The 117,787-nt window shown below is 42.4% G+C and overlaps 4 protein-coding genes and 1 long non-coding RNA gene across 6 annotated transcripts in view; 4 read left to right on the top strand and 1 right to left on the bottom strand.

The window, feature by feature from the left end:
* sox14 (SRY-box transcription factor 14) overlaps nt 1-4,082 on the top strand; it is a 5,103-nt gene extending 1,021 nt beyond the window's left edge. Inside the window, exon 1 of the mRNA XM_030434600.1 lies at nt 1-4,082. This exon is cut by the window's left edge and continues 1,021 nt beyond it. Within this exon, the coding sequence (XP_030290460.1) occupies nt 1-510 (510 nt within the window). The 3' untranslated portion in view covers nt 511-4,082.
* Nucleotides 4,083-50,454: 46,372 nt separating this feature from the next.
* On the top strand, nt 50,455-56,030 carry LOC115590964 (claudin-18-like). Of its 2 annotated transcripts, none has more exons than XM_030432476.1 (5): nt 50,455-50,754; nt 53,748-53,912; nt 53,998-54,136; nt 54,221-54,334; nt 54,918-56,030. In XM_030432476.1, the coding sequence occupies exons 1-5, from the start codon at nt 50,535-50,537 to the stop codon at nt 55,057-55,059; spliced, it is 780 nt and encodes a 259-aa protein (XP_030288336.1). In that variant the 5' UTR covers nt 50,455-50,534; the 3' UTR covers nt 55,060-56,030. The 2 variants fall into 2 exon arrangements, with proteins under 2 accessions (XP_030288336.1, XP_030288337.1); XM_030432477.1 differs by lacking the exon at nt 50,455-50,754 and adding an exon at nt 51,561-51,804.
* Nucleotides 56,031-61,381: 5,351 nt separating this feature from the next.
* On the top strand, nt 61,382-70,716 carry hs2st1b (heparan sulfate 2-O-sulfotransferase 1b). The gene is made up of 7 exons (XM_030433407.1): nt 61,382-62,046; nt 63,538-63,776; nt 67,681-67,766; nt 68,184-68,322; nt 68,432-68,529; nt 69,127-69,284; nt 69,403-70,716. Exons 1-7 carry the CDS (start codon nt 61,923-61,925, stop codon nt 69,627-69,629), a joined length of 1,071 nt encoding a protein of 356 aa, XP_030289267.1. The 5' UTR covers nt 61,382-61,922; the 3' UTR covers nt 69,630-70,716.
* Nucleotides 70,717-76,734: 6,018 nt separating this feature from the next.
* Nucleotides 76,735-96,102, bottom strand: LOC115591406 (uncharacterized). The gene is made up of 3 exons (XR_003985958.1): nt 95,975-96,102; nt 95,727-95,832; nt 76,735-76,989 (listed from the first exon to the last, which is right to left on the bottom strand). It is a non-coding gene; the product is annotated as an uncharacterized LOC115591406 (long non-coding RNA).
* Nucleotides 96,103-103,365: 7,263 nt separating this feature from the next.
* lmo4b (LIM domain only 4b) lies at nt 103,366-114,607 on the top strand. The gene is made up of 5 exons (XM_030433408.1): nt 103,366-103,985; nt 105,668-105,908; nt 110,463-110,559; nt 111,887-112,042; nt 114,265-114,607. Exons 2-5 carry the CDS (start codon nt 105,673-105,675, stop codon nt 114,271-114,273), a joined length of 498 nt encoding a protein of 165 aa, XP_030289268.1. The 5' UTR covers nt 103,366-103,985; nt 105,668-105,672; the 3' UTR covers nt 114,274-114,607.
* Nucleotides 114,608-117,787: the final 3,180 nt, after the last annotated feature.

Here is a 117,787-nt window from a genome sequence, read left to right as displayed (position 1 = left end):
AAGGAGCACCCCGACTACAAGTACCGGCCCCGGCGCAAACCCAAGAACCTGCTCAAGAAAGACAGGTACGTTTTCCCGTTGCCTTACCTCGGGGACACCGACCACTTGAAAGGACTTCCCGTCTCGGCCGCGGACTCCCTGTTGGGCCCCTCGGACAAAGCCAGAGCGTTCCTGCCGCCGACGTCCGCCCCGTACTCTTTCCTCGACCCGAGCCAGTTCAGCTCCAGCGCTATCCAGAAGATGACGGAGATGCCCCACACGTTGAGCACCAGCACTTTGCCGTACGCGTCCTCGTTGGGATACCAGAACGGCGCGTTCGGCACCCTCGGGTGCCCGAGTCAGCACACCCACACCCACCCGTCGCCCACGAACCCGGGCTATGTCGTCCCGTGTAACTGCTCAGCCTGGTCCACGTCAAGTTTACAGCCCCCGGTGGCCTACATACTTTTTCCAGGTATGACCAAGACTGGGATAGACCCGTATTCATCCGCACATGCCGCTGCCATGTAACCCTCAAGACTCCTGGGTTGTTGGTTTTTTTTTTTTCTTCTTTTTTCTTTTTTTAAAAAATTCACTTGAATACTGAAATGCATGTAAATATATTATGGACAGCGCGCGCCCCCACCCCAACCCCACCCACACCCCCATCATAAAGGCATGAACAGTATTAACTTTGCCTTTGGACTTGTTATGGCAAAAAAAAAAAACCCAACAGCACACAAAAAAAGAGAAAAACTTTTCCAGAAATCCAACAAGTTCGTGAGCGGAGCGGAGGAGCCGGACGGTGTAAAGGACGGAGCCCTGTGAACTGTAAGAAATGTAAATGTTATAACGTTTATGGCAAACCAGAAAAAAAAGGGGAGGCCTCTAAACTTTATTTATTGTGTACATTTCAATGCTGATATGCTGATTTTTTTTTTGTGTTGGTTATTGATAGGGACACTCTCTCTCTCTCTTTCTCTTTCTTTCTTTTTTTTATTTTCATTTTTATTTTGAAAAACATTTGGCTTGCACAGTTTTAGCACTCTTCTTTCCTGTATAGGCCTCAAGTAAGTCGACATTTTTATTTTGGCACTCGTAGAAAAAAAAAAAAAAATACATATTTTTTAATGATTGTTTGGATTAGGGGTCAAAATCAGGACCTATAGGCTGGATTATATACGGGTCACATATTTGTTTATATTTATCAAAACAAAAACATAAAACGAGACGAGACGATCTATTTAAAGATGACACGAAGAAGAAGAAGAAGAAGAAGAAAACACACACCAGTTCATTTACATCCAAATGTTTGATTTTGCATTTCTTCCCCCCTTCTGTGGTTCAGTGCTGATATAGTCACACGCGTCATTTTACTTCTTTTAATTTTCTTTCTTTGTTTTGTTCCTTTTGTTTTTTTTTTTACTTTGTTATTTTATATTGAGGATAACTTCTATTTGAATTCAAGGAGTTACATGTGTATTATCATCTAAGATGGTAACATTTAAAAAAAAAAAAAAAAAAACCCTGTCATGTTATGGAAAGGATAATGTATCTAGAAGGTTGATACCTCCTGCTCTTTGTTCAGCTGCTGAACAAAGACGTTTCGAATAAAGACAATCTGTCTTCAAACGCTTATCGATGGTCCTGTATTTTGGGAGGTTTTATTGGGCGGAGAGAGAGGGAATATTGTGGAGGAGGAGGAGGAGGAGGAGGAGGGAAGTTAAACCTTTCCAGAATAAAAGGCCTAATGTAAAAATACATGTTAAAATAATACTACAAATTCAAATAATAAATGCTTTGAAATTTGAAATAATAATTCACCAAAAGTGAGAATTGCGCACGTTAGACTCAACTTGACCCCCCCTCGAGCTGATCGATGCTCCTGATAGGCTGAACGCTTGGACATCAACACTTTAGAACAATACCACCAAAATCAATCCTCTCTCTCTTTTTTTTTTCTTCTTTTCTGATCGATCCTCCTCTCGCGTGTGAAGCTGTCAGACTTTCCTCTCCCTCTGATCGTTTCCACAACAAGGCTTCTTCTTCTACTTTCTTTTTTAAATCGCCTCCTCCGTGTTTTGGCTCAGCGCTCAGGCTTCTTTTCTTTTCTACTTTCTTAAATAGTTTGGAAACAGGTTTGAGACGTGTTCACGGGCCGCTGCAGCGCCGGTGAGGTGTTTACGTGACACTGGGATGAACCGGTTGTGATTTTTTTTTTTTTTTTTTTGATGTTTGACAGTTCAGGAGAGGCCTCCCTGGAGGGATCCCGCCTGTCCGACTCGTCTGACTGCTTAATCACTTCAAGGAGGAGAGCCTTCCGCTTAATTATAGGTTTAACTAATGGAACAAACCCGATGTGAATGTGGGGTGATGGCTTTGTTTTTTTTTTCTCTTTCTCGGCTGTAAAGCAGCCCACCACTTGACTCTAGAGCGGGTTTTTAGAAAAAAGAAATCCATGCGTGTGTGTTTACTTTGCGAAAAAAGAGAAAAGAAAGAAGGTGCTGCAGCCAAAAAAAAAACCCAAACAACTAAAGAGCCTTTTCACCGACGAGTCACTTACACGTGTTCAGACGTGTCTCGACTTGTGAATGATCGACTCTGACTCTCATTAAGACCTTGAATGAAAGCAGGAGGAATTATAAAGTATTTAAAAAAAAAACGTGGATCCGGCGCATGGAGAGGAGGAATTACGCACGGCGCGGTGCGTGTGTGTGTGTGTGTGTGTGTGTGTGTAGGCTACAAACCTCTTCCTATTAAAGGGGGGGTGCGACTGTAGTATTAATTAAAAAAAAAAGAAAATCATTCCAACATCCAAATTGTTTACTTATCTGTCAGGAACATATGCTGGGGAGAAGTTTAAGATTCGTGATTCTGCACTATTGCCCAAGGTGCAATTCAATCCTGGGAGAGGAAGAGGAGGGAGAGGAGGGAGAGGAAGAGGACGTGCTGCAGATTTCTTTTTCTTTTTTCTTTTTTTTATATGACAGACTCAGTCCTTATCTGCAGCTGTAAATTAGGGTGATACTTCATTGAACCGAATGTGAAGTTTTTTTTTACATCAACCCCCCCTAAAGCATCCTGACTCAACTCCGACGTTTATAATTACTTTCAGGAGAAGACGTGGAGAGTATTTTTTTTTTCTTTTCTTCCTCCTACATGATGAAATTGAAGCGAGTAACCTTCTTTACATTCGCCTAACTATTGTCTTAATATCCCTCTTTATTATTACTATTATTATTATTATTTTAAAAAGCTGTTTCAAGTTGTGCCGACTCACCACCTCACTACCTGTAATTATCCAACTTAGTCACGGAAATGTGAGTGTGGTTACAACAACGCCCTGAAATAAATAATAACCCTCCGATAATAAAAAAAAAACGGCGTGTGAGAGAGGTTATAATGGGAGGAGGAGGAGGAGGAGGAGGAGGAGGAAGGGGGGAAATTATGATTTGGAAATTATAGGCTGGGTTTTTAAATCTCTCTTTTAACTCTTCCCCTCCCTTTTTTGACGTTTTTTTTTTTATTATTATTGGAGCACAACAGAGAGAAAGAGAGAAAGAGAGAGAGAGAGAGAGAGAGAGAGAGAGAGAGAATTCAATCTGGCCCTTATCTCTCCAGGACTCCTTTTCAGAGCGAGATCAGAAGAAAAAGGAGAGGATAATTGTTCTTTATTTTATTTAATTTAACGCGACAGCCGGCGCTTTCAGGTCATTTATATGCTTCATTTGGTGATAAAAGTCAACGAGGAGGGAGGAGGAGGAGGAGGAGGAGAGGAGGAGGAGGACACCGAACTGCAGCTTCTTCTTCTTCTTCTTCTTCTTCTTCTTCTTCTTCTCCTTCTTCTTCTTCCTCCACGACACTTAAAGTGAGAAGAAAGAAATTGTTAAACAGATGAAACTAAAATATCAGGAGAAGAAGGAGGAGGAGGAGGAGGAGGGAGGGAGGTTTTTTTTTCTTTTTAATTAAAAGCCATGGGTCATTTACATTATTGTCTTTTAATGTTACCCCTGAAATCATCTGCAGCAAATGGAGTTTGATAAGTGGCTGTTGAGAATGTGGGTTTTGTGTTAAGGCGTGCTAATTTGCTAAAAAAAAAAAAAGCCCCCAAAAAAAGCCCTCGAGGAGAGGATGAAGAAAAAAAAAATACTACTGATGATGATGATGATGATGCTGTTATTTCTCCTGGGACGATTTTATTCCAAACACCAAGCCTCGCTTATCAAAGATGCCTCCAAATCTGGCGTGTGTCAACGCGAGATTTGACACAAATATATATGGAGAAATTATTATTTTTTTTGGGGGGGTGGGGGAGGAAGAGAGGAGGATAAAAACTGATCTCATTTCAGCATATTAAATATTGTCTCCGAAAGACCAAAAAGAAAAAAAAAAAAAGAATGAAAGAAAAAAAGAAATCATCACTGGCTAAATCCTGGTCTATCTAAAATTGAATCTGGGATACCATTCTGACGGGGGAAAAGTAAAAAAAAAAAAAAAAAAAAAAAGAAACCCGTACAGTTGTGTTGTTTGAAGACGCGGTGGCTTGAATTTGGGGGTCCCTGAATTCTCATTTGAAAGAAATGAAATCGTGAACGAGCTGATAAAGAAGAAAGGGAACGGATGAGCTGAGAGAAAAGGAATCACGCCACGGCTGTTTAATGCGCCGCGCCAGACGGAAAAGTGATTTACACCAAGACTTTATTCCTCCCGACACATAAAGACACTGCATCTCTCTCTCTCTCTCTCTTCCTCTCTCTCTCTCTTATTCTATTTTATTTATAGGGCCCACGCACGCACGCACGCACGCACGTGGGCCCTATATGGTCAGTTCTCTGGAGTTCATCGGATGCAGACTCGGAGGAACAAACGTCGGGCAGGACTTTAATACACGCGTCAGTTTGGAAACACTCGCAGCCATCAGGTCCATTTTTACGCGCGTAAAAAGTTCCGTCTGCACTCTCGTTCATCCTGATTTTAAACCATCCAACTCTCCCTCCCTCCCTCTCTCTCTCTCTCCCTCTCTGTCTCTCTCTCTCTCCTTCATGTTCGTTAACTTTTGTCTGTGGGAACTTTTGCATGGGGCCTTGAATCCTGAAGAGTCTGATGTTTGGTGCTGATGTTCCTGAACGCGTCCTGTGGGCCTGTTACTCGCCTTTATCAGAGTCATTTGGTTTAACACTTTAGTCACACTATAACATATAACTAATGCTTTTAATTTGAAGTGCTCGGATTGATCACACGCCCTGCAGACTCCTTAAATATTTCATGAGTTAAAAAGTTTTAGTGACAAATTCAATAAATTACCTTAAATATTTTTATTCATCCAGTCAGGCAGGGAGACAATTAAAGACAGACATTACACTTTATTTTGATATATGTACTCTAACATGTAGTCCTCCTGAAGAGCTTCTGTACACTTTGATTTTTTTATTTTATTTTGTCACAATCTTGGAAAAAAACCAAAAAAAACCTGCTCACCATTTCTCACTGAAGCCAAATAGAAACACTCTCTCTAGATTTTGGTCAAATTAGCAGCTACATGGGACCTTCCTCCTCCACCTCCTCCTCCTCCTCCTCCAGCAGAAACACCCAGGTCTGCTCAACAACCTGTAATTAAATCTAACAATCCCTCAAAATGAAGGTATCATCTCTGTGACTCCCTCTCACAGTCTGCAAATGTCACTTTCTGTGTTCAGTCCCACCTCGTATTGTTTTTATCTGAGGCCAAAACAAGAATCCATTCAGGTTAAATAAGGAAAAAAAAAAACAGTCAGAATAAAACCTAATTTTGTGCAGCAGGATTAAATATTCTGCTCGTTGCTATCTCGGCATCTCGCAGCCTCTCTGATGTATCCCATGAACCCTTGCAGGTCGTCCTGACCTCTTGGTTTGGGATCCGCTGCTCTCACCACACACTCTCTACATGTCTCACGCATTTAGCAGAGATTAACTTTTTTTTTTTCCCTTCTCCACGCCAGGCTGTGACGCCGGCGGCCTCATTATGCAGCCCTGCTTGCAGTCTCTTAAATGTATTGACAGCAGAAGCTGCTGATTCAGAGCTGCTGAGCCTGCGATCGCGCTCCCTCCAACAAGTGACCCTCGCACGCTCGCAGGCCACTTATCAGCCTGCCTTGATTTCCTCATGCATATTTATCACTATGCACGTCCTGCCTGCTCAGACACCTTCCATACATTATGAACCGCGTGTCATAATTTACAGTGAGGTGTGGGTTAGCTGTGTGTCTGTGCATGTGTGTGTGTGTGCTTCGTTTCATACGGTCACTTTTTGAGTTATTGTGCTGTGTCTCTGAATTTGAATTTTTTTTTTTCCCATGCGGCATAAACTTTCCATACATCACCTCATGTGGATGGATGAGCTGTTTGTTGCAGGAAGCGCTCATTAATACCACCGATGCCACTGAAGACTTCTGCAGCATTTGTGTCACTTAGTTTGAAAGAATTATATTCAAAATTCTCAGCTCAAATATGAGATCTTATTAAATCACTTTAATCTGCTTTTAAAATAACCTTAGTTAAAGTTATATAATTATATCAAGCTTTTCGGCCGTGTCAATTAATTTTTTTTTGCTTAGCAGATCTGCACATATTCAGTTTGGATTCCATGTTGTGTTAATTTCTTCAAAAAAATGACGTTTCTCCTTCGTAAAATAAGCTTACGATGAAAAAAGGGCCTGTGATGCACCTGAAGATACTCACTGTTCGTTTTATGAGTTCTGAAATCTGCTGTCGACGAGCTCAAAGGTTACTGAAAGTCCAGTTTAAGGTTGCAAATGTGACACAAGACTCCACACGACCTCCGACCGTTACACATTCATCCGCACTTTCAAAAATAAAGTTTCTTTTCTCGGAAAAATTCATTGCCCTGATTTATGTTTTTTCATCTGATGCAACCTGGATGTTTTCAAAGTATCTCGTGTGATGATTTCCTGGTCAGCTGTGATGTGTGGTGTGTGGTTTCCTCACACGTGACATTAACACTGGGAAACTTTGCATGAGCTCATTGGCTCACACGACTCTTTCTTTAATCACCGCTTGCTTCTTAAACGCAACAATCTCGGACACAAATCTCGACAAAATCCCCCCCCGTTGGAAAAACACACTGAACTCTGACGTGTCATAACAAAAATCAAACACAATGATGGCGAGGGGAGCGTTGAATAGAAAGATGGGTCGAATCAGATACGTTCAAACTTGAGTGAATTCTTCCTTCTGTGGCCCAGCAGGTCATCGCCATGTAAACTCTATCTCATACTTACACTGTGATGTTATTGGACCCACCGCGCAGGGCCGAAGCTAACGCTGAAGCTAACGCTGAAGCTAACACTGAAGCTAACGCTGATCACACGGAGGTCACGGCCCTGGCAATGATTCTGTGGATTGTGGAGGTTTCATGACCTCAAGAGTACTTTTTATTAGGCTAACCAAATGAATTAAAATGAAAATAACTTAGTTTTCAGTGTGAACTATACGACAGAACCTTTAATTCAAAAGTTAAACCAATAAATACATAAATATGAGTTTGATACCGAGCTTGGTCGTTGCCACGTCAGCACTGTCTTTGGCTCTCTGGGGTCGGACGTGCGATTCCACTGAGGGAGTTTGGACATCAGTATTCCAGAAATCTTGCGTTGCCGCCGGATCATAACATAAAGGAGTTTTGCTAAAAAAAAAAAAAAAAGAAGAAAACTGCCAATCTTGAAACATTTAAGCTGAAAATACTACGAGGGAGGTAAGCAGGAGGATACACACCTTCTGATATCAAGTTGACAGACACACACCTATGAAGGGTGCATGCAGAAGTAGACACACACACACACACACACTCCACACTCCACACACACACACACACAGAACTACCTGGATGATTTAGTGCCTTCAGCGACTCAGGTTGAGGGCAGCACTGGCAGTCCAAGCCCGTGGAATCCCTCGGTAAAGAGGATGCTAATCGTAGCTTCTTGTGCCTGAGCATGTCTTCCTGGGCCAAATGAGATTAGAGGGAGTGGGATATGGCGAAGCGACGTGCGTGGGGTTCTGGAGGTGAAAGGTAAAGGCACTTATCAGGAGGGTTCCCCTCGGGGTCCTCGACGGCTGACTCAATCAAAACCCTGCACGCACTTCTCACTGGATTAGACTAATCAGGAAGGAGCAGGGGATGTATAGACCACTTATCTGAAAAAAAAACATTGGGCTCTCTTTCCCTTTGAAAAGACCCTACAGAAATGTTTGTTAATTTTATTTATTACAGGATGCTTGTCGATGTGGCAATCTTCCATGGAATCATTAAAAAGGGCTCCTCCACTCACTGAAGGCACGCACTGTTTACATGCTGCAGAGATAGAGGAGCCTTTGATGTTCCACATTTCCCCCCTCGTTCACTCATTGTCATTATTATTTATATATTTACTTAGATTTTTTCTTTTTTTTTCCTTAATTTATTTTCTCCATTTGTGTGTTTCTGTTGCCACAACAGATCAGACTGATGGAAGGTAGTCAACATAACAAAGACCCTGAAAGGTATATGAATATTTATTACCGGGACGACTTCAGAGCCAGACAGGCCGTTAGCAGTCAAAGGAATAGTGAGAAGATAACGGCAATTTTCACACTTATGATTACCTTCAAATTAATCTCTATTTCTTGAAGGGATGTGGGGTAGTTGACTAGCATATCTTTCATTTCTCGATTAAAAAAAAAAAAAAAGTTCTTTAAGCCAAGTTTCAGCTACTTGTTTGACAAAATAATCCAAAAACAATTGTACATTTTAATGGGAGCTCCTGTTGGGGGACGGGTGAAAGACTGGAGAGATGATTTCAAAAGTGTTATTCGAGTGAGATCTTTCACTCTGTGGTTTATCATTTATTCTATAACATGCAGCTTCTCAGTTGATTCAAAGGATCTGTGGTTTAAAGTGAGACTATGTCATGACTTTGAGCAACTAAACCCTTCTTTGTTCAATTGTATGCACTCTTACTCAACTTTTCTTGGTCTGGCATGGCCATTAGCTTATGGGGGCTAATGTTTGCTAATGTTAGCAATCATTAGCAAATACAGCTATGTATAAGTAGAACTGAATAGAACTGTTCTCTTAGTTATTCAGGGCAATTTTTCAATTGTATGCACTCTTACTCAATTTTTCTTGGTCTGGCATGGTCATTAGCTTATTGGGGGCTAATGTTTGCTAATGTTAGCAATCATTAGCAAGTACAGCTATGTATTCGTAGAACTGAATAGAACTGTTCTCTTAGTTATTCAGGGCAATTTTTCAATTTTATGCACTCTTACTCAACTTTTCTTGGTCTGGCATGGTCATCAGCTTATTGGGGGCTAATGTTTGCTAATGTTAGCAATCATTAGCAAGTACAGCTATGTATTTGTAGGGTGCAAACAGGACTGTTCCTTTTAGTTATTCAGGCCAACACACTCGGGGCAGTCAGTGTTTCATGAGAAGCTGAAATGGTCGTCTTAGCTAAATGTAGCAACCGTCAGCTAATGGCTAAACAAGCCAAAATAATCAAATGTTTAGCTAGTTTAGAAGCTTTGAAGAAGACTGTTGGTCGTTAACACTGTTATGTTTCATTAGTCGAGCTGACACATTTAGCTAATTTATTTTTAGCTTAGTTGTAAGTTACATCACAGATAAAACAGTAAAACTTAACCAATGGCGTCACCAGCTCATGGTGCTAAACTGCTAACCGATGCTACAAATGAATGCATGCATTTGTGCAGAGATTGCCTCTTTATGAATGTAGCCATGTGTGCATTTAGCATCTTGTACTTGTACTCGGTTGCAGCTGTTTTGCAACATGTATATAGTCGCTTAGCACTTCAGTCTTATGCCAGTTTTAAGGTATACTGTGGTATGAACAATGACAGTTATTGAAGCACATTTGTTTATCTGCAGTAATAAATTCAGCTGTATTGCTGATATTAAGAATATATCATATAAAGTTTATATCAAGTTTTGTGTCTGTCAGGATGTACTGATTTGTAAATTTTCTAAAAGGTTTGTTTGTTAAAGTTTTAATTCCTGTAAGCATCATTGTAGCGTATAATAATGATAACAGTGATAATTGTGTGATATCCAGCCTTGAAACCTTGATATTGTCTGCGATGGTTATTGTACTGTGAAAATGTCACACTGTATCAACCCTGGTTTAATGTGAACAAAACATTTATAAATATATAAAACCATATTCAGCCCTGAATTATTGCTGATTTTAGTACAAACAGCTCTCTGAGTCTATTATGAGGAATGAAACCTTCCATTTACCCTCTCCCAGAAATGTATGCATGTATCCACAACTAATTTGTATAATAAATACTTTCTAAAGGAACCAAATGTTTGAAAAAGTACCTGTCCAGTCGGAAATAACTATGACATTGAACATCCCAACTAAATGGTTATGATTTTGTTCAGGCGTTGTTCAGATTTCATTGACTTTTGCTTAAAAGAAGATGATGATCTCGGTTTATTAGCACAAAAAAAAGTCTCCGGTGACTTGAAGTTCAAGACTCAACGTGTCCGTTAACATTAAACAGAAACCACAATCTTCAAACATAGATGTCAGTGCATAGACTCAGTGCTGCCTCTCAATTATCAAAGCAGCAATTATGTTTGCCACCACAATGTAATTAGGAAACTATTCAGTACTATATGAACCTAACTTATACAAGAGAAGGTGTGTTTTTTTAACATTTGCCATTCGTTCTGCGACACGAGGTGGAAATAAGAAATAAAATAATCGACAGATAACTGGATGATTACCCTCTCTGTGGCACTGTACATGTTCTGATATGGTGACTTGTGTTCATCCTTCCCTATTTATGCTGTAAGTCCCGATGAATACAAGTTGTCAAGGCCTAACACACCCTGAATTGAGCAGCTGCGGTGTCCGATGAATGCAGAGGAACGGCCTTGAGTGCCTCACATCGATTGTTCTTAAATCCCTCATTGATAATTCTCCAACATATTAGGGGCTGAATTTGCATGCTATTTAGATCATTTGGGAAAAAAAAAAAAAACCTTGTAGGCGAGCGGTACGGTAATCTTTTTGTCCGCTGTATTGATTTACCTTGGCTCGGGAACAAGAGTCTGAATGAGAGGTGCTCTCTTTGCTCTCCATTCAGTCTACGGCAACACAGGACGACGTGCACTGTACGACGCCGTTATCGCCACAAAGCAGTACAGTGTTGATTATGCCAACTAATTACGCCAAGCAAATACTTGAGGAAGCGCGGAGCAGCAGATGAATGAGATATCAGCCTTGTAGAGAGGCTTGATTCGCTGTATTGTTGGATAATGTAACGTTCAGGTGCCTCCCAGTACCTGACATGATAGTGAGCTTCACACAAGAGGCTTGGTTAATTTTCACATTGTTTCAATTGTCACATTGTTTTCTTTTTGTGTGTTTTTTTGGAAACCGAATCATCGGATCACAACCTTCAGAGCTGTATGTTAACTGCGACGTCGCTGAGGAAGGCTGGGACACGTAATTACCATCGCGGCGGTTCCTTCACGTGTCACTGAATGCAGTCATACCATCGCCCTGGAGCCATTACATGACTCAGAGGATCTGGTTCCACTGAATATTCACATGAATCACTGCTAGTTTAGTTTAGTCAGGTGAGGTACTTTTTCTTATTTCAGATTCTAACTGGCGAAACTCTCGCCAAAATGCAACCTAGGCTTTTTTTGTGAATGTACCCGAGTCAAACCTTTGTGTAAAAGCATAATTACGATAAAAGCGCCACTTTTAAGATTTACCGTATTTTTGTTTTTGGGGTAAACTCATTTTTAATGGGAGTGCTATTGGCACTTTAGCGATAGCATCAAAGTCACTATTTTTTAAAACCGTAAGAAGTATCGACACAACATGAAACTTTGCTCGTAGTATCACCAGGGTCTCTACACATGAACACGAGCATTGAGAACATTGTTTGTGTACACAGAGTTTACTAAAAAGAACGTTTTGAACAACTCACGTTAGCAGTAGCTTGTTCCGCTCGCCGCCGTCATGGCAGCCGAGAAGTATCGATCTCAGAATGCGACGTAACCTGGAGGACAGTTAGGGTGGGACGCTCCTAAAGCTTAGTTCCACATAAATACACGGATAATTTGTTGTTTTGTCATTAGTTAAAAACAATATTGACCTTAAAGTTGAAAAAGGAGCCGGAGAAGTCACGTGAGATCTCGTGTGAATAGTTGTTGCTATAACGACAGTAGTTCCACCTTAACTGTCCTCCAGGTTACGTCGCATTCTGAGATCGACACTTCTCAACTGCCATGACGGTAGCGAGCGGAACAAGCAACTGCTAACGTGAGTTGTTCAAAAACTCTCTTTTTCATAAACTCTGTGTACACAAACAATGTTCTCAATGCTCGTGTTCATGTGTAGAGACCCTGGTGATACTACGAGCAAAGTTTCATGTTGTGTCGAGACTTCTTAGTGTTTTAAAAATAGCGATTTTGATGCTATCGCTAAAGTGCCCGTAGCACTCCCATTGAAAATGATTTTGACCCGAAAACGAAAAATACGGTAAATCTTAAAAGTTCCTCTTTTGTCGTAATCATGCTTTTACACGAAGGTTTGACTCGGGTACATTCACAAAAAAAGCCAAGGTTACATTTCAGCGAGAGTTTCACTTTAAGGCGCTCTGTGGAACTTCTATGTTGTGCCGGACGCAGGTTGTTAGCTTGTGTTAGCAGACTCCACTTCTAGACTAACCTTAGCTAGTGTTGCTTTCTGTTAGCAGAGTGAAGAGGGGTCTAATTTTTCAAGTCATGCTACAATGTGGCCACTTAAAGAATGATCAACACATGTAAACTGCTGCGGATTATCACACAGAGCCCCTTTAACCTTGATACATTTACAGACAGCGATATATAACAAAGAAAACAAACCAAAAAACAATCTAATTTTGAAATTAGAACGTTTTTTTCATTCTTGAGGATGTAGCTGGTGACAGTAAACATGCTCCCCCCCTTTAAATAAAGCAGAACTCATCTGGGACGATCACCGAAAAATCCAGTGTGACACTTGCATCGGCGAGGGACATAATTGCAGCATGTTTTGTCAAAATGAGATCATAAATGTTCCGTGTGACGAATGGATGAACAGAAATACGCAGCGTACTGGCCGCGATGTGAGGAATCACTGTAGGAATATATCAAGAGTGATGTGACGAGATGCAACATTGGCGTCTCGAGTACAAACAAATGGAGACGACAGCGCACACTAAAAAGCAACGAGCAGGTCAACACCACCGATAGAAAGAAAGAATTGTTAAATGCACTTAATGGTAATGTGTCCAGAAAAGGTATTCTGGATGCCAATGAGCACCTTCCCCTCAAAAGTGGCTTTTTACCCTCACTTCTTCCCTTAGTTAGGAGTCAACCTCAGCTTAGAGTTTAGAAAACAGGACAGATTTAACAGAACCACCATTAACTCTCAGGTGAAATCAACAGTCCTGGATACTGAACTGTACAACTATGAAGAGAGGGATGCAACATTAACTAAAAAGTACAAATGTTGTGAACTTGTGTGATGTGGGTCAAGGTTTGTAGAGGCTCCTGGTGAGGATATGAGGCCTAAACCACAAATGGTCTGTTCAAATTTCCATCTTAAGGCTGGAATCGGACATCATAATTGACTTACTTCAGTGTGCACCACTAGCTGCACGGCTAATTGAGCTAGCTAGCTAATAGCAGGATGAATTTGAAGTGGCCAATTCTTACATATTGTGCATTTGATAGCTTAGTACCTGATAATACTGTACGTGATCTAGTAAATTAAATAAAATCAAGCGATGTCACTGTCACTACATTTGTCATGAACTCTTTCAGTGCAAAGGTTTTAAACTGTACAGTGATTTATATCTGTTCGTCTTTGGCACTTGTCTTCACGCCGCCGCCTGATGTGAGCAGCTTCCCCGACCACGTGACGAGCACTCAGTCTGAAGTGCTCGAGCTGAACTTGCAGTGACTCGGGCTTCAGGGGTCGGGGATGAGCAACTTTGCAGGACTACCATGAGAATGTAATGAATGTAAAAAAAATAATTTAAAAAAAACGTTTGAGATTCTATGCGCATAAAGCTGAGGCTCAGACTTCCTCTTTGAAATGAAACGGGACAAATAATCTGAATTCACAGCCAGGTTAGATACAACATTTTGGGTTAATGGCAAAAAATTCAGCCTGTGCTGCTGTGATATTTTACTCGCATTGCAAATTTCTGATATAAGGCTGAAGATATTAACTCTTTTAAAATTCTTGCTTTGCACTTCTACGTTTTTAAATGTACAGTGGGGATGTAGCAGCCCAGCCCAAAGTGTTGGTGACTTTTTAAAGAAGCTGCAGCGGCCGCAGCACTGAACCATTGTGGGGTATTATACGGGCCTCTTTGTCTCTCTGGAAAATGTCAAGGCGTAATTGATATATTTCTCACAGCGCCCTTTATCTTTGTGCCATGTTTCAGGTTCTATGATCTGGGTTCACGCTGACCTTTACCAGTGCACTCTTTTCTCTCGCTTCTTTTTGGGCCTCACTGAAAATAGCTCAATAGGATTTCAATGGGGTGTCTTTCATTTGAGACAATCTTCTCTTCCCTTTCCTACCCGCAGCCCCTTTGACGCCGGCTATTTATTTTGAGATCCAACTTTTCAGCATGTTGTTTGATCTGAGATTTACTGCGGTGGCTTTGTCCGCCGAGGTCTGAAAGCTCAGCAGTGATGGAGGAGATGTGCTGATGCTACTGTCCTCTGCTGTTCATTGTTTGCTAAACGTTGTATCATCACTCCAAAAGGGCTGAAATTCAAATTGTTTTCAATAATTTTTTGGAACAGACAGTTCAAAGTGAAGGTGCACGACGTGAGAATATTTCAGCTCAGGCCAGAAATTATGTCCGCTTGTTCTCGGTGTCTATTATTTCATACATTTTGTTGTGGTAATGACTAAGTCTGCCACTCATCCTGCCGTTTTCACCCCAATGTTTCATTTCATCAGTCTCTTTTTCTCCTGTTATAGCCACCTGAGCATGGACTTGAAACTGAAACTTGATTTATTTCCATCTACTAAGCACTTCCATTGTCCATCAGGTAATTTTTTTTTTCAGCTTCACAGAAAAGCACCGGCTTTCATGAGCCCAATAGCATCACACCTCTCTCACTAGTGTCATTTTTCAATTTCTGCAAAGACTCAATTAAACAACACAGTTAACCCTGCACAACAACATCTCTGCTATGGTTTCGGACACAACCACAAACTGCTCGTGAGTCTGACGACATGCATGAACTTCGCTAAGTGACTTGATTTGTACTATGTTTAAACAAAAGGTTAGTCAAAATGTTACCAAGGAAGATGCAAGTCTAATATTTTGGACGTACTAGAGCTGAATGTGTTTTGCTTAAGAGTTGCAACATGAATTTGACTTCCCTGTTGTCTGCTGTATCCATCATTTATTCATCCATAGCAACACCTATGGATGAATTTACTTAGTGGGATGTCAATTTTTTTATAAACAGAAAAAACATGGTGCTGTGCTTCATTTTAAATACAGTATATGCCACTATGAAGGACAAAAGCTGCCAAAAATCTACTTTTCTGTTTTAATTTGCTTCGGTTGTATCTACCTTTGTATCACTTCCCCTCTTCATTTACTTTCCCATACCTACAACTACCATATCTTACCGGATAATTAGAATGATTTCATCTCATGGTAACCTTGACATAGTAGCATTAACCTTCTTTTTGGGATCACAAAAAGATACAGAAGAATCTGTCGCGTACCTCCAGACTAGACAGCAGCTTCACTCCCCAAGCCCTGAGACTCGCCATCATCAACACTGAATTTTATAAAATAGACTCAAATGTACAATTGTATTTTAAAAAATGACAATACATGTATCTTGTTACCTTATTAATATGCCTGTAATGTCTTTAAAATGTACTGCAGGTTATGGCATTTAGAGAAAAAATCCCAGGTGGTCTGCATTCAGAGTTCAGTTGCCTACCACTGTTGCAGCAGCCATGTTATATCGTACAGTATGCTGTCACCCGTCTGCAATGATGTCGACAGAACCATAGTTAACCATAGTGCAATCTTGTGTAAGACCTAAAAAAAATAAAACCTCGGGACAACTTTTAGGTGTTCATACCGTCAGTGTTCAGCGCTGTTCTGGTCAACAGACACTCATCTGAGGCTGCAGCTTCACTCCTGCTGTGATTGAAGTCGCAGGCTTGAAAGGATTGCTTTCACGACCATTGGCCTTGGTCGTGAAAGCATGTTAAAATAAATACATGAAAAGGTAAACAAGACAAAGAACCACACACATTTGAGAGCTATACAACAACAAGCCAACCTAATTTGCATGTCTTTTAGGCTACATAGTGCCATCTGAGAATTCTGAGGAAAATATGAAACAATCGTACAATAAACTAGGAAACTGAAGGGGAGACTGATACAAGTGTATCCCTTACTTAGGTTTGGGGAGAAACCCAAAATTGAACCTGGATGATGAAATAATGCTTATGATATCGGCCATGTTGTATAAATTTAGACCGCATTTATGTCTGTACAGTAAATATAGAGCAACAGCCAGTTTGCTTAACTTAGCATAACAAATTATGGACATCACGTTGATCTCTACTGTTTTTGTGACGAGCACACGTTGACTACCAGATTCCAAGAAGTTGTTACTTCTAGGTGGTGGTGCCTTTTTTCACATGTATGCTGAGCTAGGCTAACCAGCTAATGCCTGTTGCTTCATGTTTAGCATACAGAAATGGCAGAGCGTATCAATCTTCTCATCTAACTAACAAATAAGTATATTTCCTATCATGTTGAATTATACCTTTAATGCGATGAGCAACAATACTACAAATCAGAATACTTTAAAAAAATAGCTGTTAACTGTAAAAATTGGGTTCCGGTTCTGGATAATTTAGATTGTTTATTACTTCAAACTCAATTGCATTTCGGTTGAATGTTGCACTTTCATTCTGTCCACGTGTTTGCTTCGGGTAATGTTTTTGTGGTGGAACACAGGATGTATTTGTAATCGTCAGGGTCTACTAGCCCATTATTGTGTGTTTTTTTGTGCCACAGATTTATTTTACCCTGCCCGGAGAACTCATCCTCGACCAGTCCCTGCTACCCTTTATCCCTCTTACCAACATTAAACTAAGTTAAGCTCACAGTCGCCTCCAGATGCTTGTGCCACGAGCAAAGAGTGATGCAGAATGCTCACTTGCTCCTTGTCCTCTCCACTTCCTCCCAGTCCTTATCTCTTGGCCATCCACACAGACTTTAGCTGTCCTGGATTCTCTCTACTGCAGCATTTCTTCTGCACTGGTGACCTTTAGCTCAGGTCATCACAAATTCCTTATTCAGGCAGCCGATGGGGCGCTTCAGCTCGCTCTTCTGTTTGTGGGGGGAAAAAAAATCTACAGAGGTTGTGGGCTGATACGCCAGTAAGTCTATAATATCATTCAATAAGCATATTCTCGACAGAGTGAGGTGAAGATATGTGGTTATTAAATCTGCCTATAAGATAAACTAATGTGCCGTTTAGGCAAAAACACTTGCTGAGTAAGAAGACGGTCTGGTCTGAGATCCTTGGATCTGTCACAGATTATTAATTTACTTTTATATATTTCATCACATCACAACTTAGTTCTTTAATAGTATAAGTGTTGCATAGAATTAAAGCAGTAATGATGTAAATGTTTAATGTTTTGTAATAGTTCTTTCTGAGGCTGTGTGCCTGAAAGTGACTTTAAAAATGTATCATTACGACCTCACATTTTTAGGTTGACGCTTTTATTTTATGAGTCTACTAAAAGATGTTTACAAGACTTAATGTCAAAAAAAAACACATTATTATTCTCATCCTGTCTCTCACTTTTAGTGCCTGTCTCTTTAAAGAATGAAGAACGGCCTGATTGGTCATCACTCACAGGTCTGAGCAGGCACCGCCCACCATGTGTACACACCAACTGCGCCGTGTTCTGCGTAGACTGAACATCTCAATACTTTAACAGAATTTATTTGGTATCTAGACCTGCTGAAAATCAAAGAGGACATGGAAGTCTCATTTTCTACAACATGGGACAAATCAAGGTAAAATCAGTCTTTGTTTGAACTGCTAGCAGCTGGTACATTATATGTTATAAGGGTCACAAGTAGGCATTGCTATGTTTAAAGGGGTCAAAGGGTTGGAAACCACCAGGCAACTCTTGACTTTACATCCCATCATTATAACTTTATTTAGTGAGCTGCATTGTTTTATAAAAGTGAAAAAGTTTTGAGAAAACAGAATACTTGTATTTTAAGACTAAGGAAACTATAGGAAACGACAAATTGTGATATGATGGTATGGATTGTGTTGTATCATTGTAAGGCGCTCCTGGACCGTTCATTGTATCACCTATGTTCCGTTCTGCTTCTTTGAGTTAGCTGCTAGCTGTTTTTGAACATGCCTGATTATAAGCCGGTTGTTTTAGGATCTTTTACACAGAACAGCGAGGTAGAATAAAGGTGCAGAGGTCCTACTACTCAAGGCTTCAAACCTTGACTTACTTTATGCATGTCTATTTAGGATTAAATGAGTAGACAATTGAGTCCACAAAGTACCAGTCGTCACCAGTTTTGACGATGAAGATCATGCGGTATTATAAAAAGCTCTGGTACGGCGACCAAATGGACCTTTATGTGAGATTGTTTTCTCAAATTCAAGCCAACGTGGACAAGATGTCCTCCTACAGTTTGCACCAAAACAATGTATACTCCTCTGCTCCTTTATTTTCACATATCATAACATACATACTGGCTTGATAAACACTGATAACTCTCTCTTAAACATCATTAATTGTATTTTGAAATGTTGTTGCTGAAATTTTCATTTTTTCAACATATATTGTTTGCGCGAGTAGATTCTATGTGTCGTACCCAAACATCCTGACCGTATTTTAAGGTAACACACACACACACGAGTCTCAAGGCCGATCTATACTGCGTGGTTAAAAATATTGTAATCTGTTTGTATATATGTCCCAACAGCAAAAAATGGATATCGGCTCTTTGAAATTACATTCAGTGAGGAACACTGACAGATTCTTGTTCTGAAGCTTGTGCAACTGTTGTCATTTCCACAAGGACTCATTGTGTGGTTGGATTTGTAATCCCTTTTGAAATGCAAAAATATGCTTTATATATGATATGGTTGAATGCATCCAATTATGGCCTTTAATTTTTAAATGATTTGCTCTTGAAACGCATTCCAGGCAAGTGTTCCTTCGCTAAAAATTCGCGTTCTCTTTAATCTTGCAGAGAGTGTGGAATGAGGGGAAAACTACACGGCAACCAAAATGGGCTTTCACAACTTAAGTGAAAATCACCCAACCTCACACAAGTGTGAGGCTGATGGCCTTGCAGTAGTGTGTCATTAGCATTCATTATAGTCCTATAAGCCAGAGTAATTACAGGCCCAAGTGCAGGGAGGAATAGCAGTTTACACTGCTAGTAATTTGATTTGCATCTACGCTAATAACTTCTTTTGTGTGTGTTTATGTGCCGTGTCAGAACACAAGTGCCATTTGGCTGCAGGCTGTATGAGGCAAAAAAAAAAAAAGAAAAAAGAAAAAAGCCTTTTAAATTCTAAGATTGAGTTGCCTTTGCTTTCAGCACTCGAAGCTCTCAATCTGCTAAAGCGTTCAGATTAGCGTGATCACAGAACAAGTGATACTGCGTTTTTCTGAAAGTCGTTTTGATGGCTTTCCGAGGGAAATGTAGGGCAATAAAAGGAGAGCGGGAAAAGCAGACGGGCAGCTGGATGTTTCTCTGTGCGGCTTTTCTGTGCAACCTTCAGAACGTCTCCTTGTTCTAATCGATTCCTGAGGTGAAATGGTATCCCGGTTTTCACACCTACGCGTGTCTTATGACCTTTTTAAGAACAACGGCGTGGATCAGACGATCTGATTATCTCCTTATGGAAGCAGAGCCCCGCACATGCCTTTTCTCCACAAAGTTTTACGTATGTCTTTGTATCATAACTGCTGCCTTTATGAAGCTGTAAAAGGCCATTAAAGCAAACGCCAGTGTCGCCTCAAGTTGCAGTGCTTTGTATCCTGTTCTACAAGTGCACCGGCAGGCCCAGAGGGAACTAATACCTGTGGTGGCTGCGCGCTGTCTTAAAAAGAGCCCGGCTCCTTCTCCTGATGACTGACTGAGAATAGAGAAGCATTCCCCAAAGCTGATGAGGTCGGAGGGTTAAGACTATGCTTTTGTCGCGGGACAATAACATCCTATTTACCTGGCGGGGTCCCGCTTTCTTCTCCATGCAACTGTGACCTCGGTGTGAAAACCAGACCTTTGTCTCGCTGACAAATAGAGGCTCAACGTTCAGATTCGCTTGGTTACACCTCAGTGGGCCCTCGCGGCGAGGCCTGCGGGCTCCTGATGTGGTCACAGTGTTAGCCGCTGCTGAAGATCTACTTGGGTTTTTCATCAGGTTTGCAGGTTCTAGCAGTTCATACCCTGAAACCTACATATGTATATTCTATCTTAAAGATCATACTGCATGTGTTCGACCGGTTCTTCTGCTTCGATCAATAGTTTTATATAATCAGTGGATCAGCTGAGTGTGAGCGTTTTCACAAGTTCCTGTGGCCTTTTGGTAAATGTTCAATTAACACTTGGAAGATGCCAAATAGAACAATGTTTTATATGAAAATCCTCCTCTTTTCTGGAAGTTGGTTATGTAAAAATGTAGCCTACATAAACTAATGGATTCAGGGCGATTAGCCAACTGCGTTCATCATATCAAACCCCAGTTGAGGCGTTACTATGGATCAAACTGCTTTTTCTCGCTAAGGCCCGCCCCGCTCTGTGCTGATTGGTTTGTTTTGTTTTGTTTTGGCAGCTCCTGAATACTCCTGACGTGGGGTGACTTCTCACAGCCTGTCGAATAAAAACCACACTGAGTATTAGCTTGAGGGGGTTGCAGTAGCTAGCAAAGCGGAGCAGAGCCGTGCCTGCGCTGATGAGTCGCCAGTAAAAAAACTTTGTTTACACGTCAAAAGAATTTCTTCCTCCCGTTCCTGGATCTCACAGTGCGGTTTGGCACAGGTATGCCGCGGCGCAGGAGCTACTGTTGACCACTGTCTGCGCGCCTACGTCTAAAAATAATTCCTAGACAGGTTTTCATTAACGTGATTTCCTCTCCCAAACGAGGCTCCTTTCAAAAAGCTCTCGATTACTCACCCGATTAGAAGCGTGAGAAATCTATCTGGCTGGTATTGGCATGTTTACCAGCTGCTACTGATGGAATCTCGTGGCACCGTCCCAGCTGCTTTATTATTAAGAAGAAGCCAGGGCTCTGCCGGTGCAATTGCCAGTAAGCCAGTAAGTGGAGAGTCTTAACTTGTTAAATGGGGCGATGCCGCGACCATTAATTCAGCCACCCACTTTGCCTTTATGCTCCGCTGATGCATTGGCACTGTCAGCGCTCGGAGGGGAGTAAAGACGGAGAGGTGAGACAATCGAGTTGCAGCTGGTCACTCTCAGACGGAGGAGCTCAAGGCTGCGGTAACTTTTTAAAGAATATAACAATGAGCGCCTTCTATCTGTTGTTTTCTGCTCCTTTACCCCTGATTTAGACTGTTTGATAAGCAAGTTTAAACCCAGATCTGCTCTCTAAACCTGGCCGGCCATCTGTGGATGTCGGTTATATAAAAGCCACCTGATAGCTAGCCCCCCGGAGCCCTTCTTCTTCCGTTTACCCGTTCTCCTAATCCGCCGCTAATGGCTAGCAATGGAGGCCCAGAGGAAGATCCAGCCGTTGGTGTGTGGAAATCCCTGCTGGAGTGGGAGTGTCGCGCTTGAGGAAGTGCTCAGCGAAGCGCGCCAGAGACAGCGACGGGACCCTCCATGCCATGTGCACCTAAAACGCTCAAGGTGACCCGCCAACACAAATTCACCAGTCGCGACCTGCCACACACACACTCGCACACACACACCAAAAAAAAAAAAGCCGTGCAGGTGACACAAAGAGACACACTTTGATTGTGATCGGTTGGCGAAAGCCGCGCTGCAAAGAAGGGATCTCTTCCTGAAAATGTTCCCAAATGTGTCACGTTTGTCGAGGGCGAATTTAATGTGTTGTCCTCCCGGGTCCTTGCGATGAGCCCTCGTGTATTCTGAAAAGGAGGAAATCTGAGGCAAGAATCAACTTGAAGTGCGGAATAAAAAAAAAAAACCCAGGCGCCGACCGAAACAAAAGGCCGGAGAGAAGTGCTCAGTATCACGCCGGCTACAAACCGCTCCAGGTGTTTAGGTTGATTGTAGAGGAGTGGTGGCAGAGATGTGATATAGCATGATAGTACATAAACTGCTAATTAAATGTTTCAGGGTTGCAGCCGTGTAATTTCCTTCATCGGCTGATAAGGGACTTAAAGGTTTGTTCTCGCCGTCTTCCTCGCAGTGCTTTGGCCTCAGCTTTGTTCGCCTCTGATGGATGGTTCCATGTCATTATTTCACAGGGTGACTCCTCATACGGAATTATTGTCGCGCCCCGTGCGCGAGGGGACCCGGCGGAGGCAGAGTCGCTTCACCTCATTGTTTTAACCCCGGGGCCCGAGGTCACGCTCGGATGCTATTTGTTAGCGTCTGCGTGAGTGTCGGAGGTCTGAACTTTGACCCCGCTTATGTCTGAGTGGGATGCTGGTGTCAGGGCTGAACAATGGCAGGGTGACAGGGCAGACTGATACGGTGTTGTCGAGGACGTTGCCACAGGCTTTTCTTGGCTGACGTTTGGGCCGCCAGCCGTGTCAGTGTGGTAAAACACAAACCTGGATGTGTTTCAAGTCAGCCGTTGCTTCCTGTTTTCATTCAAAGAGGCTGTGTGCAGCAATTTGTTAAACATTTACAGGTATTAATCAGTTTCTTTGTCGACTATATGTGAGCGAGACTTCCTTCATCCCTGTTGGTTCCCTATCAAAGCCTTTAGGGAATTTCTTTAAGGTGTTTAAAGGTGTAGTATGTGAGAATTGTCATATATTCATAGTCAAAACAAAGAGGGGACAGCACATCACCAGAGTAACCGCTGACTGCAGCTGCCGTTAGCTAGTTAGCTCAGTTAGCTCAGTTAGCCATGCAGGTAGCGATCTGGACTGGGAGCTGCATAGTTCAACTCCAGTGGATCTCCGTGCTTGTCATGACTTTAAAACAAAAAAAAACGTGTGTTTTCATCTAAAATCCAGGACTCGGGTCGGATTTTCCGCGACAGTCCAAAGGATGTGACTTCATGCTTGTCCTCGACTGCCTCGTCTCAGCGCCTCCCTCCGTTCTGCTAACGGAGAGGAACAGCAGCTAGCATTAGCTAACTTGACCTAACCGCCAGAAGATCCACAGAGCCACTTTAATTTTAAAGGCAGCTATTGTTCAGTTGTGCATGTTTTTTCTTCTTCTTCTTCCTCAACACCCAAGAAGAAATATTGGACATGTTCCAGCTTTAAATGTGTGTTCATGTGTATGACTGCATGGGGGGAGAGTTGATTTGCATGGCATTAACTTATGTGAGCTTTATTTAGACGCGTGTGCGCTCACAAAAATACCAATTTGGGATTTTATTCTTCGACAGCAAAGTATGTTTCACACTGTCCTCTTTAGACCAAAATGAATGTCAGAATGGGGGGAAAAAGAGAGGTGCTAATCTCAATGAAGAGAAGGGTAAAAAAGAAGATTGATATTAATATCAAATCAGGGCATGTGTGGGAGAGGCAGCGTAGCGCGAAATGCTCAATCTAAACCGCGGGGACGTCCGTCGAGGAAGCACTAAATGTGGACTGACCTCCTTAACCCATCCACCAGGATCCTTTTTGCTGTAATAAATAATAGAGGATTGGTTGGGTCAAGCAAAGCACCGCTGGGTGCCCTCTCCTCCCTTCGCGAAGGGGTCCGTCTGCTGATCACCCCTGAAGACACAATACACAATGTGTCCCAGAAGCCTCAATCAATTATTGATGCTTGATGAGAGAGGAGCCAAGACAATCTCTTAACTTCTAACTTCCTGGTGATATGAAAGTGAGATTGAATGGTCCTGGAGTACACGGCACACCCTCCAGGTTAATTGTGGTTAAGCATCATTTGTGTGCACGCAGCGTGATTGCTGCCCAGCACAGCTGAGATGAGACTGACCCCGAAATGGGCGCTTTGAAATTGGTTCTGAGCACAGATTTTGTCTGGAGTCCTATTAAATTGTGAATTTATTTGAGCTCAATCTAGCAAGCGTGCACGCCTCACACACTCGCCCAAAATACTCCCCTCTCGCTCGCTCGCTCGCTTGCAACTTTCAGTTTTTCCTCCCTGCTCCCTTTTTTTTTCCCTCCCTGCTCTCTGCAGCCGCTCCGTGTTTCGCTACTTCATCCCGGGGAACCGGTCGCCGCCTGATACAAACACTGAACAAACATGTTCAGATCAAAAAAAAACAACTCCCATGTAGTCTCACATTTCAGCCCTAAATGCATGTAGTGTCCTAAACAGAGATTATCTGGGCAGCTGATCTTGATTGTCTTCCCCTTTTTGCTCCCAGGTGGCGGAGCGAGGTCCACATGTTTGCACAGGCACAGCAGCAGTCCCTTGGGGCCAATGCTACTGCAGCTAAACTCTCTGATGCTTCTGATTGCACATCACTCTGTGTGTGTGTGTGTGTGTGTGTGCGTTTATCTATCTATGCATGCAACACGCGCACACACACACACACACACACTGACAGCGCAGTTGATAGACTATATCGCACCCTATTATGCCACAAAAAGATTGAGATAGCACCTGGTTCGTGCGATGCTAATCTCCTTCGTGGAAAATAAGCGCGGTTTTACCTGAAACTCGCGCGATAATCAAACGCGAGACTTCTTAATCTGGCTGTTGGATAGAATAGATATAATATTATGACGAAGCAGTGAACAATCAAGTTGCATTAGTGGCTTTGTGCTGTGAAAGCTGACTGATTTGCCATCACTTGGATCCATGACAGTTGTTTATTGATGCCTTGGGGCCAGACGACAAAATGATGAATAGAGAGGAAGTAATCAGAGGCACTCTTGAGATGCACCACAGATACGCTGCCTCCACAGGGTCTGCTACAGTGCCATATAACAATTAGACTGCCGGATGATTTTATTAATAGTATTATTCTCATTAAAATGCATCCTGTCGTGGAGGGAAAAAAAAAAAGTCACATCCAGCTGAATTTCCATCGGATTCAAGAGTCAAGAAAAATCTTGGCGAATCTGCCGGTGAAAACAATGTGGAGGAACAAGTTTGTTTCCACGCGGGCGTCTACGCGGGGACCTCGGGTGCCCAGGGTTGAAGCGCGTCACGTCTGTGTTCGGCAAGCCCGTTTTTGTTTTTTTTTTTTGCTCAGCTTTACACAATTAAAGAGAATTAAAGTCTGTTTTTTTTTTTTTCTTCTTCCCCCAAACATAATTACAGGGTATGAAATGAGTCATAGCGGAGTGTGAGAGACTCAACAATGGCGGAGGAAAAACTTGTTCATCCGATTGTGACTGCCAGAACATTGCCCCGTGGAGACAGGGAGGGAAACAAACACACACACACACAAACACACACAAAGAGACACATGCAGATATATACAAAAAAAGAAAACCTCCAAATTCATATCCTCATTCTTTCATTCTTTTATTTGAACACTGATGTATTCATTCCTGTGTCAGTCACTCTTTCAAAAAAAAGCTCGTCTTGACTTTTTTTCCTTTTTATGTACAGTAAAGCTGTGTTTACTGTTGGGGGGGGGGCAAATGCCTGAATGCCAAAGCTTTGGTCTTATTATGACAAAGTGGCAGACTAACACCCCCCCCCCTCCCTCCTGAACTCCTTCTTTTCTCTGGTAAATAGAAACACAAGGACACAAAGTGTGAGAGGGTGGAGGGTGAGGGGGGGGGGAGGAGAGGAGAGAGAGAGGTTGCTCGCCCTGTGGGAGGATTTTGCCCCCGCGAAAAATATTTTGCAATCAGGAATGAATCAAAAAAGATAATAAGTGTTTAAGAATCTGTGCACCCTATGGAGCGTGCTCCCTTCCCCTTTTATCTGATGCAACTATCGGTTGTCTTGTCTTTATCAGCTTACAGTATGGGATGCCACACAGCAGCAGCAGCAGCAGCAGCAGCAGAGAGAGCACATGGCGGAGGGGGGGATAATGCTTGGCAGCAGTGCCCTCTTGTGGCGGCTGGCGGCACTTTAGAAAAAACTTCAGAGAAGTCCTCAAAGAGGAGCCTGGAGTTGAGTTCAGGCAGAGGAGAAAACGTGACATTATCTCGACTTTTGTGCTCAGAAACATTCAGCGTTCAAAGAGGGCAGTTTTTTTTTTTCTTTTTTTTTTTTTGATCATCTCTTTAAGTTTGGAGATTCAACCGTGACGGAGACGGCGAGAAGGAGCACCGGAACAACCGGCAGACTTTTGGCGGTCGTGGTCAAGTTTTTAAAAGTCTTGAAGTGACTCTGTCGGAGCCAAAGCCTTGTTTGGATCCTTTTGTCCGCCGCCCGCCCAAATGAGCCTCTCTCCCTGCCACGGGGGATGAGAAGACAGGAGATAGGATTATGCGATGACTTGTGTTCGACGATGATGAACAAGCCCTCGTTAGCGAGCACTTTAATGTGCGGACAGATAGCGTGCTCATTAGCTCTAGTAATGACCACTTCACAGTGTATTGCCGCTCTAATTGCATGTTTTGTTCTCGGGCCGAGGCTGCGCCGCCGCAGAGTGGAAGACATCTCTCTCCTTCTCCCTTCCAAGAGGCGGCCGCTATCGCTCTCGAACTTACCCCGTCTTTTCTCTTTCCCTCCCCGCCTCGGCCATCTATCACAGTTTGGGGCACGCAAGCATATTTGTGGTCACCGCTCCGTCTGAATGAGGCATGGCAGATTAGAGGCTCCGAAAATCATGTCGGCTAAATGGAACAGATGAGACCGGATGAAAACGGCGGTATTGTGCCTGTAGCTAGGGCAACAGAGGTTCCCAACCCAATTGTACTTCTGGCGATTAATTCAGTTATGCGGCAGTAATAATTTTTGAAGATATTGAACGATACCATGGAGCACCAGGAATATGAAAAACTTAAGATCTCACCTTTTGATGCAGAAAAAGGGAAAAAAAGAAAGACTAGCTCCCAGCATCAAAAAGCCCTAATCACATCATATTTCCTGAACATAAAAGGCTCTCTCCTTTTCCCCATTTTACTTCCCCCCCCGCTGTAGTGATATGTCATGTCAATCGTTATATTATGCACAAGTGCTGTCTTTTTTATTGTGAATTCCGGATCGGGTGGGATATTTGATATGGAGGCTCTGAGGATTCTGATGCCCTTCTATTTTCCTTGATTTCGTTACCAGTGGGACATTTTTGCCGCCGCATTCTTTCATGTCCCTCCCCGCTCTGAAAGTAAGTTGTTTATTCTCGACGATGACTATCTGCGGCTCAAAAAAAAAAAAGGGAAAAAAAAAAAAATATCTTCTGAAAAGACTTCTGAGCAAATCTGTCCAGGCCTGGTCCCTTTCTAAATCTAAAGCTTGGGTAGAAGCCTACAATGGCTTAGAGTCCTTGGAGGAGGCAGCTTTCTTTTTTACTCTCTTTCTCCGCTCGCCGTCATCTTTGTGATACTTGTGAACACACAGCTTCATGACAAGGAGCTAACTTAAATCAATTTAAAACAGCTTTTGAAATGCCTTTCGATATGCCATTGTGTTTACTTGAAAAAGAATGAAAAGGAAATCTGAATTGTAACATCTGTCATATTGGGTGCCCCCCCCCCTCCTCCCCGTGCCGCTTTCGTCACGCGCACAATGAGGTATTGATCGATTCAAGTCCATTTAGGTTTTGAAATAAGTATAAAAAAAAAAAAAAAAAAGAAGGAGAGAACGTATAATCTATCCGGGCTAGAAAGCAGAGAAAGCAGGGAGAAAGAATCGGAGGGCCTGCGGGCAAACAAACGCATTAAAGACATCCAGAGCACAGAGGCAGCCAAGCTATGCTAAGCCAGCAGGATGATTCATTTAAGCACATCTCTCGTCTCTGTAAGCGCCACAGTCATTGTTGCTCGGCTGTGTACGCCGCAGTGAACAGGGGGGGGCTTTAAGTGGAAGAAGGACTGCGGTGGTCATTCTTTGGAACAGCAGTAAAAACTATCAAAGTTTGCCGAATAAAGAGCCGCTCGCTCAGTTCATCTGGTTACTGTATTTCAGACCCGGGCTTGAGTGCTTTCTGCTCCCCCCCCCCCCCCCCCCACCACCCCTCCACCCCCCCCCCCCCCCCCCCCCCAACGAGAGGATCAAGTGCCACTCCAAATCACGGGGAAGGGTGCTGACCATGAAAAAGACCTTAGCCTCATGTTCCACATTATATCTCATACACCATCAGCCTGGCGCACAATGCGACTCGAGACCCCTTCAAGTGACATCTTAGTACGGAACAGAAGCAGGGGTAGAATTGCGGGCTGAAATACCTCTTTGCAGAAGCCAAACCTGAGCTACAAGCAAATCCTTTTAATCCAGTACAGTATACTTAAGGACTGACCATTGGTAAACCCTCGAGAAGAGAGAAGTATTAATAAGCTGTCACAAGGCTTACTCATTCTGTGATTTCCACAGACACTTAACTGCCATGGTGAGAGGCAGGGGAGGGCTCGGGGATGAGTGCTCACCCCTGATCTTTACCCCTCTTAAAGCAGTAGGGAAAATGGAGGCAGGCAGGGGATTATGGAGTGCAGTAATTGTGGAGAGGTGTTGGAGTCAGGATGCAGCGTTTCTGCTGGATTAAGACAAGAAGACAGGCTAATCTTGGATTGGGAGAGGAGACACAAGGGTCGGAGTTGTTCTGGAGCCCTGAGGCCGTTTGGAAAGCTTAAGTGGCGAGAAAAAAAAAGAGAGAGGGAGAGGAAGAGAGAGAAAGAGAGAGAGAGAGAGAGAGAGGGACCGCTTATCCATATACCTCTCTTGTGCTGCGAGACGGCCCCTCTTCAAAAAAATCATCTCCGGGCGCCTGAAACGCTCGTATACGTTGTCGTTTAGGATGATAGAAGCAGGACTCGGCGCCGAAGTCTAATTTCAGTGCTCCTGATGCTAAAAGGGAGAGAGAGGATGAGGTTTTTTTGGGAGAATGGTCACTTTCTTTCCCCCCCCCCCCCGTGCTGACATTCAGCAGCCCTTGATGCTTATTAGCGACAATAATAATGATGGAAAACGCTGGCAAATTGCATTTCTTCCACTTTATTCTCCCCCCCCCCCCCCCCTTATTCTCGTCTTCCTGCGGATGCCTTTGTGCCGCCACAGTCGCCCGGTTGCTTCCTCACTCCAGTTTGTTGTTGTGCTCCCATTGTCTCCCTGAGGGGAGGTGACCCCGTGTCTGTTGGTTGTATCAGCAGCCCTGCATTGTACTCTGGGGGGGATTTAGACTCTCAAAGCATCTTCCCGCCGCAGCTTTCCCAGCAAACACCCAAAGTGGTATCTCGCCTTTTCTCTCGCTCAGACATTAATCTTGCTCTACCCTTCTACATCAAAAATGCTTGTATTGTCAGGGAGCGCTAATGTTTGCCTCCTATTCACTATATATACACATATATGTATTTTTGTGTCTGAGGGAATCAGTCGAATGCATTGTTCCCAAATCATTGTAATATCTATTTAGAGTGGCAACAGCACTGGCTGCCGATGCTCAGTATTCATGGAGCATAAACCAGCCTTAAGACTTAGAAAAGCTGAAAGGGCTTATCCCTATATTCTTAAACTCCCCTCTTTTATGTTGGTCTTAGGCATTAAGGATAGGATTGTGAATAGCAATTGTTCAACTGCTGCACTGAGTGTGAGTGTGTATACGTGGGTGGGGGTGTTTTATTCCCTGGCAAAATCCTTTTCCTTTTCTCCCGCTTCTTCTTTTTTTTTTCCAACTGTAAATATTAACTGTGTTCTTAACTCTTAACGGTGTATGGGACAGAGTAATGTGCTTTTAAGGATATATTATGTGAAAGATTTTCCACTGCATACACTGCTGCTTGAAATAAGAAAAGGCTATTTTATGGAGCCTGAAAACAAATTTGCCACGGCAGGAAGAAAAAGATGAAGAAGAAGAGGAAGGGAAGAAAAAAAAAAAACAAACAGAAAAAGGCAGATAGAACTTTGCAGTATCAAGTCGTCAGCAAACAATGAGGACGAGATCTTGAGGGGGCTGGGCGAATCTCTTTAAAAAAAAAAAAATGATTGCATCCCGCTTTTCTTTCTCTTTTTCTTTCTTTCTTTCTCTTTTTTCCCCCCCTGTGCTCCCTCGCTATGTTTCAAATCCGTGCTTGGTCTTTCTTCAGAAAGTGTGTAGTGCTAATGCATTTCAAAAGCCCTTTTTCAAAGCACAATGGGAAAATATCGCCATAGAAGTTTAGCGGTTCCGCTGAAGAAAGTGGCTCAGTCATTGAGAGCTGTACTCCATTGTGCCGGCGCCTAAGACGTTCTCGCTGAGAAGTCGCCCCATCGTTTTTTCGGTTTTCATAGCTGTGGCTGGAGTTAAAAGGTTGTCGAAAAAAAGCTTACACATTTTCCGTGTTGCTTCGTAACCTGCTATAATAATTACCATTGTGGATCTAATTGTGTGCGGATCTGGTGAATAAAAGCCCAGATTTCAAGTTAAGTTCCGCGCAATCGTTGTCCTGGACGCTGAACTTTGTCGGTCCTAGCGTAGCCTGAACCCACACGTACTTTATTTAGGTGTAAGAGATGGACTGAGGAAGCCATCGCTTGTACTGTAAAGTGCAGCCAACTGTGTGTAATCAAAATGGAGAGTGGCACTTGGGGGATTGTGACAGCTGCAGCCACTCCTGTTGATATCAAAGAAGACCTTCTGAAACCTTGAGGATGAGTTAGCATGAAACAAATTGCTCCTAATTGTCAGGAGGATAAATTGTGACTGTGAGCGTTTGTAATTCTGTCAAGCTACCATTCACCCCCTCATCTCCATTCATCTGGGCTCAAGCGCTTTAATTGAGAGGGTCTGGACCGGCTGAGTGAATTGGTAATAGAAATAAGGGACCCAGTGTGGATATTTTAATCAGCACTGACTTCTGTACCGGGGCAGAAATGAGCCGGCGCACCGTGGAGCGGCGGGGCCATCCATCTCCGAAGCCTCGCGTGGAGATGGAGGGAGTGGCTTCACCATTGGATGCGACAGTCACTCAGGGGTGCTAATGGCTCGGCAGTCACTCCTGATGGTTATTGGGATTTATGCGCCCCATCAAAAACAATAAAGTTACCTCTCTGATTCAGCTCAGGCGGCACACAGAGAGGTTACGGTTGCACCAACGCATTTACTGAAGTACTGTACGTAAATGTAGTTTATGACGTGCACTTTATTTCCCTTTTCTGCTGTTTTTTACTAGTATTCCCCTAAATTTGAGGGTAATAGGCCACTTTTTAAGCTGCTTGATACCAATTTCTTTGAATCCAGATGTTACACTTGAAACAAGTCCATGAAATATGATCCAACGTTATAGAACAAACTGCCCAACAGTGAATAAAGTATGCTCGATATATAATGAATTGTAGTATCATATATGGTATAAGAACTTGACTGATACAGCTGTTGTAGTTTTAATTATAGCAATAGTTCTGTCAGACGTGCAAAAACAGGACCAAATAATCCAAAATCCAAGAAAAGGTAAGCAAACAGACAGGTAAAACAAAAAAAAATAAAGCCAAGGTGAATATGGAGAGCACAAGAGGAAAAGACACAGGATAACAGGAGTTACGTGAGGATGTGAACAGAACAAATGGACCAACAAAGAATGAAGAGACAGCCCAGGTATATATACAAACACACCTAATGAGGGGATGAGGTGCAGGTGGAGTGAGGCAGAGAAACACAGCTGAGGGGAAAGTAAGAGAAAAACACTAGAAACAGGGAAATGTGGCTGTAAAAGCTGGAAAACACTGGAGGGAGTGAAAAGCTAATGAGGGAGATGCAGTGCAGGTGTGGAGGGGGAGCAGACGAAGAGGAGAGCTCAGGTAACAGGTAATAATCAGACTGAGCACAGGCAAGGGGGAAAAGTCAGACTGGTGAGGAAGACAAGAAAACCGGACGGAAGAGAGAGCACTGGATTGATAGAAGATTGATGTAGCTCCAACATCTGTACACAAAATATGAAGCTACGTCCAGGAGGTGGTTAGCTTAGCATAAAGCATCTCAGGAACTTTCATGTTGTGTTGATTCTGGCGGCCGCTGTGGACAAAAGCGGAACGAGCACCACCGTCTCCTGTCATGAAGATTGTGATATGCCAGCGCATGATGATGAGGTAATGTTTATATTCTATTTATTTATCTAAGATTAGTAACTTTTTTTTACATGGTAAATGGTAAATGGTCTTGCATTTTTATAGCGCTTTTCCAGTCTACTGACCGCTCAAAGCACTTTACAATACATGCCACATTCACCCATTCACACACACATTCATACACTGATGGTGGAGGCTGCCATGCAAGGTGCCAACTGCACATCAGGAGCAATTTGGGGTTCAGTATTATGCTCAAGGACACTTCGACATGCAGCTGGGGGGAGCCTTGGGGAAACATTTCTCATTGAGGTGTTTTTTTTTTCAGAAATTGTTATTTTTTTGGTATAAATTCTGCTTTCTAAAAGGGAGGGGGACAAAATTGGCCATTTCAAAAAGTGGTTTCCCCAGTGTAAAGACATCTATGGATATTGGCACAAAGGTCAAAGCCCCTGAAACCAGGTGAGCTTTTCTACCTTTCTACAGAGACAGGCTGATCTGTTTCCTACTCCCAGGTTGTAGGCTTCATATTACAAGCTTACAAGATACATGTATTGTCTTTACACAACAAAACTATCTTTGAGTCATTTTTGCTACATTATGGAGTGTGGATGATGAACTGGGGCGTCTCACAGCCTCAGGAGTGAAGCTGCTGTCTAGTCTGGTGGTACGACAGCGGATACTTCTCTATGTTTTGTCAGATGGCCGCAGGGTGAATAGACTGTGGCTGGTTGGGTGTCGTCTTGTAGTATCCTTTGGTCTCAGACATCAATGATGACACTGATGCTCTAGTCCAGTAGAGCCTTCCTGTACTGGGTCCGGTTCGGTTCTGGTCGTGTATGAGCCATGCCAGTCAGGATGCTTTTAATTGCTCCTCTTTAAAAGTTGACCTGATTTATTAATGGACAGACATGAGAGTGGTGTCTTCTCATCAGCTAGTCTCTATTTCCATAAAAAAAAAATATTAAATTGTTTCGATTAAGACTATTATTAACCTCTGGTGTCTGTACTTGAATCCTCCATCACTGCTGCTGGCTCAGTTTTGCTGTATCAGTGCTGATGGCTGGACGTTTAATGCTAATCATTCACTCCACGTCTGCAGTAATATCACACATGACAGCTGAAGCTTTTGTCGATCTAAAAACACACATACCCTAGTAGTCCATAAATAGGCCTACAGGACTATTTATAAAATTGGACAACGGGGAACAGATGAGAATGGATGTCTATTTATTTAGCTCGGGGATATTTGGCGTGGTCGGCACATGCTAACTTCTGCATATTCTAATTTGTCCTTGTCATGTTTATCATTAATCTTTGGCCCTGCTTTGCTTGAGACACGGTGATTTGTTGAGATGTCCCCCGGGAGAACTAAAAACATTCTCCAATATGATAATGGCATTATGCCCGCCTCAGTGAAAATGTGTCATATAAATTATACATTATCAGTGACTACATGCATCATATGTTGATATGACAGTCCTCATTCTGCGGCAAAACACTCAGATGTGTCACTTTTAATGCATTTTTCGTCGTCCCCGGGCTCCAGTTAGGTCACCTATCAAAGCTCGAGTGTGGTCTTTGATTATAAATCATAGAAACAGTTCATTTTTATTCAATGAAGAACGCACAGAAGCCAAATGACAATGCAAAAAAAAAAAAACAACAAATAAAAAAACAGGAAATAATACCCATCAAGAACGTCATTGCTTGGGTTTTTATCAAGCGGCGCACAGGGTTTTCTTTTGCGTTACAAGAGATGGACAATCATAATTTTACCATTATGCGGCGGACATATTGACAACGACGATGCATTAAGTTTACATAAAAATGATCCTGTTTGCGGTGATATTAGCCTCCTTTTCATTCATCACTCGTGTGACAGAAGCGTAAACTGCTTTTAGGCCGTCGCTCGACAAAGCTCATCAATCAAGCGATACTGTACGGCATGCTTGATTTTTATTGAGCATTATTCGCCATTGTCCCTCCGTGAGCACACTTTCTGAACAAAGTATGCTCGTATATCAATAACACGCATTGTTTAACTATTGATTATTTCAACCATCACGAGATTAAAGGTGCATTACGTAGTTTTTCGAGGAGGAATTTTAATCAGAAGAGAAACATGTTTTATGCCAGAGCAAGATAGGCAACAAGATAAACACCTTCTCTTTGTTTTCAGAACTGAATAAACAAACTGACCTTAAAGGACAATTTCACACTGTTTTACTTTGTTTACATGTGGCGGACCCTGCCACCTCTCTAGCTTCAGACATAGTTCTGGGGATCTTCTTTTCCTTTGAGAACAGCTTGTTTATTCACTTATGGAAAGAATAAATAGTTCTCAGTTTGTATTATTACCTCTTTAATATCAAAAATATTAAATTCTCAGTTTGAATTTCTTCTCCCAGGAGACATAGCGCCCGTTTAAAGGATCAAACGATTAATCACCGGGGTTTTTCTTGTTGTTTCATCCGTCCAATGCAGATTCTTTCTTGTTGCGATCAGTGTTACTTGCAAAGAAGCTGAATCAGTGCTCTTATAAGGCCTCATTTTGGTCCAGTCGGGGGAAGAAAAGGAAAGTAGAGACATGCTGGCTGGCAGAGATGAATTAGAGCTGTGGAAAAAGAAGCACTCTGATACTAGCAGGTGACATTTCTTCTCCCGGCCTCTCTGTTCCCTCTCTCTTCCATTTTCTCTCCACCAAAAAAAAAGGGAACAGAGGGTAAAAAGGGTTGCTTTGTGCAAAATGGGACAAAGTGTAGAACGTATTCAAAGAAAGTATGAAATTCCCCCCAACTTCAGAAAGCCATTTAGATCATCCGTCCGAGTGACGTAAGGGAAAATAATATACTTGACCCTTTTGTCTGTGCACTTTGAGAAGTTTGTTATAATGGCAAGCCCTGTAATAATTCACTGTACCTCATGTATATTAAGTAGAAATTCACTGGCTTTTATGATAAATTGCCAGAGTAACGCCAGGACACCTCTTTTGCATTTCAATGCGAGAGAGTGTCAGATTCTTATTTCATTACCGGGCGACACATTAGCTGATGGATTTTAATTTTCTTTTTTTTTTTCCCTCCTGCAAGCAAGAATCCACAGAGACCGGCCCCCGAAACAGAACGGGTTTGAATACGAGGAGAGGTGCAGAATGAAATAAATAAATACAAATCAGTGTCAAAAGCCCTTTATTGCAATTTTGAGGCCATCACCTGAAAGAAAAAAAAAGGGAAAAAAAAAAGAAAAAGAGGAGAGTCAGTTTATGTTCCCTTTGCATACCTTTGCGGATTGCCTGTCCGCAGCGTGAGGCGATGTATCCCCAGCATCACCGGCGGAGCTCTCTTGCTGAGTGGACATAAAAAAAAATCAAGGTTTAATTCATATTGTGATAAAGATCTGGATGTGGTTGAATCTGAGACATGCTGAGCAGGGGCAATGTGGAGCAGACGTGAGAGCGTAGCCCTTTCACGGCGTCACACAGCGGGGGCGCTGAGCTGCTCCTCAGCCCTCGCCGCCCTTCCGCCATAAAGCCCCCAAAACTCTGCCGAGGGATTCTTGCCGCTCGGCTACGGGGAGACGAGCACAAAACACAGGTGCCAAAAGCAATTATCAAATTACCTAAGCCTTTCTTGCTCCTGTTTAATCTGTTTGTAGCAAATCCAGCTAATAATACATAAGGGTATTAAATGTGGCCCTCTGTAGAGGTAATAATTACACCAGCTTGAGTTTTCAATGGAAGGGAAAGAATGAACAAAAACTAGGTCAGCGCCAAAACTCCGCTAAAACATAACTTCTCTGTCGGGTCCCGGCCTCTCCGTTGTTTGGGGGAGTTTTACCGGCAGAGGAAAGAAAATGAGAAGCGCTCGCAACTCTGTCAACATGACTGTGCCCTGAAGCAAGGCACATGACCTTTAATGGTTACAGTAAGTGGGAGTGTGCTAACCTCATGCAGGAGCCCCCATTATGTTCTCTATGGTGCAAAGCTCACCTTTACCTGTCAGCACATGGCGAGCCAGTGAGTGTATTGTATTTATTAGGGATAATGTGCCGATGCCGATATTGATACACATGTTATTTTCACCCTGTAACTGAACTAACATATTGTGAAACTCTTATTGTGATGCTGACATACAACTAGTCAACAGTTTGCGTTGCATGCACGTAATTAAAGCGTTGTCTTATCGTCACGATGGCTTTATTTCATCTTAATATCTTTATTGTCTGATATCGATATGATCGTGCATCTCAAGTCTTTATGTTTAATATCTTAAAGTGTTCTTTTGTGAAGTCACAGTCACACTGGCAGGAAATGTAAATGAATGAGTCTCACCACAGATCCACTGTCCTGGAGCTTTGGATCATATAATAATGATCTTCATCTGAACATTTGTCACGGCATTTCAATGTTTACATGCAACATCTATTGTATGTCTTCCATCTTTTTTTTAATTTTCTATTCTCAGTAAATTTGTCCTCTCTAGAATCGAGGGTCTATGGACAGAGGATGTTGTTCACTGTACAGATTGTTAAGCCCACTGAGGCAACGTGATGGTTATTTTGGTCTATACAATAAAATTGATTTGATTTACATTTGCTATAGCTTCGTTTGAATGACCGAATGAACGCATGGATCTCTTTATTTGATAATTAGGTTTAAAAAAAAAAAAAAAAAGGACAGCAGTAAATACGTGCATTTACAATGACAGAGGATGAAAATGCATGAAGCCAAATGGCTTATTCCCATTGTGATCCTCTTGTGTACCACATAACATACCACAAAATACCAGCAGAACAACGGCAGGACAGCAGGCGAAACAACACACGTATAAAAGGAAATAGCAGGCGACACGCTCCTGTTTTCAGAGGGAAATAAAATTCAAGTTGTACTCCTCTGTAACGTTCCCTGAAGGCATGTTTGATTGTCGAGCTCTCAATTTTACAATTTTGGGCGATTCTTTTTCAGTGTGTCTGTTAGTTTTCTGTGCACTGTAAGGACTTCTCATTCATGTTGGCTTGTAAAAAGCTGAAGTTTGAATGGAATGAAAGAAGTGATTTGAGTAACATTTTTTGACTCACTTCTCTATAAACCTTTGCTTTGCCTAGTTTAATTACATGTTTGGCCTTCTGTCCACAGGGACCGCCAGAATCAACAACAAAAGACAGCTCCTTGTAGCAGCTTTAAATTCCTTTCAGTTCACCGCTAGCTATTTTTTTTTTTTTTTAGTAAAGTAACCTTACCTTCAGTCCTTTGCAAATTCAAGTCAAGTCAAATTGTATTTCACAGCCCAATATTAAAAATTAACAAATGGAAAAAAAATCCAGGCATACTTTTAGAATTAGCAGTATGAGATGTACAATGTGGGTCACCGAACATCTGATTATGCTAAACTAGCCGCTATGAGGTTATGTAGGCAATTGTTCTTGCTGTTATGATGTCATCTGTGAAACGTTTATTGAAAATAACAACAGCATTTTGTGACGTTTCAGATAGATTTCACAGTACAATTTCCGTAGCAAGCTAATGCTACGTTTGTCAGAAAGCTCAGCTAGTAGCAGCTCTCCAACACCTGGTGCTACTGGGTGTGAATACTTAGATTTTATTTACACTTAAAACCATCTGGTGCAAATAGGCGCTCATTTCTAACTGGATCTGTCCAGTAGGATGGCGGGCCGTCATCAGCTCCGTGTGTGTAGCTGTTGGTATTCGGCCCAGACCACTTCTGTATGCTGAATATTCCCAGCGCTGCAGCCTTTCTGCCTCCCACATCCTGACTATATTCACACTCACTGACAGCAAGAACCTCCCTCCTTTCATACCCCGGTCCTCCGTCTGTGGAAGCGCGTTCCTACCATTCATTGTCGCCGCATTAACCGTAGGCTAGCATAAAAGTAATTGGAAACTGATGCAAGCCAAAGCTTCAATTAATGCACCACCAAAGTCCCCGTTCTGTGTAATCGGCAATAATGGTTTCATGTTTGGGAGGGCGCCTGGTCACTCGCATTCAGCGCTCACCTCCTGACAGAGACTGTTAAACCCTGCTCAAAATCCCCACTCCACAGTAATCTTCATTTCAGTCATTTTCCTTCTTTTTCCATCTCTGATGACAGCTCCAGTGTCTTCGCATTGCTTGCAGTCAGATCGTGCGCCCGAGTGAACAGGAGGTGTAATTGACTACTGACAACTCAGCGACAGGATTCTTAATTATTACTCTAGGGTATGGTGGCTGGCTGGCCTGGGTTCAGCTCTCTTACTGAGTATGCTAACAGAGTCATTTTTCCTCTCCTCTGTGGATATTGAAATGCAGTTTTGTTCGCTGCATTTCCGCGTCAGACCCCGAGACTTTGAATTTAGGGGATGATTGCAAATGGAATGCATGTGCTGGTAGTTTAATGCTGCACAGATTTTTTATTTATTTTTTTTACACGAGTGCACTGCGGGCTACAGAAGTGAGTCTCTGGCACTACAACCGTATCAATTACGGACCCTTTCAGTTCTGCTACAACCGAGTGTATTAACGAGATAATGCAGATGTCCTTTGTGAGGCTCCTGAATCTGATGTATGTTTTTTTTTCATGAGGCGACTGTTACTTAAAAACAATATGAAACGTAAAGGCTGTGAATATGAGAATACCCTTTTGTTTCCTTTTTCTCTTTGTGTGTCAACACTTCATCTGCCCTTACAGTGATAAGACGTTACACTGACACTTCTTCTTCTTCTTCTGCTACTACTACTACTACACAAGGGCATAATTCCTCTGGTCCCTGCCTGTTTGTGCCTGCACTGGGCCTGCTCAGTGTGATAGAGCAAGAGTAAAGCGGGTGAGCATCGCTTTGTGCCGCAGTCTGTATCTTTTGTGCGGGTGGATATGGAAGAGGGCGTGAAACAATTGGACAAAATGGCCCTAATGTGCTTAAAGAATCTTCTGTCTTTAATCAAAGCTCACACACATGCACCACAAAGGCAGACAGAGCAAACCCAATTCTCCGCTGCTTTTGCCGAGTGACTGTTCCTCTCCTGGCTTCAGTGCTTCTCCTCTTTGTGCTGGAAATCAGGATCAGGTTGGCTTTGTGGAGTTTTTTTTTTTCTCGGCTGTCATTCTCGCAGATTCATTGCCTCATCTCTTAAGGCAGGGACAACAGGGATTTGGCTTTAAGAGCAGACAGCGGAGTGTAACTTTGTATGTGTGTTGTCATGATTATGTCCCATTGTTTGTCCCCTTGATCCGCTCGGGGGTCACAATTTGGCAGCCACCTATTTGTCGTACTCATCTCGCCTCGCAAAGTGGCTGAAGTGGGGAGTGAATACAGTCGTAATTCCAGCTAAAATGACCATTAGCTGAAACCCTTGAACAGTGCTTGTCATAGTCGTAGAGCTACTCGGTGCAGAAGGCCTGTCATGCTTAGGATTTCTGCAGCTGAAGTCAGATGAGTGTCTTTTATTTTAGCTTCTCAAAAAAAGAGAGCAAAAGTGTAAGGAATGGATTAAACCAACACGTCCTCCTAGGCCTCGCTACTCGACTAAATGGGTGTATTACCAATGACATCCAGATTAACATACTTTGTACCACAGTTCTAAAACAACGCGACTGTTGCAACAAACCAGCAACAAGCACACTGGACCTTTTGTCATATGGTCGTGCTACAAAACAGGCACTAAAACTACAGAACAACGTTGTGGTTTGGGTTAAAATGAGTAAGTTAGGTATTCATAATGTATACCTAAATGTAAGTTAAGTCAAAATAACTCAGCAATGATTTTTGGTCTAAAATCTTTATACTTTATACTTACCTGACATCCTCCTTTGCTGCTGTTATGATTACTGTGGCCACCAGAGGTCGCCAGAGCTATGACGCTGCTTGCACTGTCAACTTAAATGGTCGTTTTTGATCAAGGATGGGTTGGAATAACTCCCAGTTGGCTTTTAGAAAGAATGCAGCAATAATAATAACCTTTCTCCTGCCAAGGTAAAGGAGCCTGGGAGCAAACAGCTCCAGATGTGGTCACTTCTGGCTCCAAAGAAACAGGATAGCGAAACCAAAATGGGTGACAGATGGTTCACTTGGAGCAAAAACAGGCTCATGTTGATATGAAATATTTTTGTTTCTTTATGATCTTCTTCTTCAATGTTGAATCTTCAACTGGCGAGGATACTGGCTTTTTCCTTGGATGCGCAACGTTAGCCTCAAACTTTTAGCGTGATAGCACGTTTGTAGCCATCCAGTTGGGTAACTTGGACCCGTGTCGAGGCTGACGTGAAAGGAGACGTTAAAAAGTTTGTCAAATAACAAACTTCTGGTTCTGGAGCTATCTTAAACTTCACTTCAGTGGTTGCCAGTCAGAAATGAGAAGCTGTTTTTTGCCTACCTCCTAGTCCTGTCTGAAGTCAATTATTTTAGGAACCAGTGAGAAGCATTACCATCCGAAGCGCTCGTAGCCTCGTCCAGACGAGAACAGGAGGAGTGACATTCTCAGCAATCGTAAGTAAGAAGGAGGTGGGATTTGAAGCGAATGGTCAGTTGTGACTTTTAAACGCGTTCGGGCTTTGTTTATGATCATCGGGCACAGTTCACGCGGCTACAGCGATTACCTGATGGCCCCACTGACATCGTATTTCTTTTATTCCTCGTCCTGCCTATCCGGCACAGTTAAGAGATCAAGGGAGCGATCAGAAATGGCAGCTCATCTCATCTGTAATTTGATGATGAAATAGATGGGAATGAAAGGAGAGAGGAAAAAAAAAAAGGGTGCATACCTGGGAGCATTAAAAAAAAAAAAAAAAAAAAAAGCATGATGGTTGCTTCATGACCGCTCCTCTTGCCCTCAGTGTAACATTCAGGGGAAGAGTGTCCCTTTGTTATCGCCCCCCTCTCCCTGGCAATTATCACAAACTCCACTTCCCCTGCCCTCCGGAGCCCAGAGAACTGAGCGGCCGGAGTGGGAGAATAGCTACATTTATAATTTTTTTCTTCTCTTTCCATAGATTAATTTTCTAGGAAGCCCTGTCACTGCCGTACAGGAAAGCGGAGAGAGAGAGAGGAATAGAGTATAAAAAAAAAAAGAGAGAGAGAGGGGGAGACGGGGGAAGGAGGGTGGAGGGTGGAGGGTTGGGGTGGAGAGATTGGGGCTACAGTGCACACAAGCCTTCCTCGCTTTTTTTTTTTTCGTTTTCGCTTTTTTTTTTTTTCCTTGACAGATCATTTTCCATGCAGGGGTATCAGGGGGTCTGGCCGATAATTGGCATGCAGATTGCAGCTGATGGCGTCCCGCAACAGAAGAAAAGAACTGGCTAGTTAGAATAATGAGCCAGCCTGCCTGATGGATGGGCGAGGGAGGAGGTCATACAAAATGTTTCAGACACAATTCCTACCCCCCTCCTCCTTCCTCCTCCTCCTCCTCCCGACCGCACCGCTACCTGCACCTCCCATTTTTTTATTTTTCTATTTTTCACAAAGCCCTGATATTTCATTATTTCCTCCTCTCTCTACCCTTCTAGGGCAATGAAAGCATCCCATCTCCCTCTTTCTTCCCCTCTCCTTTCATTTATTTTTTTTTTTTCCCCCTCTTCTTCTTCTTCTTCTTCCTCTTCCGAGCCCAGCTGTGAACACTTCCTCCACGGTGACAGTACAGTTTCGGGTACGCGGAGCCTCTAAAAAAAAATGTCACAGCTCATTAGGAAGCCTGACACCCTTAAGAGACTCCAGTGTTTTAATTACAGTAAAGGAGTTAATTACTGGCCTCTCAATGGATTTCTGTTTCTCACCCTCCGCTATAGCTATAGGAACGTTTCAAATACAGCGAGCAGGCCGGAATATAAGCTCACAAATGTAAGGAATGTACTTTTTTTTTTTTTTGTTGAAAACTTTTAATAGGATTTCCAAGTGGGACGGGATGATTGCTTTTACTTGATTTTAATTCCCAGTCGTGAATACCGTAGTGAAGTAAACTTTCCTGCGTTGCTTCATCATCAAGGACATATCGTAGCCAAGATGGACGCTTCAGGCCAGTCGCCAGTTTCTCTAATGCATTCAGATTTATATGCGTTAAAATACCGTCTCATATCACATTCTCATTATGTGTTTATGAGCTGACTTTCATACCTGGTGGTGACGGAGTTTCAGGCAAGACAGCTGCCAAGCCAGTGACCACAGTTCAAGACTGCGTTTCAACATTTCAAGTGTGCAAACATTGTTTATATTTCAAGAGGGTCCGTGGAATTTAAATAGTGGTGAGCGTGACATCACTGGATGTGTTCAAGAAGAACTCGGGACTATTTGCAGCCGTGTTTGTGGTGGCAAAAGCGGATATTTGTGACGAGCAGTCAGGACATCTCCAGTCACGTACGTGGTGAAAAAACTGGGTGTTTTTAACGAGACCTCGGGAAATCCCTAACCGGGGCTGCGGCAACGAAAAGTGATTACGTGTGATGAGAAGTAGGAACATCTGTAGCTGCGTCTGTGGCACAAAACCCAGGTGGTTATAACAAGACCTCTGGACATCCCTCGCTGTTTTTCTGGCAACAAATGAGGATATTTGTGACGAGCAGTCAGGACATCTACAGTCACATACGTGGTGACAAAACTGGGTGTTTTTAACGAGACCTCGGGACATCTCTAACCGAGGCTGTGGCAACGAAAAGTGATTACGTGTGATGAGAAGTAGGAACATCTGTAGCTGCGTCTGTGGCACAAAAACCAGGTGGTTATAACAAGACCTCTGGACATCCCTCGCTGTTTTTCTGGCAACAAATGAGGATATTTGTGACGAGCAGTCAGGACATCTTCAGCCGTGTTGGTGCCAACAAAATCAGGTATTTATGATGAGAAGTAGGAACATCTCTAGCCGTTCTTTTTGGCAACCAAAAACAAGTATTTCGAGTTAAACATGGTCTTTTCCTAACCCTAATCAAGGGGGTTTTGTGCCTAAACCTAACTAGATTATAAGATCAGTGTCGTCACAACATAAAATAGAAAATGTTACCTTCAGTAATGTAAAGTTGAAGCAGGTGTGGTTTGCAGAAACGTTCACTGCCAACATTTATCCCAGTGACTTGTTTGAACGCTGTTAAATCATAGCAAAGTGCATTCGGTCGTGTACGTGAGGATAAATCCACTGATTCAGATTCGAGATCAACTTTAATCACGGCTTTTGTTCTTTGCGTGAGTCACAGTTAGTATTACATCCCGGGTCCTACCCTGCTCTTACCTCCTCGCCACCCTCGTGGTTGCATTTTATTGTGAATTCCTCTAATCCGCGCGGCTTTACAGATAATTAACCCAGACTGTCATTTTAACCGCGCACGTCACCGCGCTCTTGATCTACCTTCCAGGTCAGGTAGGTAAACAAAGGAATTATAATAGCCTGTAAGTACCTCGTCGTGCATGAGAGGATCAAGCTCTTCTGCTTGTTTTGTTTGTTTTACTGACAGTTTGCTGACTGATCTGTACCTCCGCCTCGGAGACACCACCCAGGAGTGCGCTGAGGTGTTTTCAAAGTACAGGTGTGTTAAGCCGCGTGCAACTTACTGTATGTTTTTATTACAGTAGGGCGTGCATGTCATGCAACTTGAACATGAGCCTGATAATCAGTGATGCAAAGTAAACATGTACTTTGACTTCATTTTTGTTCTACACTACTTTTTTATACTTCTACTTGATATTTTTTATTCCAATATTTTACTCTTTACTTCGCTACATTTGCATGAAGTGTTTCATAAAAGGATTTTCTGTTTATTATCATTTAATTATCATTAGATTGCTATAAAGAGGTACTATTATGATATATCACTGATATATAAGTGTCTGGATTGGTATATATTTTTTATTTCACAGAACATAACTTAATGCACTGATGTCATTTTGGACAATTACATTTAATGTTGTTGTTGTCTTTGTGTTTTTAATGAACACATTTGTGAGATTCTTGCGAAAAATGTGTTTATGTGTATATTCTGTTCCGTAATATCGGCATCGACACCAAGAACCCAGTGTCAGTCGAGCTCTACTGTAAACACCGCACACCGCTTGCTAATTATCCTTGTGTGCTGTTGTTGAACAACCATTATAAGTAATTAGTTTGCAATTTAACCAACATACTAACAAGCACATGTAACACGTGTGGATACTGATGGACGGGTTCACTTGATCTTTAATTTGATGTTGTACAGCTTTATTTATTTGTCTGAACACTCGAACGTGCAGCGCGTGTTTTAAAACCAACGGGCAGAATTCATTGTGTACATTACATCAGTAAATATAAGAACCTGAAAATGTTTGCAGATGAACACGCAAATCAAAACAGGATCGTAAAGTGTACTGAAACAAACTTCAAGCCAATAAACCTTTGACTTTAAAACACCTCTCCCATTTATATTTTTATAAAGAAAAAGTCAAGTACCTCCACCAACACGATTTTTATTGATCTTCGTTGGTTTGGTTGGTTTGTCAGCAGGTCTCGGCCCAGAAGAGACCCCATTAACGTTCGGTGTGGATCCAGATAAAGGGACAGATCGAGGAATATATTCTCTCTTTCTTTAACATTGTGAAATGGGGTGAAATGTGACATTTCATCTGGATTTATTGGCTGGAGCTTCATGGAAAAAAAATCAGATGGGGCATCTTTGAGTGAGTACAGTTTGATGGGGATCTTAGATCTGTTGACTCTAAAATATAATAAAGACTGATACAGAGCTTCTGAGTTTGGTACTGGATCAGGTTTGATTGAGTTAAAGGGGGCTGTTGGGCCATTTCTATTTTTCTGGGGATTTTATGCTCAATTATTTTGTTCTCCAAGATATTTTTGGGGCTGTTGAACCATCTGCAGCTCTTATTTTGTAAGCAGCTCCTCCATTTTCTTTGTGCATTGCATTGTGGGTCAAAAATCAACATTTTTATTATGATAATCGTTTGTCTTTACTTACTTTAGTCTCTTTTGCATTGGGATTTGACAACTTAAACAAACCCTGTCTGGACCTGAGATACAATCTGGAGTTCAGACACGAAAGACGGGGCAAGTTATGTCCGTTTCTTGAGGTCGATCATCTCAGAAACGCATAAAAGATGTATGAAAATCACAATGTGGCTGGTTCATTCTCTCACCAGCATCGCTAATGCATTAAAACACAAGTATCCCTGTCACTGTGGACGATAATAAAAGTTTGATGCTGGAAGGAGCAACAAAAACCTCGCCGGTGTTTGATCAAGTTCTTGCGGCGGCGGTGGCGGCGGCGGCGGCGGCTCTTTCCCAGCAGCCCCGCGAGCTTAATCTCACTTGCACCCTCATCAACACGACACAGAAGGGAACAAATTTACTGTTTCATCCTCATTCTTCCGTGCACGCCGAGGAGCTGTATACAGTACACACCAGATCAAAGCCTTAATTGAAAAATAATTATAGGTACTTAATCATAGAAAGCACTGGGCTAATTGAAGTGAAAACAAGGAGGCAAACGCAGACCCTCAGAATCGTGGCAGAAAGAGGATATTGTAAAAGCTTCTTCTTCAATCCCCATTGTCTTCCAGATTAAATAGGAGAGGGCTATTAGCAGAGTTAATTGGCTCTCTAATTTAGATCTCGCCCCACTGAAAGCATAACGGATGCGAGCCTGTCGACCAATGATGTGTGCACTCTGTCACACTGTCCTGCTGGACTGTGATTGGTTAATTGCTCAGGGATTTTTGAAGTTTCCTCTCATTCTTCAAATGTAACAGATTTGTGGTGGCAGTGGCGGCGGCGGTGCTGGTGGTGGTGGTGGAGGTGGTGGTGGGGGTGTGTTTGTCTCCCTGGCTGCCCAGGTAGCGCCCATTGTTCGGTTCGGTTTGAGAGCGGGGGACTCATTTAACCGCGACTAGATCACTCCGCTGCCTCCTGGCTCAAATGGAGCCTGTTTGATTCCATTGAGCAGTTTTAATTCTGTCAGATGCAGCCTCGTGCACAAAAAGAAATATATATGAAAATCCTGATTGTCCTCCTCCTGACCCGTTCTCATTCTGTAGAAGTTCCTGATGCCCCTCGGAGAAATGGCACATTCACTCCAGGCCCTGTGACGTGAAAAGGCCCTCTTATCACACTCCCAGCAAGTCTGCTCCCCGCTGCGCCAGCCGCCTTCCCTTTCTCCGCACTCGCTCTGCCCTCTAGTGTCCGCCGGCCAGCAGTGCGCTGATTACTGAATAAAAATCCATTTAGACACCCAAAAAGGGAAGGAAGAAAGTAAATGGGCCATTTTTCCACCATTTTTTTTCTCCTTTCATCTTTTCAGCGCGTCTCTTTTCTAGTGTTTTCTTATTGTAGCCTGAGCGGTAATGGAGCTCTTGACTGGAGTTCAAAAATCGAAGCTGGTGCCGACATTTTCTTTCAAGGTCTGTCACCCTAACTTTTTCTTTTTTTTCAGCAGAAGTCAGAGGAAATGACGGCGGATCACGATATCCGTGGGACTGTATCAGGAAGCATTTACTGTCAGATTTTAACCTTTTGATATATTTTTTCTTTTATATTTCTTTTGTTTCGGCTCAGTCTGCTTTTTACACTTTTTATTTTTTAGACAATGTTAGCAGCATGCTAGCAGCCCGGCTCTAGGTTGTTCACCGTGTTCCAGTATCTGAACAAATTACTGAATGGATTGCCGTAAAATTTTGTACAGACGTTTATGCTCCCCAGATAACTCGTTTTAGTGAAAGAAACAAAAAAGTAACATCTATGACACCATCAGCGGCCTGTGGGAGCTGCATTACGGGTGCTGTACTCTCTCAACAGAGACGACAAAGAAGAAGATGTCTCGCTCCTCAGCTGCCTCCATCAACGGCTCCAGGGGAAAAACAGAATAATAAGTACGATTTTTTTTAAAAGAAGCTTCATGTCCTCTGGGTGCAGTGTGATGAGGTTTACGATCTACGAAGGGAGAAGTTTAACACGCTTCAGCCGCTTCCGGTGGAGTTGGCGGTCTGTCCGGTGCTCTCAGTGTTGGGTGTCTAGTATCATGTGTATCTTTTGAAAATACAATCTGAAGCACAGAGGAGCAGTCCTGGAACAGAGAGGTAGGTTGGTAGGTTTCGAAGCCCGGTGCATCTTCATCTTCATCAGAGTCGGGTTTAAGATCTGCTGCTCTCTACTGTTCCATGTTTGTGGCGTCAACCATCACACACCATGAATAAAAACAGGAAAGCTAACCTTTCCACTAATAAAGGGAATGTAGTCAAATTCCTATTTTTGGCAGGTTTACCCGCATTTAAGAAATCTGCATATAAAAGCTAATTTTGCCGTCAAAAGTAATATTAGTGAAGCATTTAGCGACAGGCTGCAAAGCTGAGACACCTGAAGGTATCGCATCTTTTCAGCCGTGGTCTCACAAGCTTGTACATTAAGTGCATCACCAGTGAAAATGCACATAACTCCACTGTCCAAACAGCTAAACGTTTGTCTAAAGAAGCAGGGCGACATAAAAAGTCCAACAGGCTCTTGGTGCATCAACTGTTTAAGGTGAGTCATCCACAGCTGATATCTTCGGGAAAACACGAGCTGTTTGTCTGCAAGCTTTATTTTGAAAGTCTCAGCATACGTAGCATATATCATATAATTGGTAACTAAATGACATTTTCTGTGTCTTTGAAAACTGTTGGATCCTTTAAAGATACGTTGTATGAGATTTAACATAATTTGGACGTAGATCTTGAGCTGCCATCGACTGGCCCGGTGGTAGACTGCTACCACTCAGCGCTGACTTATTGCTTTTCCCCCGTACTTAAGAAAACTCATTCACAGCGAAAAACGACATCTTTACAGTTTACGGGCAAACACTTGTGTGTGAAGTAGCTTCTCATTTTCATGTGCATTTGTAAGGGCGGCTCATGATAAGTACACAGTGGCTCCTACAGATGCTGAAAAGTTGTTTGCTTAAGGTTCAGCCTGCTGGGAGACAAATGGCTTTGCACAGCGGACGGCAAAAATCATTAGCGCCGCTCGCAGCATGCTAATGTTGTTTCTATAGACGGTGATCAAATCAGGGCGGCCGGGAGGGAGAGCAGTGTGTGTGCTGCGCTGGGTGGGTCATTTGAGCTACTTTCACAATACTTTCATCAGTGATTTACCGCGCAAAGAGCGACCGGAGAGGTCGAGTCTGCCTTTGAAACATATTCATTCAACCTGCTTCCCCACTTCTTCACAGCTCCTGTGGATTTTTCTCCTATCAGCATGGTTAAATATTTATTCAGTGCACTGGAGGTTAACGCTGAGACTTATTTTGTGGAATAAATAGACATTAGCTGTGATTAACTTTAAGGTTTATAACTTCCATGTCACATCATATCATTCTCAAATGACCAAAGAATATCAGACGTTTGAAATTGTGGATTTGAGTGAGAAAGGTTCAGAAGTGAAAGCAGCAGCATTTAACGCAGAGAGAGAAATATCCAAACATGCAACACGACTTGTATCCTGCACTTTCTACCTCTGTGTGTGTTATACGTATGAATGCTTGGCAGCAGAAGGCCGTGCGTTACTCTCAACGAGGCCCCAGCCCAGTTTCGATCCAGGCCCGGCCGTCTCGCATGTTTCTCATCGACATATCAGCCGCAGGCAAATTGGTTTCAGTTCACTACAATCATATCAGTATTTACTCTCGCCTGACTGGCTGCCGTTGCCACTAACGATACAGAGCACCCACCCCGGCGACGGAGTCAGAGTATCGCTCAACACAGACTGTAAACGTTCTACTTCAAAACAAAACTGTCTGTTTAAGTTACAAATATGTTCTTAATAACAGAGTTCTTATTATTCCAAGGAAACCTCATGACTCGGTCTTACACATCAAGATGTTGCACACAAAGATATTAATTGCATGAACAAACCAGTCGAGCTACTAAAAACATACATTTTGGTGTTTGGAGCTCATGTTGTAACGTCTCTCAGAGTCCTCCAGTAACTCTTCTTCTGTAATGTTCGGCGCGTTACTCTGTGAAGCTTAAACAGGGAGAAGATATTTACATATGTGATGAATCCTGGCTGTTTTTTTCTACAGACCGGTCCAACCCGTCACATTCATGTTCCCCATCATTATGTATATGACTCAACCGAGGATCCAGTGTGTGTCATGTGGGCTTAAAGATACGACTGAACGTCTCGTGGAGAACGGCAGCTGGTAGAAGCAGGTTTCTTTTAAAGCCCCTGAAATTATTACAGAGGCGATTTACGCAAATACTGGTGACAAAAAATCTTAAACTTCTATATACAGTTTCGGAAATATGCTTATTCACTTTCCTTCAGAACTCCAGTCAGCAGCTGGTTAGCTTAGCTTAGCACCAACACTTCAGAGGTTCAGTACAAAGGAAACAAATGCAGCACGTGGTTTGTTACACAGCACCATCTCGAACGTCGTCCTTGGAAGGTGTTTGGAAAAGGACAGGCGCTCTCAAAAAAAATACTTGGCAAACAGACCATCTGTCTCTCACGGCCTTTTTCACAAAAAAAGAAAAACTCTCTTCCATCGATAAAAGCCTTCAGTGTCAATCTTTGCCCTTCTTTCAATGAATTATACTCTCCAGTTCTGATGCTTTCGCAGCAGCTACGCTAACCTCTTGAGAAGGCGCCATTGTTGTTTTCAGACGAACAGGTGCTCCACTCGGTGGTCATCGCACCTGAACGACACCTGTAGCTGTCAGTCGATCCTCCGTATTAAACCACAAGCACATAGGCTGAAGCTTGACAAGTGCCTCGCAAAGTATTGTTCAGTTTTTGCACAATACGCTGCTGTGTTATTTTATTATTGAAATACGTGTTAAATGGCTCTTTCGCTTTTAGCTGTTGTAACTTTGGAAGTTTCAGTCAAGCTTGAACCAACAATAGTAGAAATCTAGATCATTTTATGTTGCTCTGACAACCAGGACACATCAGCAGCAGCTGTAAAGTTGTAGAAACAAGATTTACTCGGTCACAAACACGGCAGGAATCAGAAAATTCAATTGACTCTGTGTATTTAACCCTCCAAGAGCCACCTCGTGTTCACCCTTAACCAACAAGAATTAGTGTGCAACATTAACCTGATTTATTTATCATTCGTCTTATTGTACGCTCCACCCAGCTCCTTCTATACGTGACTGTGTGCAAACACACGGGGTCACTTTTGGCTTCACACCTGCTGATATCATATTCAAACATTCCGCCGCAGCGCTCAGGAGAGGCCGGGAGCTCTTTGAATTCAGACTGTTTGAGAAAAAAGACGGCAGGATGGCGGCTACTCTGTGTCAGGTGATGGGCTTCGTGCTGAGTTTGATAGGGATAGCGGGGATCATTGCGGCGACGGCGATGGACCAGTGGGCGACGGAGGATCGCTTCAACAGCGTCGTGACGGCGGTGTACACGTACTCGGGCCTGTGGAGGTCGTGCGTCCGGCAGAGCTCCGGCCTATCAGAGTGCCGACCATATTTCACCATTCTGGGACTGCCAGGTACTTTTTTTTTTTACACTTCTATTGTCTCTTTATTAAAGGTGCAGTACGTCAGAATTTGTTAAGTTAACTAAAATGGATACTTTATTACACAATTAACAGAATGTGAAGAAAAAGAACAATTTTCGATCTTATTGTCGAAGACGCCTAATGACGTGAGCATGCTAACCAGCTAGCACCTAGCCACTTTTTAATGTAATTCGACAATTCTTACATATTGCACCTTTAAAATGGTAAGAAAAATTAGAATTATCCTGATTGACAATCACAGGAAATGTTTAAAAAGCAATTTTACAGCAACGTGGATGAAAATACATCAAGGAATTAAAAGAAAAGATGTGAAAAACAACTATGACTGATGCAGAAAGTCGTCAAATGTAACTATAAATATGTAAATATGTAAATATCTAATGGAATATATCTAGAGGACTTAAAGCAAACAGGTCCTCGATAGTCCTGTTCTCTTATCTTATTGATGTTAAACTGTAATATTGGTCAAAGCAGGTGTATCATCAAGCTGGCAGATTTAATGGCCTGTGATGAAACTACATCAAACTATTTCGGTTCCGTTCCCGTCGAATGATGGAGAAATAATAACGAGAGGTCAAACCACACCCTTTTGTTACTCACAGGCGGAAATTCTCCCCCCCCCCGCCACCGTTTCCCCGAAACTGGGACAAAGACTCATGAAAATTTTTAGGTAAACATCTGATAAGAGCTGTTCCTTGTCGAAACACACACGATGATAAGCGTCGGCGCGCTCACACTCTGCCATTTTCACCGCTCGGGCGACATCGGTTGACTAACTTTTTGTTTGAGCCGGGCCTAAAATGGCTGCCTCAATGATTCAGTTAATAGGATTCATGCTGTCCGCTCTGGGCGTATTCTTAATATCAGCCGCCACAGCCATGGACATGTGGAGCTTACAGGACCGATCTTTCACAATAGTCACAAATGTTTACACCTATTCTGGCTTGTGGAACTCGTGTGTGGGGACATCGTACGGTACGACACAGTGCAGGCCTTATTTCACCATCCTGGGACTGCCAGGTAAGAGAATCACTCCCGGGGAGGAAAAAAAAGGACACGTTTATCGACTATTCCTCCACATGTTGGATTAGGGAGAACATTTTCCAAAAGGACCTTGGAAGGTACTTTAGAATATTTGGGAGGTTTTAGGGGCAGATGTGCTCCCGTTTCCTCCCCCCCCCCACCTCCTCCGCCGCATGAGGAAAATGCAGTCGACTGCAAAAAAAGATGGTGTCTCTCCGGAATCAAATGGAAATTTGATGAGACATCCAAAGCTTAGCTGAGCAAGCACAAGCTTTACCAGAGTGTCACACAATGTAAAGTACATTTCCACACTCTGTACTTAAGAGCTGAATGTAGTGTAGAGCATATTGTATATAAGGTCTTAAAGGCTTAAGTCGAGAATAGTACAGGTACAATATCTGAGGCCGCTGAAAGATGGCATTTAGGTCAGTGTGTTTTATTACAGCTGCCTCATTTTATTAAATTCGATATCGTCGCCGCAGCTGGAATCAAACACATCTGCCGTTTAGTTCCTCCTACTTTTTTATCTCTTTTTTAATTACTTTAACTTTAAACAGATGACACAAGTACTGAGTCCTGTAATCCTCTTTTAAATGATATTCTTGACGCACACGTGCATCAATAAAATGCCATTTTTTCTGGGATTTTAAACAAGAAGTTCACTTTAGAGCAGCGTTTTACATTTACGCGCGCCTTTGTTGCATCGTTGTTCTTGGATATACGTATGTGTAGCTGTATGTCTGTACTGCGTGTGTGTGTATTCATGTGTCTGAGTGTGTGTGTGTGTGTGTGTGTGTGCGTTTTTCTTTTCTTGTTTTTCTCCTTGAACTGCTTTTGTGCGAAATGACAAAAGTAGTTCAGATTAAGAACTCGGTAATGAGTTTTGCTTTCACATCAGAGACGATGTGCAAGAAAACCAAGTTCAGCTCTTCTGAATGAGGTTATCTCCTCTCACAAGTCGGGTAATATTTAGCGGAGCATTACAGTAACAATTGATCTGCCATAGACGGAAAATACCGACGGGGGGAGAAGACGGTGCTGGTTGTGTTTCTTTTGTTGTTTCAAATTGGCGAACAATGTTCATAACTCAAAATAATTTATAGTGCTGCGATTTATATCATAGTGGCGGAAGAAGTATGCAGAGGTTTCATTAAAGGGGAAGTTCACGCAAAAATGATCATTCAGTCATTGTCTCCTCACCCCGGTGACGATGGAAAGTCGGGTGAAGTTTCATAGTCCACGAAACATTTTTGGAGCTTCACAGTAAAAAACAGAGTTGCAGCGTTCGCCTAAAAAAATGAAGATAGGGGACTTCAAATTTTACTGAGATGCAAAAAAAATACAGCTCGTCCGGCTTAATCCAAATCTCCGGCAGCCTGGAGATTCCTGATTGATATTAAAAGATGTTATTTACACCATCAACACGCGGTCGAGCTTGTGCGGCCACTTCAGACAGGATGTGTGCTAACGCTTTTAGCTTAGCAGCTACCGCGAAGATTTTGGTTTGAAAAGGATCTAAATTACACCTTTATTTTTTTATTTTTTATCAATTTGGGATCTCAGGATCTCAAGCTCTGGTTTAACAAACTTTTTTTTGCTCTCTTTCTTTAGACATTTAAAACAAGTCTCCGTCTACTTCGGCTGTTTCGGAGACTGCTGCAACTCTGTTTTGCTGTGAAGCTCCAGAAATGTTTTAAGGGCTACAAGACTTTCTATCTGCATCCGGTTGAAGTCAAAGAAATATCAGAAATAGTTTGAAAGTGTTGTGATATTTTATATAACGGATTGCCATTATTGATATATTGTTGTTTAAGAAGTGTTTTATTGTGCAGCTGGTTGAGAGGGCGCTCATTTTAACGCCTCTGTCGGGGTACAGAGAGGTACTTTTTTACTGCCCACGTGTTGAGAAATGTTCTGAATGTTGTTGCTTTGACTTCCAGCTCTGCTCCAAGCCGTCCGGGCCCTGATGATCGTCGGCATTGTATTCGGAGTCATCGGCTGCCTGATCGCCATCTTCGCACTGAAGTGTCTGAAAATGGGGAACATGGAGGACAACATCAAAGCCACGATGACCCTGACAGCCGGGATCCTCTTCCTCCTCGCAGGTACAGTGAAAGTTCGCAGTGTCTGGTTCTGTTATCGCCGCTGAAGCATTCTGCACTAATATCACTTCTTTTTCTTTACCTTTAGGTGTGTGCGGCATCGCTGGGGTGTCGGCCTTCGCCAACCTGATAGTGCAGAGTTTTCGGTTCACGACGTACGCCGACAGCGGGTACGGTGTGTTGGGAGGATCGGATATTGGTGGACTGTCAGGAGGTCTGACTCCGAGGTAAAGACGAATTCAGATGGTATTTATCTGCTACAGCGCTTTTGTTACGTTTTCCTCCAATCATTGTTCTTTCTTTTCTTCAAGGTACACTTTCGGCCCCGCTCTGTTCGTGGGCTGGATCGGCGGCGCAATCTTGGTCATCGGAGGGGTCTTGATGTGTCTGGCCTGCCGCGGAATGACTCCAGACAATAAGCAACGGTGCGTCTGTCGGCAGCAACTAACCTGCGACCTTTTCTGACTTTTAGACAGAGCGAGCAACTTCTCTCCTCAGGCACAGTAAAGATGAGTAAACTGCCTAATGGAGAGGAGATCCGGCAAAAAATGTCTAGTAAGCAGACGCTACACGCAAATTACAAAGTGCAGACTGTATGTTCGCCGCCGTTTAAGACAGACATCTCCGCCTCTGACAAAGCCGAACAACAACATAAAGCACCCCTGGATGTATCTCGTTGTGCTGCCGGCTGTACAAATCTTAGGTCCTTTCAAATTAAAGGACACGTACTCAGCAAAATGTAAATGCAAGTTGTGTTTTTTTTTTTTCCCCCCTCTGCATATATAATGCAGAGCTGCAAATGCTTACGAGGCTGCTTGTAAAACGATACACCAGAGTCCTCGCTGGTCACACTTGTAGTTCTGTTCTTTGTGATATGTTTTGTGTTTTCTGGCATGTTTAAATGTTCACGTGCGTGTTGAAATGTCCAGACAGGGTGGAGCTAGCGTGATGTCCCGAGTCACTTCACTGTATTTAAATTAAAATGGATTATTCTCTGATATTCTCCAGGTACGACGGGATGGCCTACAAAGCCGCCTCTCAACACACCATCTATAAGTCTGACACCAGACCTCGTCCAGCCTACAACGACTCCTACAAAGCCCAAAGCATGGATGGCAGGCAGACCAACCAGAGATTTGACTACGTGTAGAATCAGTTCACTCCCATACATACCTCTTTTTTTATATCCTTCCTCCCTGTGATGATCCTTTCCTGTTGTTTATTGCCTGCATTCGTGGGATGAGTGGTTATTTTTGTATGTCTCTGTACTTTTAATCAGGAAGGAACATTTATTGTCTTTGTGAAATGTTTTAATGCCGTCATATAATCCCAATTATGAAAGACGTTTAGTGCTTTTTTTTTCTTTCTTTTTAATAAAAAAAATGTGATTTCTATTCGGTCTTACTCAGGATTCATCACCACAGCATGTGACACAATATAAATATAAATGCTTTTTGTACAATTCAAACTTTGACAAACTATAACTAAGTGTAGATTTATGCATCACTTATTTAAAAATGATCGCACCACGCAAACTAATTCTCATCCGGAGATGAGTTGCCAGGTGTAACTGCTGCATACTTAACAGAGCTAATTAAACGAATGTTAGCTCGTTAACACAGTAGACTATCTTACAGATTTAAATAGGAGAGGGTGTTGTTAGATGATAATGTAAACTTCTGATTTTGTGTAAATCAACTCAATGCAGCTCAAACTACAACGTGCCGATATCGTTTGCATAAATCAAAGTTTATTTCTCCATGTAGGCACTTTTACCACAGATGTGTATATATATATATCTTTCTTTTCTTTTCTTATTTTCTTTCCTTTTTTGCTGTTCTCGTTATTTGTAGTAATTCTTCCTGATCATTGTCCATTGTTGAAGCATCACTATGTAGTTGCAGCTTGTCTGTGTCCCTTAATATGTTAAAAGTCTTCATGCCTGTATTATAGTTTTGTACTACATGTTTTATCCATTAAAAGCCTTAAGCAGAAACATAGAGTTCCAACTAGCTACGGCTACATAGTTTGGGTTGCATTGTATTCTGTTGTAACTATGCTGAAATGTGTCGTCTCTGTCAAATAAAACAATAAAAAAAATATATATATATATGAAACAAAGTCATGGTAATATCGTTTGACTCCATAAAACTTGTATTTTCATCAGTTCTGTTGCAGCTTGTGATGCTACAGTTAGCCTACGTTTTACAGTGATAATTTATTTTAAAACTAAGTTTAGATATATGAATCAATACACAAACTGATTCCCTTAATCTTAAAATGACGTAACTGCTGCGTAGCCAACAACACCAACAACAGTAGCGTTAGCTTGCTAATATAATAGGCAATATTACAGATTTAAACTTGAGGGGGAAAGACGCCGACGTGTCTGACCTGAGATGTTGTCTAATAATGACGTCAACTTTTGGGAAATTTGCCAAAAATCAGCTCAATGTAGCTCAAATTACAAAACATGCCGACACCGTTAGCATAAACGAGAAAAGTTAGCTTAACCTGAAATAAGCCGTGTATTTTACTATGCATGTATATATATTTATTGTGTTTTGCTTTCCATTTTTGCTGTTCTTAATCTGTTTTATTTTTGGTCTCCATGTCTGTGTTAGAGTTTTATTATGTGTTTTATTACCTACCGGGGACAACGACTGCTAGTTAGCTACAGCTAGAAGAAGTCCTACATCGCCGACATTGGTTGCATTTTATTTCTATGTAAACAATCTTATTTGTTTCCATCAAATAAATCAATGAAATAAAAATATGCTCCAAATCTGTTATTTCTGTCGGTTGTGTTACATGTTGTGATGCTACTTTTTACATGGATCCTTGCTTTCAGAGTCCTTTACACACCAGGAAGACGTTTCTGTAGATTGAGCACGATCCAATTGACTAAATCGTTTCCCAGAACTTTGGACGGGCTTTACACACTAAATTGGCGATGGATTCACAAAAGTACCTGTGGAGAAAATAAAATCACATCCAATTTTGTTTTTTTTCCAGACAAAGTTAATTTAATTTTGTAACCTGTCACAGAAAAGAGGATCAAAAACAAACAACGAGCATATTGATTATTGTGTTGTTGTTTATCCCATTAGTGTTATCAGAAGAGAATGCAGGGGGTCATCGGTTTATCCGTGGTTGTTACCTGCTATCTGCGGCCCTCCAGCACCGTATGATAAATAAATTAATTGTCACATTGTTTCTGGGTAATTGAATAAAATAAAATCTTTGATGTGAGCCTTGTCCACCGGTCGGACGCTGTGCTGACACACACTTCCTGTTCCTCCTCAGGGATCTGCCTTTTATATCCCAGGGAGCAGCGGGGGGAAAAAAAGGGGGGGTTTGTGGGTAATTTGCATGAAATCACATTTCTTGATAGTACAATTAATGGAAGTAATAAGTAGGTGGTAATAATTAACCACACCCAAAGTGAGTCATTCATTGTTTAATTAAATTGTAGCAAAGTAATGACTCTGCATGAAGACGACGGGACGGTTGTTGCAGATCTGTCGCTGCTCTGGCTGGTTGGATCTCGTCATAAACTTATTTTAATGTTAAACCACAAACCTGTTAATCAGTAAATGTCTGTTTTTGTTGTTTTCATCTGTGTGACGATCAAACCGTCACGTATCCATGAAGCTTCTCTGGGCTCAAGGAGGACGTAGGTGAGTGTAAAAGTCAATAGTCAACCAGAAATAAAAAAAATAATAGTAATCTAATTCCTTTTTATAATTATTCTTTGGGCGACATGTTGCAGAGATACATTGAAGTGGACTTTGCTAAAAGCCAAACTGTGGGACTGTTTGTGACTTTGTTGAGCTGAGTTCAATGGTGACTTCCCATTTTCACCCAGATGAAAATCACTGCAGAGGTTTTGAGAAGCTTCGACCCTGAAGATCAAACTCTTCATCTTTAGATCTCTGGCTCCACCTACTGGCTAAGAAATGCATCGCTGCTCTGCTGGTGAAGTGGGACGAGATGGAGCGATTTTAATGGAGCTTAAACATGAAAAGACCTTTAATTATCTTTTCACTAACCTCCTTTTCACAGAACTTCCAATTTGAGTCCGTGTTGACCTGTTCCACATCCTGGAGATATGAGTGCAACACTAAAATCATTTTTGCACTCCTACATGGGACACTGATAATCACCACCACATAATATTAGTAGTGATATGAATAATTATAATTATTATGATAATAGCTTCATTTCTAACGCACCTTTTAAAAGAAGTGTTACAAGTTGCTTCACAAAATTAAATGCAAATAAAAAACAAGGATTTTCAAGATAAAACAAGATAAGAACAAAAGGTATTTATTATTAGACATCTTATGACAATACGATGTATGTACCTGCAAATTTCATGTTTTACAGTAATTAGCTTAAAAACATTTCAGATTTTAACAGTAGTTAAAGACAGAATATGTAAGATTTCTGTGTTAAAGTGTCTACAAACAACTAGCGCTCTGTTATTTATTTTTGTCGAGTCGTGTTTTTACTTTATCCCAAATGTTTCCAACATCAAACCCAAAGAAATCCACAAGTTTACTCAAGATAACGATGCATTTCTTTTGGTCGCTTGTCGCTAGAACTTCTGGGAGAGAGTAAGATTTGAATTCAGGTCAACTCTCACAGAACTCAGCACTCACCAGAGACTCCGGTTCTCTCTCTTTTTTTTCCTCCTCTCCTCTTTGTAACTTTACATCTATTAAGTAAAGTAAATTCCCCCTTCAGCTCCAGTTGCGGGTCAACATTACAGAACATGAACACCTCCGCAGAGCACTGCTGCAGTCAGGTGGACAAACGGGAGTGAAGATAAATCCACTTTTGAATCCTGAATCTCGGAGCGTTCCTCCAGTTGGTAACGACTCAGAGTCAGAGCACAATCTGATGTGACTCTGGGTGTTTATTCCTCCAGAAGGTCCGGCTCTGCAACCGACTCCAACTTTGCCTCAATCCCTCTCAGGTCTTACAGCACAGTGGGAAAGAATCAGGTCATGTGTCAGAGGTGACGCAGTAACAGGTGCCGCTGTCAGGGGATCATGAGTGGAGCTCAGACGACAGCTGTGGTCCGGGCCGGGCCAGAACAGACCCCTGAAGGTAAGCCGTGAAACAATGGAGCTGGGCAGCTGTGGGCGGAGGCTCGGACACGCTGCATCAAGCTCAGCCACATTAATCTCTTCAGAAACAAAATACACGTTAAAGAGCAGAGGAGGAAGAAGTATGATGTCAGAAATCTTGGCTTTTCAAACAGATTCCGACAGAAGAGGATCTCATGTCAAAGCCCAGTGAGTCCGGGCCTGAGGGAACACGGGTCAGTACAGACACAAGATCTGTGCTTAGATTCCTGACATGAGAACACAGACTTGTCCATTTTACTGTCTGCTTACAAGGGGGATGATAATTAATGTACAAAAAAACAAAGACACCAGCAGGATTGTTTACTCACTGAGCATATCAGCATCCACGTGAGCGCAGAATCAAAAGGGGAAACGAGAGTCTCGACCTCAGATAGAGAGATAAACTTCTGCTTCACGTGGGAAAGTCCAACATACTCCATCATCTGTTTTAGCAACCGATGAGAAGAAACAGAAACTTTCTCTCCATCTAATCTTAAAGGCAAATACTGCACTTTTTACTCATTATTAGAAAATCACAATTAAATTATTATTATTACTTTTTGGCACCAATTCAGCCACAGATGTTTACACATTATACAACAGTATTTTACACTCAACAAATATATGAATGCTCTAGTTATATTTCCCATTTTTCATACATATCTGTATCCCAGTCATGTTAAATCCATATTTCAGTCCTAATTAATATCTATTTTCCAAGTTCATTATATCATTTTCACCAGTCCAAAGCAAACCTGTGCTCTGATCATGCATCTTGATATGCCACACCTGTCAAGTGGAAAGAATATTTAGCCATGGTGGAATGCAAAAACAAATTAAGGCTCATGTTTTTAAAAATTATTGTTTTTTGTGCTTTAAGAAGTCTTAAATGTGTGGTTTTCTGGTACTTTAAGCATTTTTACTATATTTGATGTTATTACTTTTCTTTAAGAAAGGCGTTTGAATACGGGACTTTCACTTTTAACAAAGTATTTCTACACATTTGTAGTCACTTTTATGTACTTAAAAGATCTAAGTACTTTATTTCACACCTGTTCTTTACAAATATGCAGACATTTCTTCTTCAATTCAGTCTTTTACCTCATGTGTGTAAAGACAAATAACTTTAAACTATAACTGAGCCAAGAGACCATTATAAGAATAACTCATTTGTCATTATGTAATAAAAAAAAACATTTGGTGAAATATTTTTCAAATCACACCAAAGAACGGTCGATCTCGAACCAACAACACCTCACACAACCTTGAACCAAGTCCAGGAGTAAATAGATGGTTATTTACAGCTGTATGTTTAATGACGTCCACTGACCTCTTAATGTTTGTCTCAACCTGAGATCCATAAAAAATAAGAGAACTTATGGTTACCTCATACATCCGCAAATTAATGATAATATCATTTGGTATCTTCACACACTTCCCTCCTCACAGTGGAGGAGGAAGTGAACTTATCTGAGAATAACATACATGTACTCAGTGGTTCAGATAACAGAGTTCAAGCTTCTCGTCTTCCTGTTACCGCTCCGTGCAGTAGCTGGACATTTGTGGTTCGGATCAGCTGATGCCAGATAATCTGAGTTCCTCTTACATTATCATCAAAGAAGCCTTATTACTGTAAAATATTTTCCAATAACAGACAAACTAGCTGTCGTCTAAAATATCAAGACCCACAGTTAAATTTGTACTTCGCTCTATGTCGTCCTTGCTGACATCCACAGATGTGCTTTTCTTTATTTAAGGCTCGGGCTCATTTCATCTCACTGTGTTTAAATGGAAAGAGAGAATCTGTGTCGGTGGTTTGATGCACCGACAGGCTGAAAACATGCTCCACTTCAACAGAGATAAGATTATGAACAGGGCAGGGACGGAGTTTAAAAAGACTGGTTGAGACTTTTTTTTTCTATGTTTATATTTTCATCCATCCGTGTGTTGTTGTGTATCTATATGTTCCTATTTTTCACCTCTATTCATATATTTATTTATATATTATTGGCAATAAAAGAGATTCTGAGCAAAGGAAAGGAAAGGAAATTAAAAGAGCAACATTTCTATCTATCTATCTATCTATCTATCTATCTATCTAGTAATAAAAATAATAAAAAAGATACATATATAAAAAGTGGAAACTATATAAATACGTATGCATATAAAAAGACGTATATATATATATATATATATATATATATATATATATATATGTATTTATATAGTTTCCACTTTTTTATTAGCATTTTCTGCCGTGATACACACTTAATCCAGTAGGGGGCAGTAGGCGCACATTTAACAGCGGCTTCAACTGTTAAATGCAAAGAGAAGAAGACGAAGAAGAAGAATGAGGAGGAGACGAAGAAGAAGAAGCTGACAGCAGCTACATTCCAGTGATGTTAGCTACCTGCTGCAACAAGCCCCTGAACACTACTGAACTGTACTTGCTGTAGTTTTGAATCGTTTTTTCGAGCTGTTTTCCTTCAGCTTGTGTTCGTATTTAAATAACCGGAACCTTCATCGACTGAGGTTGACAGAAAGAAGTCTGAATTGACACTGCGGAGTGACAGCCGTCTTAATTTTTAAAGCTGACGTTAGCCTGAGCTTTACGTTGCTTAATTATGATAGTTAGCAAAGACGCTAGCTAACGTTAGTTTGTTTGGCTAACGGTCTGTTAAACCTGTTAGACGGCGGTTGGGCTGTCTGAAGCTAATGGCGCTGAACAGCTAACTTGTGCAAAATGTATTTTGTTTTGCTGGAAGTGAGTCAACACAGATAAGTTGTTTCAGCAGCTGAACTAGTTGCTCCTCTGTCGGATTAGTTAGCCATTAGCGCTGTTCAGTTGTATCTGCGGTATGGTTCACCTGGTATTTTGATGGGGCTTCTAAGGATCATGACGCCGCACAAGATTCAGCTTTTGGCTGTTTTGGCGTTTGGAGTGTCGATGCTGTTCATTGAGAACCAGATCCAGAAACTGGAGGAGTCGAGAGCCAAACTCGGTGAGACCAAAAGAGAGGTGGTGGTTAACTTTCCAAGCATGATTACAGAATTGTGCTCATGCAAAGTGCTGTTTCAGTCTTGCAAATAACATTACCGTGGTGGAAAAGAGTGAAGTTATATGTATTGTAAATGCTCTGCGACTACGAAGGAATTGGCTGAGTTTTCACACCCAAAATAAAGTTCATTATCTGTAATATAAACACTAAGAATTAAGTTTGATCTAGCAAATTTCATGCTCTAAATCAGTGCCGAATTATATTACAAAATGCGTCAATTAAGACAACACTCTATTGATTACATTTTACTGTTTCTGAGATTTAGATAAAGTAAAAGATGCAGTAACATCCACTAAAAAGAGGTGTGGAACCATTTGGCATTGGTTTGTAGTCTTGCTGGTGGAGGTGTGTTAACTTTTTGACTCCTTTTTTTAAAACAGTAGAGGGTGGCACAGTTTGTTGTTGGGTGTGATGTTATTTAAAGCAATATTAAGTCACTTTTAAACTTTTAAACTTTAAAATATCAGCTTTTTATGACAGTAGTGTTGAAACTTGTTGAAACTGCAGGGGGCGCCAGATCACACAAAATGCCAGCTTGTGCATAATGTTGCTTTAAATGAAGAAAAAACAGATTTTTTTATTATGCACCTTTATTCCTTTTTACAATAATTTACATAACGTGTTTAAAATGATTGATTACAATGTATTAACGGGAGCACCTGAATGAGGAAGATAGATGAACCAGTGTAGAAGTTAGTCTGGCTGTCAGAAAAAGTAGATTGCATTATGTGCTGCACAGTATTGTGCTGCCTGCATATTGACTGTATAATGATAGTAATATTAATAATATGAAGAAGAAGAAAGGCCAAGAGACCATCATCCATCTGCCTTGAATGGAGCTCAGCAAACATCCTGCAGACACATGGCCTCTCTCCTCATGATGTCAAACGCAGAGACAGCAGGACGCCGGCATTATATTGAGCGACACACAGCCGGTCCAAGATATGCTCCCAAGGCCATTCCTGTAATTGGTTTTAATTAACATTGCAGGGGGAAAAAGAAGTGGGAGAAAACACTTTTAATTATGCCTCCTGTCAATATTATCATCAAAAGCTTAATTACTTTTTTTTTTGTGTGTTATTGTGTTTTGAAGGTCTAAGTTGTTTTTCTTAATTAAGGGAAGCTAACCAGCCTTGATGCCCTTAAAATTTAAACTACTTGTTCATTTATACAATTGTCTTTGTCTTGGTTGTTGTGTTGGTGGCCTCACACCTGCTGTGTGTGTGTGCTGCCAAATGAGGGTTACAAGCATCAACTAACTTTTAGCTCATTAAAATCCAGAGCTCTGCCAGGCAGTTCATCATCATGTAAATTGACGATTGTGGTGATTGACTTTAGGTGCACTTGCTACAAACAACCAAACAGTCAAAGTTTTCCATCTCTGACAGTCTTTTCAAAGGCACACGTGTCTGATCGTGTCTTCTGTATGTACAGAACGCACCATTGCCAGACACCAGGTCGCTGAAGTAGAGCAGCGCCACAATGAAGATACAGGTCGGGAATCGTCGCCACCGGCAGACAAAGACGACGTGGTCATCATCTACAACAGAGTCCCCAAGACGGCCAGCACGTCGTTCACCAACATCGCCTATGACCTGTGTGGGAAGAATCGCTTCCACGTCCTGCACATCAATACGACCAAAAACAATCCCGTCATGTCTCTGCAAGACCAGGTGAGACCATCGGCCATTGTTGTGTTCAGATGGAGTGGTGACAGTAAAAGCACATCAGAGTTTGTTACAGCATTTAAAAGGTGTAATATGTAAGAGTTGGTCAAGTGTCAGGGCACAGCATATCTGTGTATAACTGCAGCTGCCAGCTGTAGCTTTGAATGTTTTAAACTAAAATTCATGCATATGGCAACTTTTTAACTCTTCTACTTTAACTGCAAAGACTTAACTTTACACAGATTGTTCAGTCAATAAAAAAAACTGCAAGACAGAAACTTGACTCCACTTCTCATATTGGCACATTTCTACCATAATGCTAATAATAACACTGTACTTGTTACAACAAAGAAGCAAAGATAGAAGAGGTCTTTGTTGGCAAAGCAGACGCTCAGCTCATGACAGGCTTGTGGGCACTCTGATCATCACAACTGATGATCTGGAATTAAAAATAGGCCTCTGCTTTGGACGGAGTTGTACTGAAACCTGAAACATTTTTACATGAATGTGGCTTTAATACTTTTTGCATAAGTATTTACATAGAGGCTTTCAGTTCTAGCCTGTTAACAGCAGTGTTTTGTAAGTCTCTAACTGTATGTTCCGTTTCAGTAATGTTCTGAACAGCATCTGCTTATCATTCAGCTCCGTCAGTGAGTTATGTAGCATTATGCAGAATGAAAAGATGGAAGTTTAAGAGTGCTACATTTTTTTTCGAATTTAATGAAGTACTTTAAGTTCCTTAAAACCTACAAGGTCAGCAGACAACCCGATAATATTTGTGTTTGAGGAGTTTTAAAAGGTTTGAGGAGTACAAGAAGTTTCTCAGATAGGAGCCTCTCATTCGTTGAAGGTCAGGCCTTCAGTGGTAGATTACAGACAGATGGATAGAAGGATATTGCCATCAGAAAGACACTTGCTGTTCCATCTCTCTGGATTTTAAATGAAATAATAACCTTGGACTTTTACTTAAGGCTGCAACTAACTTCATTATTGATCAGTCTGCTGATTATGAACATAACCTTTTGCGCTCAATCCCCTGGAATAAGAATAAATAAGCCGACTATCTGTGAGTGCTGGTGTTGTCTTTGTTTTGAATAAACAACCGAAAACAGATGCAAGCAAAGACGTGTCATTAACTGGCATCATCCATCTGAGCCGCTCTAATCTTCACTGCAGTGCATCATAAAACCTTGAAAGAGGAGGCGGAGATAGTGAAGTCAATTTGGGCCGCGGATAAAAGAGCGACATAAAATGCTGATGTGCTGTTTTGGTTTTGACACCTACAAATTTCAGCTCAGACATCAGCAGATAGTCTTGTTTTGGGTGCGGTTTGCCTTCAGTCTGCAGCAGTGAAACACAGAATCAGCTGTGGTGAGTGCATGTGATTCACCTGGCTAGTTTTGCCTTTAGAATCATTGCACCATTCCAAAATTGCTGGACTGCATAAACTGCTGCATGAGCTGCACAGTTCTTCTAATGTGCATGTGAACAGCCTCAGTCTGTGTTGAAGCTGAATATCAACACTTCACCCTTAAAGTTATTGTGTCACTTGAAACCCAGACAATGATAAACACACGACTGTTGACATATTTTGCAGCTGCTCTGCAGATAGTTACAGAGGTCGAGAAACAAAATTTGATGAACAGCGCTGAAGCATTATCCCATCACGGCATGCTTATTCTCACTCTGAAAAAATGCAGATGTTTTGGTTTGAGATCTGTTTAAGTTGCCTGAGCGTGTTTATAAGCTCATTTTTTGCCTCTTGATTAACTGGATAAAAGTATTCCAGTTTCAACACGGCACACACCCGGTGGTAGAAGTTTATGGAAACAGGAGAATCTTGTTTAAGCTGGTATTAGTTGTCCTCTGTGTATGTTTTAAAAGCTCCAGAAAATATGTGTGTCATCAGCGCGCATTACAGCCCGAGTGCATTTATAACGCTGCCAGTGCAACTTAGGACACATAGTGTAAATGCCTCAAAGCTATGCTCGTGTTATTTTTGGCAGCTAGTGCCAAGGTAATATCCTGTCTGCCATCTCACAACAGAGAGGCCCCCCCCCCCCCCCCCCCCCCCCCCCCCCCCTCCCCCCATCAAACAGTCTGTTTCCCTGCTCGTGATAAAACAGAGACGAGGAGGAAGAATCCGTCTGCTGCCACATCAGAGACCACCTCGTTTTACAGCAGGAACATTTACACTTGTTCCAGTAACAGCGTTTAGCTTAGCCAAAAAACCGGTCAGTGTGTTTGACTCGGTCGGTCATATTTTTACTCCGTCAGAGTGCGCGTCAAAGATAACAGTCGTAAATGGAGGTGCTGGCTTTTGACAACATCACGGGTGGGATTTGGTTTCTGCTCGAGGTCCCTGCTGATAGTCCTACTTCGTTTTAGCCACACGTAGTGAGACATCGTGCAGCTGTTTGATGTAAGAATTAAAGCGCTGAAACATACTTCTAAATGGAAGCAGCGTGGGTTTGGTTTTATACTGTTGACCGAGGGTGTCACTGCCGGTGTGGAACTACCCAAATTTAAAACCTTCAGTTCCAGTCACTCTTACTAAAATCCCTCTGAGTGACTGTCCTGCCACCACAAACCAGATGGATGCTCCTTTTAAAAGCATGTTGATACACTCATCTGACTCACCTTCACTCGTCAATCACACAGTACTCAGTTTGCCCCGGGATTCACCTCTCAGGCCTCGTACACCTCATCCTACCTTTTTTGAGGGATATTGCTGTATGCAGCTCGAGGAAGCAGACACACATTCCTCTGTTCAGCTCTGCTCCACTGGACTATTCTTATCACACATAGAGATGACCTCTGTAATAACCTGCAGCACTGAAGTTAAAAGGACCATAGACTTGTGTGATGATCTGTGGGGAAGAGGTTTCAGATTGTGTGTGAGGAATGAATAGGTCCAACGTAAAAACCCAATCACAAACAGCGGTGACGTTATTAATAATACATTATCGGCGTGTTTTCTTTCCTCGTGGCACGCAGGATGGCAAAGCAATCGCTGCAGACACGAGATCGGAGCTCCAGGGTGCAGCATGCTCCGTCTAAGCAACCCGGTTGGTTAACATGGACGCCAAAAGGAGGCGCTCGGTGCTTCAATGCGCCTCTTAGAGCTTTCGCCTCATTAAGTTACAGTGAAACTCCCCATATTCATTCAAGTTCTCTGTCAAGGTCACTTCACATGATTTTATAACCAAGCAAAGAAATTATTTGAATTTTTGGCTGACTCTTAATTTCATTGTGCGTCACCACACAGGTGAAAACAAACAGACCACCCTTGATAATTAACACAAGAAGCTTGTGATCCTTTGGGTCAGCTGATGGCTAACTTTAAGGTCATCTGCTTAATTCAACAGCCTTTTTATTTATTTTTTTTACCATCTACTGTGACTTCAATACAAGGTATTCTCCCTAAAACTATCTTGACAGTACAGACTAATGTCTTCATGTCTAAATGGACTAGATCTTTGTTACATACTTTTATCCCAAAAATATTCAAACAGAGGAATCTATATTTTGGTGTGTTTCATTTGGTCGCCTGTCGCTATAATTTCCAGGAGAGAATCAGAGAGTGACCTAACGCTACTACATTACCTCACCTGTGAACATTTCTGCAGAGTCATTTATATAGATTTTCATCAGCAATGGTAACATGGTACAACATCAACCCGCATCTTTTGTTTTCACTGATTTGACTGAGAGACCTACCGCGGCAGAAATGAATGCCGTGTGTTCAAAACGTGAAGATCGGAAGAGTCGGTGGCACAAATGTATCATTGTTGAGCAACGCGAGCCTTTTCACCCGTCTGTCCCCGTGTTTTTGTTGTCGCTGCTCTTTTCCCCATTCGCTGGAGTTTCCCCGCTGCTCCGTAATGAGTTTCATTATCTTTGTCTACAGGTGCGCTTTGTCAGGAACGTCTCCTCGTGGAGGGAGATGAAGCCCGGCTTCTACCACGGCCACGTGGCTTATCTGGACTTCTCAAAGTAAAGCCCTTCATTTCCTCTAATACCATTAATATCCAGATTAGTTACAAACAGTTAGCAGAGCAGATAAAGAGAGGTCATGTATTGATTGCCAACGTGTGCTTTAGTGTTGATTAATTGCATTGTTGTCCTTATCTCCCCCGACACTATCATTCCAGTGATCGCAGGTAATTATCCTAATGGTGTAAGTGTTCCTCAGCGACTCTCGGTATCGGTGCTCTCTGATGCTGCCACCCGCTCGCTGATGGAGAAGCTGATTCTTTAGTGAAATAAACATTATTAATTAGGAGCAGAAGGGTGGCAGCTTTATGGTGTGTTGGATTAGAATCTACTCGGAAAGGGTCTGTAAAATGCAATTCGAATCGTTAAAGATATGTCAACTTCTGTCTGTTTTTTTTTTTGTTTTTTTTCTTTCAGATACGGGGTGAAGGGCAAGCCGATGTACATAAATGTTGTGCGGGACCCCATAGAGCGCCTGGTGTCCTACTACTACTTCCTGCGCTTCGGAGACGACTACAGACCGGGTCTTCGACGAAGGAAACAAGGCGACAAAAAGGTCTTTAATTGGAGCCCATTAGTCCGACTCAAATGAGTGTGTTTCAAGGCCAATTGTTTTTCTTTCCGCACATAAATATACGCTAACAAGTGTCTGTGTTGTCTTTCAGACCTTTGATGAGTGCGTTTCATCGGGAGGGTCTGACTGTGCTCCAGAGAAACTCTGGCTGCAGATCCCTTTCTTCTGCGGCCACCATTCAGAGTGCTGGTGAGTGCTCTGCACCTGCCTCATCAAACAGAGCTCAATCAGAGCAAATGTGTAATTAATTGTTGGCAATTTTCGGATGGCAAAAGCCAAAGTTTTTATAATTACTTGCACAATTAACAGAGTCTAAACGAGCTGCAGCGAACAAAAGTTCAAGCAGGCGGCTGCTGATTCAGCCAAAGATGTGAGGTGTGTGGAAGCAGAAACACCACTCTGTATTATTTTCTTTACAACAAGCATGAAAGAGTCACCACTAATTTGCTGATGTAGCTAGTGTGCTAGCTAACATTGTTACTGCTGATTTGTGCATGACTGTCCTGTATTTTGGCGTATTTCAATGTTGCATTCCTCTCCTTAAACGACATGTGAAGGTTAAAATTAAAAATCAGTACGGGTTCTTCATGTTGGCCTATTAAGTACTGCTAGTGACCAGGTAATGATGCAGTGTACTTTTTATTTAATGTCTTGATTGATAGCATGAAGTTCTCCTCCTCCTCCTCGCTTTAGATAAGAAGCGGGAGGAGAACAGTGCCTTGCAGATGGTAGAAAAGTCTGAGTTTTAAAACAACTATAATACTTTCCGTGCTGTTTTGTGTGCAGGAATGTGGGCAGTAGATGGGCCCTGGAACAGGCCAAGTACAACCTGGTGAATGAGTACCTGCTGGTCGGAGTGACCGAGGAGCTGGAGGACTTCATCATGATCCTGGAAGCAGCACTGCCACGCTTCTTCAAGGGAGCCACGGAGCTCTACAAAACAGGTACCAACACTACACACACACGGTGTTACTGCTCAGTGTTTCTGTGGTGGTTAGTGAGCTCTGTTGGTAGTGAAATCATCATTTAAGTGAAGCATTCATGTCACTGATGTTCCTCCAGGAAAGAAGTCCCATCTGCGAAAGACCACAGAAAAGAAGCCTCTGACCAAAGAGACAATAGCCAAGCTGCAGCAGTCCAACATCTGGAAAATCGAAAACGAGTTTTACGAGTTTGCACTCGAACAGTTTCAGTTTGTCCGTGCCCACGCCGTCAGGGAAAAGGATGGGGAACTTTACGTCCTGGCTCAGAGCTTCTTCTATGAAAAGATCTACCCCAAAGTGAACTGAGAGGCTGCACAGAGACTCTGCAGAGACTCTATTGGAAGTCATTAACACTGGGAGGAAAAAGACACAAGTTCACCAAGTGATGCTGCTGAATTCTTTTTCTAGGACTTGGACTACAGTATGGAAAATCCCCTTTCAGATGGAACTGTGGAATTTTCAACAAAGAATGTGTCTAATTTTTTTTTATTGCTGGTGCAGCTGTTGAGAGAACTTAACACGGATAAAGTGTCAGTCTGGACTGTGCGAAAGAATTCAAGGCCAGGGGAGGCTGAAACAATCTCTCTCAAAACCCGAACTCAAGCAGTCCTTGATTCATCCGAGTCCTGTATTTGTTTTTTTGTGTTGACTGTCGAGATAAAAGCAGCTAATCTGGAGTAGTTCATCAAGTTTAAAAGCATAGTTACATATGTTTTCCCGTTCCGTGACAGATTTGCAAATGAAATGAGGTCAGAAAGATGTCGAGCTTTTTGTGACATCATCAGTTTTTGCACACTGAAGCGATTCTTGTTTATATGTTACAGAAGTTAAAACTGTTACGAAAGAAACACATCCGAGCTGCATTTGTACATTCAGTATGAACAGTGACGTGTTCTTGGACCAAACGGCAGCAAACGAAAATAGATCGGACCATTGCATCCTTCGGTGCGTGACTAATATTTTTTTATCCCGCTGAGATGTTCTAATTTTTTAGACATGTTTAACACATCCCATCAGTATTTTATCACAGAGCTCATGCTGTGCAGCTTTGATAGTAACTGATAGCTGCTGTTTAAGGCCTGTGGAAGGACCACAGCTGGAGAAAGTACGAAACAAAAAATTAATTAAATGTTACGAGTGCAGGGTGTAGCAGAGTTTTGACTTGGTCACAGGGTCATTTTCAGCAGAAAGAGGCGGGCCAGAGATCAAACTGATAGTGCCTTTACATTATATTACAACATTAACAACTTTCTTTTTTCCTCTTTTTTCAGCATTAATTTTCCAGAAATCATGTTGTCATTTGTGTTGTGTTTATTCCTATGAACTGCAGTTCCTGTTTCTCTTCCATTTCTCACTTTAACAACCTAAACATAAATACATCATTTGCAAATTCCCCGGCTCATTTGTTTCCTACTGTGTTCTCTACTGATTGCATCTAATTTGTGTCCTGTTACTACGTGTTTATAAGACTTAAAAGCAGGATGTAGCTTAAAGCATTGATTTTTTTATTTTGCATTGGTTATCAGGACATTGATACAAGTTCTCTACACATTTTGAGGTACTTGACTCAGGTATTTCCATTTTCTGCTACCTTATACTTCCACTCCCTCATTTTGGAAGTAAAGATTGTGTTTTTAATCCATTATGTTTAACTGATAACCCAAAGTCCACCAAGTCAAAGAAGCATATTTTCAATTAGATGTATTTATTATCTCGCATCCTGAAGTACACAGAATAATCATGCATGTAAATATCTATCATTTTACTTATTTTCGATACTTGAGTACATTTAATATCAGTTACTTTAAGAATATTTTTCAAGTACTACAATATTTGAGCAGCGTAGACTTTTAGGTAATTAACGTCCTAAATCTCTGCTTCCTACATTTCCCATAATGCCTCTCGGCTGATTCTTGTGTTAAACCTTCACTGCTGCGAAGTTTTGATGTTTACGATGCGATTGTTCAGGATGCATATTAATATTCATGTCCAAACAACACGCAGTTATGTTATAACCTTCACAGATGGCTCTCACTTAATTATAGAGAATCTCCTGAGACTGATAAGAAATTAACCTTAATAGTTAATATCTTGCCATATGTTCTCTTCTCAAAGATTTTGAGAAATATGTTCGTCCCTCAAACTTTTATCAGACAGAAATCCTCCAGAATCGTCTTGTGTCTCCAGATAATTCAGTGTTGTGTCTATATTCATTGAATTGCTGTTGTTTGATTGGAGTTGTAATGCGTTGTGTTTGATCCTGCCCCAGCAGTAGTTTGTCCTCAGGCACAGTTGTGCTTTGACCTAAATGCTAATGTCACCACACTACAGTAAAGGAACTAAATCAATGCTAACATGCTGATGCTAAGCAAATATATATTTTAATATGTTATCAATTTTAATTTACCGTGTTGCTAGTTATGCTAACATTTGCTAAAGTACAGCCGGTGCTTATGGGAATGTGAGTACTTTAGCTGTCTAGTCATTGCATTGGATATCACAGTGATGGAGTGTCACCGAGGATGTTTATACAAGTTCTGTACAAATTTGGAGGTACTTGTACTTTACTCAAGTATTTCCATTTTCAAGAATTGAAAAAATTTAAATGTTGACCTGAAGATGGAGCTAAATGAAAAGTAAAGGGCTCACCAAAGACGGCTGGTTACAGTTCATCCTGAGGGGAACATGAGTGTGTGAAGGAAATTTCAAGGAGATTGTTGTCCAGTTGTTGAGACATTTAACTCGAAGCCACAAATGTCCCGGGTCACTAAAGTTATTAGGACTCCTCTGGACAGCAGAGTATTCATTCATTGAATTTAACTGCTGGATTGACTTTTTGATGGTGGAATTGATGGATCAGTCTTGTTGGGGCAAACTACAAGTGTTACGGCTGGGGTTGGTGAGACTGTAGAAACGAGCATGATCAAGCAAACTTTTGACAGTATCCAGACCTGCTTTTTCAAAACACATGAATGCACACCGCCTGACTACACTGACTGCCCTGTACCTCTCGCTGGAAAGCAGGGAGATGTGTTGGTGACTAGTTGGCTACATTTGATAAGCTCTCTTGAATGGCAAGGTCATAAAAACACAAGCAAAATAGTCACCATGAACTCAATTTAGTCTGAAAAGGCTACCCGATGTAACTGCAGTAGGTGTGTGCTTTGTGCTAACTGGGTTAGCCCGGCTCAGGGGCAGTGTGCTTTGTGCTAATATTAGCCACTGACTGTGTTGCTGCTGCAGCGGTTCTGTTGTCCAGTTTTACCTCAAGTCTCACACATCTAAAATGGTAATGAATGTAAACAACAAACATGGCTATTGTTACTGCTTACTGTTGTCAAGCTTGTAGGCTGTGTTAGCATTGGGAATTTTTTTCTCTTTTGTCACTTTCTCTGCCATTATTGGTTAGCTTTAGCAATATATCTACCGAGCCAGGTGAACGACTCCAGTAATGCACAGGTAGGGAAGTCGGGTACATAGGTGGAGAGGCAGGTCGAAAATGATTGGATGGGTTTACAACAGGCTTGTGACAGCCACAGTCACCATTTATTTTGATTTTATTTTTCATTTTATTCAGTGATTGCTTTGGGGATGCTTAGAGATTTTCTAAAAATCTACCAAAATGCTTGCAAAACGACACCAAGCCTTGCTTTAAAAAACATCCTAAATCCTTCATTTCCAATATGGTAACTCATTTGTATAATTTTTTTGATTAGTCACTGAAAATGTTTGAAACCCAAAGATATTTAGTTTACAATTATTTAGACAGAAAAGCAAAAAAAAGCGGAGAAGCTGGAACCAGTGACTGTTTCTGGTTGGGGAAAAAAAGTAATTGCCATTTCCAAATGAATAAATCAGATCTTCAAATTCTAGGTTATACTGTTTATATTGAACTGCAGATTATTTTTAGCCTTTTTTTCCACAGTTTTTCAATGTCGCCTATGTCGGGACAGGAGCCTCTATTTCATACGCTACATGGGGGCAATGACTGCTCCCATATGTGGACCACCAGTCTTGTTTTCTCACCCGCTTTTCTCTCGCAGTGATTTACAGGAGCCCACTCACTCTTGACTCCATTTCTCGTCTTTTGGCTCCATAATTACAGAATAATTGCCTCGCTATATCTTACTCAACAGGGAGTACTTAACCACTGAAACCGTGAAATAACAGACTGGGACGGGATGATCTGCTGAAGTCAGCGGTATTACCGACTCTTGCCTCCTCTCTGATGGGAGAATAGACAGGAGGGAGGGAGGGTGTCTGCAGGGAGAAGCACTAGCACGCTCCACCAGTCCACAGCCTGTTCTTGTGTCTACACAGAGACGAGCACAAAGGCCCCAACCCATATTTGACGCTTTGTGGCCATGGACACAAGGAGAGGCTGCCCGTCTCAGAAAATAGAACTCAATTAACAGTTTCGCTGCAGGCATATTGGAACATTGTTTCATTAACGAGATGAATACAGTCTGATAATTACTTCATCTCAATTAGAAAAAGAAAAAAAAGGGCTACACTCTATATTGATTGTGGCTGATGAGCTTGAAGGTTAATTAGGAACACAATATTTCAAAAGTCTATCCTGCTTTGTTGCTGTGGGAACTGTTTGTTGGTGGCTCGCTTCTGCAGAGCAGACTGCAGGACTCCCCTGGTTGATTTGATCTACTCCAAAAAAAAAAAAAAAGGTGTGTCTTTTTGTTTCAGCGAAATAACCCGCCTCTATCATAACCTTGACTCCAGCCTGTGTTTCAAGTGCACAGTTTTGGCATCGGTTTCTGGTCTCGCTCTTCTGACCTCGGCCACTAGAGGGAGCCGTGGTCCTTCCGAAATCCACCTCGGAGCAGCATGGGAGCTCCGGCTGACTGAAATGGTTCACCAGGCCCCCATTAATGCACCTGTGCAAAGCCAAATGGAACAAACTAATAGTGCATTACCATTAACAATACAAATTACACCATTAGGCACACTTGGCTCTCAGGCCTTGTGATAGCTATAAATAGTTTCACTTGGTCTTGGACAATTTGTGCTGTACTTGCATAATGACAGCACTCAAATTAATTCATGGTGTGCAAATGGAGTGCCCGTATTGCTGCATGTTGTGAAAGGGGACATTTTGGGCTTTTTTTTAATGATGTGCCTCTTCCTGCAGAAAGCACCTTTGCAAGAGGAATTGATCAGCAGGGCCAGCAGCCCTGACATAAGTAAAACGTCTCCATTACAAGCCATCTAGAGCATTTGATCCTGTTATTGCTGAAGCAGTGCAGAGTAATGACCTCTTTTTGTCAATGAAAGTTGGCCGGACTACTAGAAATGGCCCACTGGATTGGTTTTGGACCCGTTTTTTCAGCGGACCATAGGAGACCCAGCACAGTTTTTGCAGCTAGCTGACCTCAAAGTGGTTTCACTACTGCTCCATAAAACAAACAGAGCAGAGCAGAGGCAGCTTGACTGCCCCTCACTGGGACTGTGGACAGGACCTTAAAGGGCTTAGCCAAAGGGTACCATTATGTGTACTACTTTTCACTGTGTTTTATGTAAATGTGCCACACAGGAATGGAAGGTAAAATTAAGCCAGCATGTCAAAGGCACTGGGCCAAGAAAACTTTAAGTGTTCCTGATATTCCAATTTTACTGGAGCCGGGTGCAGATGATAGATTGTAGTTGAAGGGGAGAGAAAACGATGGAAGCCGTCTCTATTAGAAGGCATCGGCAGATTCATCCATTAATGGTCTCTTGCCTTCCAGCTTGTTACACGTTGACATCTGATGATGTCAAAAGGATAGTTAAACAAGACTAAGAGTCTACAGCCACGCTAGCAGCTCCTTGAGTCCGTACTTTGGAACAAAGTAGTCCCAGTTTGTGCCTCATTAATGTTACACTTGAGTCACAGAGCTAAGCATTGAGTTCTCTAAAAGATAATACCCGGTGACTAATAGACGGGCAGAACATGATGGGGCTAGAAACATCAGTACTTTGAGGTAAGTGCTTTAATTTGCTAACATGCTGATGTTAAGCAGGAATTAACCATTTCCCCATCTTAGTTAATTTCACCAAATACTTTTCATCCTGAAAAATCTTGTGCCAATCTGTCTTGTAGTTGTCAAGATGTTACACTCAAAACCACTGATATCAGTAGGATTCATGCTCAGAGGACCAGGAATGTTTGGACAGAATTTTATCCCAATCCTTCTAATAGATGTTGAGATAATTATTTTGGATACGTTACAAATGTGAGCTGATAGCCCTCGATGAAAACTCATCGGATCGTCCACTGGAGACCTTGAATGCCAATTCATTGAAAAGTCACTGAGACATTTCATTTAAAACCAAGAATGTGTACTACATGATGGTGCTGGAGGAAAAGTTAGGGTATCACCGAAGTTGAACTGTAGTAATTCATCCTCTGGGAACCATGTGTGTCTGTACAAAAATGAATCCCAATCCAGCTCATGACTATTGAAATATTTCACTGGATAATTAAGTTTCAGCTGAATAGTGAAGTGATGTGAAGTCAGGGGATCATCCACTGGGGACATTAAATGCCTGTAAACATTTTCATTGCAGTCTATTCAATAGTTAAAATAAAAACACAACTGTTAACCTTGTGGTGGCACTTGAGGAAGTGTCAGGGCATCACCAAAGTTATTACAATTCATCCTGAGGGGAACATTCACTGCATCTGTATTTCAAATGTGAATGTTTAATGGTGACAGAGAAAAAGTCAGTAAGATTCATCCTCTGGGAATGTCTGCACAAAAATGAATCCCAATCCCTCTGATAGAGATCTGCTGAGATATCTTACTGGTTAATTTACAAGTGTGAGCTGTAGCACTCAATAAAATCATTGGATCATCCTCTTGGGACCAAGAATACCAGTGGAAATTTCCATTGCAATCCATTCAGTAGATGTCAAGACGATTCACTAAAAACAAAACTGGCCTTTGAGGAAATGTCTGGGCATCACCAAAGTTCTTACAATGCATCCTCTGGGAGCCATGAATGTCTGTACAAACTTGTATCTCAATCCATGTGACAGTCGTTTAGATATTTTACTAGATCAGTAACAATTGTGAGCCGGTGGCACTCGATTAAAGAAGTCATGGGATCATCCTCTGGGGACCTTGATTGCTAGTATTAATTGTCATGGTGATCAATTCAATCGTTGTCATTTCACTAAAAAACTGAAATGTTAAGCCCGTTAGGGGGCGCTAGAGGAAGAATGAGAGTATTTCAAAGGTTATTGCGATGTATCCTCTGGGTACAACGATGTACTCTGCAACAAATCACAGGCGGCACCTGAGCAGTAATCAACGCGTACACGCCGCTGCTCAAACAGAGAGACAACGGCGCTACAACTCTTTTTCTATACACACTCTTATCAATTAAAAAGAACGTGGACAGGAAGATCACAGCATCACATCCATCATTTACATGTAGGAGTACATGATGTAATGCATAATGGACAACATGAGCCTGCGAGCACAACGGGGAGGTTGACCCTATACAGGAAACTCTCTGATACTCTTAATTAGATTGCTGTATTGTAGTTTGACCTTGGCGGAAGACACTCTACACGGCTCCGTCTCTCCCTCGCTCTCTCCGTCTTTTCTCCTGCTCTTGGTTGTGCTGGCAGCGCTGAGAGCACATAGTGGTGCATGGGCATTTTCTCCTGGAGGGTAGGAGAGAAATGCAATCAGCAATTCAATCGTGGCCATTGTGTAGCAGTGCTGATGAGCTTTGCAGAGTAGATAATGGATTAAATTATTTATCCCCCCCCCCCACTCACCCTCACCCTCCTCCTCAGTGCTTATTGTTGCCTCCTCTTTGTGCTGCTACAGCGGTACACAGACGTAGGTTGAAGGCCTAGATCACTTGCTGCCTTTCATAGATCTAATTTTTCTAATTAGCGCTTGAATGCAGAATGTTCTCTCCCCCTTTACCCCCTGCCTCCGCCGCCGCGTTCATTGTCAGATGCGTTCCATGAGGTGAGCATGTGAACCTATCAGCGTCCAATTCTATGACAGAGAATGCCGCCGCGTCGCAGTCACTCCTCCCCACACGTCTCTTGTTGAAACCTTAAATGATCTTAATAATAACCTAATCAAGGCCAGTTTCTTTCAATGAATGCTATTAGGCTGCAGCAGCTGTGCAGACGGCTGGCTGATCTGGGATCAGGAACACTTTGACCAAAATGTCACGCCTCTAATTGTTTTCAATTATGTGGTGACCGTATGGAGGAAATAGGAACGCTGCAGGATCCAGCAGAAATTGAAACGTGGACGATCCATACGTGATATTGATTATGGAGGTCATCAGCCTCATTCTGCTCCATATACAGCCCAACTGAGATCTTTGATGCACTGCATCCATGATGCTGCAGCAGCTGTCAGCGTTATGATCATTAGTCCATCTGTAGTTCTTTGACTGCTGTGATGCTCTACTGATGGTTTCAGGTTGAACATTCACCTGATCACATTTAATGAACCAGGAGAGTGCAGATCTCCTAAAGCCCGGTGTGTCGTAGCAGTTGTTGATCGGTTGCTGCTCCTACCAGCTGATTAAAGGGCAACTCCACTACTTTTGCACATTAAAGTGTGTTTACAGGTCTTGGGAAGTTGTATAAAGTCTTTTTCTGGCTCAAGAGGAAGCTGGATGTAGTCTGATAAACTGCCTCAAGATATCGTTCAGTAGCCAAGCTGCACTCTGGTTAATGTAGGCACCAGGTTCAGTTTCGACTCTCTTCATCTTACCTACATCTTAGTAATCAGCTGTCGATGTCGGTTAAACCAACCAGGTTTTTTCTCGATGAAAACAACCAACCTGTCACGTCGTTTGCCGTCAAGATTGAAATCTGTTCTCCTCTCTGCCGTCGTTTCAGTGCAATATTATTACAACCCTCCTCTACTCCATCCCAGATCTTCACCCATTCTCTCCATCCCATCACCACCACCACTAGCGTCTAGGCTAGAGTTTCCTATACTGCTCACAGCTTCACCCTCCCTCTGAAACTATAATGAACGTCACGATGGGGCCTCATTACCAAAGACTCATATTTGTCATTGCAATACAACTTTAATAATGAGTATTTACAAGACCTAAAGAGGTCTGATCCTGATGGGTCCATTATAATGAGTTAGCTGCAGACACAAACACATGATCTGATAATGAAATCTGTCGCTCTGAACTCAGCGTCTCATAGAAACTCAGTCCCAACCTTTTAGTTTCCTACCGAAGCAACAAATCTTGCAGTTTCCTAAAACTGCTGCTGTTGGTTTTAAGCAATCCTGAGTCACAACAAAAGTTAACAGTGCATTTATTGGGGAGCATTTTCAGCTGTGGATAAAACGTATCCATTATTATCCCGCTCATGTTTCATGAGAAATAAGTAATTAACCAAAATCAATGGGTAAACTGTTGTTACGCTCCATGTTTGTGAAAATTGACAGTTTAATCACATCGATTTATTATAACATACATCCAATTTTATTTAAAAAAAAACCCATCCGTGCTGAAATAAATTCAAATTAAGACATTTGGAACATAAACGATTGAAAAGGTGCCCAAATTCTTTTGAATGAAACTTAATGGTGGATCATGTTCTACAGGCGAGCACCTGTTGTATTGTTTTCTCTCCTGTATTCAGGAGATTACCGGAAAATTCACACCGCTTTACATCGCCGTCAGACCGCCCTTTCTTTTGGCACTACATTTTCTCAACCGTAGAACCTCCGTATCCCTACGCAGTTGCCCTAATGCGTAGGGTTACGGAGGTTCTACAGTCTGTTAAATTTAGTTTTTATTGAAAGTAAACCTGTCGTCAAGCAACTGGGCCTCACACTGTTATATCGCCGCTCACAGATCATCTGTCGCCCAGTTGCGCTAATGTGTAGGGATACGGAGGTTCTACGGTTGACCAAATGTAGTGCCAAAAGAAAGGGCGGTCTGACGGCGATGTAAAGCGGTGTGAATTTTCTCTATACAACGTACACTTGAACTGTTATAGATTTTTTTAGGTGAGCCTTGTTTTAGGTGGTTAAATTCGCTTTTTCTCTGGACCCCGTTCACTGCAGTACAAAGCTGAGCGTCTGGGCTGGAGCGGCTCTCTACTTCTCCAAACAAAGCCTCGTGATCGCTGATTACGGTAGGAAACAGATCGACTATAGATATGTACTTCATATGACCCCACTTCAAAATACACAAACTATCCCTTTAAGCCTGGAGGTGAAACGTCCTGATGTAATCAAACAGAAATGCTTACTAGGAAGTTGTGGAATGCTAGCATCAAATATGTTGTTTTACCTTGAAGTGCGGCCTGATACGCCTCCTGATGTTTCCTTTATATCATCTTCTCAGTTGCTGATTGATCATGAAGCAGCAGAATGACGACAACTTCCCAGATTCCCGATGTTTTTATGACTCGCAACCTGGAACACAGCAGCAAAATGTTAACCTGCACTGAGCTCACCATCACTGAGTGTTGCATGTAAATACAGTCCATTGACTGACTTCATGCACAAGTTGCTCACTATACAATGAAGAAGTGAATCATTAGCAATCTTAAATAAGCCCATTTAAAGTGCATTTTACCTCACATAAAATAAAAAACAATGCAAACCTCTGATGTGCCAAATCAAACTCTGTGTCGGGCCAACTTTGATTGACTGGGCTTCACTTTTGGCAGCCCAGTGTGCTCAGTGTATTGAAGGAACAGTGTGATAGTGTGGCTGACTGAGGTGTTTTTAACGGTTTATCGACGACAATTAACCTCGATGACACAGAGGAGGCTTCGGATACACAGACAGCACTTGTTAGGACGATCAATTCAGTGTCGGGCTTTTGTCTTTCCATATTGACAAGAGGGAACGATTTTCACCGGACCGCTTATCTTTAAAAAAATATGTGTATTTGTGCGCGTTTAAGTAAAAGAACCGGAGACTCCAGTGTGCATCGTCAGCGTGGGTCGTGTCAGGACGAGCAGTAGTGCAGTCCCTTGTATCTGCATTTGCATTTATTCATCTGTCCCTGTGACAAACAGGCAAATTCATCTTTGCGTTGCTGACGTGAGGCCTGCGAGGCCGAGCTCGTTTCTCCTCACCAGCAGCTAACACAGGCCCCCGTTTTAGAGTGTCGACAGATGATGCAACTGTTGTGGTCACATCCCCCACCAAAAAAAAAAAAGAAGTGCCACCAGTGTATCACATGCAGACGGGACGGATGCAGACTCCGTGTCTACAAACAGCCCCCATTATTCTTGTTGTGGCCGGTGGAGGCTTGCATGTACTGTAAGTTCCAGAGCAATGTGGCCTGCTTGTGTTACATACTTTTGTGGGCCGCCTCCCTGACAACTGGCAACAAAGGATCCATTGAGCAGAGGCAGCGACGAGGGGCTTTGATGGGTAATCTGCATGCGTTTGTAGAGGGAAACTGGAGCTGGGTTAAAGGAAACAGGTGCAACTAATTACAATATCCCCAGTCCTCTTTTCCTCTGGATTTCCTCCTGCTTTCTCTCCTTTCATTTTCTTTATCATCCTTGTTTTCCTTATTGCGAAATCTTTTTTTTTCTCGCTGGGGTAAAATTCCCTAATGAGACTCCGCTTCACACACACACACACACACGAACGCACACACACGCAGCAATACCACAGAGCGTTCAGCTTCTTCCTCACAGGTCAGACATCAAAGTGGAGAGGTGAAATCGACGAGGGAAGTCACAGGAAGACGATTTAATTTAATACTTCACGCCACACGTGTTACGGCTTTGTTCTTTGCACGGCGTCAACGCGCTTTCCAACCTTTTGATATACCGAAGGCTGGGTGACACACTCCTCGGCACTATATGGTCTTTTCTTTCGCTGGGAGTGCTATGTATTCTGAGCTCCCCGCAGCCGGTCTACAGTGCAAACTAATGGAAATTTGAGAGGCTTCCAAAGCACCTGGCACTAAGTGTTACCTCTACAGTAGATGTGATTTCCAATGTTTCAAGTATTGGGCTCTATTTCTGAGTCGAGCACAGCACTCTAATACATGAGAGGCCGTTCTGCGCAGACACACCAGATATAAATTTCAAACATGATCCATGGTCAGACCTTTTCGCTTCCAAATGTCTCCATTCCTCCCTTTTTTTCCCCTCGGAGGTTGATTTGAGCAGAGGCCATTGGCCAAATCCATACAGATAAATCATAAAAATAAGCTGCTCAATACGCAATACATTATGTGTGTTTGGCACACTCTGTGGTATTTTTTAAAATCATAAGCAGATTTTTTACGGAGTTACAGGCTGATCTTAAATTTGGCAGCGTGTACAATAGGAGGGATTTCCATGTTGACGTTGAGCCCGACACGACAGTGTCATAAATTGACCATTCAGGAGACTGAATAGGAAACTGAACCCTGGCAAGGTAAGTCTGTCAAGATTTGGATTTTCTCCATATGCCGAAGCAGCGCTGCTCTGGTGTTGGCTCAGAACGTTAGCATGTGTGGCTAACTAGCTTAAAATAGTAACAGGGAGCACATCGATGTTCCCGAGGTCATTTTGAAGTCAATACTGATTGCACATTGTAAAAAAACGTCTCGATTATCTTATAGACTGGTTCCCTATAAGCCTTGCATTCACTTTGGTCAACTTTGGTTGTTTTAAAGTATTTAACAAATCAAGTTGGATTGGATTGGATATGCCATTCGGCCCGTATGGTACCTGCAAAAGTGAAGGCAGCATTACAGCATAAAGGAAGCGTGTCCACAATTATGCAACCGAAACAGGAAGAGGCATTGTTTTCTCTGGTCTCTATCAGCCGGTAACGGTGGAACAACTGGAACAACTGTGGAAACTCTACACTGCAAAAGAAACACAACGTCGCTGACAGACGAGGCAAAGAGTGAGAGCGATAGAAACAAAAGTAAAACGAGAGTTAACAGACGGGCATCCACACGATGGAGAGCAGCGCTGTTGTGGAGAAAGTTGTTCCCCTGCTGATATATGCTCCCCCTTTACCACAGGGACTAGAGACAGTTCAAAACCCTGCCTAGTTATTAATACAGCTGAGTTTTTTTGTGTGTTTTGTAGTAGCACTGAGATCGGGGTTTCCAAGTCAAGTTGGGATTCGTATGGTTGTTTTTTGCTTTGGACAGTAGCCAGCCCCGCTAGCAGTAGCCATGTTGCTAACACTATATTTGTAACAGCGGCACCGACAGTGATACTAGTAAACGCCAGGAGTGGAAAGCGACACCCTCAATTTTGCGGCGAAACAATTTTCTTGACTTTAGACATCGACATCCCATCGACAAGTGGCTGAACAGATTTATGCCATTTAAACTACGATTTAAATATCAACTTACCTTTGTTCTTTTGCAAACTGTGCACATAGTTACCAATCTCTTATAACGTTAGTCTCTACAGATACATTTGCCTGACGTAGGGATGAGCTCTTAGTTACGTTAACATGACAATTTCTCGTGGCCTTGGTAAATATTATGGCAGCAAAGGAGGAAGTCTGGTGAAGTAGTATAAAGAGCGACACGTCTGCACAGGCAGGAGGTCTGGTACGGATGTTTGGGTCGAAGAAGCACGGGACTTTTACCCAGTGTGAAAGTGAAAATCAAGTTATTTTTACTTACTGACGTAGTTAAGTCACCTCATGTACATTATGTAGTTGGAGTAATTTACCTGACCTACATAAGTAACTTTTCTACGAAGTTCTTGCCTACACGTAACCAAAACTCTGAGCACATGACAAACGTCCATTACGTCTGTTGCTGGTACGCTCCACTGGTCATGTTGTTTCGTGAACGGTGATACATATTGTTTCATTGGTCATGTAGGTATGAGGATTGACACTATTTGACACTATGCTGTTACACAAGGCTGTGCATCTATAACATTCACTGGACACACCTTTTGAGACATAATTAACGGCACTGAGCACAATATAAAACTGAGTCTTACATCTATCTACATATAATATAGTGAATATGACACTGTGTCAATGCAGCTGAAAAAATGACTCCGACTTTTTTTATGCTGTGACATAAAAGCTTGATCAGGCTGTTAATTGATGCCCTCAGATCTGCGCCTTTTGTTCCGCTTTATCTCGCGTGTCTAGTCCTTGAGCTCTCCTTCATATCACAGCGCCAATCAAAATATGGAGTCATTCATTTTGCGGGTCGGTGTCACACTGTTTGATCCGCGGCAAATACAGTCAAAGACCTTCAATAAAAAAAGGTGCTGAACTTGTGCGTCCCCCCCCCCCCCCCCCCCCCACGTGTACATCGGAGAGCTCGAACTTTTATCCTTTTAAAATCAGTCATAATCTCGGCAGGATACTAAAAGGTGACTCCCCGGAGGAGAGAAAAAAAAAGCTGTTATTTAATTACACAGATCCGTTCAATTCACGGCGAGGGAGTCACATTAAGACGATTCAAAGCCCTGCTATCTTGCAACAACACATTCCAGAGTCTATGTTTCATGCGGGGTGCAATATCTTCTGCTGCTCCGCCACACCTCCAGGACAGATTAGCTCCATCTATGTGTGCGTAGTGGGGGGGGGGGGGGGGGGAGGAAAGGAAAACAATCTTGCACTAACAAAACCATTATTAGTTCATTATGAATTAGAGAGCCACATCTGCAACCAATACACGGCCAGGTGGGATTTGTAAAGAGAGTACAGTGTAGAGTTTGTTCCTCTAATGCATTATAAACACTGCGAGAACATGTGGCCTTTGAGGTTACGGTTACACTGAACGTGGAGCTTGATGTTGCTCGGATATAATGTTTCTCACATGGGTCAACATTTTTCAATTAAACAATCGGAGATGAAACAAAGCGGCGCGCTTGTTTTCGCTCGCAGGGTGCTTTCATTTCAGCGCCTCGGTCTCACTTCGTCCGCTTTGTTTTCTGGAATTTCAGCACTTGAGTTTTTTTTTGGTTGTTTTTTTTTTTACTGTGTGGTTTTTGGTGGCGGGACCCGAACCATTTTTGCGAATTATCAGGGCATTAATCCAATCCGATTAAAAAGACAAAAGAACGACCAGACTCCTGATGAACGATTTAAGATGAAGAACATATCTGTGAAGCAATTAGGAGCCTTTTTCATTGCGGCGGGTATTTTAGACGGGAGCAGTTAATTTGGTCTCGGTCGTTCATCTGAATTCCATTTAGCTCGAGTCGTCCTGTCAACTCGGTGACTTGGAAGGTGGGTAAAAGGCCATTTTCCCAGGCTGCTCAAACAGATTTTGGCTTGAAAGAGAAGCACCGCAATGAGAGAAAAGGGACATCAAAATTGGCCTCTTGTCATCGGGCCCCGGTATGATCCCCATTTGCCTTTCTCCGGGCGATCCGTCAGCAAGCCGTGATCAAAAAGGGATACGTCTTCGAAGCATTCCCCCTTTCCAAGAGATGAGTGTCCCTCACTGTCCCACTGCAATCACTTCCTGTGAGCCAGGAAGCCCCGGACAAAGGCCTGCCTCTTTCCTCCCGACCGGCGTGAGTGCCGAAAAAGAAATACAACACATATTTATGAGATTATCTGGCATCTCGTGTTTCATTATAATGAAAGAAAGAATTGTTTGCGGCCTCGCGGAGTCGAAACATGTGACACCAGGAAATGGTTTGGTGCTGTTACTCTCTTGTCTGAGAGGGAGGAGTGTATTTTTCTGGCAGGAGGGGAGACACATGATGATGACGATGCTGCTGTTGAGAAATACGGCCGGACAGTTTGGAATCAGCGGGGGGAGAGAAGCCACATGCTGCGCCTGTAAAGACCCGGCGTAGATGGTCTCGTAAGAGCAATAACGGTGTCATCTTATCGCACTTAAATTTTAAGACACGGGTAGTATATTTTGGACGACTTGAACGCAGGCAGCAGTAGTCTAAAAGTGAGAGAATTAGGTTTGTGTCTGTTGGACTCTCCACACCAGCTGGGAAAATCTCAGCGAGGAGGAATGAGTAACAATTTCGCCTCCAAAAACAACCACTTTGCTCCCATTTGTTCCGCTAATGCTGCTCAGAGGCCAAAAAACTAGATGCCTGCGGTTACGAGACCAAGAAAAGAACATGCACGCTTAGCAAAACCTCTCCCATGATAAATAAAGGTTGCCCTGCCCGTGTTTGCTCTGGGTGCCCGGGTGACACGGGAATCAGTTTCAGTGGGATCATCCGAGGTGAGAACCTGGAGCTGCAGAGACGTGTTTAATGACTGCTCTGAAGAAAATGTCCTCGTTTCGACATTATTTAGAGTTCAGACTGGAGTCAACTAGCAACTACTGGAAGTGCAACTACTGGAGGCCTGAGGTCTTTATGTGGCACTTCATTGTTAAACTTTTTATATAAATACCCTTTCATTTGCATACGCCACATCGACAGTGAAAGCAGCATATTACGACCCATATTTACGCGTCTCGTGAGGTGGCGACCTCTAGTGACCGAAGGATTTTTATAGCAGCAAAGAAGGAAGTGAGAAGTAGTACAAAGAGTGAAAAGTCTGCAGAGGAAAGAGGTCAGGGGATGGATGGGTTTGTCAAACAAGAACGGGACCCAGGGGCGGTTCTAGGTGGGGGGGCCAACAGGGGCCAGTGCCCCCGTAACTCTGAGTCTGGACCCCCTTGTGGCCCCCCTGACAGGGAGTCTGCATTAATAATACAAGGACAGATTTCTTGCTATGATTTTGTTCTGAAGGGAAAGGCAGAAATAAAGTGTCTCAGCAGTTTACTACCCAATCAAAATTGCTGAAATTGTAAACACTGCTTTGTCTGAATGAGGGATTTATCCTTTTTTACGGGTTGTATGTGCCCCCTAACAAAAAAGCCGGCCCCAACCTGGCCCCCCTATTAAAACTGGTCTAGAACCGCCACTGACGGGACCTCCCCCCCAAGAGACTGTTGTTCATGTCCAGTGTGACAGTTCTTGTGACTTACAGGCGTTTTTAAGTTATATTTAACCAAAACCAGGATGTTTTCCTGAACCTAACCACGTAGTTTCAGTGCCCTTAAGTCAAGGAGGTAGTTTTCTATGTACGACAAAGATCAGGTACGCGGTCACTGTGCGCTGCAACGCTCATGTAGTTTTGGGAACGGTGATATTTGTCATTGTGGGAGTCACTGCTAATCCATCTGTTCAGTTATTTATTCATGAGAATGTGCTGATAGATACACTTTCTGTCAAAATTGGTTTCCTAAAAAACACGATTAGCATATTAGCATACTTCCTGGAGTCAGTTGTCACAACACTGGACTCACAACCACAGATATGGCAACTTACTTTAAGACATTAGGACAGATTGTAAATAAATCAACGGTCTAGTCAGAGTTAGTCTAGTTATTTATTGAACGCTCCCATTATGTTGCTAAAAATGATTGATTACACTGGAAAACCGGGAGTGTGCCCAGTTCCAGCAAGTATGGTGAATGAAGTCATATAAATAAAAGTCTGTGAAGGTTTTTATAAATCCATGGTAAACATGAAAAGGCAGCATGAGAGCAGAAGTTGGCTGACCCGCGGCGCGGCCCCCTCTGGTGCGTTGAGGTAACATGTTTATTTTCTATAATCAAAAGCTTCCACTCGATGCTGTTCATTAAGAGTCTCATAGTGGATTTTCCTTTTGTGACGTGGCAGACATAAGGTCTCCTCATGTCCGCTGAACACTCAGCTCAAGGAAAATCGAGTTGACATATGAAACGTTTACAGAAGACGCAGCGCTGCGTTCAGAATGAAGCTGGGGTTTCAGCCCCGAGAGGCGACATGCAACCCTCTCTGCAGCTCTACACAGTGCAGGGTGTTGTGGGTAACGATAAGTTAAAAAGTAAGACGTTTACTTAAGTGCTAGATATATTTTTTTGTACTATTTTGAGGTACATACAGATATTTTTTTTTAATTTGGGGCAATGTTATTTTTCTATCCTAGTTCGTGTGGATATAAAAGATTTTTAAAGTTTAAAAGGTCCAACAGAAGCTCCGCTCTCCCACAGAAAACAATGCTCCTTAAACGCCTCGTCAGAAGTCCCGCCTTTAATTCTGTGACTTTGTGACATCACACTACATCATAAGAGTTTGGTGCTTAAGAATTTAATTTAGCACAGCTGCTCATTTGTTGCTGGGTCAGGCGTGCGTGAGCTGACCAATCAAAGGAGACTTGGGTATTCAGGAGGGGGAGGAGCCTTAAAGAGACAGGAGCGGAAAAAAACAGAGCGTTTCAGACGGACAGGGATGAAGTGCTGGAAAGTATGACCACTAAGGCATGTAAACCTGTTGTAGAAGTAAGAAAAATTCAAGCTACCTCTAGCAGCCATTTAGCTTAGCTCAGCACAGCTAGCCTGGCCATATACAATACAAGAGCAGTCACTTTCTTATACAGATTAACAGAGAAAATATCACATGATAATCAGTGACCTTTAGAGGTTCTGGTAGGTGGAGTTTGTCATTTCTGGACAGAGCTAGGCTAGCTGCTTCCATCTTTATCTGTTTATCTTTATCTTTATGCTGAGCTAAGATAACCAGCTATTAACTGTTGAATAGAAATCGAATAAGCATGTTTCTTTCTTTAATATGAAACACATAACCTTGTCATCTTATGCAATATATATTGTTGTCGTGAATAGACTAAGAGATAGTTTATGATGCTGCAAAAGGTTTGTCTCAATCTGTGCTGTCAGAAAATGCAGGAGACAAACTGAAATCTTACTTTTCATCGTCCTGACTACAGATATTACTGATTGGGGCCTTAAGTTCAAGAGTAACCTTTGAAATGCCTTCAATGTCTCATTTTAAAATCACGTTTGAACAATGCCATTTCAAGTTTATGTTTCCTTTTTAACTCGGAAGTCACATGTTAGTTTGGATAATTAGAATCTACAGTATATAAAAGTCTGTCTGCTCCCCAATGTGTTGGAGGAGATATTGTTTTCTTGACCTTACATATTTTTCTTCCGTGTGTGTGTGTGTGTGTGTGTGTGTGTGTGTGCCCGGACACCTAGGGCACAGACTCACAACACAAAAGAGAAGGGTTTTTTTTTTTTTCTCTTCTTCCACTAATTGATTTTTCTTAAAAGCATTAATCTTGCCTCACTCATCGACCATCAGAAATCACAAAGAAAACAGAATCCTCTTTCATTGACTAATTGCACTTTCTGACACCGCGTCTGATTTTTTTTTTTTTCTTCCCACAAATCCAACGGAGCATTCATTTTTGATGTGACACACACAAAAAAAATAAATAATAATGTTCAAGGTCAGCAGAGGATTTTTTTTTTTTCCCCCTCCATCTGAGGAAAGAAGTGGAAAAGGTGCATGTACACTGTTATCTGCCTTTCATCACAAGGAACCTAAGCGGCTATAAATGAGGCAGCGCAGTAGAGCTTTGCAATGGTAAATAGGGTGTCTGATTGAAAGATTGGCCCACCTGGCCGTGACTGTCAGGAGGCCTCATCCGAGCGCAGGCAACCACAAAGCTCAGCCGGCGTCCTGCAGCACCCACTTCCCACTCGGCGTCGCCCCAAATAGCCTGGGACGGGACCCGTGTCTGAGGAGATTGCTTTCGGAGCGCTGTGACTGGACCCTGATAGAGGAACACTTATCTCTGGGTAATTACCCTCTGTGCACAATGAATAAAATGAGAGACAGCTCCATAATCTAAGGTCTGGCAAGCTCGACGATTACACAGCCACTCATATTATTTCGCCAAGACTAATATGCAAAGACGATAAGCGAGCGAGGTTATCTTTGGCTTGTCTCGATATAGAGTGGGAGTCGTTCAGATTTATTTTACACTGAAATGTATTTCATTTTAATTAGCGGAACACACGTCCCTTTTTAAGAAACCACTGGATCTGAAGCGTTCCCTTGGAAACGTAAAAAATTACTGTGCAGCGTCGCCACTGGGAATCGAACCTGCAAGCTTGCTTTAAGTCTGACAATTTGGGCCACGCGCGCGCAGAGAAAAACTAAAAACGAAAGGCATGTTTGATTTCGCTCCTTAAGAAGGTGAGAATGTGTTCACAAAGTCACTCCACGCTCATGGATATTTTGAGCTCTCCATAGTCCCTTGTCTTTGTGGAGGGTATAAGACTTCGCCACTCTATTGTTGAGCTTTGTAATTGGCTGTGTGTTCATGACAAAAGAGGCTCATGGAAGGGACCCTGATGAGAAACTGCCTCAATCCAGTTCCTCTGTTTCTGGATGGGCTTAATTAGAATTGCTTGCAAAGACCCTAAGGGCCAGAGAGAGGGGCCTATTTCATTTTCCTGTTGTCTTTTGTCATCCTCGCATCGACTTCCCTAATTATTTCAGAGCCAAGAAAATCTGCTCCAAGGATTGGGTAAGTGTCGGAAGAGGTCAGTCGCTTAGATTACCCAGAAATGTATCATTAGAACTGGGACAGGAGGAAAAGTTTGGGCAGAGAAATTCCAATGAGGCGCTGCACGGAATAAATTTGTCGCGCATTATCATACGACGTGCGTATGGCTTCATGTATGACGAACGTCACAGTCCAGCCAATAAAAGTGATACTAATTATACATATGCTTCCTGTGGTTAAAGAAATAGTCATTTAACATTTTTGGGAAATATGCTAATTTGCCAGAACAGAAGATTGATGTCACTGTGTAGTCGGTACAATAACAGAGAGCCGAAGTCGCGCCACTTCTGGTGGATCGTATGGGAGATTATTTCATGGAGACTTTGCAGAGAGACAAATCATTTTATGATCCCAGTTGAACTGAGCCGTGAATCACACATATGATGTTTGTCAATTGAAAAAGATAACAAACGTTGACTCAGTGACTGAATAGTGTTGATCAGTTTAGCATTATCGGATCGCTACGCTAATCATGCTAAAATTTATACAGCAAATGCTACAATCTCAGAGGCATGCATGTATAATTAAAATACCTACTTTTGGCAAATATAATATAATATATCATCTTGCCCCCTGACGCTGTGGTTTTTGGCAGTTAGCAAGTGGTCACGTGTCCAGCTAGCTAAACGGTCGCTAAGTCACTGTTAAAGTGAAACTCTCGCCAGAAAGCAACCGAGGCTTTATTTGTGATTGAATATGAGTCAAACCTTCGTGTAAAAGCATAATTACGACGAATGAGGCACTTTTAAGATTTACCGTAGTTTCGTTTTCGGGCAACCTAATTTTCAATGGGAGTGCTACGGGCACTTTTACGCTGGCATCAAAATCGCTATTTTTAAAACACTAAGAAGGCTCGACACAACATGAAACTTTGCTCGTAGTATCACCAGGGTCTCTACTCATGAACACACTGAGAACATTGTTTGTGTACACGGAGGGAGGCTTGAGGAGCGGTCCACTATTACTCTCCTGCCTGTTGGGTCGCACTCGGGGATCGACACTTTTTGTCTGATGATGTCGTGAAGTTTTTACATTCACAACGTCCTTTTGTTCCACTGTGAAAGCTGTCTGGTTCAGAGTTTTGAATGCTGAAGGATCATGGGAGTTGTAGAGTTCATTGGGAAGCAACCACCACTGTAGACGTAAATCCATCTGCGTGACTCGGGCAGAAATCTGTATCGACGATGTAATGTATTAACATTTCATTTATGTTTTATTCACTTCTCTTCCTCCGTCTCTGAAGGATCATCTGATGTTTCGTGATGAAACGCACCGTAACCGTGACTGATACTACAGATTCCTCTGGATTTGGAAGATGCTACAAAATAACGTACATATCAAAGGTTTTGTGATTTTTGTCGTGGAAATGTTTGATATGTTCGTTATCTTTCAAGCAGCCAGAAATATTAAAGGTGCACTATGTAATTTCAGGAAGGGAAAGATCTTCATTGACTGTTTTTTTTGTATGCCTAAGCAAATTTAATAAACTGACTGAATAATACACACACTGATCTTAAAAAAACAACACAATTTTATACTGTTTTACTTTGTTTATATGTGGCGGACCCTGCCAGCTTTCTAGCTTCAATCAGTGTTCTGGGGAACTGATTTCCCTCTGAGGACACCTTGTTCATTCAGTTATAGAACAAATAAATATATCTGAGTTTGTATTATCATTAAAATCTGAGTTTGAATTTCTTCTCCAAACTTAGTTAGTGCCCCTTTAAAAGGGTTTCGGAGGGATTGGAAACATAAACCTTTGGATTTAAGACCAGCTGTGGAAACCTGATCCTCGTTCACGATTCTACAGTCGCAGTACGTTGAGCTTATTTCGTCGAAACTGTAGACAGTCAGCCGAGGTGGAAAGAAGACAGACAGCCGTCAGCACAACGCCCGTCACACTCACACTACATCTGCACACATGGAGTGAAAATGCATCCTGGTATAAATAGTCCCTGACTGTGCAATCTGGATCACAGAGCTAATGAACACACGTAAAAATGACGGAAAAAAAAATGTGCGAAAAAGGCCGCGGTGCCGTTTTTGTCGACGGCGTGACTCATTCGGACGCACTCTCCGGTTGGAGCAGTTAATCACTTGACATGAAAAGCCTTAAGAGTCACAATTTACCTGTCAGACTTTTACATGTAAAGTCAATCACACCGAACATACAGGCTGTACTGTAGTCGAAAAGCTGTTTAGCGGGGATGTTGCGCCGTATGAGGGTGATAGGAGTAATCAAGAAGGGGAGGGGGCTTCACCATAGGAAGTTCCTGCAAACAGAGTGCACCCACTTTTTAAACCCCATTTGTCTTGTTAATGCTCCCCTCTGATTACCTGATTGCACTGGATGACTGTGGAGAAATCTGATTGCGTAAAATTATATAGAGCAAACTTTTGATTGGGGAGGGATCTGGCGAGCTCGCTGCCACCATTGACAGGCTTTGTGAAATTTGGCCTCGCTGATTTGAAATCAGCTAAGTGTCACGTCCCGTAATTGTAATCAGAACTTAATTTTTTATCCTTGTTCTCTTTTCGCAGCACAACTTTTTCCCCCCCTCGCGCAAACTTCTGAGGCTCGAACAATACCGCAGCCGCGTTCTCCGTGCGATAACATCACATGTGCCCGTGATCTCTCCGTCGCGGCGTGCTCGTGCGTCCACGGGAGGTCAAGGACGATGGATGCTCATTATGTTCAGTGTGTGCAGAGCTCTACCTTAAACATAGCACATGATGAATTCATTAGCTTCTCCTCCGCAGATTAAACATATTACTCTAATCATATGTACTCTAGATGTTCCGGGCCTCATTCTCACTTATCACGTTTATCCAAAAAGAACTGAACCTCTTCTTCTTTGGTTTGGATCAAAGCTGTGTAAATGTCAAGATTGTAATTGAACGCTTCATAAAGGACCTGCCATCTTTATTCATCGCCAGGAGTCGAGTCGTGTCTTTGAATTTTTGTTTCATTCCGTCAACAAGTCAACATTTCACCAATCGACAGGCATAAAATCGCGTCTTGCGGGGACTCGTTATCTGTCCGTGTTTCAGCTTCACTCGCTCATTTCCTCTCCCGCAAAACCAAGTCTGGAGTCCAGGAGAGAGAAGAAAAGCGTCTATTCAGTGCGAGTCGGTTGGTTTTGTAGGCACAGCTAAATATTTCCTTTTATTAGATTGGAAATTCAAGGTAAATTAAAGGTAGGTTGATTTTCTTTCAGACGTAACGCTCGTGACATTTCAATGATCGGAGCACAATCATAGCCAATTGGAAATCCATACTTCACAACACTGCATACTCTTCATTAATTAACTTCCTATTGATCGCTGACCTCGCCTCTTCAACTTATTTCCATTCTACACTTCAGCTTACAATTCAGTCAACTCGGGTTTCGGGGTAAAACGCGGCGCGTGCGCGAGAGGACGTGTTGAGCGCGGGCGGAAGATTAATTTAATGTCATTATGCTCGGAATAATATTTGATTCTCTTTCCAGCCGGCCCTATCAAATATTTGGTGATCTCAAATTCTTGCTTTCGTCAAAACTGTCGATGAGTTCATCTTGTCGATTATGGAGTTTTTACACACGTTTAGAGTGAGCTCGAGCTCAAGGACCCAGCCGGCAGCGGGCTCGAGAGGCTGGAGGACGTTGTGGATTCTTTTGCAGGGCTGTCGGTGCGTTTCGGTCGCGATCGGAAGCTCCAAATTCTGAGCATTAGCAGTGTTGACGTGAGTTAGCTTTAGGAATATTAACGCTAGCTTAGCAACATTAGGTTGTGCAAGCACTTGAGGGGGCAGATGATTTGAACAGCGGCGGTGTTGCAGTGGGGGAGATGGATGTTATAAAAAAAAAAAAAAGATCCTTTGTAACTAGAAAAGCAGCTTTAAAGTAAACACAAGCATCGAGCCTTAGTCTAGAAAATGAATGAAAAAGACAAATAGATAAAGTGTTATAATCTTTGCTCTGACGATTTTTAGAAAAAGGGCCGTCTGCGGACGCTTTGCAGGATTCTTGAGATGCCTAAAAGGTGATAAAGCTGCTTCTCTTGAGTTTCCAAGCCACACAGTGGATACTGTGGCAGCGTGTGCAATTTCCTGTATTTAGGATGGAGTTAGTTCAGGCTTACACAAAGTCGTACAGCCCCCCGAGCCTTTAATCTGGGTTTGTTCGCACCTTAAAGTCGAGTCTTTCTGCACCAGATCAGAAAGATCTTGCCTTGTTTTGTCCAGTGTGCAGAGAGCGTCCTAAGTTTAGTGACAGCTGGAGTCCACGCAGGAAAACACCTCCTTAACATTTTGGATCATCTCCATGCGGCATTTCTTTTTGGCTCCTGAGCCTCCAGCCACCTGCACGAGTTGTAATAAAACTGTCACAAATGAATGAAAGCGGGGAGGAGGAGGAGGAGGAGGAGGAGGAGGAGGAGGGGGGGTTAACACAGATGTCCAAATAAAGTGTGAATGATTCATTTTACCAAGATTAGTGGCATTCTCCGGCAGAAACTTTCCCATGGCAAAGGAGCTCCGCTGCTTTCATTAGTGCCCCGTGGATTGTCATCATAAATTGATTTTCTCTCCGTAAGACAAATTAAATTGCATATGAACTACAACGGACGGAACGGGAAAGTGTCTGTTTCTCCGTTTTCTTCCGCGGCTGCCGTCTCCCTCCCTCTCCCTTTGTTGTCCCCTTTTTGTCAATTTCCCATGTCTCTCACATCTAAGTGATCCGGAGTGTTCAAACTTAAATTAAGATCTCTGGCAAGATAAACAGTTAAAACCGGTTCCCATAGTTACGGCTCACACAGCGTGGTGATTGCATTATAATCCGACAGCAATCAACTCTAAATGAAACAGGGATGATAAGGGTGCTATTTTCTGTGTGTGTGCGTGCGTGCGTGCGTGCGTGCGTGTGTGTGTGTGTGTCGGCGTGCACGCCTGAATGTAGCTTATTTCTTTCCTTTGTTCGCCTTGGATTTTTATTACCTTCCAATCAGGTCAGCACCACAGCGGAAGGCTCTTTGGACAAACATGGCCGTGATGTGCACAGAATGAGATTAAGACGCTACAGCAAGGCCTCGGTGAAGAGCCCTCTGCTGTTGTGGAAAAAAAACCCAGTGCCCCCCGATAACTAAGGGAAATGCTTCAATTTGGCACTAAGTATGAGAGGGAGTTTGCCCTTCAGGTTGAAGCAGTGTCTCATCCTGCAATCCATTTACTTTATTGAATTAATCCATTTAATGAAAAATACATCCACATGACAGCCGTCTGGATCTGCTAACGTTACCGTTTCACAAAGACTCACCGACCAAAATAGTTTGTGCTCCATGTTAAGTGCCGTCCTTCTTGAGTCTTGAGTTTAACCAATCTTTAAAACGCTTTTGGTCCCTGGCATAGTTAGTCCTTGTCAGTAAGTGTGCCCGACTTTTCAATTTAAAGAAAATATGAGCCTAATAGTTTCTGAGTTCACAGTGATAGTTCAGGCCTTTTGATTACATGAGGTACTTATCTTTAGGCTGTGTGTTACCTGCAGTAAATGACCAGAGATCAGAGTGGCGAGCAGCACCAGCAGGGAGGCAGAGCATTGTACTGCTAAACGTCGTCGACAGCGAGACGTATTTTTAGCCACATAAAAGAACACACAGTGCCCAGGCGGAAAAAAAAAACACAAAAAAAAACGCACAGAACCTCAATGAAATTCAACATTATGGAGCAATGTACTGCTTTGGCCAGTCAAATATCTGATAGATTACTTTGTAACGCCAACGTATCAAAGTAGCCTTCATATTAACTTGAAGAGGTTTTAAAATCTTGTCTCGTGATATTCGAAACGTAATTGATGTGTTTTGACTGGGGAGCTGTCATTGATCCAAAAAGGCAAGCTGATGTGAAGCCGAAGGGGAATGGAAGTTCAACATTATCTGTATCTGTTCAACCAAATAAGTTAATCATGTTCGAATCCAAACTCGGAGTTGGCGGGACTATGCATAACTTGTAAATTTAAGCCTAAAGATGACATGGGTTGATAGAAACATGCTATATATGTGTTATTTACAGTATGAGAAAACTACTTACAGAACAATCAGTACTGTGCTGCACATCAAGCACTTGTTGGCGGCTTTTTGTCCGACTGAGTCTGTAGAATCGTCCATGCAGCTGTCTTTTTCTCTTCAACTTGCAGCTTTTGATCAGACATATTCTTGATTAAAAGTGGCACTGTTAGCGGGAGTGGTGTCAGAAAACAATACTGTATGATAACAACAGATTTTTAACCTCAGTCCAGAGTCTTCCCTCTTTGCATGACGACAACAAACTACTGTTACCTGATGGTATGGAGAGGTATTTCCTCTGATGCAGGCGCAGAACGTACAGGCTAGTTGGCTGTCGTGTGTCGTCTTTGCAGAATGTTCAAGTGCATCTTTTGGTTCTTTGTTGTCAGTTTGGTGAGTCTAGACCCGAAGAAAACCATTTACAGAAAGGTTTTTTATAAGATTTACCTTCGTCACGGGTACAGATATTAGCACATTTTACTCTAATGATACATATACTTATAAAAGTTATATTGTCTGTATGTTGCACTCACTCAACACTACACCCAAAGTTGCACCGTGCCACCTGGACTCCTTCAGATGTGCCTCTCCAACCCTCTCGGAGCACATAGGTACAAATGAAGCCGTGAAAATACCAGCAGAGTGTTAGCGCTTGTTTGTGCTACTGCTGGCTTTGCACCAACAAATACTAACAAGTCTTCCAAACTAAAGGAATGCTTGGCTAAACTCAACAAAGTTAAGGTTCGTTTTGGTTTAGAACAGCAAACAAATGAAAGGGGTGGACCAAAAAATGTTTGTCCGGTTTCGGCAGTAAAAACTTTTCGGTTAGGTTCGCGGAAACTATTTATGGAAGCTTGTGGTCATGGTTCAAAGAAGCCACCGTCGACTGTCGGTAGGAAAAAAGGTCTGCCATTCTAAAGTAACACACTTTATTGACCAAACCATCTGCACCAACTTCCTTCCAGCGAGGTTTTGCCTCGCTATAACAGGCCAGACTGCAGACATAAGTCAGACAAACGTCCATGTAGGTATTTGAACAACAACAAAGGCTGTTATTTTGTCCTGCGTGCAAACCAAAACTTCAGATTGATTGTTGAGAAGATTTCAGAAAATGTGCTGCTGAAAATGTCCATGCATGCAGTACTCATTTTTTGCAAATGAGTGCAAGTTGTACTAAAAAAAAAGAGCATAAAGGTTTGACTTGCACCTGTTTGTGATCCCTAATCTCCACAAACCACCGAGTGCCACGCTCCAACATCGGTTTCTCACGGCTTCGACACTGAACTGAGATACTTCCCCGTTCATTCTTCCATGTCTGAGACTCGGTGTCTCTGTGGGAAGAATGCCGCTCATCTGAGATGTCTGCAGGTTGTCAGAGCAAGAGGGAGAGGAGCGAGGGGTAAGGCGAACCCCGAGGCAGCCCCAAGACAAACAAGAGAGGCATCTGTGAGTGGAAGCCGTCATCAGTCATCCTAAAGAAATTATCCCCTCCGCCGTGTGCCGCTGATCAACAAGGAGCTTGCGTGCTCAGACCAATGCCTCCTCGCCAAAGAGACAAAACCCTCTTTCATCATTGGCTTGTTTTAATCTACGTTAAAGACAGCAGGCATCACTGCTTCTTACCACTTCTTTCATTTGAAGCTTGAGGTGAATCTGTCAAAAGATGGACCCGGTAGATTTGGCCTCAGCAGGGAAAGTGATGCCATTGTGAAAACGCGCAGCCCAGTTTGAACAAAGGAACAACATCATCTCCAACACTGTATTGTATTGGACCACAGCGGCGGTATGCACATTATGCAGCACAGAGCAGGTCGCTGTAAATAAAAAAAAAAAAAAAAAAGGGAAAGAGCGGTCATTCAGTAAAGTGGGGTTAGAGACAAATGAAATATGCTCCCAATTATGGCAATGGGTGTAAGGAGCTAATAAAGTGAATGTCCCTACAAGACACTGAACCCTAATGGATCCCAGCTAATTTGCTTTGACTGATGAATTTCCCACTCCGGTTGTGTGGGGTTGAATAATTATGAAATTTATCACAAGACATCGAGACTCATTAAGGATTCACGACATTTCATTAAAGCGATGTTGTTAGAGGCAGCACATGGTGTTCTGTTTGTGTTTGAACGTGTGCGCATGCAGAGAGTCTGAAATAGTGTGTAGAGGCAATTATCCGACGATTAAAGCACTTAAAGGAAGGGCTGTTTTTGCTTCTCTGTCATTTGGTTGCTGAATTCCATCAATCCACATCCCTCTCTCTCTTTCTTTTTCTCTCTCCCTCTCTCACACCAACGCTGAGATGATTTCTGGCTCTGTTGTGCACATTCATTACTGTCAAGGGTTTCTGGCTTGTTTGAAAATGTGCACCCTGATCCATCAAAAAAACCTACAAAATCCATTACACTTATATAAAGATGTCATGACAGACTAGATAGGTTCATTACGTGGCGTCGCAGAGAAAGGTTTGCTTCTGAAGAAAGAAATCTTGTACAGACATGAGCTTAAAGTACGGTTAATTTAGGGAAGGCAAAAAAAAAAATCCCCTATTGTTTATTGTGGCATCAAATGAGAAAAGCTTTGTGGAATGGAATTACCATTCTCTGTGAAAGTGACAAGCTGTCTAAAATGCCAAGAAGGAAAACACACTCATATCCTTCTTGCAAGAACGAGGCATTTTGGCTCAGTCGTGTTGCGCCAATGGACACCTCAGAAAACTCAGGGTTGTATGTAGATGGTAACCCCAGACCAGTGATCATTTTCCACCCATCTTCATACCTAAACAACTTAATAGACGGATTGCCACTGACTCCCAAAACGGCTACGTCACTGCTACCAAATCAACATGACCGTTGCACCAACCCAAGCAACAAAGGAATTGGTTCTTTGTCATACCATCGCCGTATGGTTCAGTTTAAAGGTAGGGGAGCTGATTCTGGAGAAAGATAGTTGACTGTTGAGTCTAATTCCCAGGCCGTCAAATACTAATGCTTTGGGTCGATATCAGCCTGAAATTCTAACCTGTTAGAGTTGGTATTTGACGAGACTTCACAGTCAACTTCCGATTTCCAGCTTCCTGACTTTGGGTTAAGTCCCAAACCTCCTTGGTCCAACCCTGACCATAACCCATAAAGCAAGGTCTTTTTAGATTTCTTACCCTGACTTCCTCCTTTGCTGCTGCAATAATCACTATGGCCACTAGAGGTTGCTGCTCGACAAGAAGCATAAATATTGGTCGTAATAAGCTGCTTTCCCAATCGACCGACGAGCCTTCGTTTCTACCCAAACCACGGTCTCCTCTGAAACCCGACAAAATATTTTTGTGTCTAATCATAACCAGATCGTAAACCACAGCTTTGTCACATCCTAAAACATTATTAGTTTGAACAACGTCCATATTTACACACAGATATGAAATTAAAATCAACTTTCTCATCGTTGTTTCAGAAAGAATGCAAATGATCATTTTCCAAAATGCTGAAGACATTTAAGGCCAAGAAATGTTGCAAATACTTACTTGCACGCTAGTTTGTATTGTTCTGTCTAACTTTTGACCCGTAAGCTGTTTTCGATTTACATATTACTCTAAGTTCGATATTTGTTTTCACTTTTTGTCTCTTGATCTTCAGCTCATCACTGTATTGGTCCTGACACATTGCTCAGAGTTGTTGCAGAGCCCGGAGCTGATGAAATCAAGACCTACGAGCACAGGCTTTAAAGAGCCCCACTGACATACAGGGGATATTAATTAAGTTGTTGATTTCTGTGTACTTGAAGCTCACTTGTTTTCTGTTTAATTACAAACAATAAATGAACAAGATCAATACCACAAAATAAATGAAGTGAGGCGCATTTTGAGAGGGGGAATATTGAGCAAAGTTTCTGGCTGTTTTACTGTTTCGTGACCCAAGTCGAGCTGAAACCATATGGGAGTGTGAAAGGAGAACAGAGAACATACCGTGCCACAAGACAAAGCGACGCAGCCATGAACTCGGATCGAAGGCTTTTGGTTACATGTATTTACTCATTGTGAATGTGCTTATTTTCATGCCATTCCATTCCAACTACACATCGCATGACTGTGTCGCCCATAACCATGAACTGGAGTGTATTGATTTGCCACGTCGTGAATAAAATGTCTTACAGCATCCCACAAAAGCACCAGAAATTTTTATGATTTGTTAGATTTTGGTCATCAAACTCACCACCAACATTCATGAACATCTGACTCAGTTGTTAAATGTTGGATGAGCTGGCCTTGTTGTAGAATGATTTTAACAAATGGACATTTTGGGAAATTACGCAGAGTGAGATGAGAAAATTGATAGCAGACTTACGTATGTACAGTAAATATGCTATACCAACAGCCTAGCTTAGCTTAGCATTAAGGCTGGAAAACTGGAGGGAAAAGTCAGCCCGACTCTGTCCAATGGTAATGAAAGCCACAGGCAATTGTAAACCTGCATTAGGTGGAGTTATACCTGAGGGTCAAACAATTGGGATAAATAACAATAGAAGTGTTTTAGAGCTTTAAAGGTTCTGGTAGGTGGAACTTTGGACAGAAAAATAGCTACCACTTTGCTGATGTCTATAGCAGTTTGAATAACTAGCTATCTGCTGATTCATATCATGCCTCTCCTTTGGAAGCATATGATGGCCAAAATTTAGGTGTCATGTGTAAGAATTTTTATCTAAAACATGAAATAACTAGACTGTGAAGAAATAACAGATTTCTGTCAAAGATATCAATGTATTTTTGTTGCAAATTCTATATACGTTAGCATGCTAACCAGCTAGCCCATTGCCAATTTGTACCTGAATAGCTGATAGTCCAATAAGGAACTAGCCAACACCTTCCCTGGTGCTCCAAGCTCCCAGACCAGACTGCTAATATGACCGCTAGCTGCACGGTTGACCAAGCTTACTAGCCAAATGCAGCTACAGTTAGCAACAGTTAACGGTTACCATGGTGATATGCTACCAGTGCAGACTGGCAGTGTAGGAGCATTGGGATGCTACTGTTAGGCTATAAGGCAGCGCTAGTGGCCATGTTATGATGACTTAATAGCGCAAAGTTGTGAACAAAATACGAGTATCCGTGCTTCTCTGTCTCCATCAGATAAATGGCAAATGGCATGGTGATAATACCAGGAATGCTACGGTAATGCAAGAGAAAGCTCCACAAATGTCCGGTCACATCTGTATGTATAAATATCTTTTATGACTACTGATGACATATGAGGGTTTGAAGGGTTGTTCATAGGTTTCACGAGGGGAGATTTCAACTAAGCACCCCTTGTTACTGTGTTGTAAAGGGACAGAGTGCACTCAAAAACGAGGGTGGGGGTAAAAATTTGGAAATGGGATTGAACCTTACTTGAGGCAAGAGGGTGAATAAATGTGTTTTCCAACATGTCGAAATATTCCTAATGTGTTTTTAGGTAAGTAGCCAGTTACTTAGAAGATTCCATTTGGAGATCTGTCCGAGTCTGCCATCCTCCGTTCAGTCAGTCCCTATCTGGAGATAATCTGAACTCTTATCTTCCCTCATCAGTCGGCTCAGCTGAACTGAATATCATTCTCTCCAACAGACACACACACACACACACACATACGCAGTAAAGTGTGTGCGATGCTATATCACAAACAGCAGCCGGTAAACAATCCAACGTGATCCCGTGAAATGAGTGTGAGAGAAAGTTATGGTGACCTGTGTTTTTGTTTAGACAGAGGATTGCCCCGCGGTGTGCAAAACCCCCCAGATTGAAAAACCGGTCTCTTTGTGGCTCAATGTCACGTTAATGGAAAATAACAGCGAGTGAATCCCAATCTGAAGTTAACCACCGTGTTTGAATGTGGCTCTCTTGCTTTTCTCCCACAGGACAAGCGGATTCATTATGAAGCGCCGTGGTCTCCTTTTCATCTCGGTGAGATCACCCCTGTGGGGAGTATCAACACTCGGAGCCACATCTGACGCTCTCTTGTCCCCCTGTTTAAACATTGAAACAGTGTTCTGCCATATTGTTGTGCGCTGCTCTTTTATTTGTTTTGTTTTTTTTTCATCTGGTCTGCTTCATAATGCAGCTGCTTGGAAACTGCCACAGGACTGAAAGATCTCAGCGGAGAAAGGAGATGATCAATTTCTGAGGGAACACCGCCTCCCCCCCCACCACCACCACCTCCGCCTCCCCCTCATCTCCAAAAGTCTACACCCCCTCACAGCTCCCTGACCCTTCCACCTCCTCCTCCTCACTTCAACTAGCCATAATTATTTTGCAAAAGAGCTTCAGAAAAAGGAACACGCAGAGTAATTTCTCTTGCCCAGTTATGAAAAGCTCATTAAAATAGGCCTGGAACAAACAAAGCTTTTCCTGTGAGGCCCCTTTTCAAATTCACTCCATAATTTCCCACTGTTTTAATCATTTATATCAATTAATCATTCCTTGGTGGAAAAGATATTCTTTGCAATCTTCTGTGGTTTTTTGTTCTAGTGAGTGAGAGGCTTGATGAGGGTGTCAGGAGAATGTGCCTCAAACCAAGGTGGAGTAGCATCGGGCTCTGCCAAAGGGGAAATCAGCTTGATGCAGCACAATCTCCTCGGAGCCGCGAGAATAATTAAACAATTAAAGTCAAGAAAAAGATCATCTTTATACATCTGATGTCTTTCTAATGAAGCCGGGGGCATCTTATAATGAAGCTGTTTTGTCATGTAAAACCACTCAACCCGGTGAATTTCAAACAACTTTTTTTTTCTTCTCCGAGGCAACTTTTCTCCAATGGCGACGCTACTTTTTTGTTTTGTTTTGAAGACTTGTTTTTCCACAGAGGTTCACTTTTCTCTCTCTCTCTCTCTCTCTCTTTCTCTCTCCTTCTCACTTTCAGGGTTGAAAGCCGAACGTGAACGAGGAGGAACTCCCTTCTCTGTCAGCGTCCTGTCAGAAAACATGTCAGCACCGCCTTGTTTTTAATAAAAGATGTTGCAATCGCTTCCAGATTTATCATGTCAAAAATAAAAAAAAAATACAAATCTGTGCGGCTGAATGAATGAAAGACTGAATCACAGGATCTCAGCCAAAATCCAGGTCTTGCAGATTAGCCTTAATAGGTGTTGAAACCAATGACCTGAGGCTTAATGAGGTCGTAAACGACAGCAGGGCCCTCCGCTGCGATTATTCTCAGTGACAGACGATGGCGCCACTACGCAGCTATTAGGCCGTGATATTTCTCCAGAGGCTGGAGTCACCCTCGGTAAACTAAGTAGTTATTGAATGTCAACTAATTAAAAAATCAGACGTGAGGTGAATCCTGCGCACCGGAAGTGTCGCAGCGTGCTTAGATTAGAAAGACCCCAAAAAAATAAATAAAAAAATGGAGACCTTGTTAGTTTTATTAGGATGACATCACAGCAAATTAAAGATTATAAACACTATTTATTATTAATTAAAGAGGACAAAGGTGTATGTTCGTGTTTCATGGTGTCTGTCGTTGTGAACTCTACCTGTGTTCATCAGAAGCTCGCACCTCCATCCTTTCTCCCCTTCTGCGTGTCTGTCCGAGTCTAAACCTCGCCTCCCTCTGATTGGCCGGATTTGTTCTCCCTGCTAAATGGAATGCGCGCTGATTGGCTGCGGCGGCGCTGTCGTCACGCGGCTAAAAGGGGTTTTTACTGGAGGTTTCTTCCTGTCAGCGACACATGTAGAGCGAGCGGGACCAGAGAGAGAGACCAGACCGGAGGACGGTCAATTATAGCCTCTCTGCCAAGCCTCGTTATTTCGTCTTCTTCTTCTTCTCCCTCCTTCGTTTTTTTTCTTCTTCTCCCACAAAAAAACAACACGCACTTCTTCTTCTCGGTTTCTGAAGGAACACTACGGCGAGAAGCACGCCTCTTTTTTCTTTATTTTTTGTGGCAATGGACTCCTCTTGTTCGGGCGACAAAACGAGCAGCGAAGCAGCGGCAGTCAAACGGGAACCGTCCAGTGGAAATACTATCTGATAACTCCATTTGCTCTCGCTGCCTTGTTTTTTTTTTCTTCTTTCTTCCGTCCGCCGGAGGTGTTGAAAACAAACCAACCCGAGCTCGCAGAGAGGTTCGAGCCGTTGGAGAGGAGGCCGACCGCGCGCGATAGTGTGTCCGCATTTCACCTGTACTTTTCCCCGGGACTGTTGCAGCTCTCTCCCCCCTCCACCTCCTCCTACACCACCTCCTCCACCTCCACCTCTTTACCTGTTTACGTTCCTGCGCCTCAACTCGTTAACTTTACAGCCATTACACTCAAGAGAGACAAACGAGGTGGGTGTCTTCTTCTTCTTCTTCTCCTTCTACTTCTTCTTCTTCTTCTTGTAGTCGTTTAAAAAATGTCTGTTAATCTGTTTGCGTTTGAAAAACAGCAGCTACGTCGCTTCTAATTGTGTCTGTCTGGTATGTGTTGTGCTGTTATGAATGATATTTGATCGTCTTGCGACATTAATCATCCTCCTCTTCCTCTCACACACACACACTCACGCAGTAACATCAGTGTGATGCTACGTTTTTCTCTCATTTTCCATTTAAAAAAGAAGCAGGACCTTTTTTTTATATATACACATATATAGCACATGGCTGTCTGATATGTTTTTTCCCCCCTCTTCTCTTCTCTTCTCTTCTCTTCTATTTCCATGACTTGGTCTCTGCGCCCAAATTGCCTGCCCGTGTAATTACTTGAGTTAGCCCATTTAAGTTAAAAGCCACCCCCCTCTCCTCCTCCTCCACCTCCTCCTCCTCCTGTCCCCTCCATCCCTCAGAGGGTAAAAAAAAAAAAAGAAAGAAAGAAAGAAGAAGAAACTCCTCTCTGAATGAAACTTGACGATGGTCCGTCTTGTTTATCCAGGGAGTCACTTTCAGGTCGGCCCCCTTTTTTGATTCCTCTCCTTTTAGATTTAATCAGCACTGAGGTACTGCTGTGGTTTGTCCCTAAGAGCCATCACTAATGGGCTTACTGAATGCTTTTCTGTGTGCACCCCTCCTCCTCGTCCTCCTCCTCCTCCTCCTCCTCCCCAACTCTAATTAGCCTACCTGCCTTTCAACAAAGATCTGGCTTTATCCCTGTAGTCTGGCCTGACCAAATTGGTAGAGGATTACATTTGAAAAGAACCCACATTTAATTTTTGTGGGGTGCAAAAAAACCAAAAAAAAAACCTGCCTGCCTGCCTGCATCGCATGAGATTACAACACTTAGCATCATTACAGCAGCTCTCGTGTCCAGTGCGTCCTATCAGAAGCTGGTAAATATTGGTTTCGCGTGTTGCGAGGGGGGGGGCAGGATCGAATTCGCGGCTTGGGTCAAAGGCCAAGCAAGCATCAAGTGTTGGTAAACACAGGGACCGGCGAGCCAAACCTGCCTCACATGTCGGTTTTGAGCCGGGGGGCTTTTTTTGATACAGTATTCCTTTGTGTTTGGGAAATAATCACCACCTTCCAGCTATTCAAGCTGCAGTAGAGTAGAGAAATTGCAGTGCTGAAGTATTGTGCTATTTAGATTTTTTTTTTTCTCAGGACAGCTCAACAAAAGCCCCCGTGCTGCATAATTGTTCTCTTTTTGGCTGCCGGTGTTATCAGTTAACAGACATTTCATCATGAGAGGTCCAAAGAAGCAACAGCACGGGGATGAGAGGGAGATCAAGGGCAGATTAGTTCGCTAAATGACTCGTAGCTCTCTTGTAAGACTCAGAACTGTTCCCTTTATGAGATCAGCTATTACGCTCCGGTGCCATTTGCATTCAAAGACCATGCTGATGCAACAACATGCTCAAGGGGCTGGGATTTTAAACTAGATAGAAATTCACTCGTGTTGTGTGGCGTACATGACCTCATCGCTGGGTATGGATCCAACGTAGCTCCTGTGACCTCTGACAGGTCCTGAGCTGGTTTGTGTACAAACAGCAACCTTGTGGGTGTGACAGCCACCGTCTCTCTTGTGTGTGTGTTTTTTTTAGGGACAATGGTGAATCCTGGAGGCAGCAGCCAGCCACCACCGGTGGGCACAGGTTCTCTGTCCTGGAAGCGGTGTGCAGGCTGCGGGGGCAAAATCGCAGACCGTTTCCTCCTTTACACCATGGACAGCTACTGGCACAGCCGATGCCTCAAGTGTTCCTGCTGCCAGGCCCAGCTGGGCGAAATTGGCACATCGTGCTACACAAAAAGCGGCATGATCCTGTGCAGAAACGACTACATCAGGTGAGGAAAAGAGTTTGCAGTGCATTCATCCGGTATTTTGATTTATCATCGCTGTTGTGAATGAAATGTGTAAGCAAGTCAGATATTTTTATTTCACATCTTGCATGGATGTTTAAAGAAAAGAAAGAAAACTTTACTTCTGAAAAAAAGTCCTGGAATAGATTAAGAGAGCAAACTGAATCAAGTTTGAAACTGACATAAACAAGGCTTTAAAACTCAATTAACAGAGATCTTTGCTGGTCATGCAAGGATCAGCAGGATTGGGTGCATTTCTGCCGAACATGTGTCTCAAATTGTACTAACATCATCAGCGTTCATTAAAGTCTCCTGGTTGAAGTCTCCCTGGTCTACCCTGGAGGAGGTCAAACAGGCTGGCATGTTGTCAGAGCACAGAGCAAAAAGAGAGTTGTTCTGCAGGCCATCTGCATGTCTGTCCTGTTGGCTGCTCATGGTCAACTGAAGGACACAAAATTGGTCTTGTAAGATTTGTGTCTCCTCTGCGAGACACATGTACAGCGTGTTCTTATCTGGTTCTTTGTAACATTATAGAAAAAGCACCATTTAATTAGCAAAGCGAGCCCTTTTTAAATATTCTAGTTGGTGTGCAAGACACCCAACCAGAGCTCATTGATGACACTCTCATTCTGGTAATGTGGAGCAGTCTGATGTGACGGCAGCAGGTGCAGTTTACCCAAAGTTCAGCTACGTTCTCGAATCAGTAGAACCTTCTTGATTTTAACTCCTGTTAATTGACTTCAGATCACTTTTCCATCTATGCAAGCCATGTTTTTGAGGTTCTTAAAATACACGTCAGTTCACGTATCAAAGCTTTGGGTGCAGTTATTTTTATTTTTGCATTAATGAATCTAAAAAGATGGAGCTGCTCTACAGTCAACAACCTGCACAACATGCAACACTGCTGTTGAATCTGCACGGATAATTCAGAATGTAAAGTGTGCCTCTGCGCTCTCACACCCACCTCATAAAGAGGATGAGGAAGTCAATGGGGTACTTCATTCATAATGGGACTATAACGTAATTAAAATTGGAAGTGTGGGGGGGGGGGGGGGGGGGTGGATACACCTTTCCACTTGTAATGAGAGCATGCTTGGTGGAAGAGCTAAAATGCATATTATGGAACCATGAGATCTCTGTAGAGATAAAGATAGGAGCGGGGGGAAAAAAAAAAACATCTGACAGTGAGTCTACACAATTAAATGCTTTAATTATAGTCCCCCTCCATTTCCTTTAGTCCTGATGGGTTTTATCTAATGAGATCTGGTCCCTGGCTTGTATCCGCTCCCAATGACGTGTCCGAAATGAATGAGAGCCACACTGCAAACAAAACATTTAATTAACCAAATTGGCTTTTGAGAGAGAGCAAGAGAGAAAGACAGATAGAGAAGAGGGATTATTGCGAAGGCCATTTGCCCCCCCTGCCCCCCCATCTTAAAGGGCCAGACTCATTTTTGTAATAGACTGCTAAACTGCCCGCGCGACATACATTTTAAGCCGTTTGCTTCCAAACTCGTATTAATACGGCGTGATATGAAAACGCTCATCTTGATGGATCAGGAGTCGAAACGCATCACATCACAGCTATAATGGGCTGTGTGCCTGGCCTGGGATGATACCCATCTCCCATCAATCAAGTTGGAAATATTCACAAACATCACAGGACAGGCACCGTCCCTGTTTTTCCACGCGGTGCTGCCACCAAAAAAAAAAGCTTTAATGTCAAAACTTTGAGCCAAAGTTTGCGTTTGCTGTGGGGGGATCATGTTGTTTTAAGCTGGAGGTGATATTATTTCTGCGGGCTGCTAGTAGAGGGAGAATTAATTTACTTGTGGCTGCCGGATTCAGCGAGAATGCTGTCCCCTTAATTGAATAAGCCTAGGTAATTAAATGGCACTTTTCCAATAGAACGTGTGAGGTAAATCTAATAGTTGGTTATTTAATATCACTTTGAAGTCTGCCCACTCAAGCACTATGACAGCACAAGAGAATGTGAACTATTAGGCCGGGGAAAAAACCGGGATCTCAGAAATTAATTAAATCGCATGCAATTTAGGGGAAACGTTTATCTTGATTTGTCATAACAGAATTAATTCAAGGCCTTCAATTCACTTGGGGCCAGATCTGTTACTCTGAATTAACCAAGTGTAATTTGGCTGATCCCCCACCACCACCACCACCACTCTCCACCCCTACACACACACACCTCCCCATCCCCCCTCCTCCCAAAACACATGCACACACACAACACGGATCCACGCACGCCCTCTCCCTCATCCTCGCAATCTCCCCACCCCACCCCACCCCTCGCCCCGGCCCCTCCACCCCTTTTCTCTAATGCAGCTCTTGCCATTATGCAAAGCCCCGCTTCAGTATCAATATGGCCTAGTGCTTTTAAGGTGCTTTGGCTGCTGATGTAGAGAGGCATTTTTAATGGACTGTGTTGCAGAAATCATTGTTGTGGGGTAATTTTACCCTACTCAAAGGCCTTGGTGAATGAGGTCTGCATTTACCAGACAGCCCAGCGGCAAGCCATGCTATATTTCACCTGGCAGTCAGTGCTGAAATGAAATCCAATAGTCATTGCCTATATAGACAACAGACAGCTGCAAATGTGTTTTTCCCCTTTTTATTATTTAATTTAATCAGACAGGTTGGTCGTAGCAAAGTCACATCCACTGGGGGAGGAAAACAGATAAATCAAGATAAAACCATCCTCCAGAAACAAGTCCCGACCGCTGATTTATTTAGGAGAGGAGAAAAGCTGGAACCAGATGTGTCATTGCAATTAAAGAGTCCCTTGGCCTTAATTATACTGACCTGGGGTGTCGACTTCACCTCAGCGCTGTAGGTCACTGGCAGAGGAGGCCATTAGAGCCCAAGTTCAAACCGATATAGCAACTTAATTGAGCACCTAAAGGCTCCGGCTCCTTAAATCAAATACTATCAAGAGCTATCCTCTGGTAAAATAATTAACCTGCTATGAGTTGCGCACCGTGGTTGAAACATAAAAGGATACGGCGAAAAACGTCTTTTGTTTCAACAACCTCTCAAAAAGCTTGTCCACGGAGAGAAACTCCTCGAGGAAAGAATTCATCACGAGCACACGGAGAACATGTTTTCAAATCTGAGCAAAGTTAGAATATTTTAGATCGGAGGCGCCTTTGATATGCAGAAACATCTTCTGCGGGAGAAGTGCAGTTTTCGCTTCTCCACACATAGCAAGAGCATAAGAGTCTTAAAGCGAGGCCTATATGTTCGCCTCCCCGCTATCATGTTTGTCCCAGTGAAAGCAGAGAATTGGCAGTGTTGTGACGACAGTCTCCAGTTAATTAGTTTCTGAAATTGAGTTTTGATGGAGCCTTTCCAAATGATGCCAAGACAAAATTTGCTTCTGCCTAGGCTGTCTTATTGAAAGCCATTTCTGTGTCCCTTTGCAAAGAGCTCCGGCTTGTTTGTTCGTCAATACATCTAACAACTGCTTGGGTTATGCTCGGGATGGTAGAGGCATTTATTCCCCCCTCGCTCCGTCTCAGCATGAATTTGTTCAATACTTTTCATGAATTGTCCTCAAGAATGTCACAGCATGTTAAAAACGTCAGTCTTAACGACAACGTACTGTTTTTTTTTTCTTTTCTCGCTAATTTCTTTTTAAGCCAAACAACTTTATCTGATGCACGCATGCCAATGTTAACCACTCCCCCCTATCCCTTTCTTTTTTCCATCCCTCTCTCCCCTTCTCTGCGGAGCATGTCAGATGCCGTGGTCTTATTTGATTGCTTAGGAAAAGTGCAGTGATAGAGCAAACACCCGGTGAGATATGATGACAAATGGGTCCAGATCCCAGTAAATTACTTTCTGCTCAAATCGAAATTTCATTCAGTTTGCTGCTCACCGAGATGAAGTAATCTAAATTGTGGACTCAGAAGGAAGATAGAAGGGAAGCTGGAGCAAGCATTTCATTATCAAGAGGCAGACGGAAAGAGAGGGAGGGAGAGCGAGTGAGAGAAGGTTAGGGACGAAAGAGATGAGCAGAAGCAAATCTAAAGTGTTGACACCATGATTGAAAAGGTTAACCCATGCACATTATATATCAACCCGAGTAGCTACGGGTTTCTAATGGAAACACGGCACTGACAGAGCATTCACAGGAGTCCTAATGGCAAAAGCACTATGTCTCCGCCTGGATGTACAATCAAATCCTCTTAGGTCCTGATTGCTTATGTTCCAGGTTATTATTAGGGTTGAAAAAAAAATGTGCACCAAAAGTAATATGCAGTTTCAGTGCTGGATGCTCGTGCAGAGCCGAGCGCTGGAAGAGTCATTTCTCTGTCGATAGTGTGATTTTATTTTTTTCCCTTCTATTCTGTTTCTCTCCCCCTGCGTGTTTTCTCTTCAAGTTAGAAATGGAATAGTGAACTTGGCCCATTCAGTCAGACGACTCAACAGACAACAGTGCCGATGTCACAGTTGCCACAGTTACACGTGGTTCCATAGTAACACTTCCGCTCATCCTCTTCTTTGTTTTTTTCTTCGCAGATTGTTTGGAAACAGCGGAGCTTGCAGCGCCTGTGGTCAGTCCATTCCAGCCAGTGAACTGGTGATGAGGGCGCAGGGCAACGTGTACCATCTCAAGGTAAACTCGAGTTTAAAGAAGCTTTCAACCGGATCAAGTTAGGAATGCTACACGTAATTAACAGTGTTGATTTGGTTGACGAGCTGCTGCGTGCGATGGCACTTCCCAGGAAATTTTAAAGTTGTATTGACTTGAATTGATCACACGATGATTGAATAGCTTGTTTGGTTCACAATGTTTCATGCGGTCGGTGAACTGTTGAAAAGTTTCGCCGCTCTAGAATCTAAAGAGAGCAGCTCAATAAAGCAATAAACCATTTTTAAATAGAAATGTCAGAGTTCGCTGCTTCGTCTTCTCGATTGTGAGAAACGCTGCATTTCTTTGTGTTATGTGACATTGAATGAAATATCTCTCTCACGTTTCATAACATCAGCTTGCAGTGACGGAATGTAACTAATTAGATTTACTCTATTACTCTACTTAAATATCGTTGAAGGCATTTGTACTTGAATGTTTTCCATTGTCTGCTACATTATCTTCAACTCCACTACAGTTTCAGAGGTAGACATTGTACTTTTAAGTCCATTATGGTTATTTAGTGACTAGTTACTTTACAAATTGCATGTTGCACCAAAATCAAAGTATAGCTTTTTAAAATGAATTGATTTTATTGGTAATCTGATTAATACAAAATACAAAATTGGTCGACCAGTTTTATACAGTTTATACAGAAATTTAAATAATTTACTTTTGTTATTTTAGCACGTTTTAATATCAGGTACCTTAAGAACTGTTTTCAAAGAAATATGTTAACGATGGCGACGTCTTTTAATGCTGCACGAGTAATCAAGATATAATCAAATATAGCAAAAGAGTGAAGCGAAATACTCGGATGGCAGAAGGAACAAAAGTAAAAATGTGTCACAAGACAGATTACTGTATAATAAAGTCTTTAGTCCTGCAGAAGTGTGTAAACCTACAAATCTTGTTCGCCAGTTGAAACAAAACTGTGTTGTTGTTTTTTTTTGTCAAGGAAATAAATTATAATTCCCTGTGATCTTGACTCATATCAATACCTGTCAAAATAGTCATATTATCACTTTTTGATTATATCACACAGTTCTAATATCTTTACCTTTACTCGAGTATGACTTTTGTGAACTTTCTATTACATTTTTCATGTTGAGAGACCAAACAATCAATCAGATACTCAAGAAAAGCCCTAAGTTGCTGTGAATGAGTTGTATCTGTGTTCCCACCTTCGACAACCACTCACACTTGTTGTATGTACTGCGTTCACAAGCGTGTGTTGAGCTCCGAGACGTTATTACATAATAGGATCTAGAAGGCCTGGTTGTGATCGGTTGTCCTTTCTGCCCTCCTGCAGTGTTTCACATGTTCCACCTGCCGGAACCGGCTCGTCCCCGGGGATCGGTTCCACTACATCAACGGCAGCCTGTTCTGCGAACACGACAGACCCACAGCACTCATCAACGGCCATTTGAGTTCACTGCAGACGAACCCGCTACTGCCCGATCAGAAGGTAAGCACCCCCCCTTCTTCTCTGCGCCAGTGAGACATGACGAGGGCTCTGTGATGGTGGAGAGTGCTCGGCAGTTTTCTTTGTGGTCTCATTTCAAAGTCTTAGAAGGGGCAGAAGGCTGATGACTTCAAAGTAAAGTAGAAGTCAGTAAAAGCTTGTCATCACTCAGCTGGAGTCATTAGCAGGAAAAGAAAAACATCTGTAATTTTCACTGCAACATTTTTCACTCTGTTTATATTGATGTCGTCGATTCAACTCCACTGCAAGGCATGCTGGGGATATTAAATCTTGCAGAGCAGAGATGAATTTTATTTTTAGACAGCCAATGGATTTTTCCATCATTCTTGGTGTTGGAGGACACGCACTCAGAAAAATCTGTATTAACCGTCAGCACAAAACATGTGAAAATGATTTTTTTTGTGCTGCTGTCCTCGCACTCGGTTTGTTACGGGCAGATACATATTTTGACTCATCTTGAATTTATTTGCTGTCCCGAGCCAGACTTCCAATTGTGCTGAAAAACGACCCTCGCTGCCATTAATACCCTGTGTTTAAACCAGCATTTGAGTACTGTATCAACAAGACCGGGATCACCTGGGCTAAGTTATTACTCCAAGGCCAAAAATATGTATCCAGTGCCCGAGGTTGAACACAGACGGCAAGCTGCAGCAGCCAGTATATCATGAAAGCTGTCATCATGGTTTTTCCCTGATTTGATCTTGATGCCTCCAGTGAAAGCAAAACAGAAGGCCTAATCATATACGAAGGATAACTTCATTCTTCAGGATAGCTTCATTCTGCCCGCAGGAGATATAATCATTTTTGCCTCACAACAAGGAGCTTTATTGATACCTTGTCTGCGCACACAGCACACACAGAGATATGGGAGGTGTTTGGAGTGTGTCAGACTCTGACTGAAAGAGGAATTATATTGTTGGGAGCATGCATTTCACCTTGAGTGGTTTTGTGAGTAGAGGAGAGGTAGAACTCCATTAGGCCCCCTCCTCCCTGCCTCCCTCCCTCCCTCCACGTCACAGGCCTTTTAAGGGCTTGTCACTTCTACAAATCAGCTCTTAGAGCTCTTAGAGCTCCTCACATTTAAATTGAAAGCCGTTGCATTATCTAGCTTAATTTTAAATGTCTGTTTAAGTCCTTACTCCCACCCTCAATGTCTCATGCAGCATGGCTGGTGTAGTAAATATGAGGCCTCATTGCTTATTTATGCGCTAACATCAATTGTAGTGAAAACTGCTGAATTATTGATGCTAAAATGCAATCTGAATATTGGCCCTGGTGCTTTAATTATAGCAGAGAGAATTATTAAATAAACAGAGACGCATCCCTCAGTGGGAACAGTCTCGGGATGCTTTTGTTATCTCCGTGAGTGAAATAAGGAGAATTACCGTGCTGCTGAAGCACTTTATCGCTCTAACATTCTCGTTGCTTTTGCTCAAACAGAATTTGAGTGAATAACACAGACGTACAGGGTGGATAACACCTCTCAGAATCAATATACCTCGTGTATCCTCACCAGCACAACACAGACTGAATGTAGAAACAGAGTGCGGGAGGATGAAGCAGTCACCGCTCACACGGAAACACGGGGGTTATCTGGCGACCATTGTTTTGATTATGTGCGATTCCGCCGTGACATAATTGGTGTTGTTCGCGGCGCAGGACATTTGATGCTCCGTTATTAAGCTTTCTTCCCAGCTTCTTCCTAATCTCTTTGTTCAGAACAGACAAATTACCTCTCTCATACAGAGCTGCTTTGACCCAGGGGAGTGAGACCCTCCCAGCGTCAGTCACTTTAATTAGCCCCCAAGTAGGAGTTTGCAATTACTAATAGACTGAAGCCCTCCTAGTGATTTGAGGGATGAAGGGAAAAGTAAATCACCCTTAGAATCATAAAAAAGAGTGGGGGCAAAGAAGAAAAGAGCATTTTTCTGTTTCATCGGACTGAACACCTCCTGCAGTTATGTCGGAGCGCGGTTATAATTATACCAAAGAGAATCGCTTCGTGGATGCACTTTTAAGTTAATGCAAAGTAAATGGGACGCCAGATGGTTTTCAAAGCCTGGCTGATCAATAAATTAAAACACCAGAGCTGCAGGAAAAAAAGTTGATGTGTCAGGGTGAAACATTTATGGCATTATGTGAAGTGATGATGACGGGCCACAGTTTTTTAAAATGCTTTATTTTTTTTTCCTCTCACTATTCAGGTGTGTTAGGCAGGAGCCGCACAGGAAGCAGGATGTGTGCCTTCATTTTAGCCCTTACTCATTGTCACCCGAGACAGCGTGGATCAGCAGCACCCCGGCCTTTTTAGCTGTGCTCCCAGGCCCTTTGCCCCACAGGAATCCTCCAGCCCATCTCACCAAGTAACCTGACTTTTTATTTCTGCAACCCCCATGCCCAACACACTCAGCCTTCAGCCGCGGCTTTTTTTTCCCCAAATACGGGCGGATACTTGCACTTAACGCACCTGAATCAGGACGCTGAGGACTCCATGACCTTGGATTTAAAAAAAAAAAAAAAAAAAAAAGGGAAAAAGAAAGAGACCGGTCAGAATCCAAGGGGACTCTTGAGGAAGAGAAAATTAAATAACACACACGCGAGAGGATGTTGTGACTGAAGTGAGGGAAAAAAGACTAATGAGGTTAAAGAGGTGCAGACTTTTTAACTCTGCCTATTTGTTTAAAAGACATTTGGGGGGAAAACCGGGAACTTTTCATTTTTTCCTCTATTCCTTTTCTATCGTCATTTCCCAGCAACATGGTGTTTCCACTTTCTATATTTTAAGTGTTGTCAGAAGGGGAATGTGTTTTGTTTTTTTCCTTTTCTTTGGTGGTATATACATATATATATAAAAAAAGGGGGTTTTAAAAAAACTGTGGCTTTTTGTGGAAAAACAAATCATGAACACTCTCTTGGTGTATTTGTAAAACTACCATGTATGTACAGTATGCATGTAAATGTTGTTGTCCAGGCGTGGCTACAGTACATCTGAACCCTCCGCACTCAGCTCCAGTCCTCCCTCGTCCCCCCCCCCCTCGAAAAAAAACCCTGAACCCATGGAAAACCTGAAGAAAATGTGCTCATAGTCAGTAATGTAGAGATCATCACCAACATATAAATGCTGAATGAAAGAGAAATTTATTTGTGATATTTTCCGAGACATTTGCTCCAGTATGGTGTATTTAATTAATAAAAATATTGAAGATTTAAAAAAAAAAAGACTCCTTAAATTCATTGTAGAGTCGCTCATTTTCTTTTCTTTCTTTCTTTTTTTTTTTTTTTTCTTTTTACAAATGAAGCATTCCGGGAGCGTCTTTATGTCTGAATTACAGAATTATGACTGTCTCTCACTCGCAAAGTGCCCAAGAATTTATCTTTCATGCAAAAACAAAAAGCCGGATATTTCAACTCGTCTGTCCTTCCATTGAAGACCCCGCCGTGCTGCCATTCAGTCTCCAGCCTTGCAATCATCAAGGCGTATGATGAGCGTCTAACTGAAAATGGATAAACATGTATCCTCTCTTTTCTGTTCAAATGACCGTTTGCTATTCATCACTCTAATACCTGACAGAAATGGAGGAAAATGTCCCTTTGAAGATTCAATTACTGCAGAGAGGGAGAGAGGTGTCTCTCTTTGGCAGGCACAAATTGAATGGGCTATTTGCAGAACAAATTGGTGTTTGAAGTCCTTGCAAGACCTAATAGGTCTGAAGGAGGAACCCGGTAATGGCTGATGCGCTTATCTTCGTGGAGCCTGGGCCCCTCGTGAGCCGCCCGCCGTCCCTGAAACAATGCAGCTTCACAGGATAAGACTTTTCATGCAAAAATCAGCTCAAACAGAGTAAAGAGTTAACAGACTGTTGTGTTTTAGAATGAAGTCAAAATGCTGTGAAAATCATCCCGAGCCAGATGAAAACCGCTCTGTGTCGAATGCCAAATAAAACTCTCGTTCTAGTGGTTCCTAAATGGTGAAACGCGAGTCCTGAAGCATTTTCACGGCCTGTAATTGTTGGAGGAACTTCTGTCTTGAATTACGTCGGATCCGTCGACATATGTTGCCAAAATATCATTGAGATTGTTTGAGTGGGTTACTTTGACTCAACATGCAGTAGGTCCTCATTTATATCTGAGTAGTGTAAACCAGATGGGGGTATTTTGACTTGTCGCAGTGGGAAAATCACAGGTGTAAATAATAGAATCAGTTCTAGACGTGGGCACAAGAGCAGCAGTTCTCAAAAGTGAAGTAAAAGCAAAATTCTTCTTACAAATCTTACAAAACGGGGGTCCATGATTAAGGGCTCCTGATATGAAAGTATGTGAGAAATATAATTTCTTCTGCATTTTTGACGAGTTATAGTCGCCTCAGAGCTTTTTCTAACTCACGTTTGGACAAGTATGTCCTCGCTGCAGCAGTATTTTTTAGATGACAAGAGGCTGACGCTGTAACTGATCCAATACAACTGCAAAAAAAAAATTAGATCTCAGTCCAAGACAAGACGACACACCCAGATTTCCAACCCGACTCGCAGGTGTTACAAGGTGATACAAAGTGGAAGTTTACCCATAAATAGATTCAGTTATCATCCTGTCGTCCCAATGTCGATGAAAAGTCAGTTGAAGTCCACGAAACGTTTTCTGGAGCTTCACAGCAAAACAGCGAACAAAACATCTCCTGAACAACTGAAGTAGCTGGAAACTTGTTTTAAGACCAAAACATAAACTGGCTCCATGCAGCTTTTCCACCGTAACGCCAGTTCTCCAGAAGCACAGAGATCCCAAAACAGACGAAATTCCGGACATTTTCTGGAAGCCTTTTCGATGTGGACATCTTCGCTTTAGCTGCTAAGCTAAATACGTGAGTGAGCACCCCGTATGTGTGGGTACACAAGCTCGACCGCGTTTCACACGTTCGAATAACATCTTTTCAAATCAGTGGCGTCTTGGCTATTCAGGAGACTTGGATTATGAATTTTCATTTTTGGGTGAATTTACCCTTTGAGGTGTGCAAAAAAGAGGCCATGCTCAACACCTCAGAAAACTGTGATGCTGACTATTTAAATTTAGCTAATTTAAATTGGGAGTTTGGACAATAAGTGCATTTTTTTCTACAAACTGCAAAAGTACAACACATAACATACAGGTAACATTTGATAACCTTTTTATAACACGTTAATAAATGTTAAATTCTAGTTAATTAATTGTAAGGTAATAGTTATTTAATAAACAATGAGGTTTATGCTTTAAACATCATTTATTTAGCAATTGTGTATTGTAAAGTTGTGGTTATAACTTACTTATGGATATAATAGTTTGTAAATGTTGATGAATATTGTGATGTTGATCTATAAACATTACAAAAGTATAACTTATGTTTATAAACCTGTATACTTGTTAATACATGATTTATAAAGCTTTTCATTGTTTAACAGTGAAATAACTATAAGCTAACGTTTAATTAACTATAAATGTACCATTTATTAATAATACTTAGTAGAAAGTGTCACCAAGATTTTGTTTCACTTTGAAAAGCGAACACAAACTTTGGTGTCGTCATACTGAACTTCAGACCTTCACTCTGCCAAAGCACAAAAGCAGTACGGTCAGATTTACCCCCCCGCCCCCCCCCCCCCCCCCCCCCCCAAAAAAAAAAGAAGTCCAACAATCTCGAGGGATAATTCTGCTTTTCACGTGACATTTAAATGGAGCTTTGGCTGGAGGTTGGCCGAA

This window comes from Sparus aurata, chromosome 11, assembly GCF_900880675.1.
Source record: "Sparus aurata chromosome 11, fSpaAur1.1, whole genome shotgun sequence".
Lineage (NCBI taxonomy): Eukaryota > Metazoa > Chordata > Actinopteri > Spariformes > Sparidae > Sparus > Sparus aurata.
Note: the sequence above shows the minus strand (reverse complement) of the source record. Positions and strands in the feature narration are given on the sequence as shown.

Bases quoted from the DNA above. Each gene is read 5' to 3' on its own strand.
- LOC115590964 (XM_030432476.1), top strand. From the start codon at position 50,535: ATGGCGGCTACTCTGTGTCAGGTGATGGGCTTCGTGCTGAGTTTGATA. The intron at 53,913-53,997 runs GTACAGTGAAAG...CTTTACCTTTAG, and splicing joins GATCCTCTTCCTCCTCGCAG to GTGTGTGCGGCATCGCTGGG. The intron at 54,137-54,220 runs GTAAAGACGAAT...CTTTTCTTCAAG, and splicing joins TCAGGAGGTCTGACTCCGAG to GTACACTTTCGGCCCCGCTC.
- lmo4b (XM_030433408.1), top strand. From the start codon at position 105,673: ATGGTGAATCCTGGAGGCAGCAGCCAGCCACCACCGGTGGGCACAGGT. The intron at 105,909-110,462 runs GTGAGGAAAAGA...TTTTCTTCGCAG, and splicing joins TGCAGAAACGACTACATCAG to ATTGTTTGGAAACAGCGGAG. The intron at 110,560-111,886 runs GTAAACTCGAGT...GCCCTCCTGCAG, and splicing joins GCAACGTGTACCATCTCAAG to TGTTTCACATGTTCCACCTG.
- hs2st1b (XM_030433407.1), top strand. From the start codon at position 61,923: ATGGGGCTTCTAAGGATCATGACGCCGCACAAGATTCAGCTTTTGGCT. The intron at 63,777-67,680 runs GTGAGACCATCG...CTTTGTCTACAG, and splicing joins TCATGTCTCTGCAAGACCAG to GTGCGCTTTGTCAGGAACGT. The intron at 68,323-68,431 runs GTCTTTAATTGG...GTTGTCTTTCAG, and splicing joins GGAAACAAGGCGACAAAAAG to ACCTTTGATGAGTGCGTTTC.